Raw genomic sequence first — 144,179 nt, 5'->3', positions numbered from 1 at the left:
TCAATGAAAGTATTATTACTACTTAATGTTATAAATACCATATAAACTGGCTTATTTACTGCGGAATTGCAGTGTAAAATCAGAGGCCCACCACCTTTTAATATCAGCCATTACAGCTACGACTAGCAAGACAAGTTAGCCGCAACCCCACACGTGGATTAAATTGCACATTTTTACTCACTTTACGTCCAAACACCTGGACAGACTGCAGAGGGCCTTTAGCTGGCATGTTTCTGAAACACACAAAAGACAACACTTACATTAGAAACCGGTAAACATGTATATTTTTCTATTATTTTGCCGGATCACTCTGAAGAACATACCGTCTTCAGCTAGGGTGCCGTACGAAGAGGCCGATGGGGTTTCACATGCGGAGGTTCAGGGGCTGCTGCACGACAATGCAAGCTGTTTTGAGATAGGGCTTGCGACAGTTGATCTCGCTTTACTACCATCTAATATTGAGCAGATCGGAGAGTTTCTGCTGTTGTTTCACAATGGCAGGGAACAGAATGTACATGTGTTTGGCGTTTGATCTCACGTGTTCCTGTGTTTGTAAATCTAAAAAAACAAAACAAAGGCAGTTTTAAATATTGTCGCATGGACCTCTTGTATAATGCCGGGGGAAACAGGTATTCGGGGTGATATTTACTTTTCATCTTCCTTACATTTTTGTATCTCCTTCAACACTTTTCAACTTAGAAAACCCATTCAACCACCATTAGATTCATCTTCTTTTGGACATGTGTGCTTGTATTTTTCTCATTTTTAACTTTTATATATTTTTTAAATTATTCAACTTTATTCAGCAAAAATCTATAGTGTATTTCAATGGAAGAATCTTCAGATTCTCATTCGACTTACTCCTCTTTCAACTCCAACTACTTCCACATACCTTGACCGACAGATTCCATTCAAACTTTAAAATTAAGCCAAGACATTGAACTATTCAGCTTGTATTTATCTTTTATTATCCTCTTTACTTTTACTTCAGTTCCAGTTTAAGTTTCATGCTTTTTTCATCCGTTTCAGAGTCTATAATGGGTGTGTGTGGGACGGAATGTTGGAGGTTAGAATGAGACAGTTCAACTGCTAGAGTGGAAGCAGGGGAAAAATTGATCTTAAAATCTTCTCTTTCAACTGCTGCTGTGTCCACAGCATTCGGTCTATAGCCATCATTTTACCCTCAAAACGTAGCCATCATTGCCCTCTTTCATCCAATGTTGTTATTATTGTAGTAGATGTTATGGTTCTTTTATAAATGTCACCAACGCACAGCTTCCTCCATCCAACTCTTCCACAAAGTCCAATGTTAAAACGGCTCCCAAAATTTGTCTGAAAATCACAAGTACAGGCTGTCTTTACACTGTCACCACGTCCATATAATAAATCTGACAGACATGAGAACTCCTCGGGTGGGTATGGCGGATGCCCAGTCATTGCCTGTGCCTGTTCTGGTTCCCCAGGTGAGGGCAACTGTGACCTTGCTGACTCCTGCACCCATTTCAGTTCCTCGGGTGGGAGCAGCAGAGGTCCAGCTTGCTCCTGTGCTCCCAGGGTAAAGGTAGCCAGAACCCAGCAGTTTCTTTTATTGAAAAATTGCATCTCAATTTTATACTTTACAAAATCATCTCGGGGGCCAGATTAAACCTATTTGCAGGCCTGATCCGGCCCGCGGGCCATACGTTTCATACCCCTGCTTTAGCTAGAAAAGGACACTGGTTTTTCAGCAGGACTTGTAGAAACCAGAATGTAATTTAAAGGTGTAGATGGCAGCTGCAGCCAATTGACTGAATGTAAGAGCACTGGACATGAATTAGCACATTGTGGATCTCTCATCATTGCTGTGGCTTTGAAGTTGAGCAAAACTGATGGTAGAAGTTTCTTCTGAATTCTTCAATTCAGGGTTCTGAGTGCAACCCATTTGAACAAGCTACCCAGAATGCATTGCAGCGTGAGCCATGGCAGCATGTAAGTCAAATAATTAGTTTTTAAAAATACATATATAAAACAAAAACCATATGAACTATATAAAACACTGGTGCTTGTATATGTTGGTGATTGAGACTTGTATAGCGCAGAAAAAAAACTATCTGAGAACCAGTCACATGGAACACATGGAATTATCATTGATTGTGGAGATTAAAATTAATGATATATTTTTATGTGGTTCAGCCACAACTCTACTAAAACTTCAGCCAGTAATAGGTAGGCCAACTTTTGGACCGTCCAGTTGTCTGTATGACTGCCGCAGTACGTACATCACAATTGCACACTATCAGAAAGTGCCAAACAGCCCTGGTGGAGTGAGGAGCTGTAAAGAGAAGCAGAGTGCTCTGTTTATATTCTAAAAGTGTTTTAAGCTTGTTTCAAAGATTCTGTACTGCAGCTTTAAATGTTTTCCAAAAGCACACATACACTTATCAGTGTTTCTCAAACTTTTTACAGTGTGATACCACCTGAGAAAATGTCAAGCTCTCCTAAGTACCACTATGAAAGCATGAAAGTCATAAATCTTACAACACAAAATTAGTATCTGCAGTAAAGATTTTTTCATACATTGTATACATTCTACCACAGGCAAAGTTGCCTCCATTTTTATATTCTTTTTTTAATATTTTGTAATAATTTATTTGTAATAATTTATTCTGTTTTGGGAGTGTTTTTTATGTATCTGTATTATATTATACATACACATTAAAAGTGAATCTCTGTCTAAAAAATGCACTCAGTTTACTTTTTACTCACTATGAGCATCATTCATTATTCTCCCCCAGTAATTAAGGTTAGGATATGTATTTTTTTTTTCCAATCCATTCTTCTTTTGCAGCATTTAAATAACCTTGATCAGATTTGATGGTTTTGTTACAGACTTTTCAAAAAAAAGTGTTTTGCTTTTCTTTCACAAATGTGGGGATTAAATTGTGGGGATTAAAAGTAAAAAAGGGAAAGGGGTTCACCTTGGCACAGAAACTCCTCAGATGAAAACTGGCTCTTGTTGGCACAATCGGGGAAGCAACGCAAAGCTACCTCCCCAGCTTGTCCAGTGTGGATGACCTAGGCAGGATGTTGGCACCTTGAGTTGTTGAAGGAAAACTAGCTGCTGGCTGCTAGCTTTTTTTCTACAATCTCCTGGATGTCTTGGAATATAATGCCTTTGTCCCATGGAAACCACTTCACAAGAGTGGGAGTCCTTTAAAATCTACAAATGAAGAGTGATCCCAGAAGAGGGGTGCATGCTGGTAACCTCAGCAGCTGCAAGATAGCTTTGTCCCCGATGCTCATCAGTCGCTTCTGCCACTGATCCCAAGATACAGTAGTCTGAATCAGAGTGTGACCCACAGCCCACCAACAAAATGAGAAAAAGGTGCAAAAGGTGCACCTTTAGGATTAGAACAGCAGCCACTTTCTCCAGCTGTGGAAGTGTGCCTACAAAGACCACGCTACTGTGGTTAGCACATCCTGCTGCTAATGAGGATGCACACACACACCGAAATACAAATTTTGCTCATCGTAGTGGTCGTTTGGTCATTAAATGGCCATTTCTGGCCACTAACACGCTATGTGTGGGAGTTTGTTTTTTTGTTTTTGTTTTTTTTATTCATCAAAAGAAGAAATAATGCCAAAAAGGCATCGTTACTGTTACTGGTGCTGACCTGCAATGATGAGTGAAAAAAATATGAATTTTTATCAATTACATGGTGAAAAAATTGGAACTTTATTGCTATTTTTCCTAAAAAGTTAGTAGTAATATGTAATTTGACTGGTATTTGAAGGCTGTAGTTTCTGAATTTGAAAAATATTTTAGTTTTCACAACAAGGACTGGTGCTAATTTAAAAAATAAAGTCAGGCAAAGTAGAAAATTTTTTGTTTTGTTTTTGCCTGTCCTGTTTGGTTCTTTAGCCATATTTGAATTTTATAACATTTTGTGAATGTAAACAACATGAACATGCTGAGAGAGTTTTTCTCTCAGCATGTTTATCATGCTGTCACTGCACAAAAATATAATATCGCATAAAAATCATTGATACTGTTCATTATTCCCATACATGTAGCTGCAATGATGGTTAAAAATAAATCAGGTTGCATGTATTATTTCGGAAAACATATTATGATTTTCTCAATTTGTGAACAAACAAACAAGCTGAAAGATAGTTTGATCTATTTTGCTTTCCCTGCACAAAAATAACAATAGAAGATGATCAATGTTGACGTTAATCAATTACATGTCCCAGACTCTTCCATTAATCCAGTAGCATTTGTCTTCCAACAAGTGCAATGTACAAACAAACTGGTGTTTTAAGGGTTAAAGACGTAAAAAGTAATGACTGACAAACTCAGATGGTTAATTAATTAATTTTTGACACATTTATTTATTTATATCAAAATGTAATTACTTATTGACACATATAATTAATTCCTTAAAGGAATGAATTTATATCCTTCAAGAAAACAGATAAATAAGATCAAATAGCAAAACCATAAAATACAAAGAAGTGACACTGAGGTAATTATTGATTGATCCAATGAATGAAAAAGTCAAAGAAAAAAAACATCAAACACCAATTCAAACTGGAGCATCCCTGCAATCTATTTAACTATGTTACATTTCCCCCTTATGTGGTAGCCAGAATCCTCCAGCAGCAAAGCAAATGTAAAAGAAACTTGAAGTTAAATGCTCCTAAACTACTGCAAAAAGGAGGTCCGAATAAGTCTCCAATAAGAAATTTAAAATGACAGCATCAAGTGGGCCTTATTTGAACTTGTTTTGGTATAATGATAGATATGCTTCTGAATATTTGACAACCAGAGTAGATTAGAGCACTCTAGAGCACTAGAAATTTCTTCCTACATCGAAAGCCTCACCTTGTATTGAGAGAAATCCTCTTCAATATGGACAGTTCGGATGGTTTAAATAGTGTCAGATCTAGATTTGTTTCTGTCTTGCTGCTTTGTAGTGATGGGATTTCAACGGGGTGGCTGTAGCTCAGGTGGCAGAGCAGGTCAGCCACTAATCAGAAGGTCGGCGGTTCGATCCCAGGCTTCCTCCTGGCTGCATGCCAAATATCCTTGGGCAAGATACTAACCCCGTGTTTGCCTACTGGTGGTGGTCAGAGGGCCCGGTGGCGCCAGTGTGTCCGGCAGCCTCGCCTCTGTCAGTGCGCCCCAGGGCAGCTGTGGCTACAATGTAGCTTGCTATCGCCAGTGTGTGAATGGGTGAATGACTGAATGTAGTGTAAAGCACTTTGGGGTCCTATGGACTAGAAAAAGCGCTATACAAATGCAGGCCATTTACCATTTCCGGCTCTTTTTAGAGAACCGGCTCTTTCGGTTCGGCTCACTAAAAAGATGCGGCTCTTTCAGCTCCGAACCGGCTCTTCAGGTTGTTTTGTTGCTTTAATTAATTTATTATTAACAATAATATAAAATTATGCACAAAAGGAATTACTAATGTAAAAAAAAGTGGTTTTATTTATATATGTTTATACATAAATATATGCGGTGGCCCCTAGAGACAAGACACGTACAAACTCCAAAACACATTTCTAGCATGAACTGAACTTCCAAAACAGAGCTACCTAGATCACCTAAATTACACAATTGAAAGCATGAAAGCATATGTGTATTGTTTGTGTATTTATACACAAGCATTGACTACATTGCAAAATGTAGTCAAATAATTTTTTTTTAAAAAGTTCATTTACCTGTTATTACCACACACCAAATCCAGTCGTTGGTACTTGCTGGCTTGTGTAGCCACTAGGTAACAAAAGCTCAACACTGCGCCTAGCATCCTGGAGCACTTCTGTTGTCTTTTGTACGTGTTTTGAGTTTTTACGTGCTTCTGAGTTTTTACGTGTTTTGGAGTTTGTACGTGCTTCAGAGTTTGTACGTGATTTGGAGTTTGTATGTGCTTTGTCTGTAGGGGCCACCGTAAATATACTTTTATTTACTCCACATAAAATGTAATAAATAAATCATATAATACAAAAATTAACTATTCACATTTCAACTTTTAACTATTTAAATTTTCAGCTTTTTCCTTTTACAAATTTAAAGTGAAACAACACAAAACACTACAAACCACAACACAATTAAATATAAATTATAATGTGAAAACAAAAAGAACATGCATATTCTCTGTCATATGGGCCTGCATGAATAAACTTTCTGAATCCTTTATCATCTGCAACTGAAAATAGTTGTGGATGATTACTATACCTTTCTAATGTGACGTTGTTGTCCCTGGCTCTTTCTCTCTCTCTCCCTCCTGCTCTGTTCCTGTGCTACTGAGTGTAACTACTGCCCCTCCCCCCTCTTCCCAGCGTAAAGCACAAGGCTCGCATGCGGAGTGAAGCGGGAAAAAAGTGCGAGAGAGAGGTTGAGAGAAAGAAAAGGAAAAAAAACACGGCTCGCGATAAGGAGTCGGCTCGCGTCGTTCACGTCAAAGAACCGGCTCTAAGAGCCATTTTGTTCGCGACTGACCCATCACTAATGTTCTGAGGAGTACAGCGTCTGTCTAAACAACAAAAAGCAGAAGAAGAAGCACCATTTAGCTGCCAGTTAAAAAAGAAGGATCAGGACACGGTGTCAGAAAAGAAAATACAGTACTGTTTGTTTCTTCAGACGATAAGTGATAAGCTGTACCCAGTTCATAAAGCATGCAGATTGTTCATGTTGAGTCTAAGCAAGTCTCCTGATTATCTAGTAAACAACAGCACCCTCTGCTGTTCCTAAGGAAAATTGACAGAGTTTCAAGTGTAACGTCATTGCTGGTTCAGCTGGGGGCAAGGTTGCATCATTAACCACAAGCTGAAATCAGTGCAGAGCACTAAAGCATGACAGGTTACATCCAAAAACTGAAGCTTGGTGCCGCTCCTGCTTCGCTAAAACTCATTTTAAGCCTCTGATGAGTCGAACCACTGAGATCACGTGATCCAGCTTTGCTCGGGGTCGAGGAGCTGATGGGTCAGGGTATGGGAAAAAGGAAGTGGGGATCTTTTTGGACACCAAATATCCAACTGTAGTCCTTACACTAGAGACGGCTTTTGATCTGACCACAGGCTTGGACAGTGTTGACACAACCAAACTAGACCCCGCAGTTGGGGGCAGGAAACTGCGTCCCCTCTCCACTTTCTCATGATTGAACACTGATGTTGCAAAAGCACATGAAGTCTTCAATCAGGGTAAATAACTGCACTCGGATGCCTTCTCTTGAAGCCACGACAAAGAGAGAAACTTGTCAAGACTCTCAAGTACACACACGCACACATCCTTTGGGGATGAAAGAAAAGTGTCAGCATCACGGCACAGTCTTACCCTTAAAGGAGGGAAGCAGTCGGGCCATTCCTGGGCCAGAGTAGGAGAGAAGACAGATAGCATCTTGGGAATCTGTATACAGTGATGTGAGTCATGTGTGCAGTGTGTAGTACCTACGTATGCCTAACATTTATCGCAGGGAGAGTGGTGTTTATAGTGTCGGACACAGGCGAGCAGGCACCTGGCTTCTTTTATTGTCAAAATGCGTACTCCCTTTGGGTCTGCTTGCTGATGAGCTGTTCAGGGGTGTCAAACATAAAGCGCAGGGGCCAGAATCGGTTCGGGAAAGACTCTAATCCAGCCCACTGGACAAAATAGTTTCAGTTTTTCTGCTATTTACTACAGAAAGTATCTATACCAAATAGAAAAAAGTGCGAAAAAAGCACTTTTTCTGTAATTTTACACATTTATCAAGTTTCACTGGTTCGGTCCACTTCAGACCAAAGTGGGCTGTATGCAGCCCGTGGTGTAAAATGACTTTGATGTGTCAGTTCTAGATGGATAATGAATTTGACTACTTTTAGTCTCTACTTCAGCGCTGCTGGCAGCATTCACAAATTCAGTCTACTGTGCTGCGTAGGAAGCTTCTTTATTCATGCATATTTCTACCTAATTTCACCTGCTTTGTTTGACAGCAGGGTTGTCACTATAGCCAGGTTTTTACTATGCTTGTGAGTTTTTTTTAAATGAGATATAAATACCCACTCATTCTTATATATGATAATATTGCAAATAATTGTGTAATTGCTTTTGTAAGCTTTTGTATAGTTTTAGTAACCTGGTGGTGGCTGTAGCTCAGGTGGCAGAGCAGATCAGCCACTAATCAGAAGGTCGGTGGTTCGATCCCAGGCTGCCTCCTAGCTGCATGCCAAGTATCCTTAGGAAAGATACTAACCCCATGTTCGCCTACTGGTGGCGGTCAGAGGGCCCGGTGGCGCCAGTTTGTGAATGACTGAATGTAGTGTAAAGTGCTTTGGGGTCCTTAGGGACTGAGTAAAGCGCTATACAAATGCAGGCCATTTAACCACTTCCACAAACATGTATTTACTCCTTCTGTTCTGTTTGAAAGGAGACGATCTTGCCATGCAATACTACGTTAAACGATTCCCTTAAACGAATCCGAGACCCTATCATTGTTGTTGTGTTTTTAGAAATCTCAGTAGAAACATAAGTGGAGAAAGTTTTGTGTGACAGATGGGTAGAATTGAATTTCCAACTGAAAGTTCAAGGCTGGAAATTAAAATATATGTTTGAAGGCTATAATTTCTAAATTAAAAAATATTTTGGTTTTCATGACAATGACTGGTGCTAGTTTAATAAATCAAGTTTGTCAATTTTATAGCCCTTTGGGAATATAAACAGGAGGTGGCCAATTTTGCCCATGAACAACCTGAGAGGGAGTTTTTCTTGTTATCTTCACTGCACAAAAATGTAATGATGCATATATAATTGTTTTGAAGGAAGGCTCAGAGGAGGTTGGAGGTTGTTACCATCATGGGTTCATCCGATCAGAATGAGAATGAACAGTCATCAATCACAGGTTTCTCCTTTTATTTGAATAATCAGTAGGGAAAGACACACATGGACTGCTGATTCACAAAGGAAACAAAGTGTGATTTAAGTCACTCTGGAACTCAAAACGTTACATGAACTCAGGAGACTCAAACAGAAACTCACCTCAGCTGCCGCCCCATGTGGGAGTGAAGAAAGAGTGAGCTATTTGCAAAAAGAAAATAGGGATTTTATGGTTTTTATCTCTTTGTAGATCATTACATTTATGTAATCTAACTGGTATTGAAAGGGTTAAAATTCTGAACTTGAATGAAATTTTGGTTTTAAGGACCAGAACTGATTCTTATTTTAAAAAATCAAGTCAATGAAAGTAGAAATATGTTTTAATATATTTGAATTTTATAGCATTTTGTGAATTTAAACAACAGGTTGGCCATTTTTGGCCACGAACAAGTCGAGTGGGAGTTTTTCTGTCACTGTGCAAAAATATATTAATGCATAAAAATCATTGATACTGTTAATTATTGATATAATTGTAGTTGCAGTGACGGTTACAAATAAATCAGGTTGCATGTATTACTTGGAAGAAAATGGGATTTTATGATTTTCTCTGTTTATGAATACTTACAAATGAACAAGCTGAGAGAAAGTTTGCTCTATTTCGCTTTCCCTGCACAAAAATAACAATAGAAAAAAAAAATCACTGTTGATGTTAATTGATTACACGTCCCAGACTCTGCTATTAATAATACAAGAAAATCCAGTAGCAATGCAAATATATGAAAGTGAGTTTTGAGGTTGTCTTCCAACAAGTGCATTGTACAAACAAACTGGTGTTTCAAGGTTTAAAAATGTAAAAAATAAAGGGTTTTTTATATTTATAAAAAGAACTGATGTTATAGTTTAAAAATGTATGCAGAAAAATAGCACAAAAACCCCACAAAAAAATTATAAAAATTACACACCTAATCTGTTGCTGGACACTTTTGGCCAAGAACAAGCTGAAAGGATAGTGATTTTGAAGAAACCCAGAGGGTTAGTTAATTAATTAAAGACACATTTATTTATTTATTTATTTATTTATTTATTTAATTTAAAATGTAATTAATTATTGACACATATAATAAATTCCTTCAAGAAATGAATTCATGTCCTTCAAGAAGACAGACAAATACAGCAAAAAAGGAAAACCGTAAAACACAAAGGAGGCCAAATATGTAAAGAAATTCAAAGAAAGAACGATGTTACACTTTTCCCCTTCAAAAACAGGTGACACTGGTTAGCAATAGAGTCTGTGTCGGCCCTCTGACTACTTCAGCTGAGGGAACAACTCAGACCAGCTCATGTTTGCCATACCAAGTTCATCATCATCAAGACTAGACAAGCTAATATCCAACAATATCTTGTTCAGGTTGTCGTTCAAGGTATCTGAGACGAGGCCCTCTGTGATTGAGGGACTGGCTGGTGCGCCTCCTCCCCACAAAAGCTTTCTGGAGTAACTACTTGTGAAGCATCCGGTGGGTGACTCTGCTGGTCCGGTCACTCTGGACGGAGCGGATTTGAGAAGCTCAGTTGGGGAGTTAAACAGAGGCAAGTCTTTAAAGGGAGTGCTGCTGAAGCTGAAGGTGGTGTTGTCGTGTTGTGGAGTATCTGTGGGACCACCTGGTGTATGAACAGGAAAAAACATCAAACGGTAATTGAAACTGGAGCATCCCTGCAATCTATTTAACTATGTTAAATTTCCCCCTCATGTGGTAGCCAGAACCCTCCAGCAGCAAAGCAAATGTAAAAGAAATTTGAAGCTAAAAGCTCCTAAACTACTGCAAAAAGGAGGTCTGAATAAGTCTCCAATAAGAAATTTAAAATGATAGTATCAAGTGGGCCTTATTTGAACTTGTTTTGGTATAATGACAGATATGCTTCTGAATAGTTGGGTAAAACAGACAACCAGAGTAAATTTCTAGAGCACTAGGAGCGTGATATTTCTTCCTACATCAACAGCCTCGCCTTCTGTTGAGAGAAATCCTCTTCAATATGGACAGTTCGGATGGTTTAAATAGTGTCAGATCTAAATTTGTTTCTGTCTTGCTGCTTTGGTGTGGGCCTAATCATGTAGTGTTTACACAAAGAAAAAAAAAGGAAAAAGAAACAGGTGACACTGCTTAGCCATAGAATGTGTTTCGGCCCTCTGGCTATTTCAACTGAGGGATGAACTCAGACCAGCTGATGTTCGCCATACCAAGGTCGTCATCATCCAGACCAGAGAAGCTAACATCCAACAATATCTTGCTCAGGCTGTCGTTCATGGTATCCAAGACGAGGCCCTCTGTGATTGAGCGATTGGCTGCTGTGGAACTGCCTCCCTGCAGAAGCTCTCTGGAGCAGCTACTTTTGAGGCATTCGGTGGGCGACTCTGCTGGTCCGGTCACTCTGGAGGGAGCAGATGTGAGCAGCTCTCTTGGGGAGTTAAACAGAGGCAAGTCTTTAAAGGGAGTGCTGCTGAAGCTGAAGGTGGTGTAGTCGTGTTGTGGAGTATCTGTGGGACCACCTGGTGTATGACTAGGGCTGAAGTCCAGAATATTTTGACTTCCTTTGCCCACCGGGGTCACTTTAAAAGATGCAACATAAGAAGGTGGCTTGCTGGGGGTGGATGAGGTCAAATGGCTGCTACTTTTTATCGGGGTTTTGAATGAGAACTCCCTATCTGGGCTTTCCTGCCCATGCTTGTCTTCATCCAGCTCAATATGTGGATTGTCCTGGAATGTCAAAGCATCGGAGGCTACGCCAGAGTCAAAGAAATTACTTTCGTGGCAGAGGAGAACAGGCTCTTCATTCACAGAGAGAACCAAGCGCTGTTTGCGCCGTGAGCTGCTGGCTTGTCTCTTTGGAGGAGCTTTGGGGGTCTCGCATTTAATCGGAACACATACCAGCTCCTCCTTCACTTCTACCTTAAAGTCCGTATTCTTCTGAGGAGATATCATCACAGCTGGGGAATCACTTTGTGTCACCTGTCAGACATGCAACCATTCCCATTAAAATCTTAGTGGTATGGGTGAAGTTCATACTCATCTCTATGCACATAATGTTGTCAATGTAAACTCTAGGGAGTTCCAAGAAATACTTGTTTTGAAAAGCAGTTTGCAACTTGCATAGCTTATGAAGTAAAACAACAACAACAACACATTTTAAAAAGCTGAAATATATGAGAAATTCATTACCTTCGGTGCTATGCGGACTCTCTTTGTTCCTCGTGAATTGTTCCCCTTCTGCTGGGAGCAGGGCGGAGGAAAAGGGGTAGAAGTGGATGGCAGGTAGACAGAAGGAGTGACGGGGAGCTGTATGGGCACCAAGTATGAATCGGTTCGAGGCAGAAGAGGTTTCATCTTTCTCTCTGAACACAGAAAACACATCAACATTGCACTACACATTTCCAAACTAAACAGCAGTTTGCCAACCTCTGATCTTTCTCAAGTCTCAAATTTATAAAACAACTCATACATTTCTTTTAACTCACCAGAGCTAGTTGGTGTTTTTCTTGCATCTGGAAGTGTCCTCTTTTGGTGCTGTGAAAAGTAAGATGAGACAGAAATTATATCAGTTAGGAGCCTTACTGTGCTGCCACCTACCAACACTGTAACTTGGCGTTCTGTCCAAAACTTGTCCCTTGATAGCTGACCCTACATCTTTACCCTCAGGAAAGGACTAAAAGGAAGTTTTATGATTGTATGGATACCAGACATTAGGAGAAACAAGTGCTCTTAAAGCACATTAGCCTTTCAGACTGACTTCAGCCTCTCTGCTTCCCTGCTGCTCTCGTCTCCTCCTGCAACAAAAACAGGTGTAGCTACACTCTGTGGGTCTGAAAGTCTGGTGACAAATAGATTCATGAACGTTCTGATTTTTCTGAGGTTGTGACTTGAAGATGGCTCCTGAAGAACTAAAAGAAAAGAAAAAGAAAGGGGCTAAATCAGTCTTACTTGATTAGCCAGTAAAAGCATTGGCACAGGAACAGTGGCAGTCACTGGATCACAGCCCGGCTACAGAGAGAGATGTGAAGTGAGATTAGGGGGAAAATAAGATGAAAAACAATATGAGGAATCTCAAAACACTCTCAAGGTGTCAGCCATGAAAAAAACAATTGAAAAACAAGGATCCAAGCAAAATCATTATATAAACACAAGGTAAAACAATAAGCATTTAACAAGCATTCTTGCAACAAAACATTCAGGCCAAGTACCACAAATGTTCCCAGATATCACCGATGTAAAAGCAACGAGTCAGCTGCACTCACCTTGTACACATGATCAAGTGTGAGGCATCGATTGGCTTCAGGTCGGATAGTCCAGAAAGACTTTTTACCATCTGGAGACGTTTCACGAATGAACATGTCATGCACAGAGAGGTTATGGCGGATGGAATTCTGCAATTATAAATGAAAAAGTATTTGAAAACTGCTGCTTTCTGCAGAGCTGTGAACATATCACACTTTCAGCAGCTCTGAAGTACCTTCCAGCCTGGTTTGGCCACATCTCTATAGTAAGGGAAGTTGTCCTCAATCCACATGCAAATCTCTTTGAGGGTCATCCTCCTGTTCTTTCTGCTATTGATAGCAAACTGGATCATGACCATGTAGGAGTACGGTGGCCTCTCTGAAATGGGTTGCTGAGGAGCTTCTGCACTGGTATGTGTATTGTGTGCCTATATGACAAAAAACAAACAAACAACAGTCAATAAATCTGACAGTGTAACTATTTTCTGTAATCAGACTACTATTGCTGTCATTATAAATCACAGTCATGACCAATTGGTTACGAAAGGGTGTTTAGGGAACATGTAGCAACATGTCTGGGGTTAATGTTGCCTTCAGACAAGTTTGTGTCGGCACATAAAGGGCAAGGGAAAAAAAGCAGTTAACAAGAAAAAGCTCTGAACCTGAAAAGTCTGTAGAGAGTTCTGGTTCTCCTTGCTGCTGAGCTGCTTTGTAGAGTTTGGCTCCAAGGCACATGTGCTCATCCTACCCAACCACTTAAGGTCGGTAAGGCTGTCGTCAAAGGGACCGCAGTTTACATCCTTATTCACTAGTAAAGTAAAAGGGGAAAAAACATTGTTGCTTAAACAGAGGAGGAGTTAAATACAGATTATCAAATCAGACAGAGAGAAAAACAAGCACTAAATTCCACACTTATACTTTAAGTATTATCCTAAACATTAAAAAAAAAACTTCTTTTTTTCCGTACATGGTTTAATTTCAGTTAGAAGTTTGTCACCTGGGAAACTGCGTGTAGTTTCAGCTTTGACTTTATGTCCTTCTGTACTCCTTGTAGCAGCCGCTTCAGCAGCAGACTGAGGATCAGCTCCATAGTCCCACTTGTTGCCACTCCCACTCAGAAGAATGAACTTGTTTGGGCCCTGGGCACCACATTCATTGCCTTTAGCTGTGAGGTCCCCAATAACGCTTTGAGCTTCTACTTTTTCGGGACTGACAACCACCTGAGTATCAGACTTGGATGGATGGTCCATGATGCGGATACCACCAGGAAAGCTCTGAACAGCAGCTGGTATTGACGGATCTTTGGAGCCTGATTCTCCAGGCTGTGAATCCGTCGCATTTTGATGAAAAGGCAGTTTTCTTCTTTTGAGAATCCGGGGTCTCGTCGGGCTCCGTCTCATGGTCAGATCATTGAAATGTGCCAAGTTGTTCAGAGGTATTCTGCACAAAAAACACAAACGAGCCTGAACAACGGAGATTAACTGTTACAACAAGAGTTAACAGTAACGGTAACGTTTAGCTGGGAGATGGAAATTATCAAGTCAGTTACTGGCGTTAGCCATCAAGTCCGTTCACAGCAATTCAGTCTAGATCAACTCGGAAAACTCACCGATTTAGCTCAAATACTGATCATAATAAAATACTAAGCATTTAACGCTAAACGGGTTAAATGTTATCTAGATAAAACTAAGGTCCGCACCTTCTTTTTATATCGTCAACTCCTCACTTTAGCGGCTAATTTCCTTCGGTTAGTGACGATTTCCAGCTTGTAGAACAAAAGACGTTAGCCAATGTTTTTAACTGTATGAAACGTTGCCAGGATTATATTTATTAGCAATCAAGATGTTCGTATATAATAGCTACGACACTAGAGAATTTTTGTCTGGATAACCATTTTGACAATTAATGAAACATTACCATATAACTTACATTAAGGTTAAGTATTTTTCCCGATGTAACAAGTCAAAATATATTCTAGTGAAAACCTCAATAGACTCAAATGACAACTTCAGACATAATTTGCGGTAAAACATACAGCATCGCTGTACATTCACTCCAGACATACTGCGCTATCCTGGGAACCACAGAACCATCCTGTGACTACATTACAAACAAATAAATGTAATTAAAATATATTGATGTCGCGGTAAAATTGACAGTTTTACTACAGATTTAAAGTAACTTTTCCACACATGAAGTCTTGATTAGGTGATGAGATTAGAAATACTTTATGTATTCTATATTTAGGGAAATATTTTTGTTACACCTGTGAAAAGACTGATGATATAATAATCATAAGAAGAAGAATATTTGGCAGATGACTCTGCCAGACAGATGTATTCTATTATAGAGAGTGAAAGCATACGATATGAAAGATTTCCTGCATGTGTGTTTATGGCAGTGGAGTGAATCAGATATCCAGTTTCTAACTAATTCCAAAGCCAGCCTTCCTAATATGTTTCTTGACGCTTTCTTGATGTCACCAGGTCTCATGCTGGCCCCCCAGCAGACCACAGCAATGCTGACAGATTGAAAATCTCCAAGTTTTTGCTGCACACATTGAAGGATCTCAGCTTTCTGCGCTTCCCCATTTTATATACACTCTCTGTGCTGGTTTTCCAGTTCAGCCAGTTGTTGATGTGGGCGCTCAGGTACCTTTTACTCCCCTACCACATCACCATACTGAAGAGACAGGCCTCCCAGACGACGCCACGAAATCATCCAGGAGTGTTTTGGACATTATTTCATACATCATAGTTATTTCAGGAGTACTTTGTTCTGTTATCTCCCATTTATATTTTGTATAATAATAAAAGTGGGACCAAATGGGACCCAGTAAAATATAGCAGTGAGTGTTTTTGGTCTATGTGCTTTCCAGGAAGTTTAATGTTCTGAGGAGGACAGCGTCTGTCTAAACAACAAAAAGCAGAAGAAGAAGAAGCACCATTTAGCTGCCAGTTAAAAAGGAAGGATCAGGACACGGTGTCAGAAAAGAAAATACAGTACTGTTCGTTTCTTCAGACGATAAGTGATAAGCTGTACCCAGTTCATAAAGCATGCAGATTGTTCATGTTGAGTCTAAGCAAGTCTCCTGATTATCTAGTAAACAACGGCACCCTCTGCTGTTCCTAAAGAAAATTGACAGAGTTTCAAGTGTAACGTCATTGCTGGTTCAGCTGGGGGCAAGGTTGCATCATTAACCACAAGCTGAAATCAGTGCAGAGCACTAAAGCATGACAGGTTACATCCAAAAACTGAAGCTTGGTGCCGCTCCTGCTTCGCTAAAACTCATTTTAAGCCTCTGATGAGTCGAACCACTGAGATCACGTGATCCAGCTTTGCTCGGGGTCGAGGAGCTGATGGGTCAGGGTATGGGAAAAAGGAAGTGGGGATCTTTTTGGACACCAAATATCCAACTGTAGTCCTTACACTAGAGACGGCTTTTGATCTGACCACAGGCTTGGACAGTGTTGACACAACCAAACTAGACCCCGCAGTTGGGGGCAGGAAACTGCGTCCCCTCTCCACTTTCTCATGATTGAACACTGATGTTGCAAAAGCACATGAAGTCTTCAATCAGGGTAAATAACTGCACTCGGATGCCTTCTCTTGAAGCCACGACAAAGAGAGAAACTTGTCAAGACTCTCAAGTACACACACGCACACATCCTTTGGGGATGAAAGAAAAGTGTCAGCATCACGGCACAGTCTTACCCTTAAAGGAGGGAAGCAGTCGGGCCATTCCTGGGCCAGAGTAGGAGAGAAGACAGATAGCATCTTGGGAATCTGTATACAGTGATGTGAGTCATGTGTGCAGTGTGTAGTACCTACGTATGCCTAACATTTATCGCAGGGAGAGTGGTGTTTATAGTGTCGGACACAGGCGAGCAGGCACCTGGCTTCTTTTATTGTCAAAATGCGTACTCCCTTTGGGTCTGCTTGCTGATGAGCTGTTCAGGGGTGTCAAACATAAAGCGCAGGGGCCAGAATCGGTTCGGGAAAGACTCTAATCCAGCCCACTGGACAAAATAGTTTCAGTTTTTCTGCTATTTGCTACAGAAAGTATCTATACCAAATAGAAAAAAGTGCGAAAAAAGCACTTTTTCTGTAATTTTACACATTTATCAAGTTTCACTGGTTCGGTCCACTTCAGACCAAAGTGGGCTGTATGCAGCCCGTGGTGTAAAATGACTTTGATGTGTCAGTTCTAGATGGATAATGAATTTGACTACTTTTAGTCTCTACTTCAGCGCTGCTGGCAGCATTCACAAATTCAGTCTACTGTGCTGCGTAGGAAGCTTCTTTATTCATGCATATTTCTACCTAATTTCACCTGCTTTGTTTGACAGCAGGGTTGTCACTATAGCCAGGTTTTTACTATGCTTGTGAGTTTTTTTTAAATGAGATATAAATACCCACTCATTCTTATATATGATAATATTGCAAATAATTGTGTAATTGCTATTTTTGTAATCTTTTGTATAGTTTTAGTAAACACTTCCACAAACTTATATTTTCTCCTTTTTCTAAAACAGACACCATCAAAATTGCGACGACATTATGCTGTTGTTGCTCAAGCTTTAAAAATGACGTGATTCACAAACCAGTGGGTGGAGGGGCAGTGGCTAAATCATCAGCTTAAAACAAGCTTTAAAAATGACCCAAAAGGCACAGAAAACAAAGTTACAGTCCAGTGACAAATTAGGTGTGGCGAAGCCTTGCAGGCAGCTAGTGGTTGTAAGTGTTAGAGTGGGTACCGTCTGTCAGCTTAAACTATCTATCTCATTATAATGGATAAAGACTTAAGAATATTCTCAGTTTTTGTGGCCAAATGTAAACATGCTCTTTTCCTGCGGTAAATCTGTGCATTTTAATGTAAAAGTCTGTGGAGTGTGGGACCAGCCGCAGCACTTTTCTCTCCCTCTTAGACAACTAAACGCAGTAACCCTTCTTTCATTTTTTCTCAACCAAGATGTTTCTGCCATGTTTCAGTCCTGCTTCTCTAACAAAACGCATGAGAAATTAATGAGATTGTTCTCACAGCTACGAGGGCTAAAGATGGAAAAACCTATTTTAATTTAATGGTCATCAAACCACATTTTTATTTCTATATCTACCAAAGGGTCAAAACTCATCACTATGGGTGAAGATGTCTGTATGTGGCAAAGAGCTAAGGGGAAGATGACAGTCATGGTACTGCTGGGGATTGAACCCAGGACCTTCTGCGTGTAAAGCAGATGTGATAACCACTACACTACAGAACCAGATGGACTGCCAGCCATTGTTTTTACCTGATGAGTTGAATCCCATGCTGCTGATTCCTTATAAATATGTGGAAATATGTACATTCTGTGCTGCAGCTTGAAGGGGATGTTAAATGATCAAAAAAATAAAAATACTGTAAAATGCAACTTTAAATCCACCAGAAGTCATTTCAGAGCAGAATATTAAGAACAAAGTTATATGAAATGAATAAAGGCACACAGCAGGCGTTTGACACTTTCCCCCTAATGCTCTTGTGTTGACAAATTGAGCCTGCTTCTCTGAGGAGTCGTTATATGACAGACCTAGTCCAGAACCCAGTCTACCTTTCTATTTACCTTTCATTTTATGCGTGACAAGTCTGAAGACTTTATTAGCCAACAGATAAATCAAAGGGATGTAGCTATCGACTAGCAGTGCCAATATCTACAAAAGAGACAAACAGAGGAAACACTGAGTGGGAACCCGGAGCTGAATGACAAGCTTTCCGATATCCCTGTGTTTGTGTTATTGGTCTCAACAGCAACCCCCCATTACTGTCTGCATGCATGCTAAGACTCTTGAATTGTCCCTGATTTCCTGCTGTGTTCAGCAGTTCACGAAGGCAGACAGTCCTTCTGTGTTACTGTCAAATTCATTTTACAGTATCCAGACCACTCAACCATTTACATCCTGAGATTACTGCTTCGGGTAGAGATATTTTCAGCTTCGGCCAGAAAACTGAAAAACGTACACAATCACATCATAAGTTATTCTGTAAATACACAATAGATAAAAAAAAAAATCACATCATAGATCTGAAGAGATCCAATCTCTTAAATCCCTCATGCACTCAGGGGTTGATTGCTTTAGAAGAGGTGCAGAGCTTGCAGAAGGAGGAGATTCTGCAGTCATCCAGTTAAAAGAGCCAGTAATAAATAAAGACCACACCATATATGTGCATTTCCTCTCCGTGGACTTATGGAAACACATCACCTGGAGGAGCAACCCCTTGACCTTGTCTTGTCACAGCACTCTGAGCATGAGACAACGTTCTCAGATTTACAGGGGAGGAGATGCTGCTCCTGGCTGGCCATAGTGTTTCATTTGACCATAATAGGCCTTGTAGTGGTTGAAAAAGTGTGTGCTGGTAATCAAAGTTTCCCTGAGCAGAAAGACAAGATTGACTAAAACCAAGTAGACGGAGAGAGGACTGGAGGGGCGCACAAAGGTTTTGTAAGGTATACAGAAGTACGGTTGTCATGGTGATGACGGGAAACTCTTTTGTGCTTACGAGGCAGAAAAGTGTCTCCCCCTGGGAAACAGATGTGAGGCCAATGAATCTGCTAGTCAAAAGAAATACAGCTAACCTTTTATATCCATAAATTGTAATTTCCCTCAGTGTTACGCTTACTCCCATATCTTCAGCTTATGTTCTGTTCCTTTCTCGCATTTCTAGGTTTACACAGATGTTTTAATGTTATCTTGTTGCCCTGTTGCCTCATTTCGTGTCAGCACTTTCATCTGCTTTTAAATTAACCCCTAATGACTAACAAAGAGATTCTGAAATTCAAAAAATATAAAAATAAAACTGGACAAATCAAGCTTTTTTGAGCTTGTGTTTCACATGAAATTTAGCATTTCAGAGCAACATGCTGTATGCAAGAATTCTAAGAGCTGGAAAACAAGACCCTCGTTTAGTTTGGTCTGCTATTTTTAACCTTTTGCATTTTTACAGTAGGCTTGCACACGCGTCAGACTTTCCAATACACAACTAACGAATGGGCAACAGCACTTGCAGTATTTCTGTCACATTCAGACCTCTACTAAGAAACAACAATCCCAAGGTGGTGCACCAACGCACCACAAAGGGGGGATTTCCTGACAGTGGCACAAAGTCGCCCCTGTACCAAAATGGCTGCCTCCTCCTCCTTTCTGCCTCTCGTCGTGCCATGGCAGCAGTAAATATTGATGTCTGGCTGACTGGATAACAGCTCACAGCACTAAAATGTAGCCTGATATTGAACCCTGGTTTGGACTTGAGCCCCTTCTATTAATTTGGCTATTTCAGCATGCATTTACCACATAGCAGTGGGTCTCGCAGCTGTCCCATGCTCTGTCAACTTCCATCTGGCTTTGGAGTTGGAGCTGCAGTATAAGTCAGAATGCAGCCCAGCACTGTAATTTCTCCTCTCAGAATGCAATTTGTCGCCCAGCAGTAATAAGACTAGACCCAACCCAGCAACTCATTCACTTATATACATAAACGTGGCCAAGATGACCTGCTAAATTTCAAACCAAGCATCAGAATCGAAATCCAATAGAACACCTTTTAGATGTTGTGGAAGAAAAGATCCATTTGTTCAAACTGTGAGCTGTTATGTTGGGGATGTGTATTTAACCACAGTTTGTGAAATATCAGCTAAATACTACCTTCTTTTTGACATGCAGAAATTCCTCTGTATTACGCAAGACCTTTGAAATTTAGCAATTAAACGTGACTACAGACGAGGCCTGAATTTTGTGCTCTTATTCTGAAAGGGTGGAAAGTAATTGGTGCTATAAATCATTTAAATCAAATAGATTTGTAGTGCTCATTTGTTTATTTGTTCGGTGTTAAACTTTAATTCTAATTCTAATGCGTTCAAGTTAAAAGTTGTGACTTTTTTTCTTTCAGGAAAGGCTAAAATTTCAGAAATTTGTTGACTTCATTTAAATGAACAGCACTGTAACGTGGAATCAGATTTGGCTGATGAAAGCAAAATGTGCCCGTTCAGCTGACTCTAAAAGGCTGATCATGTATTTCAGACAGGCTTATTGTTTCCAGAGAAAGCTGAGGAGCTCACTTGAAAAGCTGAATTCACGCTGCTGATCTGGCATCAGCACGGGGACAAAACTGGCCAACATAACAACCTTTTTCATTCTCCATTTGTCTGTGCTGTCACGTAAAGCACCGGTACTTCCCCTCAATCAATCTCTCTCACTTGCACACGCTCAGTTCGTCCACACCGTCTTCACTATCACCCTCCTTCATCTCCTGCTCTTTCTCTGTGTGTGTGTTTGTGTCTGTCTGCGTGTGTGGGGGTGGACTTTGGTCAAGGTTCATGTGTGAGGCAGTGGGGTGAGAATGGGACCATGTGGGGTCTGGCTGACACTGGCAGTAATACATCCAGAGAGGGTCATCACAAGACAGCAAAGACTTCCTTATTCTACTTTTTCTTTTTCTTCTCCTCTCTGAAGTGTTTCTATCAGATGGGCTCTGAAACGCTGAAACAACGTCATGCAATACAATAATGAATATGATCACTGTCAGCAGCTGGGACCTCCTCATCCCTCTGTTTCTCGGCTCCCTCCAAAAGAACATGATAAGCGCTTGTTAGAACTCGTGCTTTCTTTCTGTCCAAAGCACATACAGCAGTTGCTTTCATTGCCATGCCACTGTCTTGTGTTTTGTGTATTTTTCCTTCACTATCTTAGTCTGTTTGTTGCAGTATTGTGCTCAGTCACTCCGTGTTCCAGGCTCCCAGGAGGGAAAGTAGACGAAGCTGGGAAGCTTTGATGGGAAAGTGGGCCAGCGCTCTCAGCCCTCCACTGGAGAGCTCCTTAAAAGGCCTGGAGAGATGATGTCGTGGACTCTTTCCTTTTCTCCCCTTGTGTTTTTTTTCCTCCCTCCTGCAGCAGCGGAGAAGCCCGGCAGCAGAGCGAAGGCTTTGGCCAAACTCATCATGCACATGAGTGAAACACACGACACTGATGACTTCACCGAGCTGAAATAAGGCTTCCATCCATCACAAGTCTGGAAAGGCTTGTTATGAAAGATAGGATTTCCCGGAGTGGGAGTTATTCTACCTTGTTGTACTCTGTTTGAACACTTTTTTGCTCTTTCTTTTTCTGTGTTACTAAATATTGTGGAAGTGCTGCAAAGTTCCCTTTATTTTCATGCAAAAGCAAAAATCGGGAGGAAATGATATACCATGAGAACAACGAGAGATGCAGAAGTAGGTTTTTGTAATTGGCTGTTGGTTAAGAATGAAACCTTATATTTAGACACTTTTTGCATACGTCGACTTGAACTGTTGCATCACACCAATCAGAATGCCCCAAAGACATTAAGCAGCAGATGTCTTGTCACGCAGCTGCCGGTCCTTATGTGTTTCAGCAAGCCACAGTATTTTTTTCCATCCTATCCTGTGCACTAGGGTTCAAGAACCACTTCGTGTACACAGTGCGTGGAAGGCAAAAAGCAGATCCCTGTGCCCCCGCTAACCCCTCACAGACCATCATCTCAGAGGCTTTTGCCAGGTGAGCTCGACTGAGACGCATCAGGCACGTGTGGGCGAGCTCTTCACCCTCTCCTCACAAGGCTTTAATCTACAAGCCATCTGCTGTTATCTGGGGAATGTTCTCCACACACTTCATGGACATATATGTACCAGCGCTTTGACGTCTTTGCTATTTTTAGCACCAGCCTGCCACTGGAGGTTGTTATGATGATGTCATGCAGGCTTTCAAAATAGATCTGATTGTTTATCTTGGGTTACACTTCCTGTCTTCTTTTCATGTCCTGTTTGTTTGTGTCTGTTTATCTGTCCAACTGCTCGTCTTGTTTTGCAGGGACTTGTTTTGCCGGTCTTGCGTCTTGAGTTTAATTGTTCTCAAAGCAAAGTTACTTTTTTCTTTGTTTTTTTTTAGATCAGATCTCCCTTGTTAATGTTAATTCTGTGTAAAATCCTATCTAGACTTCCAAAGAAATTTCGTTTAACGGAGCAGTTAAACATTTAGGGAAATACTCCTATTTGCTTTCCAGTAGGGAGGTCAATGTGAGCTAAAACACAAGATGAGATCACTGATGCCCTCACATTTGTGCAGTAGATATTGCTAATACTGTCAGCACTCACTTAGCTCCTATGCTCCAGCCAGAAGGGAGTAAGTGTAAATACGTAGCTGGAGCATAGACTGTATATAAAAGACAGATACAGCCATTCTTTCCAAAGACCAGCAGAAGACAACGTTTCCAGTTAGGAAATAAGGAAGAAAGACTCTTCCTCTTACTTTTTTTTTTTTTTTTTTTTTAAATTTGTGCACACATTTTGTGCTAGCTGAAAACAAAGACTTTCTAAGAAAAAATTATTTGAAATGCCTTTGGGAACTTTTTTGGCAGTTATTTTACATAAATGAACATTAATTTACAGGAAATGGTCACTGCACCATAAAAACGTGCTAAGCTGCTACAATCAAGCTTTTAAACAGCCCTGGTGGTCTAAGGCACTTTCATGTTGGCTTCACTTTTCAGATCGGAAAGCATATCTCCATCTTTTATTGTCTACTGTCTGTGGTTCTTAAGTGGTCAGTGTATTTCAGCCAGACTTATTGTTTACAGAGAAGGCTGTACTAATGGACACTAGCGAATTCTGTCTTTGTATGTACATTTCTTTTTAACCCTGTTTTTCCCAAATCAAAACTAAGAATAACGTCGCTATGTAGCATTAGCAACAGCTAATCATCTTGTATCTTTTGACGAAATATGGTCGCGATGTGTTGAATCACGGTGGCTACTTTCACCTTTTGCGTGCCTATGAGCTGAAGTTAGCCTAGACCCCAGTCACACAGGGGAAGGGAGACCAGCTGACGACCGTCTTGAGTTGCTAGGTAATCCCTTGCTCGCTATCACTCAGTGAAATCAGTTGCAAAGAGGCCAGAAACCACACTGAAATCTGTTTGGTCGCCTAGTTTCCAGCTTGTGTTGCACTCTTCATAGTTTCACTATGGCTTAGCGAGGTTTTTGTGACCAATTCGGCTAACGACAGTAAGTAACCTTCCACAACCACTCACCAACCAGTCAGGGAACACCTATTTTTTCCTAGCGACAAGTGGTTACCAGGGGAGGTGTGATTGGTTCCCCAGAGACTCCTCACAACCAGTCACAGAAAACTCATTTCTCTCCACTTCCACAGGTTGGGACCACTGACTGGTCCTTGCCTACCATAAAAACCTGTACGCCATTTATCTTCCATAAAACCAAAAGCTGACATTTTTTAATCCCAAAAAGTGAAACTATCCCTTTAATGTTCACTTCAAAGTATGGCTTAATTCAGGTGTCAGGATAAGGAGATCACCTACAGTGAACTGATAAAACCAGGCCGCACTAAAGTATGCTGATCGCATAAGGAAGTTGAATTATCCTGCTCTTTCTCCTTTGCATTTGGTGGATCCCAGTTAGGGAAAGTTACGTTGATTCTAAAAACACCACCACCATCCCCCATTTGCTCTATCCGTTCCGTGCAGTTACGACTAGATTGAGGCAGTCGAAAATACCACATGTGGTAAAAAGCATCAATCGTCACCTTGTCAGTTGCAGCACAGGCACACCTTGTGTGCGAGGCCCACGCCTAACAGATAACACAGCAGAATCGAACACTACAGAAGGTCACCACGATTGAAATGACACAGTTTCTATCAGCACAGTGCTCAGTGTATCCTGGACCTTGTACACAGCGTTCAAAATGCCTTTAATTTACATTCCTCTGGCTGCACTCTGGACTTGGGAGACTGGGACTGTGAATATTAGCACTAAAACTGCCTTAACCCAATTTATAGCTCACTCTAAATTTAAACTACATCACAGAGAGCATTTCAATCATCCGGCTCCTGCCGCTGCATCAAAAACTAAAGCCTGCCTGTATTTGCATGGTACGTAGAGGAAAACTCTCAGGGGACTTAAAATTAGATAATCTGTTCTCAAAAAAAATGTCTGATTTCTTCTTTCGCTGCTTTATTCATGAAAAAATCTTTTTTGCTGTGTTGCTGATCACATGTGGTATTTTTTAAACTTGCCTCTTATGAGCAATAACTGATTGCACCAGCAGCTGAGCTAAAATGACAAATGCTTATCATATTTTTCTCTCCTGCAAGCTTTATTCTAGTGCCTGCAGGATGCTGCAGAACTTGGTGCTGATAATACTGTCAAATGGCTGCATAGAGGGTAATAATCATATGTGGGTGGCTTCACTGCAGCTGAGTAGCACAAGTAATACTTATCTATTTTGGGCTTCTGCTTGAGGGCTTCCTTTGTGAAGTGTGTGGATGGAGCATAAGTGAACATCATTTCTGTATTACAGGGGTGAGTTAAAAGCTAGATTTTCAGGCTGGACATATTTCTGGGCTTTAAATCATAATTATTAGATCCATTGTCTTGATTTAAAGGCCTTTACATTGTGTCTCAAGTGCAGTTTTATTCTTTGGCTGAAACATTCTGAGCAGAGGAATACCATGTTTATGTTATACTGGCCGAGTTAGATGACATTTCCAAAGTTAATTCCCTTGAAACAGCCTTTTGTCTGTGACAAATGAGACGATCTGTGACCTTTGACCTCGGAGAATGCACTCACTGGCCTTGCAAACCCTGACTGTCCACAGGGGTTGAGCTTAGTTCTCAGCGTGTAAGTGATATTTAAACCTGATAGGGCAGAGGCTTTAAAAGACTGAACGCAGCTCTCTTTTTCCGCTCATCCTGCTTCTCATCGAGGTGAATGGAAATAATGAGGGCGGTGGGTTGCTTCACAGCCTAAATCAAGAACTATACAACAGGATAACTAAAGCCCTAAAATAACTTAGTACTCCCATTGGACATAGGAACCCTTGAAGTCCTTGAAGTCATATGTAAAAGAAATAGAAACGTTAGTCTAAAGATACTTGCAAAAAAAAAAAGTTCTCTTCCTGGATTCAAACCTGCTCATCAGCCTTCCTGTTTGGAGTTTGTAGCCTTGGTTCATACGTAATTCTTATAATTATGTTGTATAATGTCTGTGAAGGTTCTCAGTCATTCAGGTCATCGTAGTCTGAGGAGCTTGAAAAGAAAAGCATCTGGACTTCTTTAAGTTGCTTGAAGACCTTTCACCTCTCATTCGAGAAGCTTCATCAGTTCTAAGGTCAAATGGTGGAGAGTCCCAGATTTAGACTGTTGCATGATCATATCATGTCGAAATGGACGAAACACAGCTTCTTAGGTCTTGGAAGATGCAGCAGGCTACTAAACAGTAAAACAGTATAAATATCTAGAATAAATACTAAAAATATATAAAAACTAAGTACTAAAATATAAATATGGATCTTAATGAATGTACAATATTGCAAAACAATGCACAACTGTCCTATGCAAGTGTATACGAACTATGACCATAGTTTTCTGTTCTTAGCTTACAGGAGCAGGACCAAGTTTTGCTGCCAAAGTCCAATTACTTCAAGGCTCAGTGTTCTGTGAATTCAGAGATGCTCTTCACCTTAGTTGTGACATGTGGTTATTTGATTTAACTTTGCCTTCCTATGTCCTATCTCTCAGAAGCCGTCTGGACAGATAAGTGCCACGCACTACAAACTAGGCTGCAGCCACCCTGGTGTTCAGTGATAACTGAACATTCAAAAAAGAATGCTAGCATCTTAAGCCAGATATTTGTCTCTGAAGGTGGTAGTTGAAGACCTGTAAAGACCTGTAGCTGAAATGAGAGTCAGTTGGATACAAACACAGATGTAAATGAATGCCAGTGTTTCATATTTACAAGAAGTGTCAGTGGGCTTGGTAACTGTTTGCTGACTGTTAGCTTTCTAAAGCTGTGTCATTGTCAACTAAAGCAACTTACACAAGAAATATAACCTAACTTTAAAGACTTTTTCAGACACTAAAGAGTCTGAAATCTGTTTTAACTGCTTCATGTGACTAATTTCAACTGCTGATGTCTCACTTTAGCTTGGTGCGCTGTCGAGCCTGACTCTGATCTCTTTCCTTGGAATTACTTCAGGAAAGAACCTCATCATGGCTAGATATGTGTGGGCATATGAGGGTTGTTATGAAAGACAGCTGTTGTTTGGCCTTTTTTAAAACCCTGCAGTTTGTTTCTTTACATCCTCCTCCAGATTCATCTGAATAAAGATGTAAAACATCTTCATCTTGCCGAACCATGATATGATATTTATTTCTGACAAGAGAAATTGATGGTCTCTTTTTTCCATGGTTTGCTTGGCTGGAATGATTCAAAGTAGCTTTTAGTACAAACCCATTACAGGCTTCACCACAGCTCCAGATTTTGGCCTATTATTAGCCTCTTTTCTCCAGGAAACAAGGTCACTCAAATAGCCTTGTCTTATTAGGCTGCCACTACTCATTTGGCCTTAAAGAGACATGCATTTCAGAATTACATGTGTATTCCTCACACACTAAATCTACTATTCATTTGCACATGTCTGACCTAATGCAGTCACCCTACGCTAGTTATCACAATCAAACACCCATTGTTATCATGCCAGTATAATGGTGTGGGACTGAAAGAGTGCAATCAAGTGATGTTCTTGCTGTATAGCCCCTGCTAAGTGAAAGCGACTGCCCTATTTCTGTCCAGGGTTAGTGCTCAGCTGTCGTCTGCGAGTAGATCACCTCATATACTCTCCCCAGCCCTGTACTACAATGCCCTGTACCGCAGTTTGGGGTCCAGGATGCATGTGGATGTTATTAGAGGCCATTGAAACTACAGGTGATAGCTCTCACAGTGCACTGGATCTGTGTGGCAAAAACTCTTAAGACGGCATAGAGAAGCTGCAACAAACTACTATGTACATTTCCATCTTGAGCCAGAATTGGAAATCATTAACCTTGAAGTGACTGAGTGAGGTCATCCATCACCCCAGCTGTATATGTTTATGCATGGAAGTGATTTTTTTTATATCATAAATTTAAAAATAAAAATAAAAAAATTATATATATATATATATATATATATATATATATATATATATATATATATATATATATATATATATATATATATATATATATATATATGTTTTAAACAATAATTTAATAAAAATGATTGAAACAAATGCATTTTGATAAGGTGTCAAAGGCACGCTGTCTTACTAAATGTGAAAAAAAATGCACTAGAAAACTTTATATTATGTGTAATAGGCCAAGAAACAATGTAGAGTCATCTGAAAAAGAACATTTTCATAGACTCTAGACTTTGACTGAGCTTACAACACATTTTTGGTTTTGTTTTCTTAATTTTCAGCCATCTTGTTGGAGGTTTGCTGCTCTGTTTGCAATCCCAACGTTGCCCAAGCTAACAGATGGCCCCACATTTGACTCTAGAACTCCTCGGTGTATAATGGTACACAGAGGAGTTCATGGTCGACTACAAGGTGCCTAGTTTCTATGAGGTGTTTGTGCTGATGTGCTGTGTTCGGTCTTTGGCACGCAGGTCACTGCACTCCGGTCTCGTCTGTTCAAAAGACATTATTCCAGAAGTCTTGTGGTTTCTTTCAGATACAACTTTGTAAACGTAAGTCGTGTTGCTATTTTCATTTTAGAGAGAAGAGGCTTTCTCTTGGCAATGCATCCAAACAAGCCAAACTTGTTCAGTCTTTTTCTAATTGTAATGTCATGAACTTTTCCTGTTGAATGCTAACTGAGGTCTATAGAATGTGATATGTAGCTCTTGGATTTTTTTGTAGTTTCTTTTTGCATTGCCTGGCTTTGGGGGGGATTTGCAGGGATGTCCACTTCTGGGAATATTATGCTATTCTGATAACACACACACCTTAATGCTCCAGACTTGGCGCAAACTGTCAAAACCTCTGCTTTTATTGAGTTAGCCACGCTTGCTGATGTTCAGTTGATCAAGTGCATTTGGCTAGCAGCACCAGGCTGCTCCTCTTAATTAAGGGTATAACACAAACAAGCAGCATTGACAGCTGAGTATAAGGTCACACCATCTGACCACTGGCCAGTTACAGTCGCTGTAACAAGACAGTTACTGTCTTTATGAGAATGGTTTGAAATAATATGCACTCCCCCCCCGCCCCCGCCCTGTGACCCCACCTGCCTGTCACTCATCTGCCTTTTCTCTCACTTCGTTTTGCTGCCAGTTGCTTTCTGTTCATCCACTTCACTGTCTGACATGACTGGCCTTGAACTGAGCATGTGATCTCATTTTGCTCTGCCTGTAAATACTCTGACAGTTGAAGCCCCCACTGTGACATTGGATGGGAAGGTGAAGTTCTCCACATAGCTGACTTGCAGTAAAGTGTAGACCTGATCATCAGGGGTGCTGGGTCAGGTCCAGTCGTTGCCTAAAAACTTTTCAAAGAAAACTATTTTTGGATTTCAATATAATCAGACCTTTCATTGTCCACTGAGCTCGGCACTCTCTCCTTATTCCACAGGTTAGGACAAGCTTTTTCATCCACCGGTGACTAATTGCATCTGAAGAGCTGAGCAAGCACTATCAGTCTTCCTCAACATCATATTTTAGGCGTCTTAGGATAACATCAAAGCATGACTGTTTCTATCTACTCGGTAAAGCTGCTGTCTTCCCACAAGTTGGGAAAGGAGATGAGTGTGTTAGTATTGCAGGCGCCAACAACATGCTCTGGGTGACATACGAGCATAGGAGCATTATGTCTGGCTTTTCTCAGATGGGGCTGAGATGTCCGCACTTCACCAGACACCACTCAGTGAGTGCTGCTTGTCTAGGTCACTTGCACTGACATGCTGGTAGATATGACTGGTTACAGTTACTCTATGTGCAATAAAAAGAAACAGGATTTTCCATGTCTAATCTCATTAACTTATTCATTTATCAGTCACTTCTAGTCTGAACTGACACCAGTGACAAGTGGTCTTATTTTAAGTTTCTTATTACAGTTCAGTTTCCAGAAAACAATTTACTGCCACCAGCTCATTTAAAATATCTGGGACTGTGATGAATCATCTCTTTTGTTAGCAACACTTTGCAAGCCGTTGGAAACCGAGGCAACCAAATGATGTAAGTAGCGTTAAAAGTAAAATGTTTTCCTTTTCTTCCTTGAAGTAAGAGTTGTGGGCCGTCTCCATCATATTTTTCACTTCATAATGTGCTAAATGTTTTCAGTTAGTAACAGGTTAGAGCACCGGGCGGGTCACTTTAGCACCCAGAATCTGATTATGGCACCTGACTGTTGTAAGGCATGCAGGATGTGGTTAGGCATTGTTTTGCTAGGTGTGGCCTTTTCTGAGAAAGAAGTCTGAATACTGATCAAAAATCTTTCAGTATTAATGAGGTCTTCACAGATGTACTATGCATGCTAATGTATCTTCACATGCTATCATGGATGCTTGCACTAAAGTGAGCATATATTTAAAAAGAAAAGAAAAAAAAAGAAAAGAAACATTTGGCCTGAAATGTAAACACAAAATATCAAATAGAAGTTCACCAGAGAAGAACAAGTTTAGTTTAAGGAATAGATAGCATTGTGCTTTCTTACTAACTGTATCATAGCTTTCTGCTACAGCTAGCAGCAGATTAGCTTTAGCATAAAAAAAATTCATCAGACATCGTGGGAACTAGGGACTAGGACACCTAACAAATAACACATATTACATTTTCTTGCAAGCACCTCTAAGGCCTGATAGAGGCAGAGCTACTGCTGGTTGTTTCTTTGTTTTCTTTCTGTCTTTATGTTAAGCTAAGCCAACGAGGTGCTGGCTAACCTGGAATATACTCCATTACAGACACACACAGATAGCAAAAGACCTGATGGTCAAGCAGTCATTCCTGTTATACTTATTTGAAATCCACTTATGCGGCTTCATAATGTTTGATCTTGGACTGAGACACAAATCAGTCAGGAAGTGTATCTGGTATAAAAATCTGCCAAATCAAAACATGCAGACCTATTTGCCCTAGCAACCCCTTGTGAATAAGGGAGCAGCCAAAGTCCACTTGAAGTCTGCTGCCTGGGGCACAAGCATAGCTGGTGCATTGTAATGTAAATTCTTGCACAGTTATAAAAAAAACAGACAGGCAGGCAGGCATCCGTACATAATCTTGCAACAATTATTTCTTTGGTTGTGAATTCTTCCTAAACCATCAGGAGTTGAACTACCTTAGCTGTATCAGATATTATGACACAATCACATTGGCTAGAAGTCAACAAGCATTTACGCACCCCAGTGCATAAATTTTCATTTTAATTTCACAGCCAGCAGCAAAAACAGGACAAACAATTATGTAGCATGAGCGTATATTTGTACATGTAAATTTAGCAGCCTGAGAGAAAGACTCAAATCAATCTTCTCCATAAATCTTTGTGTTTGTGTGTTTATATGAGCATGTTGCTCTAGTGTACACGGGAATTATTATAGGAACTGTAGGAACCTTTAGAATACCGTATGGCTGACATCAGGCTGGATAACATCCAACGCAGCCTGTCCAGTAACATATAAATACATACACACTTAAAGAGGCACACGCTCAGGTAAACAACCCTCGTCAACCTCTCCAGCTGTCTTTCCAGGACACTTGACTTGCACACCTCATCTGTTTCCACAAACCACAAACGGTTCACAGCGGAAATACTCAGTTAAAGCGGTAAACAAGCGCTTCCTCTCAGGGATAAGTCATAGATGCAGAGGGCCCTGACGCTGGTGTCGTGATGCTTGGAACACGCCTACACTGACACAACTTTGAGGTCCGTCGCCGGGTTTTAATCATGCACGTCTCAGTGGCCAGAGACAAACAGTGAGAGTGCACCATTGTAATTTTGTGGCATCAATACACTTGAATCACTCCCAGACAGTTTTATCCCCTCAAGGAGCAGAAACAGAAGCAAACAGTCATAGGAGATCAAAGTGAAGAGTAATGAAAGACAAGAGTTTGCCTGGCAAATATACAATGTGACAGCCCTCTTAGTCACATCTGCATGTGAAAGGTAATGCTGACAAATGATTTTTGTCTCAATAAAGGATTTACGACTCCTCTCACATCCCATTAATTATGATCAGCCGACACTGTGGCAAAAGTCATTTTACTGTTAGTCAATAAGCGCTCTGTGTCACTGGCATTACTGACATAAATACAGCTGCTGGGAGGGAGGGGGTATAGTAGGATACATAAACAGAATCAGAATCAGAATCAGAATACTTTATTGATCCCTGGGGGAAATTATTTTTTGTTACAGTGCTCCATTTTAAACCAACATTAAGACAAGACAGACAATACGCTAACTAAGAATAGTACAATATATACATATATATACATACATACATACATAAGTCACTTATAAATAAATATTTGGAAAAGAAACATGTGTAGTTGTAGCAGCAAACAGTGTGTTAAGTGGATGCGTTGTACAGGGAGATGGCCACAGGCAGGAATGATTTCCTGTGTCGTTCAGTGGTGCTTTTCGGTAATCTCAGTCTCTCACTGAACGAGCTCCTGTGACTGACCAGCATGTCATGGAGTGGGTGGGAGGTGTTATCCAACATTGTCTTTATCTTGGACAGCATCCGCCTCTCCGACACCACCTTGAGGGAGTCCAGCTCCATCCCCACAACATTGCTGGCCTTACGGATCAGTTTATTAAGTCTGTTGGCATCTGCGACCCTCAGCCTGCTCCCCCAGCATGCAACAGCATAGAGGATCGCACTGGCCACCACAGACTCATAGAAAATCCTGAGCATTTTCTGGCAGATGTTGAAGGACCTCAGTCGCCTCAAAAAATAGAGACGACTCTGGCCCTTCCTGTAAAGTGCTGTGGTGTTTTTAGCCCAGTCCAGTTTATTGTCAATGTGTACTCCAAGGTATTTATAGTCCTCCACAATGTCAACACTGACCCCCTGGATTGAAACAGGGGTCAAGTGTTTCCCGGTCTTCCTGAAGTCCACGATCAGTTCCTTGGTCTTTGCCACGTTGAGCTGCAGATGATTCTGCTCACACCACGTGACAAAGGAGTCGACCACAGCCCGGTACTCTGTCTCATCATCCCTGCTGATGCATCCAACCACTGCAGAGTCATCAGAAAACTTCTGAAGATGGCATGTCTCTGTGCAGTGGCTGAAGTCTGTGGTGTAGAGGGTGAAGAGGAAGGGGGAGAGGACAGTCCCCTGTGGTGCCCCTGTGTTGCTAATCACCTTGTCAGACACACACTGTGGGAGACGTACATATTGTGGTCTTCCTGTCAGGTAATCAACAATCCAGGACACCAGAGAAGCATCCACCTGCATCGCTGCTAACTTATCACCCAGGAGGGTCGGCCTGATGGTGTTGAAAGCACTGGAAAAGTCAAAAAACATGACCCTCACAGTGCTCGCCGGCTGGTCCAGATGGGTGTAGACACGATTGAGCAGGTAGATGATGGCGTCCTCTGTTCCGAGACGAGGCTGATAAGCGAACTGAAGGGGATCCAGATGTGGTCTTACTATGGGTCGCAGCTGGTCCAGGATGAGCCTTTCCAGGGTCTTCATGATGTGGGAGGTCAGTGCCACGGGCCTGTAATCCTGGGGGCCACTGGGACGGGGCGTCTTTGGTACAGGGACGAGGCATGATGTCTTCCACATCACCGGGACCCTCTGCAGACTCAGACTCAGCATAAACAGTTTATGAAAGACTCCACACAGCTGGGGGGCACAGGCCTTGAGGACAAGGGGACTCACTCCGTCTGGTCCAGCAGACTTGCCTGAGTGAAGTCTCCTCATTTGCATCTCAACCTGGTATTGAGTGAAGGTGATGGGTGGGGGAGGGGTGTCAGGAATCTCACAGGAGGCAACATGTGAAGAGAGAGGCTGGCACAGTGGTGTGGCTCTGGATTCCAGGCTGACTGCAGGTGAGGTTGTGGGGGTGGGAGCAGACACTGTGGTGTCGAATCTATTGAAAAACAGATTCAACTCGTCGGCTCTATTCTCACCTCCCTCAGCTCCCCTGCTGTTGGTTGGCCTGAATCCAGTGATGGTCTTCATGCCCCTCCACACCTCTCTCATGCTGTTCTGCTGGAGTTTCCACTCCAGCTTCCTCCTGTAATTGTCCTTAGCCTCTCTGATCTTGTCCTTTAGTAACACCTGGACCTTCCTCACCTCCTCTTTGTTGCCCCCTCTGAAAGCCCTCTTCTTGTTGGGCTTTCAGGATGCATTCAAGATATTTAGTGGTGTTAAGTGAAGGATGTGGATATACATTGAACAGTTTCCAGGCCTTCAGCGCGACATGGGGCCCCCTAACAGTGTAGCTGACGCTGTAGACTTTAAGTAGACTGTAAAAAAAAAGAGACTAATGGCAAGAACATCCCTGAACGACCGACACTGGCTACAACGAAGAGCTAGCAAAGCAGCACAAAAGAGGAATCCTATTATTATTTCATCAGTTTCACACATTACATACACATTTTCAGTTCACAACACTCATTAAATACATTTCCCTACATTGAAAAAAGAAAAAAAAAAGTAGACTGTAGCAGGCAGATGCATGGCACTTATAAGAAGTTCAAATCAATTGATGCTTTTCCATTGTTTTGGTTTCAATACAAATTTAAACATGTTTGGCAAGACAAGCACAACCAAACCTACATCCATTTTGGACGTAGTAGTAAGTAGTAGCTGGAACCTAGCCCAGCTGTCATAGATTGCCAGTCTATCACAGGGCTAACATAGACACAGGATGCCATCCACACCTATGACCAACTTAGAAATGCCAGTTAAGCTAACATGTATGTTTCTGACTGTGGGGGAACCTGGAGAACATGCGGACTCCACCCCGTCACATATTCAGAGCCTGGTGTTCATATGTTGACAGGGACTGGAAAAATTAATCTTACGAAACAATCTTTTCAAGCAACTGAACCAAAACCTCCAAGTAAGCACATTTTTTTGCTGTTTGTGCTGTCTGGAGCTCATAAACTCGCTGATGTATCACACAGATACACAAACACCTACACACAAGACTCTTATTACATTCAGAGCTGGAAGTGACCCACAGCGCTCGCCTTGTTCTGTCAGTCACTGTGAGGTCGGCTTTCCCTGCCAAACAGCAGCTTGCACATCACTTTCCCTGCAACCCTCCTGGTATCAGCAGACTGAAGCCAGTGGCCAGCAACTTCCTGACGCTGACGCTGTTGGTGTTCCATATCGCTCTGACTCATTAGAACCGTGCAGATTTCCCATGACATTTGTGTAACAGCTGAGCTGAGTGTCTTCTAAGTCCGGTTTACTGTGCTTTTAGGCAGTAAATGCTTCTGAAATGAAATAATATTGGGTTTACGTGTACACACTCCACACAATGGCTCACGGTGGCAGTTGTATAAATGTTTTGGTTCATGATTTTGCTTGAACAGATTGTTATTCAGGATGTCAACTTCAAGTTCAGTTGGAGGGGGGCACCTAATTACGCACAGAGATTATCTTTCTCATTTTTAATGTCTTTAAACAAAAAAAAAACATCATTAAGTGACACCTTGCTGTAAAGAAAACAAGAGCGACTGCATGCTTCATACCTACAACTTGATGGCAACACCGCACCCCCTGCTGAGTACACATGAATGTCTGCCAATAATAACACATGAGGGTGCCAAAAAAAACAAAACAAAATAAAAATCACATGCACTTTATGTACCACCCTGTTTTCACTCCAGATTGAACTGGACCACCCTGGTGCTTAAGTCTACTAACACTTCAAGTGTTCCCCATCAAATCATTGCAGGTACTCTGTAATAAGACGGCTTCCATTTCCCTTTGGGGAGCGATGTCTTTTTTATGACATGGAAACTAAACGCGTTACATCGTTGGAAAAGCCGTTTCGCGAATCTGGGTGGAAGAAAGGGGGAAATACCGCCAAATGAGAGTTTGTTTAGTTAGCATGACAAAATTCCTTCCACTTCCTGAAATGAAAATAGCCACGTCTGTAAAAGTTCATTTGAACCACAACGTTGATAATGAAGCATTAAAAAAAAAGATCTTTGTACACAAATACATAAACTGAAGAGAGTCACAGTGTGACAGAAAGAAAAAAGTAATTAAAACTGTTTTTAAAACAGGGTAAAGGTCTTTGGCAGAGGGAAATACATATGAAGATGGAAAATGTTGTAAATCGATCCATTAAAAAATAAAGTGCAGAAGCATATGGGGAGCTGGATGGAGCACAGGAAAAACTCTGAGTCGGTGTAGGTAGCAGATTTACAGGGTGGCATATAGTGGGACATATAAGTGAGTGAGTGCATCTAAATGCATGCATTTGCCTTTGTAGGCTGCCTTGATTCAACAACATGATTTTCCTGTGTTTTTCCTTACTTTCCCAATTTCAAAATGTCTTTCAAAAATACGAGAATAAAGTACCTTTATTGTACCACTTATACGCTAAAGGGCACAAATGCTTTCCACTGGGACACTACTCTCTGTTCCAGTTATATAATACTAAGGCAAGTTCCTTATCCAGCAGGGTAATTGCTGGGAGTATGTTACATTTTTTTCCTTATGTTATTATTATTAGTAGTAGTAAGCTGCTAATATATTAATATTATACTGTAATATTATAGATAAGGCTTCCCAGCAGTATATAATTACCAGCTATCAAGAGATTTTGTGTCAGCCAAATGTTATTACCACAGTTGCACAAAGAGGTAATAAATGAATGAACTGACTATATCAGTATACATACAGAAGTGATGATATTTTACATGATGTACAGATAACTGCAGATAAGAAAAGTGTGCCTTAAATCTTTCCACGCCCCTGGGATGGCTTTGGCACCAAATGTTTTGAAAGAACCACCCAGAAGAAAGGGGAAACACCTCCACCGAGACAGTCTGTTTAATTAGAACAATAAAATCATTTTACTTCCTGAAATAAAATAAAAAAACACATGACTTTGTACAATTGATGGTTCGTTTGAGTTACCGCTGATTGTAAGACAACATAAAAAGACTCAATCAACACTAATTCAGCACAAATACAGGACAAAAATAAATAACAGACCCAAGACTCTGCTATAACTTCATAGTGATGCTACTAGAATACAATGTATTTATGATATTCTTTAATTTTCATGCAACAGTCTCCATTAGGTCCGGGTATTTTGTAGCCACAGGGCAATGTCGTTACATTGTCACCGATTGGCAATGTTAAAAAATGACAACTAAAATGCCATTTGCCCTCTCCATTATTGATAGATTTTGGGGGTTCAGGCCTGCCTAAAAATGTGAATTGAGCCCTCTGAGCTGATACACTTCTGCAACCATTATTTAAATCAAGTCAGAAAGTTCGGTAACGAAAAAGTAAACACCCATGATGCCATAAAGCCGCAATGTAAGTTATTGCAGCACAAGCTGAAGTTAATCATTTGGCTAGCTGTAGTTTAGCGCTTCTGCAGCAATAGCAGTAACCAGCAGTAATGGAGAAGGGCACTGACGTTGGAACACATGGCTCTGTGGAGGTTACAGTTTGGAAAGTACCTTGTATGTCTTTTTGGAGCTAAAAAGAGGTCATTTATCTGGTTGTGCAACTACTCTATATGGACACATGTACTGGGCCACACCTCTTTTGAATTCAGATGCGCTCAGTCCCATTGCCACAGGTGTATAAAGCAATTCTGACTGCTTTTACGACATTTGTGCAAGAACAGGTCATTGCAAAGATTTACTGAATTTTGTGTGATCAAGTATAAGTCATATCAGTGAAAAGTTACAACTGCAGTGGCGCATAGTGCAGAGTTGCATACCTCCTGTGGCATTAATGTTAGCACAATGTGCACCAAGAAATTCATGGTATTCATAGGTTTCCAAGGATAGGCAGTTCCTGAAAGTGTAATGTGTAGGTGGCCAAGAACTTTTGCTTTCTTGTGTGGCAAAAACTAAAACTAATTAAATTCATCTGACATTAAATATTTAAATATATATTATGTATTTAAAGGAGAACTGATGGTATTTCAGATGAGATACGTGCTCTTTCCTGAGTATGAGAAGACAGGTGTGCCTGAAAGTTTTGGCTCACCTTCTGAAGTACCTTTAGTACAAAATGCTTTAAAAGAACCATCCACAAGAAGTGGAAAACATCTGCAAAGAGTATGTTTGTTTAGATAGCATAATAAAATCCTTCCTGCTTCCTCAAATGAAAAGAAAGGGTGACGTCTGTAAATCACAAGTTAATTGATATGATTGCTAGTTATAATACAACATTAAAAAAGACAGGACACACTGGAGAGATTATGTCTTATGTCTATGATGTATTGACAAAAGCAAGATGTTGTGGGTGCATGTGCCACCCCACTGAAAGAATCCTGGAAACGTCCCTGTTTCAGACCTCCTTTTCCTTTCCTTCACCAATGGCACGAAGAAGGTGGGAAGATTTGGTAGTTCTTACAGATAACACTGTTTTCTGCTGCAGGTACATTCACTGACATATGGTTTTAAGTTACTTCTGTGTTCCCAGCTATATCACAGCAAACAATAGCCTAGAGGTGGTCAAAAAATATTAGCTACTACACCTTAGAGAGCCTCTCTTTGAAACTTCTTGACACCCCGCAAAAGGTTATGCAATATTTTAAAGTAATTTTGTCTTATTTAGTGTGCACAGTCTATAAGGATTACCCTGCTTGCTCGCTCACTCACTCTGTTTTATAATCTGCTGATGATGACGTTATGCTGCAGTTCCTGGGCTTCAGTTCTCGCGAGGTTACGGGAATCCAGACGCTCGCTCTCTCTCTCTCTCTCTCTCTCTCAGTTCCCCCTCCTCCCCAGCCCTCCCTTCCCACGCCCCACTGCGCTGTGGGATAGTGGCACTATAAAGTATATCCTCTCTCGGCGAAAGATAAGAAGCCCGAGACAGGAGGGGGATGAAGATGGCGGACGCCAAGCAGAAGCGGAATGAACAGTTAAAGCGATGGCTTGGCTCGGAAACGGACCAGGAGCCTCCTGTTTTGAAAAAGAAAAAGACGAAGGTGAAGTTCGATGATGGCGCCGTGTTTCTGGCCGCCTGTTCGAGCGGCGATACCGAGGAGGTGCTCCGAATGCTTGACCGGGGCGCTGACATCAACTACGCCAATGTAGACGGTCTCACCGCCCTCCACCAGGTTTGTGTTAGCTTGCCGTGTGGGTTTATGTCAGCAGCCGGTACCATTAGACATAAATATCGACTGGCTGCTAGCAAAAGCTTACCCTGGTACACCTGTCAAATGGAAGCCATTCTCATCCCGTTGTTTACCTACCTAGCATACTCGTCCTTCTCGACGCAGAGAAGGGATGAATCCGTTGGCTTCCTCCTGAGGCTGTTTAACTGGTAAACCGCGCTAACTATGCATACACTTGTCTGAGTATAAGTGGCAAGAAGCAGCAGAGTCAAACACCTAATTTACAGGGCTAATTCTACTTTATGCCTCCATAAACTAGCCTGAGTCTGTAGGTGCAGTCTAATTGCAGTACTGCTGCATTTTTCGATTTGAAACATTGGCTCGGTTTTATGTTGTAAATACAATCAAGCCAGACAAGTGTCTGTGTGGTCAATTTATTATTGTCGGATCCTATTTAGTGTGTTTGGAGCTTAATATAAATGGTGTTCGTGCAGAATGAACCCAGCAATAGATGGCTGCTACCTGGTTAGCAGTAAAAGTCGTTTTGTTGATAAACCCTCCTCCTTGACTGTGGCTACTCTCTGGAGAGGAAGCAGAAGCTACCTTGCTAACTAGCTTTAGATACAACGTCATTCAGATACAGGCTAATGTTACGATTGCGAAACAATGTTTGCTTGTCACTCTGACTTAAAAAATGCAGTCCCTCATTAATAGTGGGCATATTAGTTTAATTGCCAGGAAAGAATGAATGGTAACAGCGCAGTATTAGCCCAGCGGAGTGTCTGCTAACGTACTTTAGCATGCTAAGATAAATGTCGTTAGCTGTGTGGGGCTTTAGCTGAAGTTAATTCATTCATTAACTGACCTGAGAAACGGCGTCAGTGGTAAATTATGGGCCTCATAATTTTATGCTGTTTTGTGTATAGTTAATCGGAAACGCCTGTGTCGTTAGCGCTTTTGCTACACCGGGATGTTAACCGTGCCAAGCTAGTCATTTGCCCGCTAACTGGGGTAGCTACTTTCACTAGCATCTGTACTTCCACAGCCGATAAACTGAAAATGGCACCTCATCTTGATGGGTTTTAGGCTGTGTGAGGTAGTTTTAGTCCAAATGGGGTTTAAAGCCTGATTTAAAAGCTTTATAAACCACCATGGATCCAGTGATGGAAGTAGGTTGCTTGTTGGTGCAGTAAGCTTACTGAAAGTTGTGACCAGGTTAAGTCCAGTGAGGTGTGCAAAAGCTAGACTAGAATTAAAACGTAAATAACAAAGAACCTGGTCGTGTAATTTATGAATTTGTTTCTGTTGCTTCAGAGGTAGCTTTTACCATTAAAGAAGTACATTTATTTTAATATCGTTTTTCAGTTTGTGCTTATTGGATCAAGTGATTACGGGTATACTGTTAGCTTTTACAGTGACACTTTTATAAAGATATCTTGCTTATTTTGTACCAAGAACATTGTAGTTAAGTGTTTTACTTTTTGGTGGAAATAAGCAGGGTGAACGGTTTGGGGGATTTCCCCCTTCTGACTGCATGTTTCTGCCTCTGATAAATAATTTTTCATTCCCACTGGAAAATAAACTTTTATCCCCCCCTTCCAGGATTTTTGCAGTGTCTTGAAACAGTCAACAGTGCAAACATCAGTCCAATCAGAAACTGATCTCACTTTCAGTGCTTGTGAGGCTGCTGGGGTGAGATGATCAGGATCTGTTCCATTCCAGCTTTTCATTAAGCCAAACTGTAACGCTGGATATCTGGATCCAGAGAGTTGCAGAAAACATCAGAAATATTGTGTGCCAACCAGTTGGCTCTGTGTTGACATCAGAGTTCTCTCCAAAGGTGATTTGTGCAGCTTCTTCTTTCTTCTTGTTGAGTTGCGGCTCTGCACCAGGACTGTTCTCTGCAACATCCTGCAGTCGTTTGTCGCCTTTTGCGTGATGGCGCAACTGCTGTGATAGGCTGATGGAGAGGGGCAGAAGTATTTGGTTTAAAAAGATCAACCTTAACCTGACCTTCGTTCACAAGTTAGAACATGCTGTCGAACATATTACAGAGTCAGATAATTTCCACATGTTTATTAACACTCAAACTGGAAAGTCTGCTGCTGATCTCAGAAAATGAAGTCTCCTTCTTCCCTTTACAGAGACTTTATAGATTCAGGTAAAAGAGGGTGATGTGTTTTACATGATGAGCCACAGGGAAGCAGAAAAACTGTCATCAAAGCAGACCATTTCTCTTTGATTTGTAATGTACCATAGTGGAGTTTTTATTTATCCAATTTATTTTTTTTAATTGACAGCATTTTGTGCTGTTTACATTTCGGGTTATTTCATATTAAACATTGAAGCTAACATCCTCTGAAGAGGGAAACTGTGGTTGCCCCTCTATATTTTTTATTATTTTTTTATTTTTCTCTCCCTACGTATTGCATCCTGGAGTATTTTAATTTGAAGAAATAAAGGATAATGCTAGTGGAAACGAGCATTTGTTTATCTTGTTTGCACTAGCATGGATAGTGTTTACATGATGTAAGGATTTACAAAAATATTCACATTAAATGTTTTATACTTGCATAGATCTCCTGTGATGTCACTTCATTACTCATGTCCACATGTCTCGTCTTAGTAATTATGAGCACTGCTTTATGCACCACCTTGCTCCCATGGTGTGTTTGTTCTCCAAGACTTAGGCCACTGCACAGATTAAAAGTTTTAAAAGCAGGTTTTAAGGCATGGGTCATCAGCTTTATCTGTATGTGATTCATGCACGTTTTTGGGTTTTTTGTTTTTTTGTTGTGTGTTTTTTTTTTTTTTTTTTTTTTTTTTTACATTAATTAATCCTGCTGGTAAATTGACCTTTCTTCAAGATCGTAGTCTGCTTTAATGAAATCTGGAATTAGCATGAACCCCTCAATACAAACTCATTGGGTGGAAATGTTGCCTTTTTTTGGGCTGATGTCCAGAGATGAACTTGAGTGAGGAAAGAATTTGAAGTGCGGCTCTCCGGACATAACCATCTCTGGAGACGAGGTGTGTGTGTGTGTGTGTGTGTGTGTGTGTGTGTGTGTGTGTGTTAAAGGCCATGTGATCTCTAGGTTTGGTGTTTTACCAAGGAGCTGAGGAGGGGTGATGGAGGGTTAAACTGCTGTTAAGTTTCTTAAAGATGAGCTGAACAGTCAGTCGCCTCTTTTGTCTTAATGTCTTTGTGTGGCTTTTCTTGTTACATTTTAGATGGACCAAAAGAAAAAAATCCCTCCAGATAATAGCTATCCTCGTGAATGAGTGACCTCTCTCTTTGTTATGAAATGTGCCATGTTGCTGCATGAGGACTTGATCACTGGTGACCGGTGCAGGTTTATAAATACCACCACAGCCAACACAAGTTCTCCTAACTGGGTTTCAGTAGATGATACTAAGTTTGGGTATGACTCAGTCTGTAGCTTTGCTTTGTAGTTCAGCTCTAGTATAATCTCACATTTAGGCAAGAGGTTGTCTCTGTGAGTCATGAACCTTGTGTTTCTTTAAAAATGACCTGTTGCTGATGAACCTGTAAACACGTCAATGTCTTTTTGCAGACTTCTTAAGGTGATGCTTGAGCAGTGATGATGATGATCAATGATGTCACTATGACTGTGTACAAGCAAGAGCATCAAGGTGAAAAGTCACACTGTTGCCAGGCATTAACTTCATTTGAGGTTCATTCATTCATTCACTCTTCCTGAAGACACAATTGTAAATGTAAATATCAGACATGTTTGATATTATTTGGGTAAATCTTCTGAGTCTTTGAGCCATTCCAGAGATTTAAGACTGGTTCTTCAATTTATCACATTGTCAATATTTTTGTCCTGTTTCACCTCAAGGACCTTGGTGGGTACTGATATTTGGCACTCCTCTAGTCTATTAGAGAAACATTAGTGTTTCGATAGCTGATTTGAATTTGTAACGTGATTTACTGAGACAGATTGGTTCACCCAAAACACAGACTGCACGGATGCAGGTTGAGGGTAGAGAGGGGATGTTCCAGTGAACTAGGAATCCCTTAGACAAGCTGAGATTCCAGATCACATTGGCTAAATTCGTCCCAGAGCTGTCGCATTCCAAGTCCTGTCGTTCTAGCCCGTGCATTCCTCACATGACGGCCGCTGGAAACCATAGCAAAGAGGGAGCAGAGAAGACATTCCTCAGCTGTCACCTAAACCCCTCCCCTTCAGTCATTCCCTCTCTGGCTTGACTTTCCCTATACAATGCCAAAGCCCAGCTGACTGGTGCTCACTGAGCTCCACTGAAGCAATTAGAGTGGAGGGGCTTGTTGCTTCACACAACAAAATCTACCCGCTGACCTACACCTGAACTTTTTCTTTAGCGCTCAGGATCTCTGACACCCCCCCCCCCCCCCCCCCCCCCCCAAGACCAAGGTGACAGCATTCAGCTTAGCTTAACATGTCAGAGCTGGACATTACAATGCCCATGCTCTGTTGACATTACACACCCTCATTATTGCCCTAAAGTCTATGAACATTATCTTGCCTCGTCTCCATGACGACTCGAGGGTTGCTAGTCACTTGTGTTGGTGGATTTGCATGAACAGAGTGGGAGTTGCATAACAGACTGAACAGAGAGAGACTCTCTGGCGGTGCTTAGCAATTTGAAATACTCAGGCTCATGGATCTGTAATGGAACAGTTTCAGACTATGTAGTGGAAGATGATGATAATGTGAGGTGGCTGCGTTTCTTTTCATCCAGAGCAGCATCAGTCATTTTAACACATTACATAATTGCTGTGGATCTCACTGCAGTCCCAAACATGAGATTCTCAGCTGTGCCTGATGCTTGCAGTTGGCCACTGAGAGGAGGGCAAAAATGCCTTTGACACATTGCTGTCCTCCTGATAAGCACAGCATGTTATTCTGCTATAGAACCTAGGCCTTCTGTCTTTTTGGAAGAAGAAGGGACACCCCGTCATCTCATTTGGAGAGGTCTAGGATGGCTGCAATCTAAATACAGTGGGGCAAAAAAGTATTTAGTCAGCCACCGATTGTGCAAGTTCCCCCACCTAAAATGATGACAGAGGTCAGTAATTTGCACCAGAGGTACACTTCAACTGTGAGAGACAGAATGTGAAAAAAAAATCCATGAATCCACATGGTAGGATTTGTAAAGAATTTATTCGTAAATCAGGGTGGAAAATAAGTATTTGGTCAATAATAAAAATACAACTCAATACTTTGTAACATAACCTTTGTTGACAATAACAGAGGTCAAACGTTTACTATAGGTCTCTACCAGGATTGCACACACAGTAGCTGGTATTTCGGCCCATTCCTCCATGCAGATCTTCTTGAGAGCAGTGATGTTTTGGGGCTGTCGCCGAGCAACACGGACTTTCAACTCCCGCCACAGATTTTCTATGGGGTTGAGGTCTGGAGACTGGCTAGGCCACTCCAGGACTTTCAAATGCTTCTTACGGAGCCAATCCTTTGTTGCCCGGGCGGTGTGTTTTGGATCATTGTCATGTTGGAAGACCCAGCCTCGTTTCATCTTCAAAGTTCTCACTGATGGAAGGAGGTTTTGGCTCAAAATCTCACGATACATGGCCCCATTCATTCTGTCCTTAACACGGATCAGTCGTCCTGTCCCCTTGGCAGAAAAACAGCCCCATAGCATGATGTTTCCACCCCCATGCTTCACAGTAGGTATGGTGTTCTTGGGATGCAACTCAGTATTCTTCTTCCTCGAAACACGACGAGTTGAGTTTATACCAAAAAGTTCTACTTTGGTTTCATCTGACCACATGACATTCTCCCAATCCTCTGCTGTATCATCCATGTGCTCTCTGGCAAACTTCAGACGGGCCTGGACATGCACTGGCTTCAGCAGCGGAACACGTCTGGCACTGCGGGATTTGATTCCCTGCCGTTGTAGTGTGTTACTGATGGTGACCTTTGTTACTTTGGTCCCAGCTCTCTGCAGGTCATTCACCAGGTCCCCCCGTGTGGTTCTGGGATCTTTGCTCACCGTTCTCATGATCATTTTGACCCCACGGGATGAGATCTTGCGTGGAGCCCCAGATCGAGGGAGATTATCAGTGGTCTTGTATGTCTTCCATTTTCTGATGATTGCTCCCACAGTTGATTTTTTTCACACCAAGCTGCTTGCCTATTGTAGATTCACTCTTCCCAGTCTGGTGCAGGTCTACAATACTTTTCCTGGTGTCCTTCGAAAGCTCTTTGGTCTTGGCCATGGCGGAGTTTGGAGTCTGACTGTTTGAGGCTGTGGACAGGTGTCTTTTATACGGATGATGAGTTCAAACAGGTGCCATTCATACAGGTAACGAGTGGGGGACAGAAAAGCTTCTTACAGAAGACGTTACAGGTCTGTGAGAGCCAGAGATTTTCCTTGTTTGAGGTGACCAAATACTTATTTTCCACCCTGATTTACGAATAAATTCTTTACAAATCCTACCATGTGAATTCATGGATTTTTTTTTTCACATTCTGTCTCTCACAGTTGAAGTGTACCTCTGGTGCAAATTACTGACCTCTGTCATCATTTTAGGTGGGGGAACTTGCACAATCGGTGGCTGACTAAATACTTTTTTGCCCCACTGTATCTGGTCCCACATTTGACTTGTTTTTCTGTAGACTGTTTTCGATTCAAATTTATTTTAAAATGTGCTGATTTGGCTCTGATGCCGTCCCCATTCTGTGGTCTCATGTCCTACCTGCATAACTTTGCACATCACAACTGAAAGCTTATCTGCATCAAGCACAGAGCAACACATTCAGTCTCAAGCACCTATCGTGAGCTAGTGGAGCTATGCTGCTATTGATAAAGGTGCAATAAACATCATCTCTTGTTGAACTTCCATATCTAAGACAGTAGCTTCATTTCTGACAAGCATGCATAGTTTACCTGTTACACAAAAATGCCCAAATAATGCACTTTTTAAAGTGAAATCTATATTGATTATTAGTCTACTTAATTCCCGATTGTGTATCAGGCCTGTAGAAACCTTAAATGTCGATTTCTGCATTAAAGATCTTCCCTTTTCTGGTAGTCCACACGATAAAGGTCCAGGCTAGTGACTTACTAAGAGGCTCCTAATTCTCAAATACGCCCAGCTAGATGATCTGCCTGCATAATAACCTCTAGATCTGATGGCTGTTAGATAAAGACTATCTAGGATTACATATTTTGGTGATAAGCTGGAATGCACAGTGCTGTGAGTACTTCAACATATTGTGAGGTTTTGGAGGGGCTTTATAGCATGTTGTCTAAAAGCGTTAGAAAAATAAGCACAGATGACAAAGCAAAACCTTTGCATGTAATTTTAAGTAGAAGTGTGTTAAGATTTGGTACAGTATGTGAAGCGATTTTAAATGCATTGACATATACCTGACCATCAAAAGCAACACAATTGGGGTCCCTTTGAGTGCTAGGGATATCGTTTGCTGTTAGGTAGCTTTAGTGTATTATTATTATTATTATTATTATTATTATTATTATTATTATTATTTCTTGACTGGTTAAAAACTTAGCCTTCAGTGTGATTTGAATATTAAAGACAACAATCAAAATTACTTTAAAGTCCAACTGTTTGATATTTAATTCATTAATTTGTTGTGTACGACAGATGGCCTTGGGATATACAGGAAGCAGGATCTTGTGAGTGCAAACTTTGCGTGTAACACGTAACAATACATGGCACAAAGGGACTTTGATGTGTATAGGGGATGCTTGTTTGCTTAAACTCATTCACAAAACTAGTTCTAGCTAAAGAGTTACTGGGGGAATGAGAATATCATAAATAAACCCCATTCTAGAATGTTAGCTTAATTTAAACGTGTGTGTGTGTGTGTGCGCACGCCACAGTATTTAGGCTGAAACAGGTTCTTCCTACCCAGCAGTTGCAGCCCATTTTACAAGTCTGCTTTCAGGTCACTTTTCTTGTAAAAGGTTGTACAGGGCTTTGACGTTCTTTGTTATGGTTTCAGGGCAGACTTACAGGAGCTGCATAATCACTCATGCATTTCTAACATAATGCTGAATACATTAATTTAATAATTCATGGACATGAATGTAGACAGTCTAGTATTTTTTTTTTTTTTTTTTTTTTTTATTGTTCTTTGTTCAGCCCAAACAGTCTTCAGACTGTCGTTTTTGAATGTTTGACTGTGTCTTGTTGTTCCTAATCTTCATTCCTAATTGCTGCTCACTATAAGAGTTATATTTGTGTATAATTTCTAATTATACATCGCTGTTTAATATTTCAGAACATGGTCTAAAATCAAACAAGGAAACTGTACAGACCACATGAAAGACTGTATATTCTTATTTAGCCTCTGATTGCCATTTTTCGTAAATTTGATAAATGATTGTCTTCTCTGACAGCATTGCAGTCTTAGAAAGCCGACGAAATATAATTTCCTCATGAAGTTATTAACTACGTGAAGCAAAACGGGGACCGTGAGAGTAAACTGTAGCCACCCTTTGAGTCAAAGAGCTGACAAGAATTAGTGTGGTGCCTGACTACAATGAAAGGTGTTGAACTTGACACAGCAGGAACCAGCGCTTCATAACACTGTATGTTCGCGCGTGAGATAAATCTAAATTTAACCTTTGACATAGAACTGCAAGTATAAAGCTGAATTCCAGTCTGGAATGAATCACTGCAGCGCCATTGTAACGAGAGCCTACTTGATTACTGAGTGTATATTGGAGTCCCGCAACATATTTTACTTGCGTATAATTGGCAGGTCTCTCCTTGTCAAGCTGGCCCTCCTTGCTGTTTCATTCAGCTTTTTTACCAACCCCATAATCATCAGCAGGAAGTCCCTGTGGTGTTTGCGCGCCAACACTTTGCAACACGCCAGGTCATCTGCTGATTGTGACATGTCTATGATACTTTCATGTACACTGTATTGAGATAACATGTCTGGCTTAAAACTAAATGCCATGAATTGACATGAAAAGCATTTGTAGTTAGTAAATATATCAGGTCAGTGTATATGTTTAATTGTAATTGGTCATGTAGGGTTGCTCGAGTATGGCAAAAACTTTTGTCAATCTTTATACATTTGTTAAACTTGACTTGTCTTTTTGCAGGGGATAAATAAGGGGGTAATGGAGGGAGGCAGGGGGGTTGTCAAGTAGGGAGTTGGGCCTAGACTAGCTGGTGCTTTTTACCATAAAGCTCACTTGCAAAGACAACCGGCGACTCTAGGAGATGAAAAGCAGCTGCCAGCAACTGTTAATGATCCTTCCACAGGTTCATGTATGGAAAGCTTTTATGACTTTTATTTCCACATGGATTTTCTTGACCACGGATGGATTGATCTTCTTGACGATCTTTCCATTTGGACTTTCAGTACAGTGGCGAAGCATCTCGTTGTAAAGAGAAGAGGTGTGCTTTCTTTAAAACACAAGACAAAATGAGAGCTTTGTAGCAAAAATGAAGGCTAAAAAGTAAGTTTTATCCTGGTTATCTTGTTTTCATGATCGTTAAAGACCAACATTGTAACCTAAATGAAAATCTAATAAGGCATTACCTCACTGAGTTTGCATGAAACTGTTTGCCCTTTATAAGAACTGTAGGGCAGATGATTTATTTATTTATTTATTTGTATGCGTGTGCGGCTCTGACACTGCTGGGATGAGATGCCAGAGACCTCCCCGCCATAGGACCTGAAACAGAGAGACTTTGCTGAAGTAGTTTCGTTGAGCATCGCTGCAGGTTGCAACTGGTTCACCTGGGGTCGTAACTCAGCTGGATCGAATTCCTCAGCAGAGTAAACCTGCTGCCATGTTTGAGGATTGCTGCTTCGACCTTGCCCAAAAGTGCATTTCGTGTCAAACAAAATGTCTTATGTCACACATAAGTTTTTAGCCAGTTGTAATTATTGCATTGCTGAAAGCTGGCAGCACTGCTTTATAACAATGTAGGAAAATGAGACACTGATCTCAAACCAGAGGCTGCTATTTTTACCCATTTGCTTTTTCTAAGTGTTTTGATGAGGTCAGTGTTGCACTTTCTTTGATGGTTATTTAGCACCCTTAAAATTAGACCACATCTCCTTCACTGTATCATGAAAACATTTGAGAGGTTGATGATAAATAAAATGCAAGCTCGACTGCAGAACTGGTAAAGGATTTCGTCAGGTGCTTTAACAGATTAATGACCGCCACTTGCTTTTCTGTCTGCCCCCACTTTTTCAAACTGTGTATAGTATTTAGCTGCTGTGAAATGTTTTTGAGATGACTTCAGCTTGTGGTGTTTTTTTTTTTTTTTTTTGTTTGTTTGTTTTTTTTTGTTCCCACCCTGTGGCATATAGTGCTCGTTTTCTACTTAAGCCAGGTGGTCTTGGAGTGATCCCGCTGTTTGCTTGGCGGCAGGCACACGTCTCATGCTGAGTGTTTTTTATGAGCTGTTGTTGAAGTGAAAACACCTGGACTCAGACACTATGAATTCCTCATTGTCTTACAGAACAGCGAGTACAATTAAGGCAGAGGCTGCATGTCCATTTGTTGTCTGTAAGGGTGAGGTTACATTCTTTCCATTTAGTCTCAAAATGGCTGCATCTTCAGCTAACAAAGGGAAAGCGGCCATTGGCCCATTAGACATCACCTGACTTTGACATGTCACCCTTGTTCTTTTATTTGGCACAATTATTACTCATTGTTGTTTTCAGGTATTACATAAAAACCTATTTCATGCCCACTAAATAGTCAAAGTTGCTGCCTTCACTTGTCTGCACCAGAAATGCTACTAGTTGTAATTGATTCATATTTTATTGATGTATGACAGCAGCTGTTTAGCATCGAGAAAGCAGCAACCTCCCTGTTTTCTGATTGGAAGGTGTAAACAAACATGTTGGGAAGTAAGACAGGTTATAGTCGAACTAATAGGCGTGCTTTTGCCTTAGTTGTAAAGAGTTGCGTGTCTGCTGTGTCAGCTGGCATATAACCACTCCATTGGAGAAATGACTACATCCTGCACAGGTGTGTGTGGACATTAACCCACGCTCATCATGTAACTTCAGTGCTATATGTGCGTTAGTTCACCTGCATTAAATATACAATATGATTATTGATGAATGTGTTTTAATGGATTCAAAAATTGACAACACACACAAAGTTGAACTGACAGTCTTAAATGTAACTCCATTAAGACTCCAACTCCATTGGGCTAAATTTTGGATGCTTTTTAATAAGACGGCTATTCTCAAACTTAAGAATCTGCGGACGGGCTCAAGAGCTCCTTTAATCATAACACTGATCACAAAACTTTTTTTTTTTTTCTCTTTTGCGTTTTCACTCATCTTAAACTCTGGAACTCACTGGACCTTAGAAATAGGTTATCAGAAATTAAACTTGGAGAATATATCGATTAAGTGTAACTGTACTCCTTTATACTTGGGTGGCATTGATTTTTCTTGTTAATGCTGATCCATGTGGCCATGAGATTGACTGAACCTGCTGTTTGCTGTGTTCTTGTGAATCAGCCCATGCAGGCCATATTTTCCCTGCAGCTAAATGTCAGTGACAGTAAATGGGCCTGGACCTTGAGAGTCTAAGTGCTTTGGCTAGTAATTTAAGTGATTCAAGATACGAGTATAGCCCCTGTGTATGCTCAGAGCTCATGCTTTGTTTTGGCATATTTCTTTCGTGTTCTTGTTTTGTCCCCCTGAAAACAAGAATTAATAGTGTGCCTGGTAAAGAAAAATGAATTGACTTTTACTGATGCAAAATACTAAATGTTGGTAAACGTGTAGCAGGATGAAATGTAATCTCTCCCTTTTGTTTTAAACTCCTTTTATTAAAGTATTTGTTTAAAATCAATTTCAGTTGATGGTGATGCAAGTGAGGGTGATACGTTGAAGTCACAAAAGTCATGCTAGCTTAACAAAAAGCCTGATTATAAAATAAGATTAGGTAAAACTTAATTAGTGCCTTCGAACTCAATTTTATTTCCTTGTTTTATGGAGCATAAATGTGAGGTCACTAAGTCCAATCAAGCTGCGATGTTAATAGACTGTAAAATTAATAATTAATGACCCAAAACCACTCAAGCTGCTGTATAGGGAACCAACAATTTATTACATTTTGGCACTACGAGCCAATAATTTCATGATCCTCTGTATAAAGATCCTGGGTCTTTTTAAGAGATCATATTCATTTGAAAAAATGTATTGCCTTTTATTTTGATGGTAAAGACCTAAGCAGTTATTTTAAATGCTCACATGTTGCGTGATGAATGTTTTCTGTTTTTAGTGAACGTGTGTAGTGTTGTCACACGTTTATCAGCTGCATGGGATGCATGTTTTTAAGAAAACTTCTCACTAACTATTAATCATTAATATGGCGACATTTAAATTAAAATTAGCATTCCTGTCCTGTTGATCTTTTTGTGTTTGAAAGAGAGTAAAAATGGATGCATCCGTTCTCTTAGAGGTGGTGATGGTCAGAGGGATCTGGGTGTTGGAGATTTCAGGCCAGAGAGGAACAGGAAGTGGCTGTTTATTTTTCTCATTTCCTCTTTGAGGCTCCGCTAGTGAGCTTGCTCCTTCCACTCCCTGTGCTTTTATCACTGACACCAGCCCATAACAGACATATGTGCGAACATGTACACTGCTACATGCACCATCGTGGTTCACAATTTCCCTTACAACAGGTTCTCAAATGGTTTCCTAGATGACTGAGGGCTTTGTTGGATCTGTGTATCAGTTTGTAATTTGGGACTCACTTGAGCAGAGATTATATAAGGAGAATGCACTGAAAGAATCTTCAGTAGAAATCAATGTCTTAGTAGAGCCAACAGGGAAACACATTAGCCCCTGTTGCACTGTGCATGTGCATAGTAGAGCTGGGCGATATGAGATTTTTTCATATCACGATATGTTTTTTCATTTCAGGCGATAACGATATCTATCACGATATAAGCCAAATAACTATATTTGTAAGATTTAAATGTGCCGTTGCTCACAAGTAAAATGTGAAATAATCAGCAGCTTGTTTTTATTTAAATATTTATTTCCCATAATAAGTTCAACAGGGTAGATGTACTTAAGGAACATGAGACTTTTTCAGATAAATAAAGGCAAATATTGCAAACTACACAAGGCAGCCGCTAAAGCATTTAAGTTTCAAAATAGAACAAACAAAACAGACTAAATTGTCAATTCCACTTAGAAACAAAATATTAATTCTAAAAATAAATCTTAGTTTGTTTTACAGAAGAACAGACAAAACTGACTAACTTTTGTCAATATCAAATAAACTGAGAACTAAAAGGAAATTCTCAATCTCTCCTTGTTGTATAGCTTAGCTTTTCAAACACTTTTAACAGTTACTTTAGTCTGACAAAAGCCGAATGACGAATTAGCGCTTCCAGTCAGAGACTGAGGCTACGTCCACACGTACACGGGTATTTTTGAAAACGGAGATTTTCCGTTTTCGTTTTAAAAAATAATCCCGTCCACACATAAAGGCAGAAATGAAGGAAAACGCTGCTATGAACATGCCAAAGCAGCAGGTGGCGCTAGATTCCTAACCGTGCAGAAATGTTGGCCAATCAGAAGTCTAGAAGCCTCGGTGGGAAAAAGTAAACAAAGCTGGGGCACAGAAGCAGAACCGAGTCGTATGTGTGGAGGGACAGTAACTGTGTGTATATGTAAGCATTTAAACACTGCAGAGTAGAATTAACAGTATTGTAGAAATTCATTTCACCGAAACAATAACGTGGCGCACAGTGTGACGCATGCACCAGTTTATTGTATTTCCAGACTTGCTTTCGGCACAATTTACAGTGCACGCTACTCTGTTTTTTGTCAGACTTGAAATAGCCGAAATACCTTCACACTACGGAACTTCTATGGCTCTTCCGTTCGACAATCTCTCCGGCATTGGAACCATCATCTGTTTTCTCTTCGGTCACGCTCGGTTGATTTTTCTAGTCGGCACACTCATGTCCTCCATTACGCGCTGGCTCCATTACCCGCTGGCTGCTTCCCAAACAAACACACGGCTTGGCACTTGTGCTGTACGTAACAAGTCACGCGACGTGACGCTGCGGCTGTGATTGGTTCGGCTCTGCGCTACTTAATTTGGATTGGCTGACCTTTTTTTTTTTTTTTTTTTTTTTTTTGAGGACAAGAGCGGCGAAGTCTATCGCGATAGCTTAATTTCTCTATCGAGTAAAAGTTATATCGCGATACATATCGTTATCGTTCTATCGCCCAGCTCTAGTGCATAGTAGAGGTTTCCTGGAGTTTCAGCTTTGCAGTGGTGGATGTTTCTCTCTCTATTCATTGTCATAAAAAGATATTTGGATTTTTTTTAAATTTTATTTCCTGGCTTGTATCCATAATGTGACTAGCATGACTTTTGCTCAGTGCTCCTGTGGGACGAGCAGAAATGCTGTTTGTGATCCCTGTAAGACCTTTTTTGTAAGGGTGCTTGCCAAAACCTTTCAAGCAGTTTTTAAATCAGATTTCATTGGAGAGACTATACGTGTACTTATTATGCGAGTTATCATTGAATTACTGATTCATTTTAAAATGGCCTTCAAAATAACTGCCTGGATCTCTTTTCAAGGTGGTTACTGGGGTGCAAGAGTTGCTTCTAGAAGGGCTTTGCCCCTTTATGAAATTTTTCTTGTGTACCTCAGTTCACCTTTTTTGTATCTTCAATAATCAAAAATGAAACTACCCACATAATATTTAGCTCATTTTGAGCCACTCCACTATAAATTTAGCCTTGCTATGTGGGATTGTGTAGTAGCTATTTTCTTTTTATTGCTACTCTGGTGATCCATATTTATACAAGTAGATTAGATGCATACCAGGCAGATGTACCCTTTCCATTTAACCTCTTAGGTTTGGAGCTTGGTGGTGTGAAGGATGACAAAGGACTGTTACATGGAAGGATGGTAATGTGGTTCAGTGCCTCTTCAGTCAACTGAGCAGTCTGTAGAGAAGCATCTACATAAAGGCTCTATTATATGGAAATATCAACAGAGGTCGCATCTCTCCATGGCTATCTGACCTCTACCTCTCCTCTCCCGTTGCCCGCTCTCGCCTTTAGACCCCTGACATGGAAACAAACTTGGCTCTCAAGTGAGGCTATTGTTGAAGCTTCTGAGCAAAAGCCCAGGCGATGCATACAGTTAGAATCTTGCAGGCATTTTTCCCCCTCTTCCACAATCCTGGTCTCTTTCCATGGGAATCCTGGGGCCATATATGGTTGTCCTCAGTAGCAGCAGCAGTTAGAGCACTGAAGGTAGGTGTGTGTGTGTGTGTGTGTGTGTGTGTGTGTGTGTGTGTGTGTGTGTGTGTGTGTAGTTACAGCTCCCGACAGAGCTCATGTAGTGTAGGGACCCAGCTGGTCGCCCTGCGGTGCTTCATCCCTCCCCTTTGAACTCTCTGGCCTCCTGAACCCTGCCAATAGCACAGGAGCTGAAAGCTCTTTGTCTCAGACGTAAATACACACTGACATAAACACACACTTTCACATGTATACCGCTGTATTAAATAAAATGTCCTACTCCAATTTTCCCTAAAAATGCATATAATCTTTCTTTGCTCTCCGGTGTATTTAATTTTTAATATTCATCCCAACTCTTTGTCTGGGTTGATGCATGTTACTCTCTCACTCTCTCTTTCTCTCACACATGCAAATGCAGACACATGGGGCTCTCATACTTACATGCAGGCGGTAAGAAGGAATTCCTTTTGTGGAAGTGGATGTGTGCCTCTGAGCCGGTGACGTAGCCCATGAGGAGTGGCCAGAGTGCTGATGCCTGAACCCTCAAGGCTAGGAGTATTACTTATCTGGGAATTTCTCCACTGGTATGTTAGTCCAGGGCCTTGCTGCGTACTGGCTAGGTGGTAGCAGAGAGAAGTTGTGCTGTTCAAGGGGGAGGGAGACGAGTAAAGGAAGGAAGGCCAGCTTTGAGCTCCAGCTGAAGCCACTTTACTGTACATTAGGGCTGCCACAAACGATTATTTTGATAGTCGACTATTCACCGATTATTTATGCGATTAGTCGACTAATCAGATCATCATCCACTGGACGTAAAACTACAGCTTATTGCACCAGCAGCATCTGCTCTTATATAACTATCATTAGCTTACAGCTTTAAGCTTTTAAGGTGCTAACTAAAAATAAAGACAAGATGATAGTTTATTCAATTTTAATGAAATTTGCAGATTGTTTCGGTAAAGTTTAATAAACTCCTTGCTTTCTAAAATATAACAGGACACCGGAGTATATTCTCCAGCATCTCACACTTCTGATAATCAGCTGTCTGCTTGACGTTTATTCAGCTGTGTAAAAACTATAACTTTAATCTCAGCCAAACCGATTTACTCAGGAACAAATAAAATACAAAAAAAAAAAAAAAAAAAAAGCCAAACAACAACATTTTTAATTTATCTAAGTGACTCATATATATTTAACCTGAGTCGCGAAAGACGGCGGTGGGTTTGAAAACAATTTGCCGGGAGTCCGGTGTTCTCACGGCGCTAGTGACCTAGCTCCCGGCTAGCTATCGAGCTAGTGGGTAACAGACGTCTCCGAAAACGTCGGAGCGCTTTTGAAAATATGTGGTGTCCTGATAAACTGAGCCGATATTTGAGGTTTACACAGCTACATTCTCGCCTGAAAATATGTTAAACGTTTATTTTGTGACCCAGAAAGAATAATAAGAGTAATATTAAAACTAACTAGCTACCGCCATTGTTGGAAACTAAGCTGGGCCGCGCTATGAATTCTGGGACACAGCTGCTTCTTCTTCTTCGGGGTTTAACGGCAGCTGGCATCCTTGTACATGCTGTGCTGCCATCTTCTGTTTCAGTCCGTTATTACACTCTTAAATCCTGCTATTATTCCTGCGTCTTTTGCGATCTTACAAAGCTTCAAACGACACGTCGACTATTAAATTAGTCGTCGACGATTTTGATAGTCGACGTAATCGTGACTAGTCGACAAATCGTGGCAGCCCTACTGTACATAGTGTTGCTTTATATAGGAGAAAGCTGATCTTTCCCTAATCAAGAAAGGAATTATATATTATTAAGCTTTTATTTTTTCCATGACTAACACAAATTTTTGAAATTATCAGGGCTCTTTCTCACCTGATTCATTTTATTTTGTATTTTTGTTTTTTTTTTTAAAGCGTGTAGTGAGTGACTGAAGCCTTTTGTGGACTAAACCTTTTACACAGTTACCCAACCATCAGCGTAATAATCTTCTGTTTTACTGCTGTTGCAGTTCTTATTAACAGGGAAAAAGCAAATAGGGAAAAGTCCCTATGAAAACTGGCTGCAAGGTGTGTGACTTATCCTGAGCAATCTGGACATTGTTCCTAAACAGATATGCCACTGTTGCGTTGTGAAACACAATGCCATCGGCAAATAAAGGAATAGTTCTCCCTTATATGCATTGGCTAGATCAGTGTTTGATTATAGTAAAATGATCCCTTCATGGGTCATATGTATTCATATTAAATTACAAATTATGCTCATGGCAACATTATTTCATATGTTAACTGAGTGTGGATATCAGGTAATAGAGGCCTTACATTATGTCCTTAAGTGCTAATTACATGATAATACTCCTATAACAAGCAACCAAACAGCTAAGCAGTAATGTACAGTCATGTCAAGTGAATGTTATTGTTTGCATATTAACATCTACTGCCAATGTGTTTAATTATCACCCTGTAACTCATCTATAAAGATGTGGCAGGACTATATAGTCAGTAGTACAAGTGAATCAGATGTGCTGCAAGAAAACTTGCAGTATTTGGGACTTGCATTCTGTGCATTGCATGCAGCAGTCCATAAGCACTGTGAGATTAGGTGATACCAACATATGTTAAATGGCTGATGACATTTTTGTATTACTTCTACACATTTCAAATGCTGGCTAATGTTGCATCAACTGTGGAGCAGTTTTAGTGTTTTATACAGGGATGCTTTTCTTTTAATGGGTTAATTTTGTATTTGTCATACTGTGTTGTTATTTTAAGCATGACAGATATTCAAAAAGTGTTTAACTATGATTTTCAATCATTTGTTTGCAAAAAGGAATTTTGGTATCTGTTCCACCAGATATTTATGCTGTACTTGGCTGTGGGGTTGTGTGTGGGGTTTTTTTTTTTTTTTTTTTTTTTTAACCTGCCTTTAAAAGCTACCAACTGAACACACAAATCAGTACCTGGGAGAGAGTATTTGGGTAAGTGGTTGTTCACATTTGAAAACCCGTGTATTTCCAGATATCTCTAAGTCTTTGAGGTCTGTTAGTGTGGAAGTGGACAATTACAATAAAATCAAAGCATGTAATGTTGAAGCATATGTGTTTATGTCACATTATTCATTGCACTTGCCGCACTAATAGACCACTTTCTGTGAAAAACTATCAAAAGTTAAAGGAGAAATTGATAAAAATGTTTCCTAACCATTTATAACTTATGATTTAAAAATGCACAGTGGGGTGTTTGTTTGTTTGTAAGTATATATGCCAGTTTGCTCAAGTTGAAATGATACTCTATAGGTATTATGGTTATTTGAATTCTTCAAGTTCTCCTGTTGTAGACGTCATCTGTCTTACCACTTGATGGCTTTTCTTAACACACAGACACATCACTGTCAGTCAGAGGTCCTACCGTGGGTGTGCACCATTGACACTGTCATTCAGTATAGAATAACTGCCAACATAATAGCCTGGTAGTCTGTGCCAGTGACTTCCCTGGCACTCCAAGCAGTAAATTGTGCAGAAGGCACAACAGCAGCTTTCTGCAGGGTGCTCGAGTCGCTCATCTGAGGGTGCTACTAAAGGAAGTCAAGAAGGGGAGGGGTCTTGAAGTGTCCCCTTGATGTGGAGTGCTGCTAAATTGAGCTTGGAGCTCTCTGTAAGATGTCCCACTGGATAATGGACCTACCCTTTTTAATAGACGAGCAGTGGCTATACCCTGTACCCTTTCACTGTATCAGGCCGTATACTGTTCCTTATAAAGTGTCACTATGACACTTGTCAGATGGTGAGTTTAATTAAAAATGTAAATGTGTGATCTATGAAAGGAAATGAGTTTAGGTTTGCAATTAATAAAAAATGACAGTGGACACATTTTGAAATAAACCATAAGAGTACAAAAGGTTTAATCTGCACAGGTTCCTCCACTGTATTGCAAAGCAGGCAGGCCAGAGGACCTCTGACTCCACGTTGGCCAGGAATTGTAATTTAGATACTTACACAACAAAAACCAAGGTGTGTGTTTTTCTTTTCTTTTTTTAAATAAATCTTAGTAGCCTTTCTCTTCATGCTGATAATAAGAAATTAAGTCCTGCCGCTTTCTTGCTTTTCCTGTGCGCAGATGTGCATAGCCCTGCATTTCTGTCTGAGTCACTGTATTGTTAGCAATTAGCGTTACAGCAGAACATCAGATTGTACTGAAGTACTCCTGCCAAGCCAGGTCTAACAACGCTTATAGTGAAAACTAGTCAGTTTCACAGAAACTCCTGAAAAAGAGAAACCAAGGACCAACTTTAATATCCATGCACAACACAATAGGGTTCTGGGTGAATGACTTCATATCACCACACCAAGTCTTTCGAGCACGATTATTGGCAGTAGGACCTGCACATATGCGTTGTTCATCCCAGAGTGTTGGGAGTCCTTTGTTACATAGTTAAAAATCAAGTTAAGCACAACAAATGCGTAATGAATAGCTTAAGCAAGAACATGTATCTCAAAATTGAATACAGTATGTCTTTAAATAGTTGAGGTAAAAAAAAAAATAAATTAAAATAACTATAAGTAAAAATATAAATTGTTGTAATATACAACAAATTTGAACGTGTTAAAAGAAGTACTAAATGTCGTAAAAACAAAGGCATAATTGCACAACAAGCTTTTCTTGACCATAAAAGGTCCTGAGAGTTGCTTCAATAACAGTTAAGTCCTGCCTGCAAGAGGTTAAAAAAGAAGAAGGATGGCACCACAGATGCTCCTTTCAGCGTTAGTTTTTTGAGGTCTCTCTCAGCGGTTTGCTGCAAGTGCTGCCTTGAAGGGTTATCCAACTAACCCCCGCGTGCTTTAAAATGAAGTCTTTTCTCTATTTATTTATGTTTCTTACAAAAGCCCGGCAAGGCCTGAACCCACGTTCTCTCTTTGGCTTTTTTGTCATGGCAACACACCGGCCTCCTTTCTTCAATACACGTCATGGGTGCATTTTTGGCTTTTCCCATCTTGTATGCAGCACTTGTACAGAGTATGGTTTGATTCCTCCATATTATCTCAGGATTAGGCTGACACACGCAGTATTGTTGTCTCTGTCCTGATCTGCTCCATATTTATCTCTGCTGGCTCGGAATGGTTTGGTAATTTAATCTCACAACTGTACTTTTAAAAAGCCCTCCATGGTGTGGTAATTTATAAATATGGAAAGGAGAGACATGCACATTGGCAGCTACTCTTTTTTTTGAAAGTTTGTCTTAAAAAAAGCAAGTCAACAATGAAAGCAATGCTTGTATTGAGCATTTTTGATGACTCTGTTTAAGATGATAAAACCTGATGACATGTTCATGAGCTGTATCAATATCTTACTGTGGTTGAGTAAGGAGATGGGTTTAATTTTGCTGTTGCACAAACTGCCACTTGAAGTGGCAAATGCAGGCATATAACACAGGCATCTTGTGATTTAGAGCAAATTAGATGTCAAGCCGTCTGTTATGACTGATGGGTTAAAATAGGTTTGCACTGGCCTTAAAAACCATTATAGCACTGTGCATTTCAACAATATGTACATGTGCCGGTGTATAAATTACTATGAATAGCTTTATTTACTGTAGTATAATTGGAATGTTTCTGTCAAATGGTGAGAAATCACAGAAAAATTGATAGGGTTTTTAAAAAAAAAAATTGTATAGCACACTCTTTGCCTTTGCAGTATGTGGAAAAGATGCATACTGCAAAGGCAGGTCTATTCTCAGCCAGGAAAAACCCCTGGTCACCACCACAGATATATGAAAGGAGCATAGATGATTGTCAAACTCGTTCGTTGTTTCTGATTATTTTAAAATTGCAGCAGGGTTTTCTTGGAGAACTGCACTCTCTTCGACATTTCACTGAGAGTTCTTGCTGAGCCACATCCCACAAAACCTAATGGATTAACAGAGCTGTTTTCAGAAGCTAGCCACATAATGTACATTAACGACCAGTCAAATGGAGCATCCTGCATCCATTGATTAGTTCTTGATGTATGTGTATGTGTGTACATATATTTGTTTTTCCTTCCCAGAAGTGTCATGTTCTCTTACGGAGAACCTTTTTAGTCTTAAAGAGAAGAAAGAACTCAGCCCTGACGGGATGAATCATATGTTTAATGACGTATGGCAGCTCAGCCTTCAGTGAGTTATGACTTTGTCTCAAAGGTCAATCTAGGATTTCATTTACTTCAAGGATTAATTGGAGAACATAATTCACATTGTTTTAGCTAAAATGTTTTTGGTTTTTTACCACCTTTATTTTTATGCTTCAGCACACCTTTATTTTACCTGCCTATCCAATAACTTCAGACTTCACAAGGCCTTCTTTTCTCCTCTCCTCACACTGGTCAAACAGGTTTAATTGGCTACGTGTCTGCTTCAGAGTGAGTCACTCCATGTCTGAAAGCACACTACAGCACCTATATGTTGCTCGGGGGCTGATTGAATTGTATAAACAGGATTAAGCTCAGCCGGAGTATGCCATCTCCCTTACATCAGCATTATAACCAAAGGTGCATGAATAGGCCTTTAGATTCTATGATGTGCTAGACAAGGATGTCATGGTACTTGTCTCATTCCTCCTTTTCTTTCCCTTGGGTGTGGGTTCTTTTAGCGTCATTAAGATTGGAGATGATAAAATGATTTCAGTAATTAAGTTTGTTTGAAATTGCACTCTGTAGCCCTGCATTTCTGCATGATGCAAAACAGAAACCAATGAATTTAACCTGTTCCACTTTGTATATCTGAATGACTGTCGTAAAGCAGAACAGAGCTGTCGGATCAAAGGGGAAATGGTACCATTGCTTTCCTCTTTGCATAGTTCCTGAATGGTGACGTAGATTAAAATGAGAGAGCACATGGGTATCTTCTTATTTGAATATGCTGTAATAAATCTGAGGCCTTTCATATGAAAATGTCCAGTTTTAGATTACCAACTTTGGGAATGTGTACTTCCAACTAATAATTTTAAAAAAAATAACAGAACATACCTGAACTTAACTGTAAGCCTGTTAAGAAATAACCAGCAATTATTCATTATACTTGGCTATAATTACTCTAAATCCATTTGAAGACTAACTTAAGGTTCATGTACTATATACTGTATATAGAACAGTGCAACTTGTACTTTGCACTTTGTTGTAGATTTAATGCACTATAAACCAACTCTAGAATAGTGCTATACCCCTCACTATACCTTGCCATGGACCGCGAATGTAACTACAGTTCAATTGTGATGGTCTCTGCGGTACTACTATACAGTGTAAATGGTCTGTTGATTGGCACATGGCTGATATCTCTACCCTATTTCCTGTGATTCAATGACGGTAACTGTTAGTTGAGCTTTATCAGCTCTTAAGTCCAGCATGAGTTCATTTTCAGTTTTGATGCCAGACAATGCAGACAACTAAAATGCAAAGTGGCTGCACTTTGGTAGTACATGCATAGCAGCATTATCTAGTATAATTTAATAGGCCTGGGTCAAAGATGAGCCTAGCACTGGTGCAACATCCTATTTTCTTACAAATAGAAAATTTAAAAAATGACTTACGAGTTTATTAAACTCTTATATCCACTAATTTAAGCCCATTCTTGGGGCTCCTATTCTAGCATACTTTTGATTCAGGCTGTTAGTATGGCACCTGTCAACCACAGAAAATTACAGCTATTAAGGGATTACCTTTGTTGGGCTCCTGGTGGGAGCCTGTGAAGGAAGGCTGGTGACGCACTGAAGAGGGAGGTCGCAGCCACCAGTGCATTCACCTTAAGGGGCTTGTTTCCATTCTTGGACAAAGACTTTGAAGAGATAATAAGTGTGGGGGATGACTGAGGGGAGAGGATTTAGATGAAAGTATGGGGGACAGTTTTCAGATGAGCAGCAGAAAGCTGTAAAGATGGCCGCCAAGTACATGCACATTTTGCAGCTGTGAGCGAGGAAATGAAAAGCACTAATCTATATTGGGTGGTTTATTTTTGCAATACAGATTAAAATGTCAGATTAATAAAAGGAGACTAGCAGTTGTCTGTGCTTTACATGTCTGTTATCACTCGTGGTGTTTTGCATGTGGAAGGAAAACTTGATTGGCTACTTCAATTTGAAGTACAGTCTATTGGACAGCTGACTTTACTTCCTGGCTTCCTCTAGTTGAGGAATGCAGGAACACTCAGTCAGCTGTCTGTAAGGACCACTTATCTTTATTTCCAATCCTGCAAAGCAATAGACTCCTTTATGAATCTCTGGAGGATACGCAGAGCAAAATGGCCACAGCAAGGACGGTGATTGGAAGTGACAAATTACAGCTGGTCCTCCTTATAGGGGAAAAATATGGGAGCAGTGTCTATTTGCTTTCTGTCTGTGCTGATTAGTATTATTGCGTGCATATACAAAACTGTGACACTGAGGTTTTCTGCCTTCCCCAAAAGTAAGATCACAAGATTTTGATAGAAATGCTTATCCTTTTTCTTTTTCTAATCTTATCTTTTCATTTTTTTAAAGCAGGGTTTAATTTACTTTTGCTTAATATCTTTTAATCGGGTCAATAAAACAGTAAAATGCGTAAATTTCAATAACTTTAGGTAATACAGACCAATCAGTAGTTGCGAGCAGTTGTTTTTTTGTTTTGTGTTTTGTGTTTTTTTTTTTGTTTTTGTTTTTTTGTTTTTTTAAAAACATTTTTTGATAGTGAAGTAGTTTGCGCAGCCAGAGGTTAGCTTAGCTCACGTTTTATGGATGAGTAAAGAAGGGCTGACTGCTGTTAAAGGTATTCACTTTTTGGGTGCTGCAGCTACTTCTCTCGGGAGAGAACAAACCCAAACAAAAGTTAAGACTGAGTCACTTACAGAGGTGCAGCTAAGATGTTGTTACTTCGAGTAAAGCTTGTTGAGGAATTAATTCCTAATTGTCTTCTCTCCTCCCCCACTGGTCTGTTTTCTAAATGTCAACACTAGCTCCTGTGTGTGCTTTTGTGCCTTGGGTCATGACTCGACAGTGTTTCTCCAGTTTGAGGCTCTGTAGCTGTGTAAAAGCATGTGTCATCAATGCTTTATATCAGACATCATTCAGACTAGTTAAGGAAAATGGTCTATTTAATGTTTACCTTAATAAGGAATTGTTACGGTTAAGTTAATTTTGACTGGTAGCATTATTTGTACAATTTTTATTATAGATGTTGCACTACTGATGTGAATTCTTTGAGTCCTTTTTTAGTGGTGGCTATGGCAAAGGAAGTCAGTGGTTCAATCAGTGGATCAAGTGTACCTATCCATTTACCATTTGCCTCAGTATGTGTAGTGGACACCTTGTTTCATATCAGCCTTAATGCATGCATTAGCTACCTTATTGATTATAGCTTAGTTCGTTAAAAATAAAGAAAAACTGCACATGCTTTGGTCTATTAGGGAGTAGAGATGGACCGATCCGATATTACGTATCGGTATCGGTCCGATACTGACCTAAATTACTGGATCGGATATCGGAGAAAAATAAAAAATGTAATCCGATCCATTAAATATCACGAAAGCACCTCACAAAACTTGCAACACGCCGTAACTCACCTCAGAACGTTAACACGTGGAGCAGTATGCATCACGTGATAGAGCAGCTGTGGCATGCAGGACCTGTCGGTGGTCTGGATAGCATTTGGAGCTTCGCTAGCAACCTGGCATTTCATCTCCGACAAAGTTATCCCCGAGAGAAGTAAAGCAAGTGTGTAAGTCCATCTCTGAATGTTTGTAAAGCATTCCCACGTTAAGCTTAACAAGCGACTGCCTCTCGCTCTCCGGCTGCTACTTCAATCATGAAACTGCTTAAATCAGCTGATCGGCTTTTCTGTCGCGAGTCTGTCTCTCGTTTGTTTTTGGTCCACTTTGCGCCAGAAAGAGCAAACCAGCGGCTGAACAACAGCAGCACGTTTAAGCTTGATAAGCTGTTGTTAGAATTTATTTAATATTAATTTCTACACCAGGATCTTTTTCTACGTAGCTGACGGCTGGTAACTGTGCAGGGGCGGATCTAGCAAAGTTTAGCCAGGGGGGCCGATAGGGCATTAACATGAAAGGGGGCACAAAGACATACTTTTCTTTCTTATTCTCATTTAAAATGTCTAGCTTTTAATAAATAATTATCTGACACCCAAAGTTTTAATTTGATGTAAAATGAATAGAAGTCAATTACTGTACATAGTGACTATTAAGTCTAATATATATACCCTAGTAAGCTATAGTACTTTTTACTTTGGGAAGGTACCATCTGTGCAGTCTGCAATTTTGTTGAAGAAAGATGTTGAATCTATTTAATATTTCTTGAAAAATAATTGATTTCTGTGCATTTTTTTTCACACTGCATCAAATTAAGGTTGATTATGTCGATTAAGCATCATGAGGTGGCGCGTGAGGGGTGGTTCCCTATTTTTTATTTATTTAATTTTGTTGTTGCTGGGAGTTGGAACCCTATTAGTTAGGTTGCTTAATATTTACGCTAAGTACTCTTTAAAATACCAGAATAGGGAGGATGGTGTAGGTCTAAGTTTATTAGATTGATCAGTATTGCTGAACTATGAAATATTTTTTTTGTATACAGGTATAACAGAATAGCTTTAGTGTAGTTGTTGTTTTAAACTTGAGTATGAACTTGCAGACTTGCAAAATGCAGCAAGATATTTTAAAAAACAGTTTTGTTGATTAAAAAACACTATATCGGATTCATATCGGTATCGGCAGATATCCAAATTTATGATATCGGTATCGGTATCGGACATAAAGTGGTATCGTGCCATCTCTATTAGGGAGTAAATTGTTTCCTGGAATAACAAAACAATTTGTGGTATTACCCATTCTGTATAACCTAAACTAAATGAAGGATATTTATGTTGAGATGTATTTACCTATACAAGCAGTATGTCGTTGAAATGAACAGGATATGGTATATGTGGTTTTGATTTTTTTTTTAATTATTTTTTTATGTTTGTTTTTTGATCAGTTTTGCCAGTGCAGCTCCTGCGTAGGGACCACACAGTGCTTTGTGTTGACACAGAGGGGCACATAATTCTCCCATGATGATGGCATCAAACTAATAAACCTGTTGTACTAATGATGGGAGTTACAGCCTTGGTTGTTGTTGATCTCTTTAAATCAAAGTCCATTTGCAGCTTCAGGGACTCGGTGGGGCATTAAACCCTACGACATCATCATACACAAACGCTCATTCACACGGTCAGTAAGCTCAGGGAGGCCTCTGCAGGCACTCTGTAGCTCTGGTGCTGTAAACGGCCCAAATTTGGACAAGGATTCCAGCCAGATAGCAGTTTGCCCTGAACGTGAGGACGCCGTGTGTTCATGTGTCTGTTTCCCCTGTCCACACATTTGTTGCCATAGCAACTACAGGAGATGGCCTGGCTGTGTTCAAATATGAGTTTGAGGTTTTTTTTTTTTTGTTTTTTTTTAATATATAAATTTCTTTAATATATTGCGCAAGTGGTAATTGTGGATTTCAAGTGTTTATCTCAAGTATTTACTACAATCATTTAACAGTTGAGCATTTTGTTAGGAAATCTACAGCTACATTTTTTATTTTTACTTTTTTGCACTCCAACTTCATGACTTTATTTATGACCCCTGCTTTACATGTCACCTCATGTTTGATGTGAGACATTATTTAACCTCAGGCCCTTTGTGTGCACTGAATGAAAAGTGCACTTTATACTCTTTTCTTCTGCTTTTATTAACTTCCTGATTTGGATTTCGACAGCTTCTTTTTCCTCTCTCAGCCTTTTGATAAATGAATTGTACACAATTTATAATATTTAGGTTATGGCCTAAAAAATCTATTATTTTGGTACTTAAACATGCCGAGAAAGCAAAAAAAGCAAAACAACTCCTTGTAGAGCTTGGACCATACTTAAATGAGTTTGAAAAGGGGGAAACTTGAATGAATATACACAGCGACAGTAATAATTCAGTTATTATGTGTGTGTAACTGATGTTACTGTAAATGGGCAATAAGGAGGCAATAGTTTGAAATTTTCAGTTCCAGCTCTTAAGCATCTCAGATGTAAGGAAGAGATGCAAAATGAAGGAAGCAAGGAAGATGCATTAGCATAATGAAAATTACATGTGGTTGTGGATTTAAACACTCATGCTTCTAGCATGCACCCCTGGAAGGGCAGTGAACAAATGCGAGTTCTGAAATTCACAAGAAAACTCGTGAAAGCTATCATGGATGCAGAATAAAATTGGCAGGCCTTAAACAGTAGTTTCCCTTCTAATGAAAAGGAAATTCGGCTTTCAGAAATGTAAATTTCCTTTTCTACATAAAATGAGTACTTGACTAACAAATAGAAAATGCAAATTTGTTCCTATCATGGTGCAAGTTTGCCTTCATAATCTAAGCAAAGTCACTACACCTCCCACTTCATGAGTCAGAGGATCTTAAATTAATCTCCTCTGTGTTACTTTCATTTTAATTGTGTCATTTGGGTAGTTTAGTTTGGTGGGGCCTTCCAGAGAGAGGTTCAATATTATCACTGCTGTAGAAGCATCATACTGGTATATGATGAACACTAACTGCAAAGCCGCTCATATAAATTCTAAAGCAGTCTTTGTGCTCCTGATCTTGTTTAGGGACACTCTGTAATATGTTCTTTGTCCTCCTATTTTAGTGGGTGGTCTCCTTGTGTGCTGCACAGTAATATGCTTCATTTGGAGTGTTTGTGGTCTTTTGATGTTCAGAGTCAAACTATATTTAGGATGGGTTTGTGCACAGTCTCCCTCTGGTATCTTCACCCAGCCTAGAAAGTCTGTTCTAAGCTCGGCCTCTGAGCGGAACAGAGTTCTTTTAATGTGAAATCCTTCTGGTTTTACTTGTTGGGTTCTCCAATTTCCCCTCACCCCAACTTGCATACCTGTTAAGGACATCCTCCCTCCTGTCTGTAAACAAGAAACAGGCATCCTGTCTGTCACCAGCACTAAAGAATGGCAAAACCCTAATGATTGGATTGAGTGCTGGCAATTAGAGGCATTAAATTTTCTTTCCACACAGATGTTGATTTGAAGAATTCTTCATCTTCTTAGTATTACAAACCCCTCATCATCAGTGGCACGCCAGTGGAGAGAGTGGACAGTTTCCGATACCTGGGTGTCCACATCACTCAGGACCTGTCATGGTCCTGTCACATCAACACCCTGGTTAAGAAAGCCCGTCAGCGTCTCTTCTTCCTCAGAAGACTTAGAGACTTCCATCTGCCACTGAAGGTGCTCAAGAACTTCTACTCCTGCACCATCGAGAGCGTCCTGACGTCAAACATCTGCACCTGGTTTGGGAACAGCACCAAGCAGGACAGACGAGATCTGCAAAGGGTGGTGCGCTCGGCAGAACGCATCATTCAATCAGAGCTCCCTGACCTGCTGTCCATCTACACCAAGCGGTGCAAGTCCAAAGCTAGGAAGATTATGATGGACCTCTCCCATCCCAACAATGGACTCTTCTCACTGTTGAGGTTTGGGAAGCGCTTCCGCTCCCTTAAGGCCAAAACAGAGAGAATGAGGAGGAGCTTCTTCCCCCAGGCTATTCGGGCCCTGAACCAGGTGTAGGACTGGACTCTCACACACGTCACCACACGCACCACCACACATTTCCTATAATCCTATAATTCCTATAATTTATAATCCTTATCTTTAGAATCTCTTCTGCTATTTGCACATTCTTTACTGTAAATTCCTAAGTTAATTTGTACATTTTTGTAGTAAATTGTAAATATTGTAAAACTTTTCTTCTGTCATTTAATGGTCGGGCATTGTACAGCTACAAGCATTTCACCCCCATGTCATAGTGTGTGTGTGTGTGTGTGTGTGTGACAAATAAAATTTGAGTATGAAGAGAATGTACTTTGTGTTTGTGCATGTGTAGTTTTTGTGGTTTCAATTACTGAGACTTACTGATTTGTCACAATACTAAACTTTCTAACTTTAGACGCTGCAAAAACAGGGCTTTCAAAAAATTAAATGAATGCCTTTTTATTTTTTTTCTCAAGGCCCTGTTTATTTGTCATAAAAACAAGACTGACATGAAGGTGGTGATAGCACTGTAAGTGGGAGGAGGTGGGAATATGTGGGCACTGCAGTTTGTCAAGTTGAGGTTTAGAGCAACAAAGCACAGCTGGTGTCTCTGTATTATTACTGCAAATAATGATAATTAAATAGTTTATGCATTCAAAATCCAATTTTTTTTATTTATTTATTTTTTGACAGCTCTGTACTTGAAGATGTATAGCACAGCTAACCTTTTTTTTCAGGTTTTGCGTTTCTACACTATATAACTCTCAGGATAAAGTAGCAGCAAATGTATGCACAGCACCCCAGTGCCTCTGTCAGCAGTACTATGCTATGTGGTATTTCTAGCACCCCTGCTATGTGCGAATGTTTTGAGAATGCTTCAGCTGCCAAAATCTCCCAGCAATGCACATGGCAACCAATCGGGGGTGTAATGCCCTTTCCATGAGAGATGCAACTAGAGCACAGGCCACCCCACTGACATAAGCACTCAAGCATGTGTGCATGTACCCAAGTGCACTTAGTTCAACACAGTCAAGAAGTTGTGGCCTTACTCGTTTTCTCCCCTGTCTCAGGCATGCATAGATGACAATGTCGACATGGTGACTTTCCTGGTGGAGCATGGAGCCTGCATCAACCAGCCTGATAACGAGGGCTGGATTCCACTCCACGCTGCAGCTTCCTGTGGATACCTAGACATAGCAGAGTGAGTATCAAGAGGCCCTTTTGGCGCTAGTATCTATTTCATCAGGTTTGATTTCTGCCGACTCATCCTCACTTCCTGTTTTGTTTTGTGCTGCAGATATTTTGTAACTGCTAAACTCCTCCCTGAACCTTTTGTGCAAAGTTTTCGTTAACATTTCTGGACTGTGAGGCACAAAGTGACTTTAGGGCTGGCCTAGCAGTTTTCTTATCATGCATCGTCTCTGTACAGCTGGATACAGCATGAGATAATCTAAGTGATATCTGATTACGTTAACACCAAGAGCAAAAAAATTCCCTGACAGTGTTTAGAGCAGTCTGAAACCAGAGCTTTTAGTTTGCATGATATACTTGTGCACATCCTCATCTCGTTACTGGAAACTGTGACAAGGTTTAATATGAGCATCAAATATTGTCCCAGAGTGTATATGTGACAGACGTTAAGGAAACTCAAAATGGGTTCACTTAACATTGCATGTGTGCCTTTCTGTTGTTATATCTGACACTGTGTTGACTAATATTTGGCAGTCCTTTAAGCTGATGGAGAGTTTTCTTTATCTGAGCTGCACCTGCAGACAAAGGGTATCATTTGCTGTACAGATTCAGGGGTTTTCCTCACTCAGGGGTTGAATACACCCATAAGCACATTGCATGTCAGTTGTTTGACTGAAACCTCTAAAGTGAACCAAAAATAAAATCATCTTTATTACAATGATTGTCATTTATTTATATTTTTTTTATTATTATTATTATTTTTGGCTCTGGTTAAAATCTCCTTGGGGGGTTGTTGACCCATGATGCCATTTCATAAGGTGTGCCAGAATCAAAATGCCAAGAACCAATCATAGCCTGTACAACAATTCTCATCACATTTGGACAGCAGCGGCAGCCCATCTGATAACTTGCACATTGTTATGAGTGTACATCTGTGATGTAATCAAATATGGAGAGATCAGGGTCACCTGCTGTATCTGGAATCAAGCTCTGAAGTTTCACTCAAGCATTTTCTTGCTCATAGTGTTTTTTTTTTTTTTTTCTCAACTGAGAAGACTGCTCATAGGGCAGAGATGTTATCATAGGATATTTAAACTAGCTAAAGGGGGCTGATGGAGCTCAGTCGTGCTCATTGTTCAGCTTATTGAGAGAGTGCTATGACCTGCTTTATTTGTGTTGCATTACAGGAACCTGGCTAAGAATGTATTCCTCACTGCTGGTGTTTTCCCAAAGTTTACAAACAGCCATCAGAGGAAAAACATCTTACATTAGCCATTTAACTGAACTGCCCAAATGGTCTTCTCAGAGCAGCAAAATCTGCATTCAGCTGGCCTGAACTTGACATCAGCACAGAAAACAAGAAGCTTTCTGTTGTCGCATTTTGAAGCAAAAGGTCAAGTGCCGATCCTCATACTGGTGACTAATGGAGACATCATGTCACGGAGAGAAACTCGACAACCTGATGTGGGCGGTGAGCTCTCAGTAGACCCATTTTAATCCCAGGATCTTCATTGACAACAGCGGGAACTGCAAAGCAGGGCTGGATCTGTCCCTAGAAGTGATCACAGCCTTCTAATTGTAGGCTTGGTTCAAAAGCTCCAGACCGCAAAGCCAGGAAAACTAGTAAAGCCAAGCTAAAATAGGCAGAATAGAAAGTGCAATCAAAAAGAGATAAAAACCTTGAAATGTAACTGTGTAGTAAGTCAGTAGTTGCTATTTCAGAGGGGTGGGAATTGGATTGTGCGTGTTTAAAGTCTAATGAGAAGGCCTTGAATTGTGCCGCAGTTTTAATTTGAGGCAGCTGAACTCAAGATGTAGGCTGGTTAACATATTTTGAGTGACTATTGAGAGTAGTATTTAAAATGTAACAAAGTAGACATGAATGCAGTGTTAAATTGTGTTCTTTATAGAAGGTTTCATGGCCCAAACCTTGATCTTCCTGGAGAAACATCTGCTTGAAGCGTGTCCTTTGAGATGATACTAGAGCTCAGAGATGCTGCTTATGTTGGGAGAAAGAAGAGGGAGGCGTACGGCCCAAAGAACACAGTCCCATCAGTGAAAAATGATGGTGGCAGTATTATACTGTGGGGATGCTTCAGTGCATCTCCAACTGGGAATCTTGTCGAGGTGTCTTCCAGCAGATCCGTTGCTCCTGGTGAAGAACTGCCTTCTCAGAATGGAAATGCTTCGTCATCATTGACCAGTTATTTTGCAGATTTAATTGTTACTACACATGGACTGGGGTTTTGCCACTCCTCGCCATCACTACTTTCTTAGCTTCTTAGGTGTGGTATGTTCAGTGTTTACATAGCCGGAAGAGGACCCAATACAGTTTAAACACACCATGATGTGAAGGTCATGACTGTCTAAACTGGAGACACAGGTTGTGGTGTAGCTATTGGCTAATGTTGGCACAGAACCAAGAAAAACATTGCACGTCTCATTTTGAACAGTTTACTCATTTGTTCAAGGAGGGCACTTTTGCCTTTAGCCTATTTTCAAACCCTTGAGAGCTAAAGTTGACCGCAACCTTTAATACAGCTGATACTTGCAGTTTAAAGATTGCTCTGAAAAATATTCTGTTGCCACTAGTTTAACTCTTTTTGTGGTGTTTTTTTGTTTGTTTTTGTGATGTTTTGTTTTGTAGGTATCTCATCAGCCAGGGTGCCAGTGTAGGAGTTGTAAACAGTGAGGGCGAGACGCCTCTGGACATTGCCGAAGAGGAGGCAATGGAGGAGCTCCTGCAGAATGAGATCAACCGGCAAGGTACAGTATTACAGTAATGTTGAACTTTGCTCTCCTAGTTTGTAGTAATATTATTTATGCAGAAGTGAACCCTTTTATATAGGTTTACAATAAGTCCTTTTGTTTTCGGTCTACAGTAGCTCTAATCTTACTATCCCACACCCCACGTAAATAAAACAAAAGCAAACAACCAAAACTGGATAATCTGCTTTTAGTGTCTCTTGGCAAATATTAATTATCTGGCACAGAGCTATAGAGATTAATTTAGCCCTTAGCAGGCCACTTGATAAGGCCTGAACAACTCTGTAGTCAATCTTTTGGGTTAGAGGACAAGGCTTTGCACCTCCTTTCACCACTGTTTTTAAGCAAAGTCAACATATGGTTTGTTAATAATAATGTCCATCAAAATTTGTGGCAGACTTTACACAGATGAGTTTTGTCTCCAGGTAAAAACTCCACCAGAATACCTGCACCTCCAGTCTCCAGCCATGACAAATAAATCAGCCAACAGTTTGTAGTGTTTCCGTGATTGTAGTGATTGATGGTGCAGCGCAGGACCCAAATGTGAAAGAAAGAAAGAAATGGAGACAGATGGGTGTTGAGCTTTTGGTTGCTGTAGTTTAGTGTCTGCACACTGTAAGTGCCTCATATTTGAGCACTGTTGTTTGTTCCAACTTAATCATGTGACATGCTGAAGGTAACATAGCAGCCAGGGGCCCCATTTGTATTCATGCATGTATGAGTATGTTTTCAAATAGGATCTGAATTCTCACTGGGTGTCAGTCGCCCGCTGTTTTCCACTTGCCTGTTTGACTGAAAAACTTACATAATATAGAATTGTGATCCACTTGTGTTATGAGCACTCGTGATGATTCAAAAGCAAAACGTCAGGTGTTACTATTTTTGGTCGGGGCGCTCTTGATGAAAGGCCCTTCCCTGTGGTGAGGGGCCATGCACAGACGTGCTAACTGGCCTGAAGCCAGAGGGGGGTGCTCCTCGGCTTCACTAATAAAGCCTGGCTAGCTTGCTGTTCTGGTACACATTGTGGTTAAGGTTCATGAATATTATGTATTTTTATATTTTACTAAAGGTGGTGCTTGATCCAACTTAGAAAGGACTAACCTTTAAAGTTATTAAAGGAAGGTTTAGCATACATGTTAATAATACTGGTGGGCGTATTCTCAAGAAAATGTCTAAAATAAATCTGCCTATATACACCCTTCTTGATCCAGGGACTGAACTCATGCATGCTGTGGAGTAAATTTTTAGTCTTGGAGGACGTATGTAGTCTTGGACCACTTTAGTTAATAGTTTGCACTGAGGTTCAAAGTTGAAACCTTACACAGGTAGTCAGATTCTGCAAGTGCATAGAATTGCACAAATTTCAGGTGTTAAGTTGCCCCTATAACAGTCTGTTGATAAAAGGCTTTCTGAGCTGTCAATCTCTGTTCTCTTTAATTCATGATTCAAATATTTGAGAGCTTGTTGCATCCAGTGATAATTGAACCTAGAGCACTGTTTGCGCCATATTATGTAATGTCAGGGGAGTTTGCGCCCACACAGTCCTCAGGTGTCTTGGCCAGTGGCTGCTGTCAGTTTTGATTTGCCCGATGGATGATGGATGCATTGCCTGGTTCATCCTCACACTGCTTCCCCCACAATCATTGCACATTTCAGTCTTTTTTCTTCCTTTTTTTTTTTTTTTAAACCAGATTACTGAATACATTTTCAGTATGTGGATATTATGAATTTAATTATAAACACTGTCTTGCATAAAGTGCTTGCAAGATTAAAACTCAGCTGCAAAGTGAATTTGCAAAGCTGAAGGCAGCTGCAGACAATCCACAGCTCAGCCCTTTATGCTAGAGGTAGGGCGGGCAGCATTATGCAACCAGCTGTTGTGTAACGCTTCTGTATGTTTGTAATGTGATTTTTCTCCTCGCAAAGAGATGCCAGTCATGAGGTTAAACTTGTTAGCGATTGACCGTAGTTTCGCCTTTACAGGGACAACCCTTCCATGCTCTCCTTGACCCTGATTGGGCCAATGATTTACGTGCGCTGCCATCTTCCTTGTGTTCTCCATCAGCCACAGCAAGCAAGCTGCTGCCTGTCCTTGTAATGGACTGAAAGTGGACAGCCTCACAATTGATTGAAGGTCCTGTTAGCATAAGAAGGGAGGAATGTGGATTTAGCTGGCAGCAGCTTTTCTTCAGATGAAAATGTAGCCTGATTTCTTTTGACTTGTCTTTACTTGTTTACTTGTTGGGTTTTTGGTTGCTTCGGTGTGGGCTTCTGTAAAGTTTTTCTTTTTGGGTTCACCACACAAACTCTTGGTCAAGTGGTAACGGGGCAAAGTGGGACACGATGCCTTTTTTGGTGTAGTGGACTTTCTCTTTATCTTCTTTTTGCTCAGGTAGAAGATGTGCTGTTCCCTTGTAAAAACTCAAAGTTGAACTGCTGCCAACTCTTCCACTCGCCTCTTGTTCTGTAGTCCTACTTGGCCATTTTACTCCCTGCTTTTTATAGACACAGTGCCGGCTCCTTCCCTGGAGATTATGGGTGGTTGCTTCGCCTGACCTGTCCCAATTCCCAAGATTAACACAGTGGTTTTTGGACCTTTTTTTTCTTTTCAGAAGGAATAATTTTTTTTTTCAATCACTAATTAATAACTCCTGTTTTCTTTGTTTTCCATAAATAAGTCATACTTAATCAACTTGATTGAACTTCCCTGGTAGGCCATAGGACCACCATCAGTTCCCAAGCCTCAGTTGGTTCACCTCTTCATTGACCAAACCAACCTACTGAGGTTTAGATTTGTTCCAAACACTGGAAAAAGCAAAGTCTGATTAATGTTACCTTCTTGGTTCAGGACACTTCCAGGTAGATATTAAACGCACTCATAAAATTGCCTGGAAAGTTATGCACTGTTGTAGTGCGTTTTTCTTTTGACAATCAATGTTAAAGGGCTGATATTTATTTAAAGAGTAAAAACCGTGACAGCATTTTATTAGAACTGTCAGGTCAGAGAAGGACACAACGACAGTGAGTCAACAGGCCCAGTCTTTGTCCCAAAGCTGCTCTCTTTGACATAAAACTTTGAAATCCACTTTCTTCCTGTTTAGTTTCACTTTCTTAGAATTTAGCTTACTAATCCTCTCAATGTGCAACATAATTATCTGTGCCATGGTGGTTTTCTGTGGTACATTTAAGATTACTGAAAAAGATACGGACAGATTTGCATGCACATTTTAGCTGCGTCTACAAGGTAAGCAATCCACAATGACTTTGTGGCCAAAGATCATAGAAAGTTACTGACATGAAGTTAGGCCAGAAAGAAAAGCACTGACAATGTAGAGTGAGCAGATCCCGTGATAAACTTTGCGGTGAGAGATTGAAGGGACTATCAATGAGAGTGCACGATACTGGTGATTGACACATCACAGATTAGAAAACACATTAGAGTGTAACCTAGACAACCGGGGCCTTAAATGTCCACCAGCGACCAGCCATCGTTTTCAAAGCGATGCAGGGTGAGCAACTTGCTCAATGTGTTATTAACCACTTGGATTTTTGGAATAATTCTTTCCCAGGTGCAAGATTTATTGGGCATTTTGTCTCATACCTTTACAAAATCTTAGGAAATTAAAATGCAAAAAAATGTTGCTCTTAATAATCCAGATGTGGGAGGGTTGTTAGAACTTCTGCAGAATGTGATTTACATTAAGTCTTTGTCAGTATGGTAAAATTTGTCAACACATTTGGCACGAGGAGATGTTTGTGCATATATGTAGTCTGAGCCTCTGATGTCGACATAAATGAGTCAGTTGCCTTTCCAAAGTGTGTGTTTGCAACAAATATTATAATCCAAAGACCCCATATGTTGTAATTATGGAAAATATGAAATTTATACTAAAAATAGTTTTTATTGTTCTCAATGTTCCTGTTTAAGTTTCATTTTTATTAGCGTGAAACGAGCAGTTGTACTCAGGGAAACGACATTAAACCACTAACAATGAGCTTTAAATATCTCGGAGATTCACATGTCCAGTATTGTGTGAAGTAAATATTCAGCCTTAGGCTTGGAAACACGCAGTCTTGGACCGCTCTTGTTTCAGCTTGTGTTGAGTGTGGGTTAATTTCTTTTCCTTCTTTCTTTCTTTTTTTTTTTTCTATGATATTTAATACTCATTGACCCATTATCAGAAACCTGAAAGAGTGGAAACCAATTCACTGTGTCTGTGTCTGGCGAACTTTGTTTAGGAAACAAATGTCCTTCTCATGCTCCTCTCCAGCTAGCTGAAGCTAAACCTCTGGGTAAACGTAGACTTTTCCTCTGACTGCCCTTTCCTCATGGCAGATTTGCAGACACAGATGTCCTTTCATTGCTTTAAAAAGCTTGAGGTCTTAAATCATTCTACGCTGTCAGGAAATGAGTGGTGATGTTTCCCTGAGTGCAGAACAAAATCCTAGAAGACCAGCTGAAGTTTTGGCTTCTGCCCCAGACCCTTTTTTGGATCATTGTTTATACAGTTCATTGTACTTATCTCTCTCAGATCGTGCAGCAGAGCATTTCAGACAGTCTTGCACTCCAACCAGGTGTCATCAAGACAGTACAGGCGTGTCAATACAGGCTGCTCTGCATGCAGCATATAGCTTCAACATATTGAGCCACTTACCGGCTGGAGTGTTCGCAGCTGCCGTTGTATTGTTACATTGACAGATTATTGGCACAAAGCTGTTCCCTAGAGCAGATGAAATGGCTGACACCAGAGCATGGCAGAACCATGTTGTGTCTAGTTCCCTCCATAGAAAGTTTCTAACAATGAAATGCAACAGTGCCTGGCTTGATAAAAGTGCAGTTTGAAAATACCTAAAAATTCATCTCATTCATCAGAGCTGAAATATTTTGTTTTGTCTTGGCTGTAATCTAGAGCAGTGCTGGCAAACTTGGTGAAAAATTCATTCAGGCCAAGCCATTCAGATATTACATTAGGTCCTCAAAAGGACAAACCAATACAAGAGATTTAAGTGTCTGCATAGGTACATTTGTTTCTATATTGTTCTAAAATGTTTTCAATATAAAAGCAACCGGGCGGACTTCATACCTTAACTTTTTCAGCTGATATTTGTTGCTTATGTTCATCAGTTAGAGTAGGCTAATCTGAGAAATGTGAAAGCTGCACCTTTGCTACACAGCTGTGGTCCCTTTGACGCACAGTATTTGCTATTGTGAATTACACTGGCTACATTATCCCTATTAAGGGGCGCGGAATTGAACAAATATTCAACATTTGCATTCTGCGCAGCTTGCGAGAGAGACAGCTGCTATTACTAATGGTCCCGTCCCCTCCAACAGAATATGAATAGGTCACTAATGCAACCTGTTCCAAACATTTGCATACCTTACTCTGGATGTAAACAAGTAGAAGTCATAAATATCTTGATCTAATTGGGTCTTGTTCTCTCTCTAGGTTCATTGCTGCAGCGGGCAGCTTGTTCCTAAGTAGCAGGTAATCCCTGGGTGTCTGTCTGTACACTATCATGCTTCTCCATTTCTCCAGGGGTTGATATCGAGGCAGCCCGGAAAGAGGAGGAGCGCATCATGCTGAGGGATGCCCGGCAGTGGCTCAACAGCGGCCAGATCCAAGACGTGCGGCATACGAAATCTGGAGGAACGGCGCTCCATGTAGCCGCCGCGAAGGGATACGTCGAGGTTTTAAAGTAAGCAGTAGCCCTCAGAGACGGTAAAACAGTTGGAGCACACTTTGGTACATAAAGTGTCTCCTGTATGTTACTTTATTTGAACACTATTTATAGTAAAGACGGTGGTGATGCCTAGCCTCATCGGTAATACAAGACATATCTCGGTCTCTGCATCTTGTCATCTTGCCTCGTTCTGACATTGTCACTGTGGGTTGTTAATACAGTTGCACTGCTCAAGGATAGAAACCGCAACGGCCTGTCCATCTGGTCTGGGAAGCCAGCCAGCACACTCTGCTGCCATAGATAGCTCTAAGATCTCTGATGTTTAGCACAACTACCGTACACGGGACAGAGATCCAAATGTTTCCCCCGTCGTGGCAGATTTATTGGCTGAAATATTTGCTAGCCTCACCGAGCTTTGCTAAGGGATGACTAAGATTTTCAGATTACGTCTCTGTTTTTTTCGGGGAATCTGTATCTCATAAAAGTGACCTGGGGTTACAATACTGACGCACAACAGAGCTCGAAGCCTAGCAACACTTTGAAAAATCAGTTTACAGAATGAAATCAGTCATTCACTCCACACATTCACCCTCCCTGTGTCTTCCTTGTAGGCTTTTAATCCAAGCAGGGTATGATGTAAATATTAAGGACTATGATGGCTGGACTCCTCTACATGCAGCAGCACACTGGGGCAAAGAGGAGGCCTGTAGGATACTGGTTGAGAATCTATGTGACATGGACATCATAAATAAAATGGTGAGGAACTAGAACTAGAAGCAGTCATTAGGTTAAGTGCAGTCTTTAACTCTTACGTGTTTCCCTTCAGGGTCAGACTGCTTTTGATGTAGCAGATGAAGATGTTCTGGGATACTTAGAAGAACTACAGAAGAAACAAAATCTGGTGAGTCACTTTGGCATCTGAACAAAATTCTTGAAAGATTCCAAGAAACCGTCTCATGATGGGAAAACATGTCTTAATTTTTATAGTATAATTTCATTTCCTGTGCTGGACTCATGAGTGTCTTGTTATCATCTTAATTCCAGCTGAGAAGTGAGAAGAAAGATGTTAAGAAATCTCCTCTGATTGAAACAACCACCACTGGGGACAACAATCAATCACTGAAGCCAATCAAGAGGTAACTTTCTAATGAGAAGTAATGAATGGAAATGGTTAACTGAATCAAAAAAGCTAAGGTACGACGATATCTTTAGGAGAACAATCTCACTTTGTCAAGTGTTCTCTCTAAAGTTTTTTTTTTTCTTTCTTTCTTGCTTTCATGTATGAGAGTAGCGTCTTATTCTTCCTGCAATTGGCCAGAAAGTCAAACTGTCTAAAGCCAAGGGGTGAAGGAAAATGTCTTCAGTTTACCAAACTCAAAACTCTAAAAATCTAGTTCACGTTGCTTATCTGTGAGCCCTACTCTCTACTGATGCTGCAGTACTATACTAACAGTGTTACATTTGTGTTTTTTAGCAAAGAAACGCTGCTTCTGGAGCCCGAGAAGAGCGCTCCTCGCATCGAGACCTTAGAGCCAGAGAAAGTGGACGAAGAAGAGGAGGGTAAGAAGGATGAATCAAGCTGCTCTAGTGAAGAAGAGGAGGAAGAAGATTCAGAATCAGAGACTGAAGCAGGTACTGTATGATTTTTATGTTAGACTTGTGGTGTTTTGGCTCAAGTCTTGAGCCAAAACTTTAATTATGAAGTACCAATTTTATTCTGTAATTTCTGGGCCTTTTATACTTATTCTGCATGTCAAGAATATGTCAAGAAACCATATTGTGACTATTCTCGTCTGCTTTTTTTTTTTTTTTTTTTTTTTTTTTTTTTGGGAACCTCAGCAGAAAAGAGCAAGCCCTCAGCAGCAGTGAGCAACAGCACAACACCAACCAGCGTCACGGTGTCTTCTCCAACTAGCCCAACTAACCAGGTGACGACCCCCACTTCACCAGTTAAAAAGGTACGACCGGGGAACTCTTTGCCGTCCTGCCCTGTCTGGAGAAAGGGGATGGGGATTACTTATTCTCCCTTTGCAACAAAAACCTGATTTTGCAGTCAGGTGTTTGCATATACAGTTCTATAGTTTAAATTAATGAGTAATATAAATTAATAACTCTGTCTGGCTTGAATGAGAACATAAATGTAAGTAGCTTTTAACAAACATGGCAACAGGATAGGGACGGTTGGAAAATTCTGCAGTATAGTTGTAGGTTGTTCTAAAGGTTGGAGCAAAGTGTACAGACAAATGCATTTGGGTGGTAAAAGTAAAACTAGGCCTTGAATTACAGTCATGTTCCACTTTTGAAACTGCTGCCCTCTGCTGGCAGAATAATGCCAAGCATTTTTTCTAAAGTGAACCCTCTGAGTTTCCCCAAGGGCAGGTTTTCCTCTTTGATTTAATTGAACGCATTTAAAATATTGTGAAATATAATATTTGGTGTTTACAAAAATATGTAATGTAATCATAAACTTTGTTTGTTTGTTTTTTTGTTTTTTTGTCATTAGTGCTTCATGTTCTTTGTTCTAGGTTAAAAAAATTAGAACAGAAAAGCAAAAGTTGTAAAAACACAAGCAAGCAAACGATAAGGAAGCAAGATCGAAGTGTGAAACAAACATGTTGCACATGTAGGGGACGTTCTTAAAATTTAAATTTGAGGCACCCAAGTCTGTGATATGTGATGCCACCTCCAAACCTGACTTTAGCCCTTGAATGAACCTGAAAAAAAGGGAGGTTGTCTCACCACCAGACACCCATCTAGAGCCTTTTTGGTTTCTTTTTTCTGCTTCTTCTCTTGAGATAAACTTCTTGTTCCTGTCCTTATTTGAAGCCTGATTCTCACTCAAACCACAATGTCCTCTGTCTAATAAGTTAGCAAAGTCCAAATTCCAGTGTTTGCATCTGTCACTTATTTTGAGAACATTAATGTCAGTGAGCATTGTGTGGTGTGACTAGGCTTTAAAATGCCTGTCTTTGCTCATAAAGTGTGTTTCTTTTGCTGCTGCTTCTCTTATTCTGTCTCAACCTCTCTGTTCCTCCATGCCCTCCCTCCCTCTGTCATTCTCTCTCTGCATCATTCTCACCCTGGGCTCTTGTCTTGGTTGGCTTTAGTTTGAATGTATTACTCCCCTCATGCCTGTGGCGGAGCCAGGCTGTCCTGCATTGTGGCGTCAAGGTTTGCGCAAAACTGGCATTTCTCTAGTGCCCAAAAAACTTATGGTGAGGCCTTGGTGTGCACCAGAGTTGTTCTGTAATCCTACATGCACCTGTGCACTGATAAAGCACTAAACACCCCTAACCATTCTGACCTGATCCAGGCGATATAGGGTTTTTCCACTAGTTTAACGGCATAAACTGAACATTTCATGCTTCACATTAAAAAATTTCCACTGGTGATTGAACAGGATGCTTTTATTGTGAAGAAATAAAATGTAGGAAATGCATTTAAACCACAGAACAAACAGAGGTTAACTAGCAAATTAGCAATTTACCTGCACTAAGGATTCATCCTCATATTTTGATTACATAATTAGTATCACAATAAGTACAAAGAGGCAGTTATTGTGATTTCTTGTTAAGAAGTTGTTTAAAATTTTCCAAAATTAACAAAGTTGCCGACATAATGTGGTGAAATAACAGCTGTGGTTTAGTTTCCAAACATCGTTATATTATCAGCTGAAGATCGAGTAGGGCTCGTCCGTGCAGTAAGCTACACAGGTGACAGTGCTGCAGCGTATGAGCCTCTGCCCCTCATACACAGGCTGATAAAATGTGCAGCAATAACAAACAGGAATAGTTTTGGTACCTGTCCCCTCCTCTGTGGTGCAATGGGGGGAAAACAGTTACCTAACCGTGGACGTTCATGGCATGACAAACCACGCGCAGTGGAAAAACCAAAATCGCGATTGATTGCTGCCAATAGCTGCTTTTCACCTATCCCCCTAGCATGGTGTTTCCACTTGTAATCACCAAATGCACTGTCTTGATCATGCTTTCATTTCACGTCTGTGTAACTTCTGCTGCTTGTAAACTTTGTTTTCAGACAAAACCTCCACAGGCTGTAAGAGTTATTGAAGTCATCATATTTTGAAAATGGCATATAACCAGGAGTGTATTTTACAGAGTATTGAAGTCAGGAAGAGGCATTCTGGTCATGTGTCACATCTGACATGTTTTTAAAAATAATAAAGTTTCCACCTGAAATAAAAAAAATCTAAAATTTGCAGCCCTTATGGATTAATCCGACTTGTTTTTAACCTGTTTGACTTTTGCGTTACTTACCACGATAACTAAAAACCTCTAAACATCTTTGTCCTTCTAAATGGTCAACGAGGTCTTAATTAGACTGCTGTCCTTTCCTCACTCAGGTCACTCAGCCTGCTGGAAAGGTCTCGACTAAAGTGGAGGAGGAGAGGAAGGATGAGTCTCCAGCGTCCTGGCGTTTGGGTTTGAGGAAGACGGGCAGCTATGGAGCGCTGGCCGAGATCACTGCCACCAAGGAGGCACAGAGGGAGAAGGATACCACTGGGGTTATGCGTTCGGCCTCGAGCCCTCGCCTTTCCACATCTCTGGACAACAAAGACAAGGAGAAGGTCAGAAGGGATTGAAGCAGTTTTGGTTTGGTTTTTTTAGTAGGCGGGGTTGCGTAGATGATTCTTAATTAAAAGGTTTTGTGTTTTTTATTGTGGTAACAGAGCTTTCTTGTAGCAATACTACACAGCTCCTTTACAGCTATGTCCTGCTTGTTGTGCTGCCTGCAGGAAAAGGATAAAGGAACCCGGCTTGCCTATGTGGCTCCAACCATTCCCAGGAGACTGGCCAGTACTTCGGACATTGACGAGAAGGAAAACAGGTGAATCCCTGGAGACGCGTGGCCCTGTGCAAACATGCATTGGATTGTGTGGCTCCTGTTGCTAACTGCTGGGTGCCCCAATGCTGTGCATGGTGTGGCCTTAAGCAGCTGCTTTTTTTTTTTTTTTTTTTTTTTTTTTTTTTAAATGTACAGTGATAGATTTAGTAATCAAGAAACACATTAAGGATGATTTTTAAAAATGGGAGACCTATTCCTTTAGTATACATGTTACTGTGGAAACGTGGGGTACGATTCTAGCTTGTGGTTTCCCAGGGACTCCACTGCTCTGATACGTAGCGGCTCCTACACCCGGCGACGCTGGGATGACGACCTGAAGAACAGTGAAGGAAGTGCCTCCACCATCCGAACCCCCAGCTACCAGCGCAGGTTAGCCTCGGCTGTAGTACAAACCTCTGCCACAACTTTCCACCCCAATCTCGTCGTGTCCATCATACGGGTGCCTTTCATAGCTTTGAAACCAAATTAACTGTGTAGATCATCAATAGTGAATTTATCAGTCACCTGAAGGGAAATTTGCTTTTAGTGATGTCATCAGAGATGTGTATGTACATGCTTGCATTTGCAGCAGCTGCTCTGAAAGCCATGCAAATGAGCCCAGCGCCTCTCTGTCACCGCCAAAGAGTCTTTTGCATGACTCTACTTGTCCTGTCAGGTTGCTGTGCCACTGAGATATTTTACAAGCCTCAAACAATCTAATAAATCAATTAAATAAGAAATTCTCAGGGTTGTTTGTGGCACAGAACTTGGACATGGACTTGTGCTGCATTTATATCGTATGGGAGAAATGCTGGCTGTGAGCCACTAATGAACTCAAGTTTCAAGTTGTAAAAGCTGCTTTGGAACTTGTTGTTTCTTGCGTTTCTGAGTTTCGATGTTTCCAACCAAGACATCCTCAAATCTAATTCTGAAAAGGGGGGAAATGGTGAAGATCTCCCAACAATTGGATGATTTTAGATGTATCTCATCCTTCTTTAACTCTTTAAATACAGCAAAGTATCATCCTTCTCCCAAATGAGATGAATGCACAAACAGTGTGTCAAAGCTTTAGAGTCTTAAATATGTATGTTTCTTTGTTCTCTGCGTATATATGTCTGTATGTGTGCGCCTTCACCGCTAACATGCCTCTCTCGCCCACTTGCCTGCCAACACGCTAGCACTTCCCATACGCTAGCGCTAGGGCGGAGCGGCAGCACGCGGGACGTGCCAGCCAAGTCTTCGTCAACCTCCAACTTGGACCCTAACACCTGTAATACTAAACCTTGGCAGCCACCCACCTCCCACTACCCGTCTTACAGCATTTACCGCAGGTACACCAGCCTCACCGAGGCACCACCTGTCCTCTCTCACTTTCTGCATCTCTGCTCGGCTGGAGTGACCACCTTGTGTTTTGGGTTCCCTGTTATATTAAATGTTGGAAGGCTTTTTATTTATCTGCTGGTTACAACTTTCAGTACAGTTAGAATTGTGGTTTAAAACATGATTAATGGTAATCGACTACATTTACCACCCTATAGTTGTGCATTACTCCAGTACAAGGAGAAGAACGTATTAGCATCTTCAAGTGAGTAACTGTTTGTTGTTGGGATCAGTGGCATCCCGCGTGTATGTAAATGGTCACTGAAGTTTCTCCAGACATTCATATGAAGTGTGAATGTCCCAGGAACTGTTTAAAAACATTCGTGTAAGAGGGGATTTTATTTATTTAATTAAATAGAAACATAGAAGTCATATAAAACAAAAATTTGTTTGGATGTAGCGCCATCACTGCAACTAAAAATGCCATGGTGAGACATCATCATCTGTCCCTTCTTAACAACAATCACTGCTCCCACCTAATGTGCCTTCACCATCAATGCAGTGTAGTAAACTAGTTGGACACTAGTTGTTATACAGTGCAATGAAAAAGGAAAAAAACCAAAATTGATAAACTCATGTCTTCCATCCTAATTATTAAAGTAAAAGTGGAAACCACGATTGGCCACAATCAAACAGCTCTACTTGCATCTCATTCCATCTTGCCGATGATTCTTTATTCCACAGCGGCTCATTCGGCAGACGACACGAGGACTCGGGCTCCTCGACCACTTCCTCCGCCACGACCACCTCCACCTCCTCATCTGTTACCTCGCCCACGGGCCATCGTGGCCTGTACTCAAGCCTGGGCTCCTCCTCCACTCGCACTGGCTCCACCAGTCTCACCAGCAGGTACAATTTATTTCTTTTCAGGTTGAGAAATTCAGCTGCAGCTGAATGAATGAATGAATGAATGAATGAATCTATGAATCTATACAGTTATCATTTGAGGTCATGCACTCTTTCTTTAAACAAGCTAGAAGGCAGCGGTAATACTGGTCAGTTTCACCACATATTCATGTATTATATTTGTATAATAGTTTGTCTTCTAATTTAGTTGATAGCCATGTCCATGATGATAAATTTACCAATTTCCAGAAGTTCCTCAAAGTTTGAACAGTTTGCCTTTATTCTCTTTATTTTCTGTATTATTACTGTAGTGGAAATTTAAACACTTTATCATGTTACTAGGTTTTGTTTATTTTGTTAAAATTCAGCAGCATAAGTGGTGGATACCAAAAGCCAGAGAGTAGTGCTTAAAAAAAAGATGGTGAGCTAACTCTCGAAGTGGTTTTATAACAAACGGTCTGACACGATCATCTGGCAGGCAAGAAAATGTATAGTAATTGGCCCTGAATTGTATATACAGGCTTAGGATTGTTGCATTTGTATTACAGCAGCTGAAAGGGAATCTGTTTAAAATGTGTGTATAAACAGGTACTGGTCAGAGGAGAGTGCAGAGAGGGAGAAGGAGAAGGAGTCGGCTGCTGTCGTCCCCACTATAAACACTGGCTCTACTACGACCACCACGTCTACCACCACTACCACTGGCACTGGCACCGAAAGACGCAGGTAAACCAAACACCTACTCAAACATCAATTTCATTAGTTTTTATTAGCTCTTTAAACTTTGTGAATTTTTTTTATCGCAATCACATCTGTCCACCAAATTTATGGTGCTGTTTAAATGTAAGGAGACTTTCAGCATTTCCATAGACTTATTTCATGAAGAAAAGCTACCATCATTTCCATTTCTGTAGGTTTGTGTTCACTCTTAGACTCTGTGCAGACATTCTGGGGAGGGAGTGAGAAAGCAGAGAGCTTGTGCTTGCATGTGTATGTTTGAGTGGGGGTCCAGTGCATGTCCTCCTGTAGCAACGCTGAAATAAGCCACCTGTCACGGTGGGAGTGGGGCCGGGCTGCTTCAGAGCCTGAACTGCTCCAGCGACTTCTCCTTATAAGGAACGTGGGCAGAAGAAGCACATTTTCCTCAAGGCCAAGACCCCATTCTGGGCTGAATGAGTTCATACTTTTGTGTGGCCAATAGAAGCGTGTTTCAGCCTGAGACGAGCGATTACTGTTTTATTTCCCAAATTGTGTTGCCTTTTGGGCATGAAGCTCGCGTACCGGAACGTTTAAACCTAAAGGTTTATCTCATTTTACAAATATAACACACGAGGAGGACATTATTTTAAAAATCCTGGCTTAGAGGGAAAATGACCAAGATTTTTTTTCCCCTCTCTTTCTCATATCTGTTCTTTGTTGCTATATTACAAATATATATCTAGCAGACAGCAGTGATTTTTACAATAGCTGTTTTTAATTTCCCCTGTGAAAGTGAAGCATGGATGTCCTTTACTCCAGCCAAGCTACACTGCAGCTGACTGCTTCCTCAGTTAATATTAACATTTTTAATAAACTACCAGAGAAAAGAAATGTACCATTAGGTAAAAACACAAGCACAGCAATATTGTGGAGGTAAACGGATGTGTAAGGAGGATTAATGGGTTCCAGTCTTGACACTGAACAAGCCCATAGTAAAAAGAGAACCTGCTACTTTAAGTTGATACAAAGTATTAAATTGTCTTTAACACTTCACTCTAGGACTTCCCAGCGCACAGTGACAGTCTTACCTCCATCTTTATATTTAGATTTTGTGATGTGACTGCGTCTTTGAAGGTTAGCAGGATCACATTAACAGGTTGACCTGTGTCACATGCATGATGATTTAGTCCAGTGTAGTCTAAATAAGAGCTGAAAACACGTCAGATGAAAGCAACGCCTGGCTCTTTACATGTAGTTTAACCGCATTTCCATTGCAAGCTTGTTTTAAGGTGGAAATAAAACACTGCTAAAGTCTTGTTTACACCTGTAAATGCCCCATGTATTTGTGTGAGCAGGTGTGTTAATACTTTATCAGCAAATCTGTACATTTGGATTAGGGCTGAACGATTATGGAAAATAATCTAATTGTGATTTTTTTTTTGCCCCAATATTGCGATTGCGATGCGATATGCGATTATTTTTTAAGGTCTTTGTCTTCTGTATTATTAAACAAAGACAAGCAATACATCATATAGTATGGCCAATACTATATTACATTAATTTTAAACTGTTCTTTCCTGGAAGACAGACCTCTGTTATGATGACATGAGGTGATGCATGAATTGATGACTGACATTTTTATTTAACTTCTTCAATCACAACAGTATATTTGAACATACACAATAGTTTATTTTTAGCTTACAAACATCTGAGCATAAAGTGCTGACAAGGAACCCTGGTGTAAACATTAAAATGAAAGTCAGTACAATGTGCAGATTGCAGAAATATACATAAACAAAATCAGTGGCTTTACCACACTCAGTTTTTCGACATCTGTGAACTACTAGACAGTCATTCAATTAAAAAATAATATTAAATAAATAAAACTAATAAATAAAAAATACACACATCTTACTGATCTCTGCAGTCAGTAACATTACACATAAAGTGCAAACATAATAGCAATTGTATAAACACACACACAAACGCCTTTAAAATTTAAAGGCGTGAAATTGGACGGTCTAGCCTTCTGAATCAGAAGGCTAGTTCTGATTAGCGTCACCGCTGTCTCGGTGGAGTTTATTAAACTCGGCCGTCTGCTTCTTGCTATCTAAAATATAACCAGACACTGGCGTAAATTCTCGACTGTCTCATACTTCTGTTTAATAAGTTTTCTGTTTGACGTTTAGTCAGCTGTGTGAAAACCAAGGAGGAACCCACCCGGGGGATTAATAAAGTTTTATTTTATCTAATCTAATAACTTTAATCTCAGCCAAACCGATTTACTCACGAACAAACAAAACACTGAAAAAAGCCCAACAATAACATTTTTAGGTTGTCTAAGTGACTTATATATTACGTTTAACCCGAGCAGCGAAACTCCGCGGTGATCTGAAAATGATGTGCCGGGAGTTGTGCCGTTCTCGGCCGCATCAGTAATCCTCGAGCTCCCGGCTAGCTGTCGAGCTGGTGGGTAGCAGACGCCTCTGAAAACGTCGAAGCACTTTTGCAAATATGGGATATCTTGATAAACCGAGCAGATATTTGATGTTTACACAACTACTTTCTCGCCTGAAAATATGTTAAAAGTTTATTTTGTGACCCAGAAAGATTAGTATGAGTAATTTTAAAACTTAGTAGCGGCCGCCATTGTTGGAAACTGGAGTTTGGCTGGGCCGCGCTATGAATTCTGGGATATGGTAGTAATTTGGACAGCCTTCGGCGCGTCGCTGTGACGTAATCGGTCTACAAATGCGGCCTCAGGAGGATGCAGCCCATGAATTTGGACATGTCCAGAGTATAATCGCAGCCTTTGCGGTTAGAAAATTGCACTTGATCATGTCGCGATATTATCGCAAATGCGATATATCGTTCAGCCCTAATTTGGATGCAATTTCTGCTGATTAGAGAGCCTATTTAGTAACCCCTGTTTCTTTAATGAATGGTAAAGCTCAATATCATGAGGGCAAGTACGAAGCATATTTAAGTAGATTCACAACTTCCCCATTCAGGTGGGGGTTTTTTTTCTTCTTTTTTTCTTCTTTTTTTCTTTTTCTTTTTTTTTTTACTTCCTCTAAATATTTAACCTCTGTGTGTCTGTGTTTGTGTATTTTGCTTGTGTCTCTTTCAGGTCATACTTGACTCCAAAGCGAGATGAGGAGTCGGAGTCTCAGAGGAAAGCTCGCTCCAGACAGGCTCGACAGTCAAGGAGGTCCACCCAGGTTAGTTAAACCACATCACCTTAAATATGCTGAGTCCTCATCTCTTATGTTTGCAAAGGTGTATGTTCCTTTTAATGACCCTTAACCCTGTGAGCCAAAATGTCAGGCTCAACTGTGTTTTTACTGCTCCTTGGCTCTGTATGATGTCAGTAAGAGCAGATATCCTAATATGGCCATCTCAAAAAGCTCTGTTTGTGAACTCAACCCACCTGCTGTTCTAGCCTTGTGCTTACAAGGGCTAGCCAACCAGAAGAAAGTTGGTTTACCAGCAGGGGGAAGGGAGCAAAAATGCAGTGATATAACTGCACTAAGACCCAGTAAATGAGTATAACATGCTGCCTTTAAACCATTCTTTTTATAATGTTATCTGTAGGAAGGGTAAATAAAATGGGAATTTGGTATTCATAGGAACATGTTTAATTTAACCTACAACTAGAGCCTCAACCAAACCACAAAAACATAACTTATGTCTCTAATCTGACCTTTTTTTTTTTTTTTTTTTTAATCCCCATCAGTTTTTGTTCTTAAATGTTGGTCTGAGTCTTCAGTTGTAGGAAACCTGCTTTAACATGATCAGAATAGTCACTACTGCTCAAACGGCTAATAAGCCAAATAAAGGTGGATTCCCACATCAAAACAAACTGTTAACAAATGATGACCTCTGCATGTTCCTGGTTTGTATTGTATTTCTATGGCCACAGACTGTTCAAATAAGACTTGTTATTCTTGTTGAGACAGCCCAGACTTTTATTTTTTGTTTGTGTACACAGGGCAGCTCTTGTACCAAGAGCTCATTTTACAGAATGTGAGCTTTGTCCCTGTTTTAAAAAGAAAACTTTGCTTGGATCAGTCGACCAGTTTTTTGTTTTTTTGAACTAATTAATTACCAATTTTGCAGCATGTATAGAATCTGCAAATATAAGACTTAATTTTTAAAAATCATCCAAGAAAGAAATTTAAAAAAGACTTTCCTTCTTTCAGGGTGTGACTCTGACTGATTTACAAGAGGCTGAGAAAACAATCGGCAGGAGTCGTACCACAAAGACTCGGGAGGAGGAGAAGGAGGAGAAAGAGAAGCAGGACAAGGAAAAGCAAGAGGAGAAGAAGGAGACTGAGACGAAGGACGATGATTACCGATACAAGTACCGCACCTACGATGAGGTACATATTTTAAATGTTTATATTGTTATAATGTATTACTGAAACGACACAATATTTTATAATAATAATTTAAATATTATAGCTAGCCTGACCTCTTCATCTTACCCTCCTCTCTCCCAGCGGTCAAGGCCTTCATCTTCTTCCACCTCCACCATTTCCTCAGTCAGCACTGCCTCCACCCCTTCCTACTCTAGCACCACTTCCTCCAGTTCTAGCTCCCTCAACAGGCCTAACAGTCTGACGGGGATAACCTCCTCCTATAGCCGTTCCTCCAGAGATACAGAAAAGGGTGAGTGTTTTTCATACCCGATACAGGTATTGAGAAGTTTTTTAAGTTGTGGTTGTGTTTGATGAGGAAAAGTCTTCAAATTTAAACTGAATGCACATAAAAGCATGGCTGTATGTGTGTGGCAGCACTACACATGTCTTCAGATCTTAAACAGTCATTGCACTCTGTCAGATTTGAATTGCTCTGTAGTAAACTGGGCAAATGGATGTTTATTAATGTTGCCTCAAGGGGATTGCTAATCCCTCCTGTTTAAAACTGTGCCATCTTTGGTGAGGTGTGCTCTCACATAAAGCCATATAGGCACAGCCCGTACGTGCCTGCCGCTGTAACTCTCCACTGTTTTCACATGGGCCATATGCCAAATGTTGATTTAGGCCATTGACACAGGAGGGGTTTGGGTTGTCTTTTAAATTAAGTACCTCTTCAATTAAACAAACCAATGCATGAAGTGTCCTTGGAAAATTGAAAGCAGCTGAAGGAAACTGTGACAGACTTGTGACCAAGCTTTTCCCCAAAATAGCAGGATGCCTTCTCAACAGAAAGGCCAGAGCTAGCTGATTAAGGACTGAGCTTTCAAAATAAGAGAAGACTGCAAACTTGCAGGGTGGCAGGGTAACAGTTTCACCTCACAGCATTAAAGTCCTTGTTTTGTATGCAGGCTAGGGCATGTTTTCACACACAGATGCACACAGTTCAAAAACATGCATCCGGTTATTTATTTATTTATTTTTTTAAATATGTTTGCAAGAGAAGAGATGAAATCCTCCATGGATGTAATTCTCTAGGTTTCTTTATGTGACACAATCATCATCTGTCCGATAATTGTTGACTTTCTTCTCAATGAAAGCAGAAGCAGACAAGAAGGAGGAGGAAAAGGAGGGAGAGGACAAGTCTCAGCCCCGCTCCATACGGGATCGCAGGCGGCCCCGCGAAAAGAGACGTTCCACTGGGGTGTCCTTCTGGAGTCAGGATGTAAGAGATTTGCACACTGTGCAAAGCTTTCTCTTTAGAGCTCAGTTTTTGAAGTGGTCATCGCACTCTTTGTGAAGTGCACGTTTCTTTGATCATTTGGATGGCCCAAAGCAGCACCTAACCTTCATATCTTTTTAAATTCCAGGGTGATGAAAATGACCCCGATCAACAGTCGGACTCGGAGGAGGGCAACGCCAAGGGAGAGCCACAGGTAACTCGGGTCATAGGAGAGAAAGTAGATTAAACTGACTAAAGGAGAAGCCCTCCAGCCTCCATCCCTCTTCTCCTTGTATCCCGTGACGTCTATTTCATCTTTTGCATTTATTTACTATTCTGGTCCTTCCTCGCCTCATCTCATGTAGTTAAGGCCAAGGAAGTGGACTAGTCTTTGATATTCATTACTCTGTGCTGTACAGCTATGATTTCCTCTCCTACCGCTTATCTTTTCTTTTTCTTTTTTTGGACTCCTGCCTTTGAATTTCTTATTGTCCTCCCCCTTTCCACCTTCCGGTGATTGTCTGGTGTATGAGGGTGACCTTGCAAACCAAAGGCTCACTCGGCAACAGATCAGTGGGCTTTTAAAACATGTAGAAGCACAAAAGGAAGGAAATGCAGGTCTTTTATAGGCAGAACACACACTTAAATGACATGCTGAGGTTTCCCAAGTTTAAATTTGAGCCCCCCCCCCCCCCCCCCCCCCCCCTCCACAAATGAAGTCAGAATTTCAGCTTAAAACGAACAAGAAATAACATGTAAGAATTTTCCTAAAGGCTTCTGGTGACATAAACATAAAAAAGCAGTGGAATCCAGTGCATTCATACTGTCTTTAGAAGCCACAGAGAGGGCAGCTTTGTGAAAATATTGTTGGCTGGGTGCACTTCCTGTTTGGATGGGAGTGTCTTTTGAAGCATAATGGAGAACACACAGTTTTCCTTTGAGTACAGAGATCCTGGGGATGAGAGAGAGAGACAACAGCTATTTACCATCACTTCCTGTAGGACAGTAAACAGGGTGGACCAAATCGGAAAGGAGCCCTTATCCAGAAATGTACAGGAAAAACTCTTTCATTCCAGCTCGTCTCTCTTGATTACAGGCATAAAAATGTATTTTTGAGCTGAGTTTGCAAATATTTTTTAAGTTTAAGCTCATCTAAGGTCATCCTGATAAATGTTGGTACTGAAACAAAATGCTTGGTTGATTCCTAATCAGTAGATAAGACGCTAAAGACATCATTTTAAAAACAAAAAACAGCCAATTTGATTCCAGAGTCTGTCTTCAAAGTTAAGTACCTCTTCAATTAAACAAACCAATGCATGAAGTGTCCTTGGAAAATTGAAAGCAGCTGAAGGAAACTGTGACAGACTTGTGACCAAGCTTTTCCCCAAAATAGCAGGATGCCTTCTCAACAGAAAGGCCAGAGCTAGCTGAGCTAGCTGCAAAGTCTTTCTCCAGTTGCTCCTTGAATAATGTTGAGCTAGCTCTACAGCTTTTATCTCACACCACCACCAGAAGCACTCTCAGGAAAACCCAGAGTGTAGCATTGTTGTGTCACCACACTCTCTCTGCCTCCAGAAGGAGACTGCAATTTTTAAAATAGCTGGAAGACCAACCCCTCAACCTGACCTTCCCATCTGATGTCTGGCTCCATTCTCATGGCTGTGGCACTACACAAGCACAGCAGACCTAGAGGCACAGTGCAGGCACCTCAAGGCTGTAGCTGGCCTGTCAGCTGTTAGTTGTTACTGTGTCTGTATGTGCATGCAGAGCAGCTGGGAGTGAAAGTCGGGTGCTGTAGTCTAAATAACTGGTTCCATCCTACTGTTTAGTGTTTTCGTTTTTCTTTTTCTTCTTTTCTTTTGAAACCCTCTATCAGAGTTGAATCTTCTAGTATTTTAGCATTTTTTCCAAGTGTAGCGACTGAAAACATCAAATGGCAGAATAAACTGCTTTCTAACTTTTTGTTTTGTTTTTCTTTCTTACAGAGTGACCGATTGTTCAGGTAGGTTTTCCCCTCCAACATGTTATGTTCCTTTTTTGTGTTTGTGTGTTTGTTTTAAACAAATGCCTGTCATTACTGTTGCAGGAATGAGAGCACTTCATCCTTGGAGCGTAATGACACTCTTTTTACCCGTAGCTACGGTGAAAGTCGAAGGCCGTATTCTAGCCGACTGGATAAAGATGACGCCACTGACTACAAGAAGGTATTTATTTTCAAAAGAACTCAAACTCGTAAACAAAGTATTGTACAAAAGTCTTGAGACATCCTTCATTTCTTTACATTTTGCTTCCAAGGAGTGAGGCCTAATAGTAATAATAATAATCTTAAGACTTTAGCACAGTACTGTTAAATAAATAATAAAAAATATCTATAGCACCTTTCTAGACAGAATCACAAAGTGCTGCACATGAGATGACAAATACTAAAAAAAGTAAAACGGACAATATAAAACAGGCAAAAAATTAACCAAAAACAGTTTTAAAAAGGTGAGTTTTGAGTTGTTTTTTTAAAAACAACTACAGAGTCCAGGGTTCTTAATTTATGAGGGAGAGCGTTCCAGAGTCTCGGGGCCACAGTGGCAAAAGCTCTTTCACCCTTAGTTCTCAGTCTGTTTTATAGCAAGTAAGCCCTGATCAGATAACCTCAGGGACCTGCTAGGGGCATAGGGCTGTAGTAGATCAGAGATGTAGGATGGTGCCGGTCTATGCAAGGCTTTGGATGTCAAGACCAGGATCTTAAAATGTACTCTAAATTCAACAGGAAGCCAGTGTACTGAATACTTGGCGCATTTTGTCAACAGCCTAGCTGCAGCATTTTGCACAACCTGCAGACGATCCAGAGAACCTTTGCTTAGACACATAAACAACGAGTTACAATAGTCCAAACATGAGGAAATAAATGCATGTATAGCAATCTCCAGTTCACAGCGAGATAAAATGGGGCTTAACTTAGCCACATTTCTTAAATTATAAAAACAAGACAGAACCAGAGATTTCACATGCCCATCCAATGTAAGACTTGAGTCAAAAGTGATACCTAAATTCCCGATAGAGGATTTAAGATACACTGAGAGAGGACCAAGGCTTTCACTATCTGGGATAAAAATATGTCCGGAGTGCATATGCGGACTTCAGTTTTACCAATGTTCCAACATTTGATGGAATCTAAGCAGTCATTCAGAAGCTAAAGCTTAGATAAATCCTGGGGTTTAAAAGAGATGTACAACGGAATATCATCAGCATAACGGTGATAAGGAATGTCCTCAAAAGAGCCCATTATATGCTGGGAAGAAGATGTATTAAGAACAATAAAGGCCCCAAAACCGAACCCTGAGGGACACCACAAGTGAGGGAGGTTGAGGATGACCTAAAATCGGAGACCACCACAGAAAAATATCGGTGATGTAGATATGAGGAGAATCACTCTAAGGCAGTTCCAGATACACCAACCCAGTGTTTAAGCCTTTCAAGGAGGATGTGGTGGTCAACAGTGTCAAAAATTTGTAATTGCCTAAACCGGCAGATGGTAGAGTAATAAAACCTTGCCTCAAGCCCAAATTTATTCTAATTAAAAGTAAAATGAATTATGTAAAAATGCATTTTAGTTAACTGACTAAACAAGGATAAAAATAAATGTAACACAGGTTTTTGCTTTGGAAACACAAAGGAATATTTTTAACACAGTGAGCTTTAGCAGGGTCTTTGTGCATATTTGAGTCTGGGATGTCTGCGCGTCTCTGAGGTTTGGTTTTGTAAACAAAAACTTTTTTTAAAAGCTTAAAACTAAACAGAAAAACAAGCTAAAAATGCAAACCAAAGCTTATGTATGTGCCCCATTTCTCAGTGGGTAGGCCAGTCTCAACAAATCTTTGATTATAAATAGTTTGACTGCTGCACTTTCTGACTGTTGGATCTGATTGGTCCTCTCTTCAGCTCTACGAGCAAACATTAGCTGACAACGAGAAGTTGAAGGCTCAGTTACGTGACACAGACCTGGAGCTGGCAGACTTGAAGTTACAACTAGAGAAGGCCACACAGGTATAGAGAAGCACTGGCTAAACATCCTGATGGGATTGTAAAGGTTTCTGACACAGTTTTGTTTCCCATTGCAGAGGCAGGAACGCTACGCTGACCGATCACAGCTTGAGATGGAGAAAAGGGTAATGAGCTAGTGTAATAACCCACTTCTGTTGCAAATGTCCCTTTTTTTATTTTATTTTAAATTAACACATTTACTAAAAACATGTATAACTTGTGTGTCTCAGACTAAATATAGTTTATTTCAGTTACTTTGGTTAAACATCCCAGTAACACTGCCCCAATGGGTTTATGTCTGAAGGTAACAAGCAGGCCCCAATATCATCTGGGTGGTGGTATGATCTTACCCTGAGTTTTTGTGTTAGTCTCCTCTTTGCTGCTGGCTGTCGTCTCTCACGTAGCTGAGGGTCAAAGGGAAGCCCGCCCTCCTTCCACGCCACCCAGAACACTGCAACCTTCTTTATTCACCTGTTTATTGAACCTCAGAGGCAGCGTGTGGTCACCACTTCTCAAGACTGCTTATTTTTGTTTTTCCAGTGTGTGAAAGTGTGTGAAATTACCTCAGTTTCTGTAGAAAGTTGAATAATTGCAGGCTGTTAAATTGCTGTTATATAAAAACGTGTGCATGTGTGTTTTCACCCTTTCTGTAATGGCTTTGGCATCTTCAGCTGCAGCTCCTGTAGCCACATCATCCATTATTTTTAAGCCCATGCTTTAATCTAAGCAACATTTTGTCATCATACAAGTCATTCTTTCCTTGTCGCCTTTTACATTATAGGATTGTCTTTTGGGTTTAAAGACATTTGACATCCTTGCCCATGAATCATTTCATTAGCTATAACCATCAAACACAACCTCTAAACATCTTCATCCCTGTTTCTCGACTCATTCCAGTCTTTAGACGGCTTTAAATTAATTGAATGTATAAGTTTGAACTGGCTGCCGCTTGCAGATGCCTCACTAGATAAGCTTGTGTTCAAGCGTGCCCTGTCACCACTACATCCCGACCATCTCCTACACCTCTCCTTCCATGCCTGCACTGGAGTGTTTATTTTGTGTCGTGGTTCAGATTTAATCTGCTTTCCTCCACCCAACAGGAAAGAAGAGCTCTAGAAAGGAAGATTTCTGAGATGGAGGAGGAACTTAAGGTACCCAGCACACACATACTGAATTAAAAAATTGTAAATGGCATATTATATACCTAATCAGATAATTTTGACAGACAGTAACACTGCTACACTTGCCGCTCAGAGTATTTGGGTCCAGGTACCCCTCACACAGGGGAGGTAATCTTACTCTTTTAACTAGTTTAGACTTAGCATCACTTGACAAGTAGCTAAACATTACCAAATGTGTCAGAGGACTCTTTGGTGAAGCCTTTGAGAACCACTGTAAGCTAATAGAAGTCATGAATCGAAATTGACAATTCTTTCTTGAATATATGGCAGGTAATTTAAAAAAAAAAAAAAAAAAGTAACTTGGAGTCACCAGCTTTATCATATATAGGGATGATAAATGATGACAGACTTTGAAATAGGATACTTATTTTTTATTTTTGCATAAGATTTTTTTTTTGTATCCCTGGAAATAAAACAGGGAAAATATCAAAGTCAAACTAGACTGTTAGCTGTTACTTTAAACATTAGTCGCAGTGCATCCCTCTTTGTGTAGCTTCTTAGTCTCGCTCATACTAAAACACTTCACTCTTGGCATATTAAATGAATAATTAAAAATATATATTAATCTTAGGCACAGTTGTGTTTAGGTTTTTATATTTGGACCGGCACAGTTAACCACCTCTGTCTCCATTTGTACACCTGCTAATCTCACCTTCTGCTCTTCAGGGCACATCTGAGGTCAGCTGCTGTAATATTTGTCCACTGTTAACATTTAAGGATGATTAATTAAGTATTTCTTTTTGGGAAAATGTTTTTTAGCTAAGAAAAGAGGAAATCTATTAAACCGTAGCAAGCATGTGTTCTCCATCACTGTGATAACAAAGTGTTTATTTTTAGGGCTTAGCCAGCTGGCCGATCTTATCAGTGTCACTTTTCCATTCTGTCGACAAGCATCAAGCTGAACCTCTTAATCATTCCTTCAATTTCCAAAATCTGTCCCCATTTTCTAACAGTCTTCCTTTTCTGTTTTCCCCCTTTGTCCTTCTCTCGGCCCCTCTTCTCTATTAATTTATATTGTCCTGTCTTTCATTAATCCTTTCTCTCTTGATTTCTGTCTCCTCAAACATGTTTCCTCTCCTGCCACTCTCGCCCCGTCCCTCCTCCTCTTTCTTTGTTCTTTCTGTGTTGTGTTTGGTTTTTTCTTTTCTTTTTTCCCTCCTGCAGAACCTCCCCCAGGTAAAGCAGGTTCAGGCCCTACGCCAGGTTAAGGAGCGGCTGCAGGCTGAGAACCGGGCCCTGGCCCGTGTGGTGGCAAAGCTCTCGCAGTCGGCCTGCAGCCAGCTGCCCACCGTCGACCTCTAAGCCACGTCCGTCTGTCCACCACCATCTCCTGCTTCTTCTTCTCTCTTTTTCCTCTTCTGCTTCTTCTTCTCCTCCTTGTCCCCTCCCCCCTTGCAACCCCATTCTTCTCATGCTCCATTCGTGCTCTGCCCCGCACCCATAGACAGGCAGGTGTCCAGCCGTTCAGCAATCACTGGTTTTGAAAAACAACCCTTTCTGCCCCCCTCTGCCTCCCCAGAGCTTTTTGTTTTCAGAGTGGGGAGGGTGTCTTTCTTTGGTTTTCACAGCAGGACACTATCCTTTTGCAGTACACGCCTGTCAGGTGGTTTCCACACCTCTAAAACGCATTAAAACATTATCCTAAATATTTCAAATAACATCTGAATGATAACGGAATAAAGCAAAGCTCAGGTAAGTGTTTGCGGGTTGACAGGTCTGACTGTACTGTGAAGGAAAGTGTCCTCTTTGAAATTTCTACTTGTGGTAATTACTTCAGGGGGAGCTCAGTAGTTCTGTTTGGCTTGTTTTGTCTTCTTTGCATGAAGTGGCTTCCTATGGCATCAACTCTTTGGACCCAAACCTTCAGAGACCAAACCCACCTTATCCTCCCCTCCTTTTCTGTTGAGTTTACCAAATGACATCAACAAATATTTAAGATTAATGCATACACGTATGGTTTTACCTTGGACTTGTACACAATATAGTGTGTTCAGTGTCATGAGTTAAACAAGCAGTCAGTCCTTATATGAAATCAAGCAGGTCTCTGGGGCAGTCTCCTCTAAACACTGTAGAACATGTCTTACGCCCTTGTACGAATATTTTTAAGTCATTTATTTAATAAGCTAATCATATTGAAAGCATGCTGCTGTCCAAATAGGAACTTTTCAAGTCTTTATTGTGCTTTTATGGGAGATATTTAAACTTTACATCTGACAGCCAGTTCCAGGATTTTATAAATTATGGGGCAAGAGAAAGTCTGGCTTACTTACTACAGCTCATTCAGCTCTGTGATCACAAAGTTTTGCATCTCTGCCTGTTGCAAATTTAAAACTTTACCTGATTTAAATTTGGCACATCCTCCTCTTCAGGGTCATCTCGTTGTGCAGCCCTGCACCGCTTGTGGAGCAGCTGCTTTTTAGATCGCTCTCTAAAAATCTCATTCTGACCACTTGCGTGTGTGTGTTCGTGGCAATGTGGAAGTTGCATTGCATTTTGAAGAAGAGTTAAAAAAAAAAGAGCCAGGCCACCAAGCTGAGTGAGCGGTGTTGGAAGATTAGCACGCGATGACACGTTCCACAGTTCAGGCTGTTTGCCAGCATGCTACAGTAGAGCTGGGCGATATGAGATTTTTTCATATCACGATATGTTTTTTCATTTCAGGCGATAACGATATCTATCACGATATAAGCCAAATAACTATATTTGTAAGATTTAAATGTGCCGTTGCTCACAAGTAAAATGTGAAATAATCAGCAGCTTGTTTTTATTTAAATATTTATTTCCCATAATAAGTTCAACAGGGTAGATGTACTTAAGGAACATGAGACTTTTTCAGATAGATAAAGGCAAATATTGCAAACTACACAAGGCAGCCGCTAAAGCGTTTAAGTTTCAAAATAGAACAAACAAAACAGACTAAATTGTCAATTCCACTTAGAAACAAAATATTAATTCTAAAAATAAATCTTAGTTTGTTTTACAGAAGAACAGACAAAACTGACTAACTTTTGTCAATATCAAATAAACTGAGAACTAAAAGGAAATTCTCAATCTCTCCTTGTTGTATAGCTGAGCTTTTCAAACAGTTTTAACAGTTACTTTAGTCTGACAAAAGCCGAATGACGAATTAGCGCTTCCAGTCAGAGACTGAGGCTACGTCCACACGTACACGGGTATTTTTGAAAACGGAAATTTTCCGTTTTCGTTTTAAAAATAATCCCGTCCACACATAAAGGCAGAAATGAAGGAAAACGCTGCTATGAACATGCCAAAGCAGCAGGTGGCGCTAGATTCCTAACCGTGCAGAAATGTTGGCCAATCAGAAGTCTAGAAGCCTCGGTGGGAAAAAGTAAACAAAGCTGGGGCACAGAAGCAGAACCGAGTCGTATGTGTGGAGGGACAGTAACTGTGTGTATATGTAAGCATTTAAACACTGCAGAGAGTAGAATTAACAGTAACAGTATTGTAGAAATTCATTTCACCGAAACAATAACGTGGCGCACAGTGTGACGCATGCTCCAGTTTATTGTATTTCCAGACTTGCTTTCGGCACAATTTACAGTGCACGCTACTCTGTTTTTTGTCAGACTTGAAATAGCCGAAATACCTTCACACTACGGAACTTCTATGGCTCTTCCGTTCGACAATCTCTCCGGCATTGGAACCATCATCTGTTTTCTCTTCGGTCACGCTCGGTTGATTTTTCTAGTCGGCACACTCATTTCCTCCATTACGCGCTGGCTCCATTACCCGCTGGCTGCTTCCCAAACAAACACACGTGTGGCTTGGCACTTGTGCTGTACGTAACAAGTCACGCGACGTGACGCTGCGGCTGTGATTGGTTCGGCTCTGCGCTACTTAATTTGGATTGGATGACCTTTTTTTTTTTTTTTTTTTTTTTTTTTTGAGGACAAGAGCGGCGAAGTCTATCGCGATAGCTTAATTTCTCTATCAGTAAAAGTTATATCGCGATACATATCGTTATCGTTCTATCGCCCAGCTCTATGCTACAGTTAGAACCCATATTAAAAGTTAGACAGTGTCACAAAGAAGTAGCATCTTCAGTCGATGCAAGAAGCCCCAGCAGCTTTAACTGCCAGTGATGATCCTCTCTGTGAAAGTTTGAGACAGAAATCAGTGTTTTCTGCACAACTTTGGGGTAAAAATCTCAATAAAATCTGAGGCGTACGTTGTCAGAACAGGATCTTCATGAAGCGGTCTTAAACTGGCTGCCGTGCTGGAGATGAGGCAGAGGTGCACAAGTAGACAGCTTTGAAGGCGAGATCAGCTGGAATCTGTGCGTTTAAAGAGTGTTTTTCGACTCGCGTGTTCTTAATGCAGCCGTTCACACAGACTGCAATTTTTAAACAGATCTGACCAATCAGATCACTGCATTTGGCAACAAGTCTGCATGATTCTGAGCTAGGGAATAATTTTCTGCAGACGATGAGCATGTGTATAATGGCCTTAAGTCAGGAACATTAACGTTAAACATTTTAACAGATTTGCACTTGATCAGATGTGACTTTTTTCCCCTCTGCTGTGTGTATTTTTGAGGCTGCCTGCAGCAGCCACTTAGATTCTGCATGGCTTTCCCAGAATCTTTGGCCTGTTGTGTGCCCGCTTTTACTTTTGACTTGGAACAAAGATGTTGGGTTTTGTTTTTACCTCTTTAATCAAAGTCGGACAGCCAAAAGTTAGATGCTGTGTGTGACTCCTGAGATTGCTTTACACAGTCTGCAGTTAACAGTTTGTTTAAAAAAAAAAAAAAAAAAAAAGCGCCGTGGCTGGTTTTTAACCTGTTTACGTGGCGAGACTTGTCTAAGCCTTCTCTCTCTCTCTCTCTCTCTCGCTCTCTCTCTCACTCTCTCGCTCCTGTTTCCCTTTATCACCTTTCAGATGCTCCCAGACTTGAAAGCAGACAACCAGAGACTAAAGGACGAGAACGGAGCGCTCATTCGAGTCATTAGCAAGCTTTCCAAGTAGAACAGACCCCACCCGCCCCATCTTCTGCACCCCCCTAGTCCCCCATGGCAGTGACTAATGGAATTGCACATTTAGATATTAATTGCAACAGACATCGGAGGCAAGACTCCCTTTTTTTTTTTTTTTTTTTTGGGTTTTTTTCCCCTCTCCCATTGTTTTTCTCCTGACTCTTAATCGCCCTTTTGCTCCTTCACCACTGCAGCATCCACCCATCATGTTCATCCATCCCTCCCCTCCCCATGCACCTCCTCGAATTGAACCCACTAGATTGTGTGGCTGCTGTCCTGATAGAACCACTGAGTTTACAGAGCAAAAGGAAGGTGTGTGTGTGTGCGCGCGTGTGTGAGATCAGCATGTAAAAGCATTGTGGGCGGGGAAGCCTGAAAACTATTTAACCAGTAAGCCTTAGTTGTACATAAAGAGAAAAAGAAACACACTTGCATCGGTCTCTTCTGTCTCGCTCCTCCGCCCACTCCGGGCTATCTCTGAAGAACAGATATTATCCACCACCTGATTTTATTTGTGCCACAATCTCTTATTTGATGTAACATTTCTTCCCGTGTACGTGTTGTGTGCTGTGCAGTCCCTCCACTTCCCCTTGAAACCCTCAAAGTGCCACTTCTGCCTAATATCAGCTCCTTGTGGCCCCATCATTTTTTTTTCTTTATTTACCACCCCCCTTCTCCCCTTTCCACCCACAGATCACTAATGCACACACAGTTCTCCCACCCCCTCCAAAAAATTTTTTTTTCTTTTCTTTTTTTGTACCTCTGCGTGTCTTCCTCCAAGAGGGAAATTTTGGATTCTCGCTTTAGCGACATGAGGCGGACCTGGTGGAATTTAAGCTTTCACTGTATGTGCAATATGCATTTTTTTTCATTTTCTTTTTTTAAATGCTTTAATGATGACGAGTCCATCACAAGTAGGATTTTTCACTCTTCCACCACTCCCATCGCTCACCTTCTCCCCCTCCCCTCCTTTTTTTTTTTTTTTTTTTTTAGGTTTGTAGTGTAGTCAGTTTATACTCTGTATTTCTCACTTTGTTTTAGCAGGTACTGAGTGATGCTGTATATACCTGTATGTATTTGTTTGAGACCAGCACATGGCATGCATTTATGGTTCCCGTCTGTTACTATTAAAAATTCCAGAGGACAAACAGGTGTGTTTTAATTATTATTATTATTATTATAATTATTTTTTTTCCTTTATAGACTAAAGACATTGGATACAATACAGTAGAGCCTCTCTTGTTCACGGGACGGCTGGCAGTGTTCAGTGCTTTTGTTTTCCGGTTTTAAAATAAGTGTTCGCACAATTGTAAAAGTTGAAAAAAAAGAAAAAAAAAAGAGAAATAATCGCTTCACTACATTTCACTTTCTTTGTATTCAGTTTCTTGGAAGAGTGCTGTTAATTTTGTTTCCATTTTTTTTTTTTTAAGCTCTAGTATTATAGCCAAGGTGTTGTCACTTAAAAAAGGAAAAAAAAGTATCTTAGGTATTGCTAACCCAGTCCTTTCTACAATGTCTACATGCACTGTCAATGCCATGTGAGGAGTCTTGATGTCAGGTTGAAGCAAAATTGCCACCATCAAATATTCCATTCATCTGAGAACATTTTATGCATTTCAGTGGCCTTTTAAGGATATTTTAGTCAAAGAATTTAAGACAAAGTCACTGCAGATGGACTGACCATCAACTTTTTTTTTTTCTTTTGTTTTGGGGTTTTTTGTTTTTTGATTTTTTCTTTTTTTTTTCTCCCATCATCTTGTAAAATAGGTGTGTGGCTTAATACATGCAAGTTGTGCTGTGACTACCAACCACTGAAGAGTTCATTAAAAATAAACTTGTACATTGTAAAGTTCCCACGTCTCTTTATTTTCCCGTGGTGTTTTTTTTTTTTTTTCCTCTCTCTCTCTCTTTTCTTCATTTTAAAGGTGTTTCAGCAGATGGGACACCCTTTTATTTACAGTGTTTCTGTTCATAAGCTACAGAGGTTGTAGCTTATAAATTTGCTCATTTGTAATTGTCTGTTTTTGTCACTCTTAACAAAATGAGTACTTTATGGTTTCAATTGCCTGGTTTTTAGCCAACGGTGGGACTGGTAAACTGTGTGCCGAATTGAAATGTACGCCTCATATTTGGTTCAATTTACTGCATTCTTAAGCCAGTGGTCTCAGAATACAGATATGCAAAAGTGCATACAAAACATTGTCGTCAGAAGTCTGCTGAGGCCAGGCTATTGGCATGCTTGATCCGATTGTTCCTGGTGGAAATCTGACTGGACAGGGGTACCAAGATGAACTGCTCCGATCTCCAGGACAGTAGCTGTTCATGCACTGCCTGAGTACTGCAGGCCTTTCTGGACCAGGAGTCTGTACAAATACTTCCTTAGCCAGCATTTAGTCTTGATAGGTTTCCATTATAGCATGTTCCAAAAATTATACCCCTTTTTGCAGTTTCTATACTTCGCAGCACCATGCAGTAAACCAGATCGAACCCTTTTGCAGGCCAGTTTTAGCACAAAAGAAAAAATACTAATTTTACTAATGTAAACAAAATTTGCCCAAGACAGAAATTGTCCATGTTATTTGCTGATGTTTGTGTGGCAGGACACATCTTTATCTACAAAACTCATGGTTTATTTAAAGTAAAAAAACAAAACAAAACAAAAAAAAAAAACATTGAATTTGATTCATGCATTCATTCTTTAATCTGAGGCAAAATCATTGCAGTCTTTAAATCCTGCCATTTAGTATGCATACATTATTTAATAGCTTATTTTTTTATATACCCCTTATTCCTCCTGCCTTTCCAGGCTAGATTGAACCTCTTGAGGTTCTGTTACTACCAGTAGATGGTGCTCAAGTTTGCAGACTATCATGTGAACTATGTACCATTTAATTATTCCAAGGCAGTCTGAGCCACTCAGTTCCAGTTCTGATCAGTCTTTCTTTATATTTTGCTTCAAAGATGTAAACGTACACAGCTCACACACTCGTGACATGTAGCTCGTGTTGTGCTCAGTTTCCTTCCTGAGCTTAAAATCCCTGCAGTAGTATTCACACTCCTCAGCCTACACTGCTTCGCTGCTTTTAATGGAAACCCAGAGGATGATACTGGGTTCTGAATAAAGTGAAGAATCAGAAAACACGCATGCACATTAAGTAACTGACCTTCCACTACATACCACTGACATTTTTTGTAAAGACCATGTGAGGAAACACCTTTGCAGCAAGCCTTTTCCCTGTTTCGTCAGTAGCTGTCTGCGTCTGTGATGATTTCCAATCCTTAGATAAAGCTTTGCGATTAAGCTGTGGTATATGTTGTAATTGCCTAAAGTCATGCAAAAGTGTCTTGCTGTTCTATTTTCCATTGCCTCAGCATGTGGTTAAGAAGTGTGGTCTGCATCTTGACTGTGATATGGACATGCTTCCTCGAGCGTCTCGAGCAAAATGTCTTCATGAGGATTTTGACAGATGATTGGAAAAGAAGATTCCTGGCCTTGAGTGTGACTCCATGTAGTTATAGGGAAAAAATGGTTTGAATTAATGCTCCCTGTCTTTGATGTTTGTTTCAAACTGGAAGAAAACACCAGGACTCAGTGTATACAGGCAAGAGTTTAACCTGGAGTTATAGGAAATTTTAGACTTCGTGTGTGTTGGTGGGATGCTTTAGGAACCATGATTATCATCACTAAAACTGGGTAATTTGTAAGATGGTTTAATTGAATTCAAAAATACTTTAACCAATGTACTTCAGATTTTTAGCCTAATTAGAGTTCATCATCTGGTGACTAAATGTAGAAAATTAAATGATAATCTGTCCAATAATTACTGAGATGTTTTGGGCCAATCATCAGGGTCAATAATGGGACCATGCAAAGTGGCAATCTTCCAGGCTGGAGTACCACAACTTGCAGTTCCCCCACTGGCCACTTGGGGTGCGCTCCCCCAAAAGTCATTGACTCTAGTGATGGGATTTCCGGCTCTTTTTAGAGAACCGGCTCTTTCGGTTCGGCTCACTAAAAAGCGCTCTTTCAGCTCTGAACCGACTCTTCAGGTTGTTTTGTTGCTTTAATTAATTTATTATTAACAATAATATAAAATTATGCACAAAAGGAATTACTAATGTAAAAAAAGTGGTTTTATTTATAAATGTTTATACATAAATATATGCGGTGGCCCCTAGAGACAAGACACGTACAAACTCCAAAACACATTTCTAGCATGAACTGAACTTCCAAAACAGAGCTACCTAGATCACCTAAATTACACAATTGAAAGCATGAAAGCATATGTGTATTGTTTGTGTATTTATACACAAGCATTAAAATGTAGTCAAATAATTTTTTTAAAAAAAGTTCATTTACCTGTTATTACCACATACCAAATCCAGTCGTTGGTACTTGCTGGCTTGTGTAGCCACTAGGTAACAAAAGCTCAACACTGCGCCTAGCATCCTGGAGCACTTCTGTTGTCTTTTGTACGTGTTTTGAGTTTTTACGTGTTTTGGAGTTTGTACGTGCTTCAGAGTTTGTACGTGATTTGAAGTTTGTATGTGCTTTGTCTGTAGGGGCCACCGTAAATATACTTTTATTTACTCCACATAAAATGTAATAAATAAATCATATAATACAAAAATTAACTATTCACATTTCAACTTTTAACTATTTAAATTTTCAGCTTTTTCCTTTTACAAATTTAAAGTGAAACAACACACAACACTACAAACCACAACACAATTAAATATAAATTATAATATGAAAACAAAAAGAACATGCATATCAAATCACTTTTATTGTCACATCACATGTGCAGGTACATTGGTACAGTACATATGAGTGAAATTCTTGTGTGCGAGCTTCACAAGCAACAGAGTTGTGCAAAATACAATAACGTAAACAAGCAGAATACAAGAATGGCTACATCTGAAACTAATATATGTACAATATACAATAGTATATGCATTTCTGGATGTGTATACTAAATATTTTTCTGTGTGTGTGTGTGTGTGTGTGTGTGTGTGTGTGTATACACATATTTTTCAAATTAAATAGAGTAAACAATAAAATAAAATATATAAAAATATGCAGAGTTGAGATATTCTCTGTCATATGGGCCTGTATGAATAAACTTTCTGAATCCTTTATCATCTGCAACTGAAAATAGTTGTGGATGATTACTATACCTTTCTAATGTGACGTTGTTGTCCCTGGCTCTTTCTCTCTCTCTCTCTCCCTCCTGCTCTGTTCCTGTGCTACTGAGTGTAACTACCGCCCCTCCCCCCTCTTCCCAGCGTAAAGCACAAGGCTCGCATGCGGAGTGAAGCGGGAAAAAAGTGCGAGAGAGAGGTTGAGAGAAAGAAAAGGAAAAAAAAACACTGCTCGCGATAAGGAGCTGGCTCTAAGAGCCATTTCGTTCGCGACCGACCCATCACTAATTGACTCAAGGTTGAGTCAGTAAGATTTTAAGGTTATTTAATAGAAAAACCCACCGATTAGTGTCTACTTACATCTTTCAACAGCTTGATGAATTCTGCTATCATCTATCACAGCGGTCCCCAATCCCCGGGCCTCGGACCGGTACCAGTCCGTGAGTCGTTTGGTACCGGGCCGCGAGAGTTGAGGCTCAGGTGTGAAATGTATGGTTTTCAGGGTTCTTATCGGTTTTCAGCGTTATTTTGTTATCGTTTTTATCGTTAACTCTGTTTTCCTGGGTCTTTTCACGTGAGTTATGAATAAATCTTCTTTTTTTCGGTACCGGTACTAGTTTTATTTTGTTGTATTTATCCGTGACACCTTAAAGGCCGGTCCGTGAAAATATTTTCGGGCATAAACCGGTCCGTGACGCAAAAAAGTTTGGGGACCGCTGATCTATCATCTAAAAAAGGTCCCCTCTACCAAGTAAGCAAAAATGTGACAGAAGAAAGACAGAAAGAAACAACAAACATCTGGATAAAACGTCATCGTCTTCCTATTCACCTCAAGTCTGAACTGAAGTCAGGGTTCTGAGCTATGAAAACGTGTATAAAAGTACTTTTTAAAATTCATCATACTATCGTTTTATTCTCTTTAAAAAAAGTTTAAAGAGCTTAGGCTAGCAGCAGCTAATATTTAGCTGCTAGCTAGTTCAGGATATTCTCAACCACTTGTTTTCTATTGGACAGAAACAAACACTGACTCATCAACCCGTATCAGAGAGCGGAGTGACTTATTACATATGAACGCCAGGTACCGTTGTTTGTCATACAGTGGCTACTGTATCTAGAATTATAAGAAAACAGAATTCCGTTTTCAGCTACTGACATCTAGTGGTGAGATTTTCAGAATCAGAAAGGGTTTTATTGCCAAATGTTGAGCGGGTTTACAACATTAGGAAATTGCTGCGGTAACTACAAGCTGTAACTGCTACAAATTATGTTGTTATGTTGTTTTTAATTTTCCTCTTTATGATAACCATGTAGGAGTAAATGCCTATGTAACTCAACTGTTTTATATTTTATTAAGACTTAAAGTCAAAAATGTATGTTTCTGAAAAAGATGCTTTTTCAAGTCACTGAACTGAACTGGACTTCTCAATTGTGTTTGTGTTGGTGACTAATGTTAAAACTCCATAAAGCGCAAGAAATCTCAGCAGACCTAAATGGTCACGTCATGTCATCTCCACCATGACGTGACTTGCTCTGCTTTTCAAGGTTAGGAACCATCCACAACGATGGTTAAGTGAGATGCTCTCACTCATTTTTGTTACTATGATGGTCTAATCTCCCTGTATTTTCCCAACTCCATCGTTACAGTGCCTCAAACAAACCTCCTCCCAGTTTTAATTTTAAACTCCCAAGCATAATCTTAGGTTCTGAGAGATGAGCAAAACCCTCGGCTCACTCTGTGGACAAACAGCAGGGTTTTGCTAGATGACAAACGATGACTAATCGAGGTGCACGGGTGACGTGACAGCTCAAGTCTGCCACACAAACAAAGATGAACACGATCAGTTAAGAAAAATTGGATTCAAGGCGGGTTGGATTGCGATGGGTGAATCTCGAAAAGAGGAGAAAAAGATGTCGGCTGGATTTACAGGAAACTAAACATCCTGCTCTGTCAAGGGAACACTGAAGAACCTATAGATGAGTGTAGTTTTGACTAGATTAATCAAGAAAAAATTGGCTTTGGTAAGTCACAGATGAAGCTGAGACTGATTCTAGCTTCATTACACTTTTGTTACAGTTTGAGGATATCAGCATGGGTTCATTTTCACACAGACTAAACAATTGTCTAGTTTAGTCAGTGGAAATGTTAAGGAAAAATATTAAACTAGAGAGTGGATTGCTAAATTATTAGCTAAAGCTAGCAAGCTTGGTTAGCAAGCTGGTAGCATTAGCTAATAATCAGCTTATTTGGTTAGCAAGCTGTTAGCATTACCTAATAACAAGCTTATTTGTTATATATCATCAACCTATACAGTTATTGTAAAATATACTCCAAATATTTTTTCCGTACCAGGCTGTAAATCTGTTATTTTCATGGCGATGATTAGCATCATCGAGTGGCCATTCCAGAAGCTGCAGGTTTATTAGAATATCTTACTATTACTGGGTTGAACCACCATTTATCTCTATTACCTCCTTAATTTTTTGAGTTATAGATTTAACAAGGCGCTGGAGACATTCCCCAGAAATTCTGGAGTTGCTGTAGATTTGTCAGATGCACCTCTATCTGGTCTGTTGTGGTGAAGAGAGAGTGAAAACAAAGCGGTCGATTTACCGGTTGATCTACATTCCTACCCTCACCTGTGGCCACGAGCTCTGGGTAGTGACCAAAAGAATGATATCACAAATACAATGGGTGGAAAAAATTAATACTCTTAAAAGAGGGACTTATCATTTGGTCTTGAATAACCTGCTGTTTCTTGTTTTAAACTTCCTACTTGCTATAATTTGTGCCTTGCATTCAAACCGTTTCATTAGAGGGCCAAAATGAATGGATCAGCAAATGGATCACTGCTGCATTTCTTCGGTATCTTATAGGAAGTGTGTCACCTACTACCATCTGCTTTCCGTCCGGTTAACTTCCTTCCTGCTGTTGTAGCTCAGTGCTGAGCTCTGCTGACTCACAGTCCTGGACATGATGGAGGATTAAACTACAACAGGACTGTAACAGGAAGCTCAGCAGCATAAATCCAGGATCAACTTTGGGGAAAAAGAAAAAAGAAGTATTCTTTCCGGGTTTTACAAAAAGCTCTCCACCAAGAAACTTGAATCTATACGTCCTCACATTCTTGGCCTCATTTACCAGGCTCACATAGCCTGTATTTTATATTCAGTGATTCAGTAGTTTTATTAATATATGCCCTCCTGTATTCATTTATGTGATATTGAAGTTTGGTTTAGCTTTTGAGACATTGCAATAATCAAGCTTCAGACTCTTAGATTAGCCAAGCCTCTATTATCATCATTGTGAGGTAATGCAGCGCTGACCTTTGAGAACAGCGTTAACATTTTAAAATAATTTATCTTGAAAAACCTTTCAGCAAACAAAAATGAGATATATCCAGTTTGATAAGAATTCCATCAATTGTCTTTTTAAATACATTTCTAGAGAAAGCAGTGTCAGTTTCTGAATAACACTTCCTAATGTTTGATCATGATAAGATTGGCGCACCCTTTATGTCTACATAAAATGACGCTGTTGCTTCTGCATAGGTTGACCTCAAACATCCCTTTCCCTGGGCAGCCAAAGAGCTTTGTGCAAATAGACACCAATACAGCATATTTCAAGCTATATGACAGCAAGTGACTGATCATGAAACAAGCTCTTCTTGAACTCTTGAAGCTACAGAATGAGCTGATGCCCATATTAAAATACCCAACTTGACAGAGTTGAGTGTGTTTACAGTCTGGCTTCTCTAGCTAATTTCCCCCCTATTTTTAAAAACATACATTCTGTGCTGAGTGATTGGTGGGTGCTCTTTAGTCTGATTTAACAATTGTTTGTCCTAAAAGATACTCAATGTTAGCCCTGTTAGCATCTCTATTAATAACGAGTCACAGATGAGCCTCGCTAATCAAGTGTGCTCGCCAGTGCTAGCATGAACTTACAACTCCAGAGCGCTAGCCTACTATTCAAATATGGCAATACTCAACTTAAACACACAAACAGTATTAATTTATGTATTAATGCTACACTTTTTTGCCTTCATACATGCTTTAATTCTTCTGTTAGTTTGTTGGGAGCAGCCATGAGAAGATGAGTACACTGTGGGCATAAAGGAATGGACATGGTCATGTAGGCTGTAGTGTTTCAGTTGGTACTGAGGGGCCCAAAAGTGTGTCAAGAAAATCCCTCACGCCATTACAACAACACCGCCAGCCCAAACCGCTAATACCGGGCATGCTTTCATGTTATTTATTCCAAATTCTGACCCTTCGATCCAAATGACATAGTAGAAATCGAGACTCGCGAGACCAGACAGCGTTTTTTCAATCTTCTATTGTCCAATTTAGGTGAGCCCGTGTAATTTGTAGCCTCGTAATCCTGTTCTTAGCTGACAGGTGACCACACCTGGTGTGGTCTTTAGCTGCTGTCTGCTTCAATGTGTTGTCCTCTTCAGGTTGTAACAAGCAGTTATTTGAGTTATTGCTGCCTTCCTATAATCTTGTAGCAATCTTGCCATTCTCCTCTAACCCTTGACATCAACAAAGTATTTTTACCCAGAGCTGCTCAGTTGATTTTTCTGTCAGACCATTCTCTGTAAAACTTAGAGTTGGCTGTGTGGGGAAAATCCCAGTAGATCAGCAGTTTCTGAAATACTCCAGCCTGGCTGGTACCATCAACCTGCATTCAAAGCCCCTAAAATTACCTTTCGTCCCCATTCTGATGCTCAGTTTGAACTTCACCAGATCTTTTTGACTGCGTCTTTATACCATGTCATGATCTGATGAACAGGTGTGCCAAATAAGGAAGTGGATTCATCACAGGAACACCTGATTTGTGACTCTTTTCTTCTATGAAACAACAACACATCACAATCACCAGATTCTCATTTAAAAATCAAAAAAATATTTCCAAGGCTTTCTCTTGTGAAAATCCCCTGTTCTGTGGACTCCTGGCCCACTCGACATCTGTGTGCAAACATCTGGTAGGCTTGGGAGAAACACTTCTTGAATACTTCCTTAGATTGGACAAACAATTTCATGGGGGAGCGAGCTCGGCTTGAGTCTGCTCGCTACAGAATTACCCACCTAATAGCTCCTGACTGCAGCATTACTGTCAAATAAATGAAAATGTGTGAATGCAAGAGTGGCTATTACACACTGTTATGTATAATATATTTTTACGTGCACTGCTCATTTTACAGCCTAGCGAGCGCTGCATTTTATTCCTCTTTACCATAAATGTGTTATGGGTTACAAAATGCATGATAGGGCCACTTATTAAAGCTCTTAGAGTCTTCTTGGGTACTTTGAATACAAATTTAGTGTTCATTATATACAGAGCCTGAGCTTGGCTATTTCAGTAATGCATTACTGGAATGCTATTGGGCATTTAAGTTGCACAGCAGCGTTTGTGTTGGCATGAAAGGAAACACTTAGCAGCAGCCTTTAAGCACCCCCGTTCCTCATTCTTTTTTTTCTCCCCCTCCTCAAAAGCAGACAGAAATATGCTAAATATGCAGCAGAGTGACCCGAGTCCATAGATCAAGGTTTATTTTTAGGAGAGGCACCTCACTCCCATGCTCCACCCAGGTTTTCTCATTATCTGTACCAGGGTTAGCACATGCAGAGATAATGGCTGAATGCCTGGCCTCCCACTCACTCCTGAGACACGTGGATAGGTCACATTTTTTGCTCTTTATGGCAGAAAAACACCAAACTAATAACATGTAAGCCAATCTATTTCAGATATGTACATTTGAGTATCCATGGTAAACTTCCCTTAAAGTCAGTGCACCCTTGTGAGCAAGCTGGCCGCACACAAATCAAACACCAATAGGCTCATATCCTTCAGCACAGGTGAGTTATGGGGCTATTAACATAGCATGAAATTAGGTTCCTGACAGTAAGCACCTATAGCAGCTTTAAATCACTGCACGCAGAGAAACCTGTGCTTGTACAGTTGGGTAATGGCATGAACGTGGCTGGAATATCACTGGAATGCAATGCAGGGTAATGAAAACGGAGCTTTGCAACAGTCAACAGTTTGCTGCAAGGACTCGCATGATGTTGTATTAATTATACTTCCTCTAACTTCGGCTCATTATGCAGGAGAACTCCAGAACAGGTTTGAAATGATAATGTCTTTGGGACTTGTTTTTAGAAACAAAGTTATACATAGACTCGACTGAAAGCTGCAAAACCTGCTGTATTTTAATGAGCTGGTAGCTGTTGTGCGGCTTCCCATCATATTAACTCCTTGTTTTGAGTTTGTGCTTGAGCTTGAAAACAGTTTTGTCATTTGCTGACTCCCTCATAAAACTGTCACTGTGCTTCTTGTCCTCGAAGAGAGCTTCTCTGGCATTTTCTTTGTGCACTAATAGTAGAAGTAAACTGGATTTGTGAAGCATCTTTCTTGAAAGCAATGATCAGACCTCAGGATGTTTCATAAAGAAGTCCCAAGGCCTGTTTCTGTGAAGTCAGGCAGCCGTGGCTCAGGAGACAGCGTAGGTCATCCACTAATGGGAAGATCGGTGGCTTTGATTCCCAGCTCCTTCAGTATGTGTCCTAAAGTGTCATCGGGCAAGACAGTGAACACCAACAATATGTGAATATGTTACCTCACAGCAAGAAGGTCCTGAGTTCAATTCCAACATCAGGCCGGGGTCTTTCTGTGTGGAGTTTGCATGTTCTCCCCTTGTTTGCGTGGGTTCTCCCCGGTTACTCCGGCTTCCTCCCACCGTCCAAAGACTTGCAGTTTGTGGGGATAGGTTAATTGGAAACACTAGATTGTCCATAGGTGTGAATGGGGGAGTGAATGTGAGTGTGAATGGTTGTCTTTGTCTATGTGTTAGCCCTGCGACAGACTGGCAACCTGTCCAGGGAGTACCCCACCTCTCACCCTAAGACAGCTGGGATAGGCTCTAGCCCCCCCACGACCCTGAAAAGGATAAGCGGAAGCGAATGGATGGATTTTAATTGCTTTTTCACGTAAACACAGAGATAAAGTCATCATAGCAACACAGACTGATGTGTCACAGCTCATTGCGGCAATTTAAGTAACTGTAATTATGTTATTTCCAATGAATAATGGACTGGTGCTTATATAGTGCCTTTCTACTCTATTTGATCTCTCATAGCACTTTCTTACTGCAAGCCTTATTCACCCATTTGTGTTGTTTTGTTTGTTTTTCTACTACAACATTCATACACGCACTAATGCATTTGGGACAACATGCAGACCAGAGGAGCTGGGGATCAAACCACTGACCTTCTGATTAGGAAGCAACCTGCTCCACAGCCACAGCCACTCTACAATACAGACCCAGTTCAGCTTACTCACCTGAAACCAATCTTTACTCTTTGGGACTCATCTTGTTTTTTGTTTGAAACGGCTGTAATCGCATAAAAATATCCGCATCATTTACAAAAAGTGACAAACACAAATGAAGATTGCTTGTGGCTTACCTTTTCTCTCAGGTTACAAACATCTGCATTTTGCTATCTTAGAAATATTGTCCACGTATCAGGAAATTATCAGAGGGAATGGAAAACCAGCGAGCTGTCAGTAATATCATCCGCAGGACTTTTTTATGCTGTGACTGTGGATTTTTTTATTGGTCGAGCAACTACAAGATGAATATTGTCTTATTGATTTTACCCTGCCTCTAAGGGGTGTATAATCACAAACCTGTCACCTCACAAGCCCAGTTCTCGGGAGAAAAGGGAAAACAAGATGCTGCTCTCACTTGGAATGTAAGTTCAGAAGAAAATTTGAGACTCTGAGACATACTCACTTTAGTATTTAGATGAAAATCTGCTGAAGCCACATATGCAGTGTGTAACTGAAATCTTGCTCTCTTTTTTTGTAAACTAAGCTGAAATTGAATTTCTTGAGTTAGTTTGTGATGTTTAAGAAATTGCAAACAATCCTGAGACTTATTTGGGCCCAGAAATCATCAACGCAGTTTTTATGATCATAAAAAGTGTAGTTAATTTGGACACTGCATCAAAACAACTCCCTAAATACACTCACCGGCCACTTTATTAGGTGCGTGTTGCCGTTACCTTTTTTCTTTTCTTTTTTTGCCTTAATTCGTTATGGAATCGATTCAACAAAACTGAGGAAGCATTCCTCAGAGATTGTTGATGGGAAAATCCTATGAAAACAGCTGCTTCTGAAATACTCAGACCAACAACAACGTGCTGCATTCAAAGTCAGCGAAATCATCTTTCTTCCCCACTCTGATGCTCGGTTTGAATTTCAGCATGTCATCGTGACCATGTGTACAGGTCTAAATGCATAGAGCTGCAGTTATGTGATTGGCTGAGTAGATATTTCTGTTAGCAAGCAGTTGAACAGTTTGTACCTAACAAAGTGGCCGTGTAAGTGCCTGAAGGCTTTTCGCTATGCTGAGGTGAAAGAATTCCTTCTAGAAGGACTGTTCCTGTCTAAGAAACACACTGAAAGTGTTCACACTAACATTTCGTTATGCCTTGTTCTCCCAAGACAAATCCCCTTAAGGCACTGTCAAATGAAACAGAACATCTTTTCACCAAATCTAAACAGAAAGGAGATGATATCCCTGTTTAAAGGCTCTTTCTGAGATCTCAGATTGAAATTTTTTGCTCTTTTTTAATGTAATGGAGGTTTATTATTGTTATCAAACATGTGTTCTGTCTGTTGAACGCATGATTCAGTACTTTGAGGACTCGGATATTTCAGAGCAACAACTGAGTACAGATATAATTGCATGTCGATTTTTAAAGTGGAGTTTCCCGCTGTCGACGAAGTTTCAACTTTGAGTAGCGCACATTTTTTGTAAACTGTCAAGTCATAACAAAAATAAGATGAAATGAACTGCTCAGTCATCGAAAGTTGCCCTCACCCTACCCAGGGATCAAGTTTCCCTGAAAGCAGGTTTTTCATCTGATCAGAGCTGGTTGGGTGAGTTATCGGGTGCCTAAGGGACTCTGTGGGACCTGCGTGAGAGAAGTTGTTGAGAAATGCCCTTGTGCCGAAGTGTTGCACTGTGACTGTGCAAATATCAAAGGGCCACTGAAGACGTGAAATCAGCGACACTGTTGCTGTTGACACAAGTCAGAGCTGCAGAGGTGTACAGGGACTTTAACAATCACATTTTCAAAGTCTCAAACTTCCACTCAACTCTCAAAGCAAAATACAAAGTTTTCAGTGAATTACAGAAAGCTCTTAAAGCAAGGAGTGGATGGATTTTCAAGGACAGGTCTGGACCCACCAGAGGGTCCAATTTGACCAACTGATGGCTAAAAAAAGTATGAAAACAGCAATGAAATTGTAAAAAATGAATTTTGATTGCTGAGTGGTGATGCAAAGCCAGCATAACTACACAGGGGTGAACAGAATTCTAGACCTAGAGACAGTGTTCAGATCATAAAGAAGTAAAATACGAATGTTTATTACAAAAGAAACTGTACATGTGAAGAGTTGTTGCTTTTGCACTGTTAAATATGCATGCACATGTTATGACAGCAGACCTTGCCCTTATTCTTGCGAAGCAGTTAATCATGCTTTTGTAACTGGGTGGCTCATCAAAGGGGAAAATGCTTCTTCTTTACACTTTTTCTTCTTACGGCAAGGTAATAAAAAGGCCCCAAAGCTAATCTAAAGAGCATAAATGCAGATCTTATACAAATGAAAATGTTTATCAAATTTCTATTCGACAATGGAACCGATCCTTTCCTTTCTTTACACTTATTAAAGAAAGGTAAGGAGGGCTTTGCAGTCATTTTACTGGTCTTGGCTAGTTTTTTGTAAAATAGATAGATAAATACTTTTCAAAATTATAGAAAATTATTGTCATATTCACAGTGAAGAAATATGTTCCCCTGTGCAATGACAACAAATGGCAAACAGAAAATATATATGTATCCACATACAAAATTAGATAAATTAGATAAATAAACCAGCTAATGATTTAAAAACAACAGAAACAATTGTAAAAAAAAAAAATAATAATATTAATAATAATAATATGATAATTAAAACTGAAAAAAGATATAAATATATACAAGCAGAATAAAAGAATCTGAGCTGCTTGAAACTTTGTACACTTTACACAACTTACATATAAGGAAGCATGAAAATACAGAAATGTTATGATAAAAATAATTAACTATATTAACCTTTATCTTTATGGAAATATCGCCGATAAGTATTGTAAAAGCTTTAACAAATGACCTTAAACCCGAAAGCACCTGTGGGAACAGTAAAGAGTTATTACACAGCGCCCCTCCTCTGCTTCGGCTTTAGTCGGAAGTGTTCGCCCACTTTCGGGATTCAAGCCGGTGTTTTCAGAGGGGCAGAGCGAGCGCCGCGGGTCCCAGCTCCGCAGACTACAGCAGTTCGGGCACACCTGGTTGGACCGTGAAGAGCAGTTCAGCGACCGAGACAGCTCCACTCAGGTGGGTTTCTACCTGAATTTATACCTTTGTTGTTCTCTCGTCAACTTCTCCACACTCTGACTTTCTTCTTTCGGGCGGAAAGTTACCTTAGAGATAAACGGACTTTGTAAACTTTCTTTTTAAACAAAACCCGTCCTGCACGCTGAGTATCGCGAGGTGGAGGTGAAAACACCTCCATAATGAACAGCTAAGTTTACTTGTCCTGACTTTTTATTTTCATTCTACCTTTCAGCAGCTCCCGAGTTAATCACTTGAGGAATGTGGTGCAACTAGGACAGCGACCGAGAGCTGAAAATTCATATCAACTTCAACTTTTAAGTTACTTTTTTTCCCCTCCCTTCGACTTTGAACTTATCAGAAAAAAGGGATCATGGCCACAGGCGGATTCAAGTCAAGCGCCGCGACGGACTTTTTGGAGGAGTGGAAGGCAAAACGGGAGAAAATGAGAGCCAAAATGCTGGGGGACATTGCCGCAGCCACTGGTACTCCCTTGGGTGCCAGTAATACAAACAGCAGCCGTAACGCCGTTCCTCCTCCATCTCCTCCTCCTCTTCCTTCGGCCACCGAGTTCACCAACAACGGCAACCCGGACCGAAGCTCCTCCGCTGGGAACTGCCACCCCTCCTCCTACGCGGTTGCTCGGTCCTCCTCTGGCACTTCTCTAAAGAGGCCCGAGGAGGAAATGCACCACCCCGTGACACCCTCAGCCACGCCGGGAAGCAACCTGAAGAAGGCCCTGCCTCAGCCGGAGAAGACTCAGGACTCTACTCCCATGGCTTGCAACGACAGTGACAAGGAAAGCCCGTCACCCAGCAGCAAGGGCAAGGAGAAGAAGAGCACCGGGCCCAGCGCCAGGAAGGGGAAAGGACAGATCGAGAAGAGGAAGTTAAGGGAAAAGAGGAGATCCACAGGTGTCGTGAACATACCATCCAATGAGGTGAGTCGGGGGAAAAAGAGGGCAGCGATTCACCTTAGCATCAGAATGGGTATAATTTGGAGGCCCATTTTGGGATTGGTCATGTTTTTTCTCTATTGGGAATAAAAGTATTCCCAAAAAAGTATTAGTGAAAGTTAGCCTCTTGTATGTGGAAATAGGTGGATGCTTAATGCTTGTGCATTTTTATTTTTTGTAAGGAAATAGTGGCTTCTGTGTGTTGCACTTGAACACCACTTGCCTTCCTACACTCCAAATTCCTCCCATACATGTGTCTGGTTTAATCGAGCCTCTGCTGGAGAGAAATGAAAGCAGTTCTCAGATGGTGGGAGAGGGTGGAGGTGTACAGTATGTGTGCTGCACATTCATTGTTATTGGATTTAAATCATCTCGCACTCCTGGCCGATTCCTGTGGTTCAGACACATGCAGGAACTCTGATATGAAGCTTGGCCAACACTGAAAAAACACTCAAATTACACAGAAATTCTCGGAATAGATGCCCACCCTTTTGTTTTTTGTTGGTTTCTTTTTTGGTAAGGGGATGGTATTCTGACCACCTTTCATTCTCCTATTTGATAGCCACCCAGAACAATATGCCCCTGGGGCAGCACAACTTGGAGTTTGACCAGCCTGTCAGTTGGAGCCTCACATCCTGTTATTAGGTGCTCAGCAGTGCCGAGCAAAGCTGTTTGAAAACTGGTCACAAGCCAGGCTGTAATGCTGGGCTTCAGCACTCTGGGCTGCGCCAGATATGCTAGATCGAGCCCATAGGCAGCTCATTATGTAGTAAAGTGGGCGAACCGTCTATTATTGGGGGAGGTAGGAGGTGATCTGATGAGGTGGTGAGCTGATTTGTGTGAGTGGGGAAGAGGGAGAAAGAAGTGGAAGTGCTGTGGTCTGAGAAAGTTTGTAGAACTTCCTGAGGCAGGTCCTTATCCCGAAAAGTATAGTGAGTATGAGTATAAAAGATGGACGTACCTGCTGGTTTTGAATTCAGCTTTAAGTGTCCAATGAAAGAAACTGCAGGTTTTCTGTGCACTAGACTTGGGTGCTATGGTGATGCTGATGTTCTTGCAGTCCAACACTGTGCCCAGTGTGCTTGTAAACTATTTACATAACCTAATTCCTGTTAATGTTTTTTTTTAATTGTTATTTAAAAGTTAATTATGAACAGCTGAAGGCAGATCACTACATTTGTTAAATAAAATGACAAATACTATGCAGGTTTAAAAAAAGGTTCATTGCTGAAAGCATTTGTATTCATCTGACTCCACAACTCTGATTGGTAGGTTGTGATCATCATACTTTGTCAAGCGTCGTCACCTGGAGTTGGATAACAGTGATTAAACTGGTCCGCTTATCTTCCGTTAGCGGTGATCAAATGGAGACCTAAAGCCCAGGTGACTGCAGGCAGCCAAAGATCAATCTTTGACTTTTGTCTTCAGCTGCTGAAGTACCTCTGCTGGTAAATATAATGTGACAGATTTCCTGAATGGGAAGCCAAACTTTTCCTCAAGTCGGGCAATCAGAAACCTGCGTAACATGAGATTAATGCACGTGTTTCGCGTTATAGTTATGCCGGTGATTTCGAAGGAGCATCCCCGGGGACATTTTGACACGTGTCTGATGCTTTCGCAAACCCGTGCCAGTTATTCAGAAGGTCAGCAGGGTCAGACGGTTACCAGCTTAGACGATCGTATCTGTTTGGCAGCTATGTCAGTTATGTAAATGCATTTGTTGCAGTTAAAGAAAAGCGCTCGTGCACAGATCAGAGGACGCCATGATTCTTTGTACTTTGAGGCTTTTTTGTTTATTTCTGGGTACAGTGCTCTCATCTGCCTTCATGTATTTATCACATTTCAGTCATACTGCACGGAGCAGCTCGTCTTAAGGAAGTGCAATCAAACCAGATGATTACCGCGCCTGAGTTCAGTGAACCATTCCCAATCTCATCTGTTTTAGTGGGCTGAACCGAGCACGATGAAGCATAAACGCTCATTACTGAACTGGACTTTGGTTTGAGCACACTTGCCTGGTTTGAGTTCACCATTAAAGGGTGTACTCCTATAATCAACCTCCAGCATCTTAAATTTGTCTTGAGTATTTTCAGACTTCCTAAAGTTGCAGTTTGAAGTCATTTCCTGCACTGCCTCTGGTGCAGTAACCCCTTCAGGAAAAAGTAAAGATTTTCAATTACTGTATACCTCATTAACTCAAATATAACACTCAGATTCTACAAAAAATATAAAATTAAAGTTTTTTGATGTTGTATTGTTCTGTTTATTGATGAATTAGTGACGCTAGCTCCTACTTTTTTATCTGTATTGAAAAAAAAAAGTAGTGCTTTTGTTGTTTTAGTTTAATATTCTTCTTAATATTCTAAGTTTTTTGGCATTGTGTCACCATTTAAAAGTAATGTTTACCCAACTGTAAGTTTTATAATCCAGCTTTAATTATGGAAGCTTTATCTCATGGTTTGAGATCCTGTGAGCTTTGCACACAGATGGAAACACAAAAATCCAGAAACCGGTTGCCCGGCAGATGGACTCCTTTTGTGAAAAGTTTTCTCTTTTCTCCTCCTGTTGGATTGGGGGGGGGGGGGGGGGGGGGGACACACCAAACTATGCAAATGAAGACTTGCTCACACAAGCTGCCTTTGTGATGTGAATATTAGTGGACAGGTGTGAATAGAGATGCCTGGGATTATCTCCCCGCTCGTTCTGTGCAGCATAATAGCTGCTGAGCGGGATTTCATAGCATCCTGGGAACCCAATCTTCTGCCTGTTGAGGCCATAATGGCCCGATAAAAGCTCCCAGCTCTGCATTGCATCAGTCAGTACCTCGTCCAGCGAGCCGGGACGGTGTCTCCTTTCTCTCACCCTGCTCACTCCTGCGGGTCCGAGGGCATTGTTGCCGATGCTGACCTTTGACCTGCACAGCACATTGTATGTGTCTGAGGAATGCGAAAACAAGAGTTTAGATTCAGTGAGTTCTCTCATCTTAAAATGTTTTGGGTTGTGATGTAAGCACGTTTCCCATCAGGTCACGCTGCCTGCAGTCTTGTGGTGATGAGTCATGTCGCTCATTGTGCCGTTGCTTTTTTTAAAAAAATGCATGACCTCTGAGAGTTATGAGGTTGTGGTCTGCCGCTCCAGCCAGTGAACTTTGTGTTTCATGTACATGACTGAGTCTGCTCCACAAACACTGCTGGGGAGCGTGGAGCTATCCGGCCCCTCGCAGCTATTTGTCTGCAGCGTCATTGAAAAGGAGGTCAACAGGTTTAAGGTGCAATGCTGGACCGAGTGCTCACGCAGTTAACACTCTGGCGATGGGATGATACAGGAGACAAGAGGGCTCCCTGTTTAACTTAGTTATTTGTGACACCACAGAGTTGTTAATACACTTTAGGCTTCGTACAAACTCATGTTAACCTGTTAACACATGAACCAGACATGACTAATTAAAATTAAACTAAACTAGGTTGTAGGAAAAATGTGTTTTCAACTGAAAATGGCTCAAAAGAACCAATTACAATGATATTATGCACTTGCAACTAGTCTTTCGATTTAATCCTAGTCAGTTTGGCCAAATTCACCTGTGCAACAATGATGAAATGATAAGGGAAGCATCTGCTTATTAAGATTGAGATTTCTTAACTCTTCCTTCACTGAAGCTAATAAATGCTAAACTAAAGATTTCTAAAGAAAGCAACTCTTCCAAACAAGCCATACTTGTTCCGTCTTTTTCTTGGCTGTCACGAAGATTAATGTTTTACATGCTGAGGCGCGTAGAGTCTGCGATGATGATGATTATTATTATTATTATTATTTTCTCCAGGTATTGCACAGTCTGGGTGTGACCTAGGTGTGAATTTGTGGGGACGCCCACTCCTGGGAAAGTTGTGACATCATGTTCATTCACACCTGAATGTTCCAGCTCTACAAACTGCCAAAATTTTTGCTTTTATAGAGGTGCTCACGCTTCCAGGTGATCGGTTAATTCAGGACAGTTGACTAGTAGCACCTGGTTGCTACTTAATATCTTGATTTCTATGGCAGCAGTAAGGGTGTACTTAGGTTTCCTGCACTACCAGTCAGGAGCAACTTGTGAAATGGCACCTGCAGCAAATGCAGGTTTAGCAACAGACCTGTTGTGAATATGTGGAAAAACACAGAGATATTTTGTGTTTGCATCACATGACACATTACTGAGAACTAAAAATGGTGCAGACAAAAGGACACACCTCAAACTGAGCTAATCAGCACATCAGTCACAGGCATCCAGAGCTGCACAGAGTTCACGGAGAGCGAGCTGTAGTCTATTCAAACACTTCATCTGAATTCCTTCCACATGGAAATTTCACCAAAAATCCATGTGCGTGTCAGGATACACAATAAAACTGTTTCAGGATAAAGTGTATATAACTGTATATGAAGTGCAGTGTGGTGCAACTCAAATTGGGCTCGTGCACAGTTGAGTTTTGGCATTGGTTCTTTCATCTGCTCTCACAGATACAGTCTGCACTGACATTAATCAGCAAATACCTTAAATTCAAACACCCCTGCCTTGTTTGTTCCCAAATTAGTTTCTGCTCCATTTTGTTCTTTGGTGAAGTTCATTGAAGGGTGAAAGTTTGGAGAAGGGCCATGCTGAGGGCAGACGTTTGGTTCCTTCCAACCCAAATCCAGATGCAGAGAAAATGTTTAAAATTGGTTTCACAGAATGGATGAAGATCAGCAGATTTTTTTTTTTCTTTTAACATATTTGAGGAAAAACTGAAAATAGAGCATGTGACCTTATAAAACATTACAAGGAAAATAGGCAGTTTTTGCTCAGCACAACATCGCCATCATCACCATCACCATGGTGATCAAGCCATAATTTTTATGCTAGAAAATGACATTTAACAGATTTAAAATTTCATAAAAATCAGTTAACGGATCAAGATGAGAATTGTGACAAAATATCTATAAAGTTTCTTTCCTCTGTAGAATCAATGCATATAAAACTTTTCACTGCACGCTTCACTGCCGGACAATTTCCTTGCTCTTATTTTGAAAGTTAAAGTGACTTGGCTAGCTTTGGTCCTTATGTTTCCTTCCTTACAAGGTGGGCAGTTTACTAATGTGCCAGTCTTAAGTATTATTTAGCTGCCTCTCCAGTGAGTTGGGCAAACTCCAGGTCTATGTTCTTGTCCATGTTCTGTTTTTAAAAAACGGTTAAGAAAATAGGTTTATAATTGCTATGCAAGTTATCTGGTCATTGCCGGCTGCAGTCCAAGACCGTTGAGTTAACTTTCATCTGCATAACAAATGGAGTCACAGTTGGGAAAGTTGCTGATATTTCTCTTTGAATAAAGTTTTGGTTGTTTTGTGGAAATGAATGCAAACTGCCACAAACAGAATTTAAACTTTAAATTTAAAAGAATCTTTGACTTTTGGCTCTTCAAGCTTGTTATAGTTGAAGTGACCTAAAATGTGCAGTTCAGTAAATGCAAGGCACAAAAAAGTTGGCTAAAGTTTAAAGCTGCAATAAACTGACAGTAGAAATTAAAGTCTGCAGTAGTTTGCTTATTAAAGGCTCTCAGTTCACAGCTGGACAAAAGCATGCAAGAATGTAAATTTGCATGGGGTGGAGTGTGCTTCACTTGGTGTTTAAAACCTTCTCCAAACAAGGTCACATCATCACAGTAAATACCACAGGGATTTTATCATAGGCTTAGGTAAGCATTGGGCTATTTGGGCCGGGTGTTTTGTTTCCTCCTTTTCATTTGTTGGTTGAACAGCAGGAATGCTAACCTGTTTAATTAAAGCACGTGTTCGTAAAAGTGAAGTTCCTCCAAGCGAGAAGCACCAGTTTCCAAGGAGAGCATTTTGAATTGTTTACAAAAGCCCTTGTCTGTGGCCTCAGCAAAGGAAGGAAGGAGCTGATCTGCTTCCACGATGAAGTCTTTACCAACCCACCAGGCACCTATCAACACCACATAAAGCACACAGCACCCTTGTAATGGGCTGTGACACATGGGTTAGCTCAGTTTGTAAGACTGTTACATAAATGCTTGCTCCCATTAAAGTGACCTCTGACCAGGTGAGCAGCCATTATGCTGTCAGAAGGCATCAGATCAGTGTTAAACAGGCTGTGAGATGGAAATGTTACTGTGTGTGTGTGTGTGTGTACATTTATAACTTGGTCTTTGGTCAGAGAATTTATGACTGTTTGTACAGTTAAAATCATTGATAAATCATTAAAAGAAACCAAAAGGATTTTAAACAGAATGTTTAAAGTCCTGAAAGTAGAATGAGTGTATAAATTTGTGTACTTTCAAACAGACGGCAGTAACACTTTGCTACTGATTCATATCTGCTTACATTTAGGAGATGGGTGTAAAGAAACCACATGTGCTTTCTCGTACAACTGGCCATCAACAAATCTTCCAAATAGATTTTTTGTTTTTGTCCCCCCCCCCCGCCTTAGTTTGCTTAGAGCGGCGGTGTCAAACATAAGGCCCGGGGGCCAGAATTGAGGGCCATTCTGGCCCACTGGCTCAACCTGGATTTGAAAAACGTGAAAGAGGACATTCATTTTACACTTTAAACTGCGTTTTCTTAAGTTTTATAGCCTTTTCTACTGATAAAGATAAACACTTTTAAAATGGATAAACCATTAAATAACAAGGTTCCTGTTTTCCCACTGTCTGCTATAGAAATGTTTGATTTTTAACAGCAGGTTCACAAAAAACAGAGCTAAAAATGTCTTTGCAATTAGTAAAAAAACTATAGATTTTTAATTTCAGAACGGTGAGCTCAATGAGCTAACAGAAGTATTCTGTAAATTTACATATGTCTTAAAATTTAGGGCCAAAGCAGCATTTCTTTATCATGTGGAAAAACTGAGATGTTTTAAATTGCACTTCTTTTAATATACATATATTAAAATATCTCAGATTGATTCCATGAGATATTTTCACTGGTCCAGCCCACTTGGGATCAAAGTGGGCTGTATGTGGCCAACGATGTAAAATGAGTTTGGCGCCCCTGGTTTGGAGGGTGTAACACTGTTGTTTACCACAGGTCTGATTGCTTTATCTTGATTAGATCATTAACAAAAAGTAAACTCTGTTATTTTGGTACGTTCAGCTCAGCCGTTAACTGAATGTAAACTCTTACCAGAGAGTACATTGTGGACATTTGTTATGAGACTTTGGGCTTGGTTTCAAAAATGGGATAAAACTTCAAACTCTCTTGGCGGAATTACTTGTTGTGAGAACAAATAAAACAAAAACAAACAAATTGAGGGGAAAAAAGGTCACAAAGCAAGTAAAATTACAACCTTATATGAAACCATCCATCTATCATTACTGGTAGGAGAGCCATATTGGATTATCAAGCACTGTACGACTGCAAATTCTGCCATATATAATTACATAAATGACCATACATGACAGTTTCACTCTGCTTGAGAGGGACAAAACACAAGAATTGTGACTGACTTAAAACTGCAAGATGTCACTAAAAATTGGACCATCCCGTTAGTAGTCTGTTCATTTCAGACATTAAAAGATCACTTGCCTTTTCAGTTTGACATTTACTTTTGGAGTTTTGCTGCAATCTGCACACAAAGTTCAAACTATCTTTTATCTAGGTCACTGCTCTTTAGTTATGTGGGTTCAGGGACTTTGTAGATTATTACTGAAGAACGACATACCCCCTGCGCAGCGTGCACAGGAATGCACGGTCATGCAGAATCAGTCTAAATCTTGTGAGGTGAAAGCCACCCTGCATGTTTGCCTGGAGGCCGGCTCTGCTATAAGTCGAGACCTCACTGAACTTTCTCACAAATGTGATCAGATGTAGGTGATACAATCAGCCTGAGCACTGATGTCCATTGATGCAGATTTGTTTTTACACACAGTGAAACGTGTTGATTCTGCTTGAGAGTCTTCTGCTATCTTTCTGGCTAATCTTTAACTCTTGAGTGTGCGCATATCCAGGATGGAGAAGTTTGCGATCAATTGACGTATTGTTGTATTCGTGTCAGCCTGGAATTTCAAAACAAGCTGCTGAATAGAGCAGAAAATGATCAATGGTGTGGCGTTTGTACTGGTCAAATGTGGTAAAGGCCGTTTAACTGAGTACCCACCATCCATAAGCCATGCAAGTGTTTAACAGAATCCATCCTGACTGTTTTCTCTGCAGGCACAAAACGATGTCAGAGTGAATAGCCTCGTCCTCATCTGACCTTCGGTTCGGGACATTGTTTTGGCTTTAAAGTTCACGTCTCTCTCTTTACTCAGTAATTTTGCACCTTTTTGTTTGACATTTATATCAGCGTATTGCAGAGCCTATGTCATAATTCATTTCCTTTATTTTTGTCTTCATTACCAGCATTTAAGCTGAGAAAACAAACAAGATCTGGTGTGTGTTACAGTAACTGGCATGCAGTTTATAAAAGTGCACTTTGTTTTTGTGTGCGTGGAGGCACGCACAGATAAACGATAATCGGTTTCATGCTTCCGCTTCTTAGAAACAAGCCTCCCTCCGTTGTGTAGTTGTTGGGGATCACTCTGTACTTTGCTGCAGGGGATCTCGCTGGTTTGACCACATGCGGACACACATACAGCGCTAACCTAGCAGGGGGTGTTAAGAAACAAAATTGGGGACCAAACGAGGAGGCGAATGTTGTGACTTGGTGCGTCTGCAGTGTGTAACCTACTTGTCGGACATTCCTGTGTGTTTGCTGACGACTGTGGAGAATTTGTGAGTCAGCCCTAATCAGGCCGCTCTGTGTAGGCATTTGGGAGCTCGTCTGTTTGTATTCATTAAAGTAGAATTACTTGGAGACCCCAGCCTCCCTTTCCCACTCTCTTCTATTTTAGAGTCTGGGTCACATTTTGTAGCTTCTGAATCCTTTGGTCTGTGCTCTACATTGACAAGATATTTCAGACTACCTTTTTCCTGTATGGTATTTGGTATTTATTTATTTATTGTCATTGTCAAGAACAATGAAATTGCGTTTGGGGCTTCCATACAACCCAAAAAAAAGAAGAAAATAATAAATACCCCTTAAAACCCAAGTGTACATATTTAACCCAGTGTGACTCCAATGCAATAAGACAATCCTTAGCAATAATGTTCGTAGAAATTCAGACAAAGACCTGAGAAACATGACAAAATACAACAATGCAACCCATTCAATATTATTGTACTGTGAGATATGATATCAGATATGATAGTTATCTATTTAAGAAAGAGGGGGGGGGGGGCAGGAGGGGGAAGAGAATAAAGATATGATGCACCAATGCAGACCAGTTCATTGCTATTAAGAAGTTGGATATGGTTATTGTCCGTGAGAGGGGGGCAGAGAGTTCAGGAGCCTCACAGCCTGTGGATACAGGCTGTTGGCCAGTCTGGATGTTCTGGCCTGTATAGACCTGTACCTTCTCCCTGAGGGCAGCAGATGGAAAAGGTGGCGCGCAGGGTGATGTTGGTCCCGCAGGATACTGTGCACCCTCCTCAGACAGCGAGTGGGGAAGATATTACTGATCTCTGGCAGACTTGTTCCAATAATTCTGCCAGCTTCTTTCACCACCCGCTGGAGTGCTTGCTGATCGGCCTTGGTGCAGCTGGGGAACCACACTAGAAATCCATACGTCAGAACGCTGCTGATGGCACAGTTGTAGAAGTTCAACATCAGAGATCTGGGAATGTGTGCGCTCCGCAGTCTCCTCAGGTAGTAGAGGCGCTGTTGGGCCTTCCGTACAACTGAGGTGATATGGTTGCCCCAGGACAGGTCCTCGGTCACAGTTACCCCCAAGAATTTAAAACTGCTCACCCTCTCCACCGCCTCACTGCCAATGAAGAGAGGCAGATGGTTGTTATGACCCCTCTTCCGGAAATCTACAATGATCTCCTTGGTCTTTTTGGTGTTTAAGACCAAGTTATTGTCGTGGCACCATGACTCTAGTTGTTGCACCTCTGTCCTATAGTTTGTCTCATCATTGTTGGATATAAGTCCGAGCACTGTAGTGTCATCTGCAAACTTAACAATGAGATTGGACGCGCAGGAGGAAATACAGTCATGGGTGAAGAGTATTGCACGGTTTAATGTTGCCTTAAAGTTAGGAGAGATGCAGTGTCTCTTTTTAAATGGACAGATTTTACATTTCCTCAGTTCAGTTGTGCAGCGTTGTTTGGTCTTTTTGATATTAGGTTAAAGTAGCTAGCATGATGTTTAATCACGCCATACAAACTGATGCAAGCTCCAACTGAAGTAGCAATGGAAAAATGTAAACAGGCATGTGCTATAATACTGATTGCATAATTATTTGTGCTGTTTCTTATGTACGTTAGAGAATTCAGAAAAGGCTCAGTCACAGTACAGCATCTTTGGAAAAGAGAGTTTATTACAGAGAAATGGCTCTTTCCAAAATAAAAGCTATACTATCCGCTTCTTCTGGGCTATATTCTCAGCAGCATATTAAACATATCAGGTCCCCATAAGGAGAATCATGTGCTAACGGCTGTCTAAATGACTCGGGTAAAGTTTGTAGCATGCCTGCTTGTTGTTTTTGTCTGCTTCCACTTGTCTTTGCACTAGGATGATGTCGGTGTAAATGTGCAGTCATATTTGTTGTGTTCCCACTAGTGCTGTCAGCGTAAATCTCGTTGAAATGACGTTAACGCCACAACACGGCAAATCTCCGTTAACGAGCTACCGCCGATCGCCCCGTGCGTGGGGCTGGACGGCTAACACACTAGCTCCCACCCATGTAATTGAGCATTGCGTGGCACATCCAACATACAGTTTTACTTTAGTCCATGACGCGCTTACCTTCAGGGTCATACGTCACATGAAAACCAAAATAATTCCAAACGCCACATCTGAATGAGGGTGGGGGAGGTTCAATTTGCCATGTTGCAAGGAGAGCTTAACTTCTGTCTGGCTAGCTTGCCCTGCGCTCAGTGAATCTGCGTTCGACTACTCCGCCTAGGCTGCACTGTCGAGCGCAGATCCACTGAGCGCTCAACACAGACAGCATCGTCCGAAGGAAAGTTGATAAAATAAATTAAAAATTTTGTATTGTTCGATACATATGCGTACCGAACCGAAAGCACTGTATCGAACGGTTCAATATCGATACGAGTATCTGTGCACCCCTACTTATTAGTGTAGCTAGGTATTTACAGAAAATGCCCAAACAGCACAGACTCCGACATAAAAGCAGAGAGGAAATACTGCACATAGTTTCTAAAAGTTCAGCTCAATCTTCAACAAACTTTCCGGTTTTTTATAGTTTGAGAAAAGTCCAATCAAGTTCATGTTTTCAAAACTTCCCAGAACAGAACAGTTCTTGGATGTTAAAAGCACTTCCAGGATTGTTAGCAGCTTTGCTGTGAATGTGGAAGTAAGGAAGCAGTGGATCTCAAAGTTAAAGATTTAACTGCAAGTGTAAAGTTGCACCTCTGTTAGTTTTCAGATGCCAAAGACTCAACTAGTAATGTATCCTTTCAGCAGGTTTTGTTATCATCTCATCACTTAAGTCTCAAAAGTATTTAAAATTTAAAATATCAAAGTACACTTTGGCTGAAATGAGCCCAGCCTCATTCATGATTCGACCAGAGACAGCCATAGCTCTGCTCACGCTGTGGTTTTATTGCATTGGGGACAATAAGCCTCAGTTATATTTGCATGAGTGAATGCACACTAACAGGCAGATTTTTGTCTGCAGTCTAACAGGTTTCACGCACTGCCTCTGGGTTATGTCACCACGGGACTCACTCAAACTGCTCTGTGAACATCGCTGCTATCAGAGGAGCTGGTTTAACACGTGTGGCCGAACCTCCACTCGACAAATGATGGACAAACATGATTACGGTTTGCAGAGCTTAAGAGGGAAAGTTGAGGAGTTAGACGGGGAAATGCTGCTGAACAGGATGATGTTTTCAAGTCTTACCAGTGCTTTGTTTGGCAGGTTTTCTCGTCTTTTCTCACCGCAAAGAGGACAAACTTAATTTTCATAAACAGAACTGCAAAAATGCATATTTTAATATGAAACTTCAGTGGTGCTCTTGGCACATGGGTTGCCCTTGAATGAAAACAAATAATATTTATTAGAACAAGTTGTGTGAGGATTTATGTGGTAATTTTGGCTGCAGTAGAAATACCAACGGATTGAATTAATTTTCAACTTTCTACTGAAAGTCAGATAGCTGCGAAGGATATTCTCCCGACGCATGGCTGTTTGAAAAGATGCACACGGGCCACAGAAAGTCACACTTCAAAAGGACACAGTATTGAAAACATGGCTCAGTGAAAGGGGCAAGGAATGCACGCAGTTGAACCCTTGAAATTGAACAAATATGTGGCTCTAAACTGCCAAACGCATGAAGCCTTGATCTTTAAGCTTTCCTCCACAAGAGAGAAGCCAGAAACTGGCTTCAGTTGAAAGAAGGCCTTACCTGCTCTCATGCATCTGCCTTGAAGCTCGAGTGTCTTTGTGTGTCAACATCCTCTTGAACGTGTGTGTACAGTTGTGTTTACCAAGGCAGTGTGCCACTTTGGGACACAATGCTACTTACAAAAGGCTCTCCTCTTGTTGACTTGGAAAATATACATTTGAGGGTCTGTTGTGTAGTGCAGACGTGGAGTGTGCATTCTTTTTCTTCATTTTGAGCCCTCAGAGTTAAAGTATGCGGTGCAGTTTGTAAGACCAGCCAGTTAATAGCTGGATGCATTGCTTTAGTGAGTAATGAGCAAATATTTTCAAGATTTTCACCACAGTGAACTTGAGCACAGCTCGGCCACCAAAGTGTTCTGCTACCATCGTAAAAAACTAATAAACTTTTATGAACTGAAGGGGACTATTGTGCATTTGTTTTTACACAGTAGAATGCCTCATATTTAACAGCCTAAGCTGCAGTATAGGCATTTATCCAGTTAACAAAATTATCATAAAATGAGAAGCATAATCAGGAAGACTGGAGAGTTTCCAGATGGAGGAAACGCTCTGCCACACAATTTATAAAATGCATATTTTGTTAGAGCAATAAATACATTAGTTTTAAAGGTAGTAAAAGTAAAGAAGGGGTTATGACTATTCCAATTATATATTGATCAACTTCCATACAGTGGAGTGACATGCAAACAAACATTTGCATTTTCAACTACAGTTTCTGGAATAAAGCATCATGACTTCTTAGCAATACTTTGACAAATGCATCTGGACTGGCCGACATGAATGCAGGTCCACTAACCAAAAAGAAAGACTGATCAGAGGTCGGTCTTTGCCTAACAGAAGAGAGAAATCCTCTCGATCCTTTTCAGTTTACATACAGCACTCTTTAATTGATTGTGAAGTCGTTTGACCAACAAGCAGAGGATTCATGTGTTTTATGAGATGACTTAGCCATAATTGGCTTAATGACATTTTCCTACTGCCGACGTGTCATCTTTTGTTGCCAATGTTCTGACCCAGCCTGCCTCACCCACCATCACCAGAAGAGGTTGAAGCATCTTGCTACTGTTTCTAGATGAGTAATGATTCAGCAGCTGTTTCGGTGTGACTTTTTTCAGCTGTCTTTGGTTTTAGGTGGATAAACGCTTGGTGGAAACTTGTGCTGTACTTTCGGTAATGTAGCAAGATGTAGAACCCAAGTGTCCACTCTGAGACATGCAGAATAACTCAGAGGACTATCAGCAGCACACAGCAGAGAGACTCACAGTTACACCATGGACAGGCTAACAGTCAAACTGATGCTAAAGCTAATTTAGAGCTGCCAGTTAACCTAACATACATGTCTTTGGACTGTGGGAAGAAGCTGGATTACCTATAGAGACTCCATGCAGCATGATTTGAACCCAGGATCTCCTTGCTGTGAGACGGCTGTGCTGACCTCGTCACCTTTGGTTTCTTGGTAGAGTGCAGAGGTCCGATTCTGTGGCGTTGGCAATATTTGGTGGGAAAAACAGATTTTTGTCATATCCATTCTCCTTGTGTTTTGAACTTTGGACTTGGGATGAGACTCGCTCTTTTTTTTAATTTTTTATTTTTTTTAGTAGAACCAACACGTTGTCAGACGCGCTCAACAACTGTTTAAAAAGGAGGAAAAAGATTTGCGTCACTTCTTGGTCTTTCTGCTCTCTTTTAAACATAATGTCAGCATGAATCATTAGAGCTATGTCGGATTCATATCGACCCTTGCTGTGTTTTTCTTTGACGTTGCTCAAGCTGTTTTGTCCGAGGTGCTTTTAACCCTGCCTCGATAACTACGTCATCTGTGCTTATTGGGCAAGATTCTCCTTGATGTTGATTTTGTAACCTGTTTTCAAGTCAGACTGATCATAAATATTTTTTCTGTTTGTCTGTTTCCCCGCTTTCTATGACAAACAGGCTTCATATTGCAGCTGAAACATCTGTTTGCCACTGTTAAATTGTGTCTGTGTTATACAAACGTACTCTCTGAATTCACACATAAAGCATGTCGGGTAAATTCATTTAAGATGCCTGTCATTATCGGACAGGAAGGTCACGGCACAGAGTGGGATGTAGACGCCGTGATTTGTTCTCTGATCTCCGATCTTCACAGACCGGGACCAATCATCTTTCTCTTTTCTCGTCTAATCAGGCTGATGAGTTGTCACGATGCTTTAAAGCATAAAGTGAATATTTTAAAAATATGAAAACAAAATTTAAAACCTTTTTAAGGTGATACTTTCAAAAAAGTATCAACAAATCGGGGCTTTTCACTCTATTCCCAGTAACTGAGGACGGCTGGCAAACATGATTTGCAATGCACTAGAAGACAACCACTTGTTATGAAACACTCAGTAAAGTGCAGACAGACCATGTAATTTCTTCCATGTTATTTTCCTCAGGGGTCTGTGCGCTCACCCCTTTAATTTTGCATCACCAGGCTCGGTGATGTAAACTATGAGCCAAGCCGATTCCAGCAGTGGAATAATTGAGACCGCTATGTTTGTTCTTTAAAAGCTATATCTTTATTTATCTTTATTGATTTAAAAAGTGTAGCTTTATTTGGTGGTTTCTACTTGTTGGCGTCTGGTCGTAACACCTCTGAGTGAAAGTTGAATGGACGGCTGCAGACGCGTTTCAGTCGTTCTTTTAGTTGAAGCCTGTCAGAGTGGCAGATTTTAGCATCGAGGTGTCTTCGAGGCTTCTCTCCTTCTCTAGGTATTAACCTTTGCCTGTGGCGCTGATGGAGTCCTAAAAGATTCATAGCCAATGAAACTTCTCATCAGTGTGACAGATTGGATTTTCATCACAAGCCATGATTGTATGCTTTTGCTTTTTACAGCCAATCCCGCTTTTCCACCAGCAGCTCCTTGTTTTGCTTTCTGTCTGGTCCTTTTCTTTTCTGCATTTCATTTTTCTTCTGGTATTTGGTCTCTGTACCCTTTAGGTTTATTTTCCTATTTCTGTTTGCTCTCGCTTCTTCTCCAGTTCTAATAAAAACCCCACTGTCCTCTGCTATCTCCTCAAACAGCTCATTAGCAAATCAGTCCTCGAGCCTGCATGGATGCACCGCCATTTGTTTGCGTCTAACGATTTCAGGCTTCAAGCTCATAAGTAAACATGAGGTATAACTGTGTGTGTGGCCCATGTGCCCTCTCTTTCTCCTCATCTTTATTTTTTCGCTCTCCCTCCCCGTTTTTTACCGCTGGTCCAGTAGCTAAATGTGGAGCTGTCCGGGACACGATGAATGGGTCTGTGTTACCAGCGCTCTCTGTCCACAGGGCTGGATTTATCTTCCTCGTGTCAGCCTCAAAGGTCACCCAATCAAGTGCAAACAGTTGCCTCAATATTATCCAGAGAGAGAGGGAGAGAGAGCCTGGCATGTTCTCTTGGAAATTATTTGAGAAATTCCTGAATGTAAACTCAGCGTTTTGTGTAGGAGCTTCATGATTCTCACAATAGGCATGATGTTTGCATCCAAGTGCACCTGCCTTATCACAAAATTGAGCTGTAGGCAGGAACGTCACATTTTTAGGCGAATGCAGATTGGAGCTGTAAGGTATCCTGGAGTATTTTAGTGACCTTTGTGGTTCAAAGTAACAGAATTAAAGCAGCTTTTACCAAACAAAAAAATGGAAAGAAAATACTGGGTAGGTGTAGGTGTTTTTGGTGGTGCTTTGTTAGCTACAAAGTTGAGCATAGTTATATATCCAAAAGGCTGTAAATGTAACATAAGTGCCTCTAACAATGCAGAAGTGAAGACGTCAAAACTTAATAGATCTATATTTCTTGCATTAAAAGACACAGACACATGTGATTCCCATAGTGACGCAAGTCTTCAGCCTGTTTAACTTGCTACACGTGTTTCCTGTTTTTTGTTTTTAAGTCTTAGGTTAGGTATGCTTAACACTAGCTAAGAAACATACATTTACAGTAATATAGTGAGTTCAAATTCTCTAGTTCAGCACTGAATTATATTGAGTGAGCTCAGTGTTGGTCCTCCCTTTTAACGTTCCCCCAATAAAGATTACATTTGATGACCTCCCCTCCACCGATCATGATGAATTTTGTCACCTCACTATATTTCAATAAATTTAGCTGTTTTGCCAAGGGTAGATGCATAAGTAGAGACCACACTCACTAACCTCTCGTGCAAACCCAGTAATTTTGTTCTGGGAGCAAGTCCGAAAAATGACACAAGCCCCTCTTTTTAGAAAAGAGCTTCATGGGTTACCACTAGTGGGCCTTTAAGGGGTAAAGAGTTAAAGTGAGGTTTCTGAGAATCTGAGAAGAATTGTTCCCCATCCCTGCTCCAAAAGAACAGGAGGTGATATTAATGTAAAAAACACCTAACCTTAAAATTCAATCATGTCTGCGGGCTTGAAGTGGGAACCCATCTCATGTAGCTGATGTAGCTAGCTTGACATGTGAAATTGAATTTCTTTTTCTTCTTTTTTTCTTTTTTAGTCTTAGAGGTTTTTTTGTTTTGTTTTCCCTCTTCACAGTGGCATGATCTCATCGTGGACCACTTTTCAACAAACTGCAGTCTATTGTCCTAACAGCCAGTTTTTAATTTCCAGGCTCATGTACTTCTTCTGTCTTGGTAGTCAGGTGTAAAGGTGAACCAAGCTTGAATTTTGAGCTGATTTAAAGTCTGTGTGGTGAACGAGCCATAACCTTTCCCAGCCTGCGCTTTTAGCTGCTGGTGGGGAGTTCAGACTTTGCTTAGCATGACTCACGGTCTGGTGTGGTGTCTGCCAGCAGACAAACACAATGGCCCCTGTACACAATGGTCCTGCCTCGCTTCTGCTGGAATGCAAAACATGCCTTAACGGTTTCCAATACTGTATATCTGAGGATTATGTTACCCGGCAAGCAAGCAAGGTGCACTCAACAATATGCCCCCGGCCTAGAAATGCACTTAATTATCATGACTTTGCTGCTGTTTGTGATCCAAAGGGAAAAACCCTGTATATGCTGTCTGTCTGTGTTGAAAATGTATGACTCTGTAAAAGAAAGGATGATTAGCGTGCACAGTTATCGGCTACAATTTTCTATTTTTTTTTATTTATATTTTTCCTACAAAGTAAAATCTTTCTTAAAACTACTTTTGAATAGGAAGGAAATGTTCTTTTAAACAGGAAGTTTTGACGCGAGAAAATATGGCTTCTGATGTCAGTGCTTGGAAGTTGAGCTCCACCGGGACCTGTGGCAAATCCAAGAACATTAGTGTGATGATTGTGGCGACGTAGCCTCGAGAAATTCACCATTTCAGCCGTTCACATACCGGCTGTCAGGCTTACGCTTGTGTGTTCCAAACTATTTTTTAATTTAAATTTTTAATTTTTTAATTTTTCTTTCTTTCCTTTTTTTACTCACTGGGAAAAGGGGGGGAGGGGGGTAACTGGAACTGCCGCTGTTTCTGAGACTTGAGATCCAAATTACACAACAAGTAACAAACTTGCCTCTCGTTTTGCCAGCCAGCTTTATCGGTCATTCGCTCTCCTTCCACTGTTGAGATGTTAACCGTCCACTTTGAGGCGCTCTGTTTAAGTAGGGGTCTGCCATGTGCGTGCATGCGTGCAGAAAGGAGGAGGTTAAACTGTGGTCATGCAGCTGCATGTGTCTTTCTTGTGTATCCGTCTCTGAACGCCTACCATGAAAATCCTGGTGAGTCTTGAGCGCCTTCAGAGGAAAGTGATTTATAATGGTGATTGATGTCCCTCTGGAGATCCCTTACATAATATTACATCGCTTGTGCTGTTATGCAACCTTGCACAGAAGCCATCGTGACACCTCCGGCAGTGTTTGATCAGAAAGACTATTTTGGATGTGTGGAAAAGGCTAATTTTCAAGGCTCTGGCTGTCCAATTTTATGTTTGATTTATAACTTCCAGCAGGACTCACAGACATTAATGGGCAAGTCTCGAGAGTTAGTTCGGGACTCGCCGTGGGCTGTCTGGACCGACGTGCTTTCCATTAATCTGGCTGTGTTTTCTAGCCGCTTTCTTCATTTGCATGCAAAGCCCTGCCACTCTCATTCTCTTTAAGCATTAGAACTGCCCTTCTCTCCTCAAGTGACACTTCAAAGAGCAGATAAGGAGCTCTAGCCTTGAAAAATTAAGAGGTTTCAATCAGTTGTCTGTGCTTGTGTTTTTATGTGGCAGGCGCTGAAACTGAATACCTAAGCTGTATAAAGTACTGGATTCGCCTTTTAAAAACTTGGATGAATGTTTTGTGCGACAGGGTTAAAATATGTAATCATGCTGACATTAAATGCAGATAAACAAGTAATTATTTTAAATCTGTTTGTGTAGTTACATTTAGCCTCTCTGAGCTTCGGTTTGGCTTCAGGGCATGCCTGAATGCACTTACCCCGCTCCCCCCTCCCCAAACCGATGAGCAGTTGGGTTTATTCCAAGGATATCTATTATTGAAAATACTGAACTAATTCACCCGCTCGCTGTCCTTCGCCCTTCTCGTCCTCTTCCTCCTCGTGCACGCACCAAATCCAGCCCTCTTTTCTCTTTACTCTGCTGAACAAGATAAGCCTCATCAGGGCGCAGGGTCGTGGAAGAACTGCCGACGGACATCGCCCGTTTCTGTCATGCGCCGGAGAGGACCAGTTCATTTGTCCGAGCACACAGTATAATTTTCCCAGAGCCTCACGAGCAGAGCCAGCATTCTCATGAATAACAAACAGGGCTCGGCTCAGGGGAGTGAGTTCACACCAGGCTCTCGCTCCCTCTCTTTCTCAACTCAGACCTCCAGGCTGCTGCTGAAAGCCCCGCAGACTTTATTGCAAATTTCTTGGGTGATCCTCTCCACGGGCAAAGGCTTGAGCTGAAAAAGAAGCAGGGTGAGAATGTAGTAAATCTACCTGCTACCGTGGAGGAAGAACAGGACACAAGATCAGGTCTCGTTGCCTGAGGGCCAGTGTAGTATAGAGCCCTAATTAATGCTTCTCAGCAGAGGAAGTTGACAAGCCAGCGTGGAATGCACAAACCGTTATTTAAAAGACTGTTATCCCCCTTCTGTCAATACACGCCTGTGTATTCTCTAAGGCACTGTTGCTAGCTGATATCTGCAGTCTTCAGTCACGTTTGTTATTCATATCCCCCTTTGTGTTGCCTTATCCAGGTTAAGGGAGGTTCCACAGCTCTAATAGCCCTCGGCGAATTGAGTGGCTTTTCTAATCTGACATCCCTGCAGGTTTTTAAGGAAAAGAAGGGGAAAGAAAACTGGCAAGTAACCACAAACACGCAGGCACACGGAGAGGAGGGCAGCGATAACTATCAACATCCTCTCTCTTATTTGTATGTAAATATGGGGATGCAGTGACGCATTGAATCAGCCTTGTAGAGACAGCTAGCAGGGAACGGAGAAGAGAAATTTTACTGTCGCCCAGAACTCGTCAGCGTGCTGCGCCTGTGCCATCGCATTGCACCGGGTGGGGTGGAGTAGTGAGGAATGTGGTAATCATGCTCTTGCCCTGCCCTGCTCTGCCTTTTTGTCTGCACTTTGAAACTGAAACAAAAACTACAAAGGCTTCAGCTATTTGTCTTTCTCTGAACGGCACGCTGTGACATAAAGATCTCAAATAGTGGAAAGTGTTTGTCTCGTTCTTCCAGAACAAGCTCAGCCCCCCTAAATCTTCTCTCTTATTCCTGCTATGACGGGAATGTGGTGACACAATTGGTAATCTGGGTTGAATCGTACCACACAGAACAATAAGCTGTGTTCAATGTGTTTTCTCAGCCTTCACACGTCACAGACGTCTTCAGATTTCAAGACTCTTCATAATATTTTGGCTCGGGTTTGATGTATGGCTTTCCTTTTGCAGTACGTACACAGAAGCTGTGTGTTTCGTAAGTCCTTGGTGTTTACATTTTTTAAAAAAAACTATTTACGAGACAAAGTCCAACTAAGCGCAGCCAAAAACTGTCTGCATGCTTTGCATAGCAAGATTTATTCTGAGCTGAAGCATAAAACTTATTGTTTCCACTTCGCTGTTGTAAAACTATACCACTGCTCTGGTCTTGTGATGTAATGTTGTAACCAATCACATTTGTACAAAAATAAATGTCAGGCTCCGCACGCTTTGACGTTTGGCCTCCAGCACCAGTGCATTTTTCATTAAGCTTACCTTTATTTGCCTTCAGTGAATTTTTCCGATTATTTTCTATTTTGGGAATGAACGATTGGCAGAGCGTTTGAAGCACCTGAAATTTCAGAATTTCTTGCTTAAGGCATTGTCATCAAATCGAATTATTACTTTTTTTGTATTAAGTTAATTATATTTGGTTTGTTTTGCATATTTATTTTTTCTTGACAAAGTGACTCATCCGCTGATGGATTTTACTTCATTCTTATCAGTTGAAATATTATTATTGCATATGCATTTGCCTTCCCTTCTGATTTTCCTGCGAGTTTGCAGCACATGAAAAGTTTAATATGATTAAACATTAAAGGCGCAATTTGTCCTCCATCTGCTATCCGAAGTGCTGCCTTCGCTAAGATTTGGAAACCCGCTGTCACTCAAAGTTTGACTGACTGCTGAAAATGAAGTTGCAGATGATATACTGACTAACACGGAGCGGAAAACGAAATTTCACATTCAAGTTTTTTTTTTTTTTTTTTCATGCCTTTAAATTATTGTTGACACCACATTGTGTGATAACACATGAATATAATTGGACATTGTTTCCCATTTAGAGACGGCAAGTGGTTTTCTCACTCATCAGCACCTGATTATGGCTGATCCGGCTGCTTGTTTCTAATTTTGTTATTGTGCAAAAAGTTCTACAAAAGGGGGGAAAAAGTGAGGAAGTACAAATATAATCCTACTGCTGTTGTATTAGGATCTTGAAATGTTTTGCACCATTTCAGTTCCACGATGCTTTAATATTAACCCTAATCCATATTTGAGTTGGTAACTGTTAACCTCTTAAATCTGTGGGTGTACCCTGGACTGGTGACCGGTCCAGGGTGTACCCTGGCTCTCGCCCTAAGACTACTGGGATAGCCCCCCACGCAACCCTGAAAAGGATAAGCCGAAGCGAATGGATCAATGCTTATTTTGTATGTGACACAGTCGTCTTGGGTTTTCAGTCCTTGGGTCAGATCCGTGTTGTCCTTGCATCTCCATGGTTATGTCTAGGAACTTCATGGTTGTGTCTTCCTGTGTGAACCCTGCAATAGACTAGTGACCTGTTATGCTTGTACCCCTCCAATCATTGAAGGGGCTGAATTGGATAAGGATGGGTGGATGCTGTCATTAAAAATCAGTGCTGTTTTTGCACAAAAACTTGTGACAATTTCAGGATAATATTTTAAAAAAGCTGTGCTTTTCTCACATGTAGCGCAAGGGGAAGCAAGCCGCCTATAGAGAGAGCAGATTGTCCGACTATTACAGGTACTTTTCACACATTGGTACAATCTGAAATCACACATGCTTTACATCAGGGAGCTGGCAGGTTAGAGACCATTAATATCCCACAGCACTGGAGCATTTTTGTTCCCAGATATCGGGAATATCTAAGAAAGTTCAGAGCTGCAGTGAGTGTGTAAAAACAGCCTGATAAACTCCTCCTCCTGTCATGGCTTGTATCTAAAGTAACCCTTGCCTCTGAAACCACTCAGTGTGTTAAATGGATAAGGAGATGTCAAGGTTGGCGGTGCCAACAGTCAAAACATAAAAGCTGTGGGATTGTTTTAAATGTCAAAGCAAACTGACGGCCTCTGAGCTGCTCGTACGATGATCAAAGCTCCGTCTGTCACATGCTGCACCGGGTCCAGTTCACTCTTCTCCTTTGAACAGATTGTTATCAAGACGTATTAGATTACCGCTGGAACAGTGTCGGGTAACTGAGAATTCACTCCGGCCTGGACCCAGATTGAGGGGATTAAAAATTCTGCTGCTCTTAGAAATACATTTCTGAAGTGAAACTGCAAAACGAATGCACCAAAAGGTTTGATTTTCTAAAAAAAAGGACACTGTTTCAATTTAACTTTTCTCTTTTTCGCTGACCAACAACAAAACGAGCAGTAGTCATCCACAGACCGGTTGTACCACATAATTTGGTCACTGTCCCCATCTGGCAACACATCCTCTCGGCAGGTAGACGGGCAGCTAAACATGCCTCCCTACGGTATGCCGATGCTCCTAATGATGGTGCTACTGCCATTACGTCTGTACCACCACCTCCACAACTGCGTCTGAAACAAAGGCCTCCATTCACTCAAGTTAAATTGAATGGCGGGCTCATATAACTCCTGATTATCCAGAGATGAATTTAATTATTTGTCGTTTTAGAGTTCAGAGAACATTTAAACTGGCTGCGGCTTGCTATCACTTTCAAATTACGTATCACAGGGTTTTAACCAGCACCTTGGTTTCAGGCTTCAAATCAAAGCACTTCTCTTAATTTTGGGTTAATGCGAGTTAATTGGTTTGTGCTGCTGGAGCACAACATGCAGGAAGACTATAATGATGGTGTCAAATTCAGAGAGATCTCCCTCCGAACATTTGCAGTGGTTGATGACCAACCAGTGTCATGTACAGAGGCACAAACAAGTTTCACTTCTTTTAACTTTGAGTAAAAAGGGTGAGAGTGATGGTCCTCGCTCACAAATCTGCTAGGTGTGTCGAAATATTCTCACTCTTTTGGACCACCCGATTCACGATAAAGGAAACCGGTTTCTTTTTACCACAGTATGCATGTTGGTGGATGAATCGACAGGTGGATCATGCTGTTGAGTAATCGAATGGCAGCTTTAACTAAATAACGTGAGCAGAACAGGGCTTTTCAGTCGCCATCGAGCACAGGTAGAAGTCGGATCATAAAATCTGCAACTTTTGTAAGTATTGTGATCTCAGCATGGACCAGAATAATTGTGGTACTGGTCAAGTGGTGCTAATGCAGCCTGCACAGATTCATGAGTATGAAATTTTTGAATGGAGCCAATCTGATTAACTGGAATGTAGTTCCTGGAAAAGCATGTTAATCAACTTTTTCTCCTCACAGTATCACATTGATGACAAAGATTTATTCATGTGGAACTTTTCCAAAACAAAGTGCTTTCAGATAAGCCTTAAAACACAAAATATGCAAGAGCAATGAAGATAAATGCAGCACAAGTTCATGACCAAAACCAGACTTCTTTTTCACACAGTGCCCAAAATTTCTTTTGGTATTTAAGAGTTGAAGTGGCAGAAGAGACACAAGAAAAGACTGTGAATAGGGGGGAGGCTCCACTCCCAGAGACGAGGAAGGCCAGTACGATTGTTTGTCTTTCTGCTTTGCTGAGGAGCTCGCGATCGCCTCCTGTTACAAGGGCAAATTAATTTATTTTTTTACAGCCTCTATAAATACATGTGGCTAAACACAGCATGTCATTATGTAATCCAAAACACAACCGCATTAAACACATGAAAGCAGGATACACTGCCCTAACCAAAACTTGCCCTAGCTATTGCAGTGCCACATGTTTTTATTTCCTGAATGTGCACACGCGCCACAGAAACACAAAAAACCTGGTCAGAGAACAATGCAGCAGAGTTTAAGGTATTTATTTATCTTGAAAGTCTCTCTCAGATCTGTTGGAGATCTGTGAGAGTGAAACCGTGTAAGAATCGTGCATTGACTGAGTATTAGCTGCTAAAAGCTCATAAATGTCAAGGCCAGTTTCCTATTTATGAGTGCCTATATGCACTTGATGACGTCAGCATGATTCTGGGAAAGTGCTGATTGTTTGCTTTCATTACATGCTTTGCTACATGTAAGCACCCGTCAGAGCACTTTGTTTGTAACCCGTTTAGTTGGAAGTACTCATTAGTAAGTAATTATTTTGAAACCATTGTAATTTGTGCGGCTGAATCAACTTTTCCCCCTGTTTATAGATTAATTTGCTGCTTGTTTTAGCACCAAGAGTAGAGGTGGGTGTAGTCAGTTATAATGCTTGTTTCAGTTTGCCGGTCCAAATTCCAGATTGTCCACAGGGAAATCCATTTAACCACTGTTTTATGGTGGAAATTGCAGCGTTGATTGCTCCGGAGAGTTGAGGAGAGCAGATGGCAGTATATAGTTTACTCTGTGTGTTTTGGCACTTGAGGGTTAGAGAAGGGAGGGCATCTGTGAAGTTGGCCTGCTTGGAAGAAAACTGAGCCGTGCCCCCAAAAAGATAAGGGTCCCGTCTCGACCCCATTAGTGGTGGAAAGGATGTAATCGCTAAGAAAAGGGCTGCTGGTGTACAACTGTAAGAGGCAAGCAATTGTAACCTCCAGTGAGCTACGTAACCTAATAATCAGTCTGCTGCATAATTCTTCTTCTTTTCCTGCCTTTATCAACCCCCCCCCCCCCCCCCCAACTCTCTGTGGAAGAGCTTCCAGTAATTCTGTGCCATGTGTTTATTTTGGGTATAAAGCTTTTGCAGTGCCCTATTTTCAGACCGGAGACCAAAATTTAGGCACCGTTTGGGTCCACAAACGTAAATTTGAAGAAGCAAGCCCACTAAAGTAACTAAATGTTTATTTTTTTGGAGAATAAAATAAAATTATAGTTATATTCAAAAAGCCGTGCCTTGAAACAACAGGCTATCCTGCATTTATCCTGCATCATTTTGATTATTAAACTGAAAATCCTTTAGTGACTGTGTTTGCAGAACCTTCAATATAGACTGTACATAAAAGATGAATGCATACACTGAGCCTTGTTTTGGAAATGAACGATGAACGAGATCATTACCTCATCAGGAAAACACTTCCTGATGTAAATAAAATCTTTAGGGTCTTTTACTTGCAGATGTTTGTGCAATCAGATTTCAGTCTGTGATCAACAGAGACTCCCCCTGGTGGCCATTATGAAGATGCATGTGAAATATGGCTTTGAGTCTGCATCCATCTTTTTTTTTTTTTCTTGGTTTTTTTTTTTGCCCTACTTACATTTACTTAAAAAAAAAAAAAAAGTTTTTCTTTATTCTTTTTTTGCCCAGATAAAAAGATGAGATCTTTTTATATTTTTATGTATCACTTTTTTCATTATTTTAGTGTTAAATTTAATACAGAACTGATGTGTCGGTGCAAACAAAATTGAAATCTTGGAAATTTCTTTAATGTGGTGCGCTCCTTTGTTTTAAAAGTAGGAAACACTCAGGAGGCTGACATCTGCCCTGAAAATAGTGATGAATCATATGAAGTTTTTCTTTTAATCAGAATCAGAATGGGTTTATTGCCAGATGTTGAGGTTTACAACATTAGGAAATTGCTGCGGTGCTTCAGTGCAGACAATAAGAATTAAAGTGCTATGTAGAAAGAAAGATATGTGCATGCGATATACATGAGATATATACATGAGAATAAGAATTATGAGTGCTACGTAGAAAGATATATACATGAGTGCAGGTGGTGATCAGTGCCAAACATGAGATGATGCAGTGACACAGCGTAGGGTCATGTGTTAGTGGCGGGGACAGTCATGTGGTTATTGTTCATGTGTCCAACAGCAGAGGGGAAGAAACTGTTCTTGTGGCGAGAGGTTCTGGTGCGAATGGACCGGAGCCTCCTGCCTGAGGGGAGCAGGTCAAACAGACTGTGTCCAGGGTGAGAAGGGTCAGCTGAGATCCGGGCTGCACGCCGCAGTGTCCTGGAGGTGTACAGGTCCTGCAGAGATGGGAGTCTGCAGCCAATCACCTTCTCAGCAGAGCGCACAACACGCTGCAGTCTCTGTTTGTCCCTGATAGTGGCTCCAGCGTACCACACGGTGATGGAGGAGGTGAGGATGGACTCGATGATTGCGGTGTAGAATTGCATCATCGTCCGTGTTGGCAGGTTGAATTTCTTCAGCTGCCTCAGGAAGTACATCCTCTGCTGGGCTTTCTTGATGACGGAGGTGATGGTGGGCTCCCACTTCAGGTCCTG

General features: G+C 40.8%; 4 protein-coding genes and 1 non-coding gene across 22 annotated transcripts in view; 2 read left to right on the top strand and 3 right to left on the bottom strand.

Moving 5' to 3' along the window:
* rps16 (ribosomal protein S16) overlaps nt 1-387 on the bottom strand; it is a 2,832-nt gene extending 2,445 nt beyond the window's left edge. Inside the window, exons 1-2 of the mRNA XM_085375584.1 lie at nt 324-387; nt 182-233 (exon numbers count right to left, since the gene is read on the bottom strand). Of these exons, the coding sequence (XP_085231710.1) occupies nt 182-229 (48 nt within the window). The 5' untranslated portion in view covers nt 230-233; nt 324-387. The remainder of the gene's footprint in view (nt 1-181; nt 234-323) is intronic.
* Nucleotides 388-10,139: 9,752 nt separating this feature from the next.
* Nucleotides 10,140-14,509, bottom strand: LOC146615072 (forkhead box protein M1-like). Of its 3 annotated transcripts, XM_085376371.1 has the most exons (9): nt 14,068-14,500; nt 13,763-13,908; nt 13,337-13,528; nt 13,122-13,250; nt 12,808-12,867; nt 12,345-12,393; nt 12,049-12,221; nt 11,070-11,838; nt 10,140-10,492 (listed from the first exon to the last, which is right to left on the bottom strand). In XM_085376371.1, the coding sequence occupies exons 1-9, from the start codon at nt 14,498-14,500 to the stop codon at nt 10,140-10,142; spliced, it is 2,304 nt and encodes a 767-aa protein (XP_085232497.1). The 3 variants fall into 3 exon arrangements, with proteins under 3 accessions (XP_085232497.1, XP_085232499.1, XP_085232498.1); XM_085376373.1 differs by lacking the exon at nt 10,140-10,492 and having other exon boundaries at nt 11,023-11,838; nt 12,345-12,384; nt 14,068-14,509; XM_085376372.1 differs by lacking the exon at nt 10,140-10,492 and having other exon boundaries at nt 11,023-11,838; nt 14,098-14,500.
* Nucleotides 14,510-18,291: 3,782 nt separating this feature from the next.
* trnav-uac (transfer RNA valine (anticodon UAC)) lies at nt 18,292-18,364 on the bottom strand. The gene has a single exon. It is a non-coding gene; the product is annotated as a tRNA-Val (tRNA).
* A 20,511-nt stretch (nt 18,365-38,875) lies between these two features.
* On the top strand, nt 38,876-102,233 carry ppp1r12a (protein phosphatase 1, regulatory subunit 12A). 14 transcript variants are annotated; one of them, XM_085376582.1, is made up of 28 exons: nt 38,876-39,196; nt 69,081-69,211; nt 71,849-71,967; nt 77,508-77,667; nt 78,264-78,408; nt 78,479-78,553; nt 78,697-78,788; nt 79,127-79,284; nt 79,492-79,610; nt 80,760-80,867; nt 82,016-82,240; nt 82,409-82,500; nt 82,774-82,887; nt 83,676-83,828; nt 84,562-84,726; nt 85,312-85,446; nt 88,550-88,640; nt 89,622-89,801; nt 89,922-90,090; nt 90,938-91,062; nt 91,208-91,273; nt 93,045-93,061; nt 93,146-93,263; nt 94,993-95,097; nt 95,172-95,219; nt 96,195-96,245; nt 97,440-97,723; nt 101,175-101,235. In XM_085376582.1, exons 1-27 carry the CDS (start codon nt 38,960-38,962, stop codon nt 97,575-97,577), a joined length of 3,336 nt encoding a protein of 1,111 aa, XP_085232708.1. In that variant the 5' UTR covers nt 38,876-38,959; the 3' UTR covers nt 97,578-97,723; nt 101,175-101,235. The 14 variants fall into 14 exon arrangements, with proteins under 14 accessions (XP_085232708.1, XP_085232698.1, XP_085232697.1 ...); XM_085376572.1 differs by lacking the exon at nt 80,760-80,867 and having other exon boundaries at nt 79,495-79,610; nt 90,941-91,062; XM_085376571.1 differs by lacking the exon at nt 80,760-80,867 and having other exon boundaries at nt 79,495-79,610.
* Nucleotides 102,234-116,789: 14,556 nt separating this feature from the next.
* pawr (PRKC, apoptosis, WT1, regulator) overlaps nt 116,790-144,179 on the top strand; it is a 71,045-nt gene continuing 43,655 nt past the window's right edge. Inside the window, exons 1-2 of one of the 3 annotated variants that reach the window (XM_085376441.1) lie at nt 116,790-116,854; nt 117,090-117,791. In XM_085376441.1, the coding sequence (XP_085232567.1) occupies nt 117,225-117,791 (567 nt within the window). In that variant the 5' untranslated portion in view covers nt 116,790-116,854; nt 117,090-117,224. Of the gene's footprint in view, nt 116,855-117,086; nt 117,792-144,179 lie in introns of all 3 variants that reach the window. The other 2 variants (XM_085376443.1, XM_085376440.1) reach the window with 2 other exon arrangements.

Source organism: Diplotaxodon limnothrissa, linkage group LG17, assembly GCF_057381915.1.
Source record: "Diplotaxodon limnothrissa isolate DT_005_m linkage group LG17, D_limnothrissa_male_GT1.1, whole genome shotgun sequence".
NCBI classification, from domain to species: domain Eukaryota; kingdom Metazoa; phylum Chordata; class Actinopteri; order Cichliformes; family Cichlidae; genus Diplotaxodon; species Diplotaxodon limnothrissa.
Note: the sequence above shows the minus strand (reverse complement) of the source record. Positions and strands in the feature narration are given on the sequence as shown.

Excerpts from the sequence above, each read along its gene's own strand:
- LOC146615072 (XM_085376371.1), bottom strand. The coding sequence starts at position 14,500 with ATGAGACGGAGCCCGACGAGACCCCGGATTCTCAAAAGAAGAAAACTG. Across the intron at positions 13,529-13,762 it reads ACTCTCTACAGACTTTTCAG|GCACACAATACACATACCAG; the intron begins GTTCAGAGCTTT and ends TTTGTCATATAG. Across the intron at positions 12,868-13,121 it reads CACTTGATCATGTGTACAAG|CCGGGCTGTGATCCAGTGAC; the intron begins GTGAGTGCAGCT and ends CTCTCTCTGTAG.
- ppp1r12a (XM_085376582.1), top strand. The coding sequence starts at position 38,960 with ATGAAGATGGCGGACGCCAAGCAGAAGCGGAATGAACAGTTAAAGCGA. Across the intron at positions 78,409-78,478 it reads TGGACATCATAAATAAAATG|GGTCAGACTGCTTTTGATGT; the intron begins GTGAGGAACTAG and ends GTTTCCCTTCAG. Across the intron at positions 95,220-96,194 it reads AGCTTGAGATGGAGAAAAGG|GAAAGAAGAGCTCTAGAAAG; the intron begins GTAATGAGCTAG and ends TCCACCCAACAG.